Here is a 131,953-nt window from a genome sequence, read left to right on the forward strand (position 1 = left end):
ACAGGAACATCTGTGCCGAGTATAACCTGGAAGTCCCGAGGTCAAAATGGGAGATGCCCCCAAGGGTGGTGGAGAATGACCGAGCTAAGATCCTGTGGGACTTCCAGATACAGACGGACAAAATGGTGGTGGCTAACCAACCGGACATAGTGGTGGTAGACAAACAGAAGAAGACGGCCGTAGTGATCGATGTAGCGGTTCCGAATGACAGCAATATCAGGAAGAAGGAACACGAGAAGCTGGAGAAATACCAAGGGCTCAGAGAAGAGCTCGAGAGGATGTGGAGGGTGAAGGTAACGGTGGTCCCCGTGGTAATCGGAGCACTAGGTGCGGTGACTCCCAAGCTAGGCGAGTGGCTCCAGCAGATCCCGGGAATAACATCGGAGATCTCTGTCCAGAAGAGCGCAGTCCTGGGAACAGCTAAGATACTGCGCAGGACCCTCAAGCTCCCAGGCCTCTGGTAGAGGACCCGAGCTTGAAGGATAAACCGCCCGCAGGGGCGTGCTGGGTGTTTATTTTTAAAAAAAAACACCCAGCACGCCCCTGCGGGCGGTTTATCCTTCAAGCTCGGGAGTTTGTTGGAGTTTTCTCTGTATTATTGTAGGGTCTTTACCTTACAACATAAAGCACCTTGAGTTGATTGTTGTTGTACTTTGAGACTATATAAATAAAATAGAACTGAATTAAATTAAATTACTTTCTGTGTGCTGTGCAGGGTCCAAAAACTAACTTCAAAGAATCGGTGCAATGGTATTAAATAAGTAACTACAGTGATGTGACCGCTCTACATTAAGAGACTTTCGTACAGGCAAGTCTGTTTGAAATGCAGAAAATTCATTCACTTCACCAAGTGGAAGAACAGTGAAAAGCAGCTAAGCAGCAGATTCCAGTTAGTTTCTGTTTATTTCATAACTCTTCTGCATATATTATCAACAGTTTAACAAACAGGATTCTTTTATTTAAAAACACGATGTAACATTGATGGGTGGAGGTCTAACATGTGAAACACTTAAACCACTTCTACACACAGAAACTTTTGGCTTATTGAGACCAGTTTGGCAGCGCTGTATTTGGGAGAGGTGTCAGTAAAGGTTCTTGATGGAGGGCAGCAGCTTCACACTCACACAGACGGAAACTAATTCCACTACTGCCAGTACAACACAACATCCCCAGGTTTGTACGACTGCTGGGCTAATGCAGTCAAAGTCATGCACTAAGAAAACTTTGCAGGTTTCCAACACAAAGTCACTTTTTCAGACGTGTTGGAAAATGTCCAAAATGCTGCAAAATGTGCGAGCCACGAGCATCAGTTTGTGCCTCTGAGGGGTTTTATCACAAGTGCAGATAAAAAGATTGCCATTCAAATTTAAAAAAAAGATTCCTATAAATGTCTTTATGCTAACTCTAACTTAAACAAAAAGCAGATAAAACCATAAAGTTATTGTACAAAACATCACCCAAACGGAAAGCTTTATGTTGGAAAATCTTTAAATTTAGTTTAGTTTAAGATTGATTCATGATTTTACAGACACTGGCATTTTCAGGTTAATGGGAAGTGGTGTGAAATATGTTTCAGATGGCTTTGATTTGATTGTAATTTTTTAATCTCTACATGAAACACATTAAAAAAGATACTCAAAGAAAACAGCTAAGATAAGTTGTTTAACCAAATGTTGCGTTTTGCATATAAAACCGTGAATAAAAAGCATGATTATTTAATTTTCACAAAAATCGACAGTGGGCCTTATAATTCGGTGCGCCATATGTATGAATTCTGGTTGTGCTCACTGACCTTGAACTGATTTTATGTGGTGCGCGGCGCTCAAAAATTGGTCAAAAAAAATGTTTTACTACGACTTTGGTCAGCTACGAAGCCGCACCAGAGCATTATGGCTACTGTAGTCAGGAGCCTTGCAGAGTAATCTGGATCCAAAACTCCATCTGCTTCAGGTTCCAAAGTCAAACGAGCACTGCGGCATCACTGAGATTTAAAAAACTGTCTAAATTCTCTCATCTTTAATAAAATGATCAGCGTTGCTGCTTTACCAGGCGTAACAATTAAGGCATCCATGATGACTTTATTAAATTTAATGGAGTTACAAGTTAGCAGGAAGTTAGCTCGCTAGTTTCCATCTAAACATGATATAGCATGTTCTGACTGAGAGATTTCTGAAACAAATTAAAACATACAGCTCTGCTATCACTTCCAACATAAATGAAGACAGAAAAGTAAACAGCAGTGACTTTTCTAGGGTTACTGAAGGTGGGCTAGCTGATATATAATGATGTGCTACGTGATCGCTAGTGACACAGTTATGTTAGCATAACATAAAATCAGGCTGGAGGATGAACGCTAACTTTTTTCCACTCAATAAAAGTTAACGTAAGGGTTCCTGATGATTTTTGACAAATGCAATCGCATGGCAGGATGCTGTAAACGGACCAAACATTAGTCAGGAGAACAACTGAGATAATCCATCGACAATACGAGGTTAGTCATTAATATACTGAAACAACATGGGAATAGAGCAGCTGCAAAAGGATTCAGCATTAATGAATCAATGGTACGGAAGTTGAGGAAGCAAGAAGAATGAGTTGCATAAAGTTTGATTTATCTGACTGTTTTGTTTCGCTTAATGCGCCTTATAATCCAGTGCGCCTTATGGTCTGAAAAATACAGTAATAATTTTAGGAGCTAAAATAGTTTGAATTACTGAATAAAAGATTGATGCAGCTTCATCTCTGGAAATCAGATCTCCCGGAGAAAAATCTCTGTGGTCCTAATAAAACACCATTATCAGATCCTAAATGGAAATAATGATGATTACTGAAGGTAACAATTACTTATGATGTCAGCATAAAGCGAAATTTACAAAACTGGAGCAGGTATGTGCAAAAGTTACTGATAGGTGCCGATCAGTCCTCACGTGTACACCATCTGATTAAACCTATAGAGGACTGTCTGCACCACCTCTATTCGTCAACGCCCGTTTTGTGAATTAAAGCAGGAATATCACGTGACACAATAAGATTGTTTAGTTTGGCAGTCAGAGAATAACAATTCCTTGAGAGGCACAAACTGAATCAAACTGAATAAGATAAATTGCAACTGATTCTAATGATGAGCAGTGTGTGTTTGTGTGTGAAAGAGGTATATGGAGAGCTAATGCAGGATGCTTGTAGGACTTTAGGGTAAGGTTGGACATCTCCGACATCTCCGATCTACACAGTACAGAGTTAGCAGCTTCAAGGGCTGATGGAGCACAGTTCACAGCTACAGAGAGCAGGGCAGAGACAATAAAACAGGAAGTACTGTAAAATCTCAAACAGGCCTATTTTTCTCATGGTTTCTTCATCCTAGTTCACTCATGGTTATTGTTTATTTGTAAAAACTAAGGAATTCCTTTAGTGTTTCACAATAAAAGCAGACACATGTACCCAGATTTTGTGTCCTAGCTCATCTGAGTCAATAATTTCAAAAGTACCAAAATGTTAAAGCTGACTTTCACTTCCAGCCTTGGAGGCAACTTGTTTACCACAGAAAATCAAATTTACAGCTTCAACTCATCTTAATTTTCTAGCATTTGGACATAAAAATCAGAAAAGAAATAACAGTTTGGTCCAAATTAGTGTCCAAGTTACAGACAGGGCCACATTTAGCCCAGAGATCTGACTCCTCCAACTAAGAGATCCAAACCCACAACCTGGTGCCATAGCCTGGGCTGTACCACCAGCTATGATTCCCATCTTTTATATGCAATATGAAGATGTTTCTGAGTAATTTCAGGCTTTTATCTTCAATAGAAGATTAATAACCATCATCTTTCAAGAAATGATATTTTTATCCACTGGTGACAGGTTTCACTGGTACATGAAGTTATCTGCTGCATTGTCAGGCTGTAGTTTTCCTATATATTTTTACTTTTTTCCACTTTCCACTTCTAAACATATTTATTATTCCACATGGTCTTTCTTAAATATTTGAAAGTCTACATCTTATTTTACCTTTAATTGAACCTGCCTGAGTATAATGTTCAATCTCAAGACTGCTTTTTTCAAATGGAAATATTCTAGATTTCTACTGAAGTGTCAGTTTCAAATGTTTAGTTCTAATGGGTTCCCTGGATAACTTTACAGAGTGCAAAAACATCTGAAGAAGAGTGGTGTAAGTTTGGGACTTTTCATTGCACCAGTATGCAGCATGTTGCAAGTTGTCAAAAATGACTAATAATCATCATTACTGATCCTCCTCAGTGGTGCAGCCTTCTAAGTGACAAAGACATCACTCATGGCCCGCCACTGTAAGCCAAACTAAGGTGGTTAAACACAAGAACCTGCTGAAGAGTTTCTTTGATTCATCACAGCAGTATTTTTCTGTGACGACATTTTACCAGTTTTATGTGGAAACACAGAGACATATTCCTTCTATTAAACATCTGAGGCGGTTCCTCAGTTTTATAAATGGATGCTTTATTAATTGTGAATATTTTCAGTATGTATTTAAACTTCTTCACACTAAAATAAAGAAACCTTCTGGGTCTTACAAATGAAGACTGTGAGGAAGAACCTCAAACAAAGACGCCCTGTTGTACAGAAATCTGTTGAAACCAGCCCTTTAGCTCCTGTCACCTCTAGCCCGGTAAACATCTGCTCTCTGGTCAAGCATGAGCACGCTCAGCTGGAGGCTTCATATCAGGATTTCATATCTATCTTTTAGATGCAAACTATAAACCACTGTACAGCACATTTGTAAGGATTGATATACAACAAGCTAATATAATCTTAGAGTTTATAAACCATATATCACATCTCTGCAGTATCTTCTTTCCAAAAGTGCTGAGTGAAAATCTGTGCTCATATTTTGATTATTCTCTCAGTCGGCTGTGGTGGTTGGCCAAAGTTAAAGTGAGAAGAGGCACAAGTTCTTATTGTTATATGGGACAGAACACCTTTTAAATCCAGTAACTGGAGATGGTGTTATAGATTATGTTTAAAATTGGATTTATTAAAGCTTTCCCAGTTAAGTTTCAAGTTTTCTGGCTCGTAGTCTTTACAGACAGAGCTTATTTCCTGTAAAACATTTAGTTATCTTTGAATCTTAGCTTATATAGTAGCATGGCTGAGAACTAAGGGAGACATAACTTTTGCCACTGTGGCCCCCAGACTCTGGAACTCTCCACCTTTGACCTTGAGATCTGTGGACAATGTAGTCTCTGTAGTCTCTTTAAAAAAAAACAACTAAAAACTAATCTTTGTGTTTGGTTAACTTTTTTTTTTGTCTTTTTTGTTGTAAATGCTCTGGCATTTCTTTATGAAGCACTTTGTGATCTCTGTCTTGAAAGGTACTATATAAATAAAATTTTACTTACTTAATTTTGAGGTTTTGGTTTTCAAAGATGGCTTTAAATGGTTCGTCTCACAAAATATAAGTCTAACTTCAACAAAGTATCTTAAAAAGAAACTATTTATATAAGTTGAGTTGTTGTTATACTCAACAAGTCACCTCAGTTATCACTGTTATCAGACAGAAGTGATCTTCACTAACACATTGACTTGTGTCTGACTTCTTTCACAAAGTTTATCAGCCTCTTCCAGACAAAATAGATTTGGATGCTTCTCACCCGGCATTGACAGCTGAGGTAAACAGTGGACTGACAAAGATAGGGAAAGAAAAATCTAGGGCTGATCTGGTCTGGAGTGACTTTGCTTTCTGGGTACACTCACTACAGATGAACAGCAACTAAAGCTTTGAGGTGTCTCAGGGATAAAAACATAAAATATTTAAGTGAAACATTTATTTTTAATTTTTCTGATTTATTGCTAAGTGTTAATATTATTCAAACATGTTAAAAATAGTTTGGATATTATTTTATTATATAATATATTAGTTACAGTGTTTTAACTACAGCCATTATGTGATGTTTTAGATATCTCTTGACTGATTAAAATGTGTTTGTCCTACAGTGGCCACGGTCGCTAGGTATGTACTTGAATTGCAAGACGCAAAAAAACAGAACTCAGTTGACTACAGTCTGCAATCTGCTGACTTCTGGTGGTGATATTTTACACTCTGGAACTTTAATGTTACAGAAAGCCTTTTTTTTAATATAAAATTAAATAGGTCAGAAAATGAAGATTTGCTTGATAAAATATTGAACTGGATGTCAACTTGTGCTGCCCTGTCACAGCTCCTGGCGATGGTCATTTACACACAAAGTGTTGTTTTGGTGTGTGTGCTGTTATGTGAGGTATCTGACAAAATGACATTTTAGAATCCTTTAGGATGCCAGTTTAATACAACATCAACATTTCAGTCTCCAAAAAGCAGCAGGACCCTTGTTTTCCCGTTGTTCTGCAAATTCACTTGAAAACCCAAGATATTTCAGTTTTATCACATTTATAAAGCATCCAAAGGAGACGAACACACTTAACTGAGATGTTTAGGGTGTGGACAGTTTTATAGGAACTACCAGCTCCAATCCTTTGCTTAGTTGACTTGGCTGCCCTGTAGAGGTACTACTCATTTATATAATTTTAAAAATAAATATATAATAGTAAATAATAAATATATAATCGATAAGCTGTCATGTAACCCTTGAAATCTGTAATTGCTGGTAAAGTTATTTTATTTTTTTTCATTTTTTTATAAAGCTCATAGAAAAATTACAGTTTGAATGGGTGGTTTTGTTGAGTATGCTTCCAAATAAAGGGTTATTCTAGAAAAACCATTTGTATTTTAGACACTTAACTAATTGACTCCACATTTTTTAAACCACTAGATCCCTGTTTCATGGATTTGTTATCCAGCCATTATTCTGTGACATATTTGAAAGTTTACAGTACTTTATGTCCAATTTGTAAAGAAGACACTCATTCATGTCTCTCTCTACAGGCACACATAATCATGCCACTTAAAGTTGCTTGACTGATATGTAGGAGGAAGTACAAAATAACAGCAAGAAAAACAGGCCACACAAAGGTAGGGAGCACTAAATACTTCGGATTCAAGGCCCTGAAAAAAACAGGAAACAAACAGCTAAGATGAGCTGACACGTGAGAATGTGAGACCCTGAATGCATCTTGCTGTTAGGGACACCGGTCATTTGAAATGCTTCGTCCATTGTTATCTGAGATAGGCTATGGCTTTGGCCCTGGTCACAGCAGGAAGGGGAGGATTTAAGGAAAACTAAACACCCTTTTTACCAACAAGTGAAGGTTCCGTCTTTGTTAAAATTTGTTTTTTGTTTGTATCCCATCATCTCTCTTACACCGTTTTAGAAAAATAGAAATCAGGAAAAGATCATTAAAAAAATAAACCAAAAAGTTCATCCAAAGTCTACATCCACATAACAGCTTCACGTAAATATCAATGATATTGCACAGCAAGGGATTTCTTCCGATATGAAGTAAATCACTGACACAGTTGGTTGATTAAAAAAAGAACACGGTGGGATGTTAAAATGATTGAAACGTTGCATGTCGGGTTTTATTGTTTTTTTTCTTCAGAGAGACAGCAGCAGGATCCCGGGCCCTCCTTCATCAGGCAGATATGTCCTCTGAGTCCTGCTTGAAAAAAGAAAAAAAGTAAAAAAAAAAAAAAAAAGAAAGCTTCAGAAGTATCACTGGTGAGTTTTGGTTGAAGGCACAGAGTTCTAAAAAGGGTGGATGATGCTGATTTTCAAAGCACAGCAGCAGGTTTTTAGTTGTTGGCGTTTCCTGATGGAGGGGATTCATGTGGTCGGATCGACTCTCCTGATGGTTGGAGGGCAGGGCTTAAACTCTCTGTGGACACATAAACAAGAATATGGGATGTGTTAGTGTGGGGAGAATAGAAAAACTAGAAAATATCCACAAAGCATATTCCACTAAAGATCCACAACTTTGATGCCAAAATAAACACTCTGCAGACACATTCGGGCCTAATCCAGGCTGCTTATGGCACTATTGGCCAAGTTATAGCAAATGAGCCAGATGTGACACAACAAACATGATATCTGGCTGATATAAAGAGGTTGCGTGCCTGAGTTGATCCAGCTAAATCCACCAATCAATGAGGCCTAATGTTTTGCAAAATCAGCTGTTGATACCAGGCCACATCTGGGCCAAACAGGTGGTACTTACTTAGGATGCTGCTGTGGCAACTACAGAGAAAAAAAGCTAATCCTCCTGGATACATTCAGAGTTGAAGTGCTTGTTTCTATGGGTGTTTTGACACATACATTTTGGGCATCATGTGACCCAAAGAAACCTGCACATTTGGGCTAAACATTCAGTGCTAATCAGGACGATCAGAGAAAGGCAGCCGTCATTACTGGACCTGAAAAACTCCAATATAAACCAGATGATTGTACTTCTCATAGATCAAAAGAAAAGCGTTAGTTCTTCCAATGACCAGGAAATATGTAGGTTTAGGTGAGATTTTTGGGAGGGTGGGGTGGGGGTCTTTGTATAACTGCAAAAGTTATGAGCTGAGCTGAGCTGAGTCGACACAACTGTCAAATTTAAAGGATCAAATTTATCATTTTGCCACCACTGTCCCCTCACAGGAAGAAGGTTGCTGGTTCAAACCCCAGCTGGGTTCATTCTTTGACTTTTCTTGTTTTCCCTGTAGCTTAGTGGGTCATCTCCAGGTCCACAGTCCAAAGACCTGCATGTTGGGTTAATTGGGGATAATAAATTGGCTGCAGATGTGAATATGTTAATGCAGGATTTAGCGTTACAGTAACTGATCCTGCAGACCCAATGTGCTCCACAGCAGGCTATTCTCCAGATCAGAGACCAACAGGCAGGAAATCACTGACCAATCAGATTCCTGCACAATGAGGTCACCATCCCTGAAGATTCCTGAGAGCTCAGAATGCAGATAGTCAGAGGGTCTGAAGGTTTTTTTCTGGGGTTTAAAGACTTTGTCAGAACAGCTTCAGTTAGAAATTTAGATCCTGAGAGAAACTTTATTCTCGATGTTTCGTTTTGGCCACAAACAATATTTACTATTCTACAAGAATCAACATCTGATCCTAAATCACAGCATCTGCTTGTATTTGGACTTTATATCACATTTGCACACAGTCTGCTTGTCTTTATTTTTACTCTCAGACTGTGGTAACTGGCACCTTCCTTCTTGCTTCAAATAAACTTTATTAATACAGCAGCTCTTTCAGCTTCAGGGCTTTTACTGTTTTCACATTTTCACACACACACACACACACACACACACACACACACACACACACACACACACACACACACACACACACATAGATGAATACACACTGGTTAGTTTTATCACATTGATAACCCCCTGCATGTGATTTCAGATTAGCAGTTAGTTTAAGTGAATCCAGATAAGGAAAATAGATCCTGGGTATTTTGAACCTGCTTCATGGTCAGTGTTGGGGAGTTACGGAATACATGTACCAGTGTTATATATTTAAAATTCAAAATATGAGTATTCCGTTACAGTTACCGCCTAAATGCGCATGATTATTTGCAGGTAGCAGGTACTTAATGCTATCCATCAAGTCTAACAGTCTGTAATCTATAAACTAACTTCAGCTAATGCCAGCTAACAATGTTAGCTTGGTGGCGAGCTAGTTTCCTCTTTGTGTTGTATCTTCTGTGTGTCCTTGATTGTGCATGAATGTTTAAACCGGGAGGGAGAAATGGAACTTTGTCACATTTTTTACTCCACAGATTATAAACCAGTGTGTGAGGGTTTGTGTGGATAGGAAAGAAGCTGAGAGTAAGAGGGCTTCTGCATGGTGGTCGACAGCTCAGGGTCTGCATGTGCCTCCACCCCCACCTTACACCATCTTCCTCGAAGTTAATCCACCAGCAGTGGCAGCAGATGGTGCTGCGAGCGTCCACGGCTGTGCCCTCAGCAGCTCCTGTAGTTATGATTGCACGTCTGAGGCATTAAGTTGGATCAGTGTAATCCACTGCAGCATATGCAGCAGCCAAATCCAGCAGGCAGGAAAACCTTCCTCCTACACTTTCCCTCAACAAATGCTCTCCAAGAGGGTCACGAGGTGTTACCACGACTGACAACACCCCCCACCCCCACCCAGCTGCCAAATAAACACATCAGTCCTGAACTCGAAGCGTGTGAAGTCTTCACTACGAATACACTCTGAAAGGAAACTGCAGGTTTAAATAAAAGGCTAAACTGAGATTTGAAAGGAGAGTTTAATCTCATCCCACTAACCTCACACTCACAGAGCTGAGACGGCACAGCACAGTGTGAATCCCACCAAAGCAGATGGCCTTTCAATCACATAGGCTCTGAGACCACTGTCCTTTGCAGACATGTGTTACGTAACAATAACAACATTCTGCCATTCAGAGTGAACGCTTCTTATAGCTTCATCCTCAGTTTCTTTAAAATACCAGTAATCCTCAGGATCTCAGCTCTGAATATGCAGGAAGAGGATTCAGTGAAAAGTTAGTGGGTCGAGACAAAGTTTACTGTGGTCTAAGGAGCTTGGAAAGAAAAGCATCTGGACTTCTTTAAGTTGCTTGAAGACGTTTCGCCTCTCATCCGAGAAGCTTCTTCAGTTCTAGGGTCAAATGGTGGAGAGTCCCAGATTAAAGCTCTGTGGGAGTAACCCACCAAGAGGCACAATGGACCCCCTAACGATCCTCTACCTAATCACACGAGCCAAGGTGGGAAGACGGCTGTAGGTCACAATCAACCAAGTTTTCGGGTGCGCTCATTGTGAAACCTATCCTTTTTTTTTTAAAATCACTTTATTTAAATATCAAAATTCACAATTACAAATACACATAATACAAGCACCATGCACAAATTATTCACATCTTATTTTACATTTTACAATAATAAAAGCTCCCACGGCAAGTCGTTTCCTAATTTCATATCTCTCATTTTTCTTCTTCTCAGCTCCGTTACAATGTTTTTACATACTGTGAAACTACTTATCATTTTTTGTTCTATAACACCTTTAGCCCTTGTTTTCCATATGTGTACATTTATAATGCACATCACCAGCCAAAACAATCTTCTTTTATTTTCACTCATCTTTTCTTTAAACAAACCATATCTTACTGGTTTTGTATTATTTTCAATATTAAAACCTAGTTTTTCCATCCTCCTTCTTATTTCAACCATCCTGTAACATGATATCAATAGATGATCAAGAGTTTCGTTTTCATCACAATTCTCCATAGGGCATTTCTTAGTAGTAACGAAGCAACTCCACAGAACTACAGCTCTTACTGGGAGACGTCCGACAGAGATAAGCCACACTGTATCTCTCATGTTCTCGGATATTACTTTATCATATATGTTTTTAACTATTTTCTGATTTTCTTCTTTTTCCACAGCCTTATATTGTATCATACCTTCATTTTTTTTTAGATTGATTTTATTATATATTTGTTTTGAGTTTAATTGTAAAAGATTTAAGGCATCCAATTTCCACTGATCCACAAGATCCCCAAACACAAGTTTAAAGTATGGCACTCCCATTCGGGCTCTCCCTTTCATTTTTTTCCACAAAGATTTCTTCCCTTGGATCCAGTGGGTGCTTCGCGCAAATGCGCTATATACATTTTTTAGAAAAGGAATCATCAAAATAATGCTAAGATCTGGCGCTCTTAATCCTCCATTTTCTTTTCCTTTATACATTAATTTCCTCTGCGTTACTTCGTGGTTTGTCCCCCAAATCAATTTGGTACACAATTTACTTAATTTAATAACAGTTTTCTGAGGAGGGGGAAAGACAGTAGCCAGAAACAACAACTTTGTGAAACCTATCCGCCCCCTATCATGTGATTTCCTGAGGTCAGATGGCCCAGGATGTGAGTGGGCATTAAGGCGTCTGGGAAGGGATCTCAAAACTGGATTATAGATGGCAGACAGTTGGTGTCGTAAACCACGGACTCTGTTCAAAGATGGTCGCATTTATGTCCACTATGAGTGACCATCTTTGATTCACAGTTTAAAATAATCCTTTATATGATTGCCAAAAAGTTGATTCTGTTCATTTGGATGTAGCATTTTCAGTGGGAGAAACTGACTGCAGGTTTCCCCAACCTTATAAACACCACATTTGCAAAATGACTGAAACTAGCACCACTGACTAACATTAGGCTGTGAGGTCAGTTTCATGATTATTAATATGCAAATTGTCATGACGATTGATTGACAACCACTGATCAAAGACCATCAAAGGCCACTTTAAGCAATGCAGAGCCCTTAGCATCCAACATGAGCATAAAGGAGAGGAAAGCACTCACACGGGTAGGTGCACAGTTTTGCTAAACCAGAAAGACTATCATGAGAAATACTTATGAGCCCCTGAAATGAGACCCAGGAAGTAGTTACAGGAAGAGAGTGGTTGTCTGAAGCAGTTAGAACAAGACAAAGCTATTGACTGGACCACATACCACAGGCTATATCCAGAGGAAGCTACACCAAGTCTGTATGGTTTACCAAAGATACATAATCAGGGTGTACCTTTACGACCAATTGTCTGTATGATCAACTCGGTCACCTATAACATCTCAAAGTTTCTGGCTTTGATCCTCAACTCATTGGTAGGCAGCTGTGAACACCAAGTCCAGAACACCTTGGACTTTGTTGACAAGGTAAGAGATGTCATTATGGAGGGAGATGAAACAATGGTCTTGTACAATGTTACATCTCTCTTCACTTGTGTTCCAGTCACTGTAGCAGTGTCAGTAGTCCGTAAGAGATTGCAGGATGATCCCAACCTAAGTAACAGGACCACCACTACTAAGTCATTGGTTCAGATATGCAGATGACATCTGGGTGAAAATCAAATCTCAGGTTGTACCACAATTTGTTGATGACATTAACTTGGTGGACCAACATATTGAATTCACCATGCAGGATATGAAAAGTAGCAGGTTAGCCTTCTTAGACTGTGAAATGTCAATCATTAATGGGGTAAAGTTAAAGGTTTATTTTTACCGTAAACCTACGCATACGGATCAGTATTTAAGGTTTGAGTCTCATTATCCACTGGGGTACAAACTGGGTGTCATCAGGATGCTACAACACAGGGCAAACACCATCCCCACAGACACAGCAGCCAGGGAATAAGAAAAACATCATATCAAGAAGGCTCTGAGTAAATGTGCTTACCCTAGCTGGACATTTGTCAAAGCTGGGAAGGCACCTAAAGAAAGCTCCAGGCATTATTAATATCTGCCCTTCATGACATCACAAAGTAGTCTGCAGCTGAGCGTTTGGCTCACATGAACGAGTGCTTTAAAACCTCTGACTGAAACTGTGCCAACAATTTAATCCTGTATTTAATAGTGACTAACGGAGCAATTTATGCACACACAAAGACAGGAGGCCGAGCTGAAGATGTTCAGAGTGAGAAGTGAGCAGGATGGACATTATAAATGAGTCCATCAGAGGGACAGCTTAAAGGTACAATTGTTGTCTTTAGATTTTGCCACAAACCATCTTGTTTGTAATAATCACATAAAAACTGTTCCAGAAAAGGGTTAAATGATTGATAAAAACCCAAACATTTCTGAATCAGCAGCTGTTTTATTCACAATGAAATAAACAATAATACAATAATTTTAAAATGTTGTGAAAAATTTGAAAACATGGTGAAAAGGCTTTTCATCTGGGCTTTGTTGGTGCTCTGGTCGATCTCACTATTCTCCACTAGGAGGAGCTGGAGGATTTGCTTCTCTCCTGTTAGGAGGAGTGTGGGTTGTGTTTTTCTTTGGTTGGTTTTTGGTGTCAGGGCACCCAGCCTGTCCTGTTTTGTTTATGCTTTGCTTTGAAATTCAGTGAAATGATCATGGATTGGTTCGAGTTGGTTAAGGCTCTGCTGTTTCTGAGGATTTATGTCTGGAAAGGTTTAAAATGAAATGAAGGAAATGATTTGATGCCACTTCCCTCCCCATCTCACACAGGCTCAACTCTACATGTGAAATTTTACATTAAGATGAGAACAATGACATTTGGGCGCTCGCTCTTAACGCTCCAGCAGCTTCATTGCCCTCTGGACTATTTAAAGCTGAGATGTGTTGTTTCATTTGTGTGTGTGTGTGTGTGTGTGTGTGTGTGTGTATTTGTGTATTCATGAGTCCTGTATGTCTGGTGTTACTCAGTAGGAGTAATGCATAGAGAGAAGAGGCTGGAGTTGTGATACATCCTGCTAACCTGGAGGGCTTCTTCATCCACCACTAATTTGAAGTTATCCATGGTTGCCATAGTTACCGCAGCTCACAGTGAAAAACCTGAGCTAAGAGACTAAAAACGCCTGAAAAAATATCTGACAGGCCCATGTACGGAGGCCCAGGAATGACAAATTTCTCTGTAGGTTATTAAACATAAAAATACCTATTTAATTAGTAGATGTACAAAGTATGGATTTTATATTAGCAGGACTGTAAAATCTATTTTATATGAATATATTTGAATGAAAGTACAGTGAAGTCAAACAGCTGAAGCTAGCAATATGTTGCTTCTGTTTTTGTTTTTCCCATATTACCTTATCACATAACCCTTTTATTTTATTTTATTATATTTTTTTTCTTAGAGTTGTTTGTTGTGGTCAATTTATGTATTTATTTGGTCCTTTATTTATATTAGAGATGGACCAATCTGATATTACGTATTCGTATCGGTCCGATACTGACCTAAATTACTGTACCGGATATTGGAGAGAAATAAAAAATGTAATCTGATCCATTAAATATCACAAAAGCACCTCACAAAACTTGCGACATGGCGTAACTCAGCTCATAACCATAGCACGTCCGAGCAGTATGCGTCATGTGATAGAGCGGCTGTGGCGTGCAAGACCTGTCGGCGGTCTGGTTGAGCATTTGGAGCCACGTTACCAAACCGGCATTTCATCTCCAAGAAAGTTACTGTATCCCAGAGAGAAGTAAAGCAAGTGTGTAAGTTCATCTCTCAATGTTTGTAAAGGATTCCCACATTAAGCTTAACAACCAATATATGGAGCTACTGCCTCTTCTCTCTCCCTCCCTCTCCTGTTGCTTCAATCAAATGTGCTTCAATCATGAAACTGATCAATGATCAGCTGATCGGCTTTTCTGTCCCAACTCCCATCTCTCTTGTTTGTTTTGGCCCACTTTGCACCAGAAAGAGGAAACCAGCGGCTGAACATCATCAGCACGTTTAAGCTTGATAAGCTGTTGTTAGAATTGATTTAATATTACTTTCTACAGCAGGATCTTTTTCTACGTAGCTGACGGCTGGTAACTGTGCAGGGGCGGATCTAGCAAAGTTTAGCCAGGGGGGCCGATAGGGCATTAACAGGGAAAAGGGGGGTACAAAGAAATACTTTTCTTTCTTATTCTCATTTAAATTGTCTAGCTTTTAATAAATAATTATCTGAATCTTACACCCAAAGTTTTAATCCGATGTAAAATGTATAGAAGTCCATTACTGTATATAGTAACTATTAAGTCTAATATACCCTAGTAAGCTATAGTACTTTTTCCTTTGGGAAGGTACCATCTGTGCAGTCTGTAATTCTGTTGAAAAAAGATATTGAATCTATTCAAATATTGTAGAAAAATAATTGATTTCTGTGCATTTTTTTTACACGCGCATTAAATTAAAGTTAATTACGTCATCACAAGGTGGAGGGTGGGGGGTGGTTCCCTGTTTTTTTTGCTGGGAGTTGGCAACCCTATTACTTAGGTTGTTTAGTATTTACTCCTTAAAATACCAGAATAGGGAGGATGGAGTAGGTTTAAGTAAATTAGATTGATCAGTATTGCTGAACTATGAAATATTTTGGGTGCAGTGTATTTTTTGCCTACAGGTATAACAGAATAGCTTCAGTGTTTTGTTTTGTTTTTTTAAACTTGATTATGAAGTTATACAAAATGCAGCAAGATATTAAAAAACAGTTTCATTGATTAAAAAATACACTGTATCGGATTCGGCAGATATCCAAATTTATGATATCGGTATCGGACATAAAAAAGTGGCATCGTGCCATCTCTAATTTATGTTATGACAAAACATTATTTAGTTGTTATATGTATATTTGTTTACTATTACTTTTATAAAACAATTCTTTTAAATTTAATTGATTCACAAATTTTAATTTCTACTTTCAATTGCAACATTTTTTTATTCCTGATTAGTAAACATTTAACTCAAGTCATATGTGATCATATATAACCTTTTTACTTTATCTTAACTCTTTTTTTCTTTTTTGGGAGATTATTTAGTAGCCATTTATTTCATTATTAAAATCATTTAATGTTGTTTTTATGTGTTCGAACTTACAACAAAAAAAATTATATGCCCTTCATTGAAAAATAAACAGCAAGAAAAAACAAAGAAGTGAATACTTTTATTTCTTAACATTTTTTATTCATTTTAATATATTATTTTATTTCAAAACGTGAAATTTTTATAATTTTGTAATTTTATTTAAGGGTCAAATATCGTTGTTGTTTCTGTGACTTCATACATGCTGCCCTTTAATTATGGTATAACTATTTTGGATTTTATTTGGATTTCAACATCAAACACTTTGTTTTTCAATAATAAAAAAACATTCAAAAATATATTTTCAAATTTTTTTTTAGAACTTTTAAGCTTTTATTGGAGAACTTAACTGGAAGCATTTTATAATTATTTCATGATTATTTATTAAAATTCAACAGTAAGCAAATAAATTATAAGTAAGTGAATAATCGGATTCGCTAAACATTGTATTATAATGAGATGAATTATCTGTAATTCTTCCACTGCTATAACAAAATAAATTCAAACAAATTTGTCTAAAGATTCATCTATCTTTCGATCAATCTATCGTTATCTATGTTGTTCTATGTAAGTTATATTCAATATAAAGATAAATCTATGGTCTTCAAATTAAGCTCACATTTAGAGTTAAAAAACAGGAAAAGCAGTAAAGCTAAAACTAATAACTATATTTATTAAAAACATTAAAGAATCATTTAAAAAACATACTCGAAGACCTTAGTTCAGGAAGTGTTTCTGCAACCAAAAAGGATCTGCACAGCCTCAGTACAGAGAGAGAGAAATCACACACACACACACACACACACACACACACACACACACACACACACCTCACAGCTCAATGCATAAATTGACTGTATCCAAATGTGTTTTCACACCCAGAGATGGTCTGGCCGCTTGTTGCTTTGGAATCATGGGAAATCTGATGGTGACGGGCAGTCGAGAAGAGGACTGCAGCTGTCACAGTATCCTTACAAAATTTTATCAGCATTGCTTTCAAAGATAAAAACAGGAATCAGGAAAGCAGATAAAGTAGTTTCAACCCAATTGGCTTCAAATCAGTGATAAGCAGCTCCTGATCAAAATATATCCACCTCTGCATTACTTTAATGATCATGCATGACTATGCGTGATCTGATATCTGTATATTTATGGAGATTTCTAGCTGACTGGACCAGGAGTTATCCCCCCTGAGAAGGATTTTTGACTCCGATTTCACAGGGAGATGATTTTAATCCCATCCGAATGCAATGATAGATGTATTTCTGATGGAGCTCCATCTCTGGGAAAAAAAATCAGGGTAAACTGTTAATCCTATCTTCTTAATATCTCTCGGTTGTTTTAGCCCTCAGTCTCCCTCAGATAGTGGGTCAAACTGCAAAGCACCAGAAGACTTCCCTGCAGTCATAGAGATGCTTTCATGGGGTTTATCTCTCATGCTTGTGTATGAACGTGAGTAGAGTCGCTTAGAGCCCCGTCAACAAGTTCAAAAAGTGTACACTACTACTAGCAAGCTAAAGAGCACCACTGCAAAACCTATTCATGGATTCAGTCACAAAAACAAATCAAAATTACTCCATCACTTCAAACATGCTTAGCCGCACATATAGCTACAGAACTCTGTTTATAGTAACCATTGTCCATATGTAAATATGTAAGAAAATTGTGTATGTTTCTGTTCTGCGTCCTGTGTACTGTTTGTTTGTATATGTGTCTTTCTGGCTACTGTTACAACCAAATTTCCCCTTGTGGGACAATTAAAGGATTATTCTATTCTATTCTAAACACAAGATTAAGATTTGAACTCTTGTTTTAGGTAATGCCCTAATGATAGCGTGCTAACATAATTATAATGACAATAGTCAAAATGAACCGTTTATACATAAACAGGGTGTCTGCAGGTATAAGAGACCTTTTAAATGCTACTTTAAAAAATATTTATAACCAACTTGCAGCTGAGATAGTTACCCATGAAAAGTAAATAAATACTGTGAATCATAATTTTCAAGCCATTTGTGATTAACCTTCTTATTATGTTAAGGGTCAATTTGACCCATTCCAGTTTTTGTGTTGACCAAAGTACTGGTCATCCTTTCTTTTTCTTCATGAAAGCTTATGACTTTTCCTTATCTGGGGTCATGAACTGGTGTGTAAAATATGGACACTTTGATGTGTCCTGGAATGTCTCTGCAGTGTTTGTATACAAAGATGATGTTGCGGGTCATTTTGACCCGCACACTTTTATGTAAGTAAAAAGTTGTTCAGATCCAAAATAAACATTTCTCTTTGATGTACTTTGTTTTGACTGCTTCTGAATATACATTCAGACCCAGGTGTGCATGCAAGAAACTTTCTCTCCCCTATTCTTGTCACTGTTCTCATGTCATTTCAACACACCAAAAATGAGCTCCAGAAGGTTGACGACTGAAGAAGCTTTATCACTGCTTTTCAACTGGGATAGTGATGAAGAAGAAGATGTTTCAGAGACTGAGGATCTTTCAGAGGCCGAGGACAATGTTATTGATGATCCAGACTGCCAATTTTCAGACGAGGAGGAGGATTCTGAGGGAGAGTGTGCCGCCATCTCTACATCAAATGAAAACCAAGGAATGCAGCAATCATCATCCACAGAGGAGACATGGACATCTAAAGATGGTAATATAAAATGGTCATTATCACCACACCGAAGTCAAGGCAGGCTGTCATCTTCTAATATCATCAAAATGACTCCTGGTCCTACAAGATTTGCCATCACACGAGTTGATGATATTCAATCAGCATTTCAACTCTTCATATCCCCTCCAATAGAGAGGATTATACTGGACATGACTAACCTGGAAGGGAGGCGTGTATTTCAAGAGAAATGGAAGCCACTGGATCAGACTGACTTGCATGCTTATATTGGAATTCTGATATTAGCTGGAGTATACAGGTCCAAGGGAGAAGCAACTGCAAGTCTATGGAATGAAGAGAATGGAAGGCCAATCTTTCGAGCAACAATGTCTTTGGAGACATTTCTCAAGATATCTCGTGTGATCAGATTTGACAACCGTGAAACCAGAGCTGGTCGACGTGAAAGAGACAAACTTGCTGCAATCAGAGATGTATGGGATAAATGGGTGGAAATTCTACCTTTGTTGTACAACCCTGGTCCCCACGTTACTGTTGATGAGCGCCTTGTCCCATTCAGGGGTCGCTGTCCTTTCCGACAGTATATGCCCAACAAGCCGGCCAAGTATGGCATCAAAATATGGGCAGCCTGTGATGCAAAATCTAGCTATGCATGGAATATGCAAGTGTACACTGGAAAGCTACCTGGAGGAGCATCTGAGAAGAATCAGGGGATGCGTGTGGTGCTGCAGATGAGTGAAGGGCTGCAAGGGCATAACATCACCTGTGACAATTTCTTTACATCCTACTGGCTTGGAGAGGAACTTCAGAAGAGAAAGCTGACTATGTTGGGAACAATCAGAAGAAATAAGCCAGAACTTCCCAGTGAAATTTTGAAGATGCAGGGAAGATCTCTGCATTCCTCAATATTTGTTTTCACTGAGAAAGCAACAGTTGTTTCATATTGCCCAAAGAAAAACAAGAATGTTCTTGTCATGAGCACAATGCACACAGATGCATCTCTGAGCACAAGAGAAGACAAAAAACCACAAATGATCCTAGACTACAACTCCACCAAAGGAGGAGTAGACAATCTTGACAAAGTCACAGCGACATACAGCTGCCAGCGCAAGACAGCTCGTTGGCCCTTGGTAATTTTCTACAACATTTTGGATGTGTCTGCTTACAATGCCTATGTCCTGTGGACTGAAATCAACCAACATTGGAATGCGGGTAAATTGTACCGACGTCGCCTTTTCCTGGAAGAACTGGGAAAAAGTCTTGTCACTCCCAAGATCCAGATGCGAGTCAGACCAGCTCGATCCCCAGCAGCAGCAGCTGTCATTGAAAAGGTCAAGTGTGCACCATCCAACCAATCTGCAGTGGATCCAGTGGATACAGGTGTAAAGAAACGGAAAAGATGCCAGGTCTGTCCCTCACGAGAAGACATTAAAACAAGCACTGTTTGTGAGAAATGCAAAAAGTACATCTGCAGAAAGCACACAGTCACATTCTGTCCATCATGTGGACAAAATTGAAAATGTTGAACACTGAAAAACTGGGAAAATCGGGCAAGTTCAAAAGAAATGTGTTTGTAAAGAAGGAAAAACTTTTACTAAATTGTTCTTAAAAAGAGTTATGGTAATTCAAACTGTGTTGTATGTCTGTGTTCTAAATGTTTTTCTAATGGAAAATAAAGTTGCTATTGTTTTATTGCAGTTTTTTGACAATTCTGAGTGGATTTACACAGTACGGGTCAAAATGACCCGCAACATAATCAATGTGATTTTTTTTTCAACATAATACAAGGGTTAAATTTCCATCTTCCAATTTCAGCATACACAAATGAGTACACCTGCTAGCAAGACCTTCTCCCACTAAACTGAAGCCTAAACACTGGAGCCTTCTCAAGTGACAACCTTCATGACTGAGATGTGAAGCCAACACCGCAGCTCCAACACCTGCAGTTCCTCTAATGTCCAGCAGAGACAGCAGTGAGTCAGTCCCCATAGACTCCCATGTAAAAAATCCAAATATCCAACAAGATGGGGGCCAAAATTTTTTTCACAGATATTGTCCAAGAAATCTGTGATATAATAAAAGGAGTGCTTTCAAAACCACAGATGTAAAGCTCATGAACAAAGGTGAATGGATCCATACGAGTTATCTTCTGGACACAATGAAGATTCATGGAAAACCATCCAACAGGTCCTAAGAAATTCTAGTCTAACCCAACCAACTAAATCAGTGCTGCGCAAACATTGAAAAAAAAAAAGGTTTTATTTTTTCGTTTGTATTTTTTTTTCAAGAAACTGTCTGAACTGAAATCCCATCAGTGTCATTGATATCAGTACTTTACTGTCTGTCAGAAACATGGGGCTATAATACACGGTGGCATTTCTAATGTCCTATTGAGTCAGCTGCTAAAGCTCAAACTGTTCATGTAAAAAGTACAGTTACAGGTGAACATGATCTCTCATTTGGTTTGTAAAATGTTCCTGTTCAGTGAGCAGAAGTGTATTTCTTTCTGCTCCAGTTCATTCTCTGGTTATTCAGCGGCCTAAGATGAATGAAGGAACATTCGGCGATGCTCAGCGTCGACACGGCCCACGACTTCACACCCTCGTCCTCTGTGAGAGAGAAGAGCGATGAAGATGAGCTGCAGTGAGACTGACTGCAGACGTGTTCAACAGAGTCATGAACTGATTTAATCCAACATGCTGCTGAACTCCTTTACATGAACGCTCAGATTCTGCAAGGGCCTGGACAGATCCAAAGGGACCAGATCGGTCCTGATTTTTCATTTTTATTCAACATATCACTTAACAAGAACAAAAGGGAGTAAGTGATCAGCAGGAGATATTTAACTGGAACTTGAACTTAGTGAACAGAACTTCTTTGGCAATATTGTAGATAACGTTAAACTTAATCATCATATCGGGCTCCTCTGATGACCTGTTTGCTGCTGCCTGCCACTGAAAGGCTGTGAGGAGAGGGGACACTTGGGTAGTGCATTTATCGTGGCATATAATGATCAGGAAAATGTCTAATTTTGTTGGGGATACCTACTTTGGCACAACATCTGCACTTTCAAATGTACACACATGTAGGTCTACAGGAATATCTGGACCAATCAAAGAGGTCCTGCCCTTGACTATCTCTGATTGGTTTAGACCACAATATGGGCATAATGTGTGTCTGTTGTTCACCACATGGAGACTTTCAGAGTTGCGGAGACTTTTTTCTTTTTTTTTACTCGAACAGCTGGTCACACTGGTGTGACCTAGGATTTTGTTTTTAGTCGCATCATTGAGAACTTCCATGTGCAGGCAAATTGTTCGCATTCTAGAGCCCTGTTTTTATGTGGAAACTCGATCCGCACGTAAAAGTGAAAGTACAAACGAGTGAAAAGGAAAGAACAAACTGCCTTGGCTTAATACAGTTGTACATTAGGGATCTGCATACAGTAAAGTGAAGCAGTTTTACATAATTTAAGACAAATTTATGCATTTTCTGTCATAAACGGGCTGTGTTCAGGCAGGTGAGGACCCAAACGCAAAACTCAAAGAAACAGAACTCAACTCAAGATCACTGCGTTATTGCAGGCTTAACACTGATACAGAACTATACTGGGAATGATAAACTGATGACTGAGGAACCACAGGGAAAATCACACAGCTTCAGGGATGAGACATTGACGGCATGACACAGAACTGAGGGAGACGTGGACATACATACACAGAGGATTAACGAGGGAAGTGGAAGCACACGGGGAACACAGGTGACGCTGATAATCATAACAAGACACGGCAGGAGCAAACACAACACTGACGCACACTGATGGGAGACTATCAAAGTAAAACAGGAAGTACACAGAGATGCAGATCGGAGGGCGAGAGCGAACACAGACATAGCGGGCTGGGGAAAACATGAAATAAAACACGAGGAGAAACGAGGACTCACAGATACACAGAGAGGGCACACAGGGGGTAAAGCCACGAGGGGAAATCTAATAAGCAACATCTTAACAGAAAAACCTAGGAACCATGGAATAAATAAAGAACAAAATACAAAAACACAAGAAAACTAAGAACGCTGGGTCAAAATGACCCAGTACCATGACATTTTCCAGTTATTTCTGCCCAAACAAAAATATATATTGTGCTTCAATACATGCAACCTTAATCAATAAAAACAGCCTAAGCGCTGACTAAAATCAGAAACAAATCATGATGGTAAAGACTGTAAAATAAGGAGGGGATGTTTTTCTCATTATCATTCATTATTTTAATATGGCATTATTAGTTCATTAGAAGTATATAACCAGCTTTGCATTAAACATAAATTGAAGTTTTTGACCTTACATTATCCTTTGCATTACAGTGATTGTTATAACTTTAGTTTGATCTTTTCTTACAGGTACCAGAATAATAACATGATTTTCCATTGCAGATGTAACCATGATCATTCCATACACATTGCAGTTTGTTGCTTATTTTAGAGTTGTGCTCAAGTTAATTAAAGGTTAAAAGCTACAGCCAGCGCGAGTCTGGCTGATCTATGGAGGGCAAAGGCTTTGAGCTTGGAAGGCCGCACGCGCTTACACAGCACTTATAAGATGTTATTCTTGGTGATTTTGTGCTTAGTCATGTTCTAATATGTTTTAAGTAGAAGTAGCTGATCCAGCAATATTCATTTAATATTATATACTTGATTTAGAGCAATACACACTGATGGTCTTAACAAATGAAAGAGTCCTTGTAGCTGCCATGTTGTGTCTTAGCAGGGTACAGACGGTTCCAGGAGACGGGGGCAGTCAGCGTCTGCCCTCGGGAAGGAGACAATGTTATTCTTTGTGTTAAATAAAATTGTCAACATTGATTGTATTGCACCTGTCACTACGCATGAAGGGGCGTTCTAATACCCTGATTTCATAAAACTATGGTGATGTGTTTTTTGAGACGAGATCTGAGACTGTCTGCATACAGTGTCCATCTCCCACGTGTGTGATCATTAAATCATCGTTTGACTCAACCCGACCGGACCAGTGTTGTTATTGTGGGTTTTTTCCTCTGGTGTCCATCCCCAATATTTTGAACTCGTAACAAGACCAAAGCAGAATGAATATTATATTAAAATCTGTTCATATTTCACATTTTTAGCTCGTCATGAATTTCTTCTGCCCATCAAACCACAAAATGCACCTTTAATGAAAGCCAGCATGCTGCCACGAGGCCCAACCCCCAAATATTCCACAGGAAACTAAAAATATAATAAGGTAATAATAAGCTTGGATAAGGGCACTTCTGGAAGAAGCAAGTCTGATTTGGCTTTTTGTAGTGATTGTGGAATCTCACACTGCACAGTGTCCTCCTATCAGCAGATTTATCCATCTGCTCACAGTAACGTCATGTGATGTCAGCACCTCTGAACAGAAACAGCTGTGAACTTGAATTATCTTCACATTCTCCTGGTAATCAAACGATAAAGCAGAAACTGGCCAAGACCAGCAGCGAACATGCGAGCAGCAGCCGTCATTAATGAAGAGTAAACAAAATCAAATGAAAGTATTCAGCGGTAGTCTTCCGTGAAGTCCTCCTCGTTAGTGTCAGAGGAAGGATGTTTACAGAGAGAGCTCAGAGGAGGTAAAAATCAAAAACGGAAGATGAGCCTGAGTCTTCGTCAGCTGCTGGAGGGATTAGAGAAGGAGGTGGAGGCTCCCGCCTCGTCAACCTCCATCAGTGCTGACACACATCTTTGACAGCGTCCTCAGCGGGTCGCCTCGAGGTTAATTGGAAGCCGCATCGTTAAAGATGGCTGGCCTATGAAACTCAATCAAGCGAGACCCATTGTGACTGGCTGCTGAGAGACCCAGCCTCCTGCGCCTGCCATTGGTGAGCCGTGACACTAACAGCAGCTCAACCCCAGATACTACAAACACACACACACACACTCTCTCTGTGTCTATTTATATCCGGGGTTAGACATGGTGAATATTATTACTGAGTAATTAAATCTGTGTGTTCATGCACGACTGATGCGGCACATGGAGTCAAACGTGCTGCTGTGGACTGTCAGCTGAAAAAACAGAAAAAATAAAAACACAGTGGCGTGACGCAGTTGTGCCACCTCGTCTGTGGATAATGAAACAGGATTTTCCCTCTTTGAGCCCCTAAAAATAGCTGCTTCATCCAGGAAGGGGGTCCAGCTCTGCCCAGAGCCACTGAACCAGGTCTTTATGCCATCACATTTTATTACTACAGCACTAGATTATGTTGCTCCACACTGATATCTTTGGTATAATCAGCAGAAGCCTGAAGTGCTGTTTTGAGTTAATATCATCCATTGGTTAGATTTTGCACATAAATATGACGCTGTGTTATAGTCACAGGGAGAAATAACTATTCTGTCTTGTTAGAGGAAAACATGTTAATTCAGCAGATGTCCCACAGAAAAGGAAAGTGAGGCCCTTCGTATGTGACCTCGGATGTTTGATGGTGATCTGGACAGACTGTGGCTGGAAAAGATCCGCCTCACTTTGACAACTGTACATCCAGTCCTCAGTAAACTGCTGATCCGGGTGGACGGCGGAGCCTCCACGGGCCTCCTTCACTGAGATGGAAAAGGCCTCAGGGCCTTCCTTGTGTCTGTGACAAACATCCTTGTCTCCATTCTCTGAGGCTGAAGGTGACGCACCGAAAACTGTGGCGAAGGCGTCAGCTTATTGAAAGCTTTATTTATAACAGTGGGCTCCTGATTTTGTGTCTGTAGTATATATTTGCTGTTACTCTAGAGATGAAATATCACAGCATGCATGCATCAGAATTTATTGACCACATGTGTATAGACACGCTTGGTTGGTAGGTGAGTTTAGGTTAACTCGTGGATTAAAGTCTTCCTTCTATCAACAAAATCCAAATCAGCAACTTGTTTGTCTTTCTTTTAATACTTCCTTACTTTGTGTCTACGAGTTAGTGCCAAGACCACCCCTTCCTGTTGCAGACACACATCTTTGATCAGATCAGCTGCTCCGGCTTCTTCCCACAGTCCAAAGCCAGGTTTTAAATTGGTCTCAGGTCTGAACGTGAATTACTGACTTTGTCCACGTGAGCAGACTAGCAACCAAGACACCTCTTCACCCACAACATGGATACACAGTGAAGTAAGTAGAGAGGAATGAGGCTCAGAAATGTCCTCACACAGCTGGGCACTGTGATGACCTTTATCTTGGAACTATTTTCAGCAGCGGATTAACCCAAATTCAGTGCTGTAGTGAAAGATTTTGGAAAAACACAATAATGCTTTAAATCCTGTAAACAAAACTATGAAATGTTAATAACGCTTCAGCACTAGTGAAGAAAACAAACAAAGTGCTGCTGCTGAACGTAAAGGAGAAGACGTGGGCTTCATTACACTTCCTACAAACACGCTCACTCATGAAAACCATGAAATATTGTAAGGTGACGGGTCACTCCCAAACTCTTTTGTGCTGAATAAAATAAGTTAGAGTGTGAACAGAGCAGAGAGGAAATAACAGCTTATCACCGAAACCGGAGCCAAAATTAGAGTCCTAATAAACATGCAGAGATGTCATTTGATTGCCAGGATATTTTGTTAGAGTTGTAGCCTGTTTTTCATGTGCCTCTGACAACAACAACAACTGTCTACAGAGACACCAAACAAGAGAGGTGGGCGGACTGACCCAAATATCAATAGTATCGATATCAACACTAGCATTGGTATTGAATTTATACTAGTGTGATAGGACCAACACTTTGATCCTCTGTGCAGCTTACTATTTTATTTATAGCCTGTAACACATTTAATGGTGGGAACTACTGCGTTAGCGCAGTTAGCTCGTTAACGTGTTGACGCCGTCCAGCCCCATGCACAGGGCGATCCGCGGTAGCTCGTTAACGGAGATTTGCCGTGTTGTGGCGTTAACGTCATTTCAGATTAACGCTGACAGCACTAGTGGAAACACAACGAATATGACTGCACATTTACGCTAACATCATCCTAGTGCAAAGACAAGTGGAAGCAGACAAAAACAACAAGCAGGCATGCTACAAACTTTACCTGAGTCATTTAGACAGCCGTTAGCACATGATTCTCCTTATGGGGACCTGATATGTTTAATATGCTGCTGAGAATATAGCCCAGAAGAAGCGTTTAGTATAGCTTTCATTTTGGAAAGAGCCATTTCTCTGTAATAAACTCTCTTTTCCAAAGGTGAGTGATTTCTCAATCAGATAGATTTATTATTTTATCCCTTTGTTGTTTCAGCAACAACAACAAATTTAAAAACTGTACGTTTGAGTTAAAATATATTTATAATTTTAATAAATGAACCCTGACACCAAAGTATCGAACCGAACCGTGAATTTTGTGTATCGTTGCACCCCTAATATACACACACACACACATATATATATATATATATATATATATATATATATATATAGATAGATAGATAGATAGATAGATAGATAGATAGATAGATATGGTTGATCTATATATAGATCAGAAAAGGGAACCTAAGCAACTATTAAAAGGCACAAAACAGTTGTCACAAAGAGATAAAGACTGACCACATCAATTCACAAACATGAGGCACAAAGTTCACAAAGCAGCATATAAATGAAGTGCCAAAGGGTTACAAAGGCACGACAAAATACCACAAGTAGAAATTTTCCAAATTGTAATTTCTTGGTCTACAGAGAAAAACGTAACAGTGTTATATGATAAAACCCAAAATAGCTCCAGTATTTCAACCCTCGCTAAATGAAATAAGAGAAAAACAGCCGAGGGTTAAAAGTTAAGCAGCTCGAAACAGCATCATGAAGGCATCTGACATTTTGTAAATGTAGGTGTTGTGCGCTTATGTAACTGCATTAGACACATCACTAGCCTCTGCTTCCAAAGACAGCATTGCCACTGGGAAAATAAGGTAGGCCTTTATGAAACCGTGGCTTCTGTAGGTTGGATATCTGATTGGCTGTGAGCACCATCCTCATCATCACTTTGAGCAGCAGTGTAGGTGCCACAGAGCCCTGTGGCAGACAGTTATGGCGCTGCACTCAGAGCAGATGATGCAGAAGTGATGGCAGAAGCCGCTCATCTGGAAACGTTGCATTAAGTCAGTCTGGTTAGATAACGCTGGACTGATGCCTCTTTGTTTGCTTGTTTTCTGCATATTTGATCTTTCTCTCCCAGCTTGCAGAGGAACAACTGTCAAACTGCTGAAACGAATCACAAACCAAAAATAATCTGCAGTTAAAAGGTTTGGATGGATTTTTTTACACCTGTCACTTTGACCCTCTGTGATATTTGATGGCTCGTTTTATCACCGATGGTGTCCACATTTGTTGCACCTGAGCATTTAGACTATTAGGTTTTATATTTACATTTTCACCTTTGTCCATTTTATTTATAAAGCTATGTTTTAAAATTGCTTAATTGCCTTCAAATATAAACTAATGCTGTATGACTACATTATATAAAATCTGCCAAATGTCAAAAGGATGGCAGGTGCATCGAGACAGGATACGTTTATGTTCTGGAAGCAAAGCCAATATAAGACATACAAACAGAATGAGCCCAAAATCTAAACTTTTGCTTTAAGAATCAACTTCATAAATGTGCTGAAACATGAAGTAAGAATAACTGCACAGCTGAAACATAGTTTCATGCTGCAGAAGCCTTAAAACAAATTATTCTATTTGCAGAAAACGACTGAAAATCATAACTAATGACATCATAACATTTGAGAATATCTGCCATCAATAAAGGAAACAGTAGAGGAATAAAAAACACAAAGAGAAAGATTATAAAAAGTTTTCATACTGTGCTCAAACAGTTTGGTTAATGGAAAGTTAATTAAGACCAAAAATAAGTTTGGTATATGCACCATTACAGATCTGAGTCAGATGTGAACTTCATGCTTTCTCTCACCGGAAAGGTTTTTGGCTTCAAAGGTTTCCTACTTATTATTTTTACAGCTCGATAAAGACAATCCTGGTTTCTCTTCTCTGCTCTAACCTGTTCTGAGCAGACACCTATCCCACCTGCTGCGATGAGCCTGAAAGTTTACCCAGAATGCACTTTGGTTTCTGCTCCTCTATGACAGTTTATTCAGATTCTGATCGATCCATCGCACTGATGTTCACTGTCGCTCAGAGAACTAAAACCAGATTTTTTTCTTTGGTCTGTGATGCCTGCAGTGGGTGTAAAACTGATCCTGTTGCAGTTTATATCAGAGCTTAAACCAATTTGTCAGCCCTGAAAGTTTCATATGGAGCTCTGCTCTGCTGCACTTATGAAGTAATGAGAGATCGAAAGACTGGAAAACAGCGTGCTGTTTGTGGGCCTTCACGGCCTCATTAAATATACTGAAAATATGCATGAGCTGATGTGAGTAGGCCAGAGGAGAACTTCTCTTTGATACTCTATTAGGTTCTCATGCAGTTGTTATAAATAAAAGACATAAATGGCATCTTTGTCCTCCTGTCCCATCAACAGGTTACAGCAGGAACCTTTAAGTGCAGCCGGCCTCACAGAGACTGACTCTGTTCAACAGATCAAACTTCCCCTCCGAAAGTTCTGCTTCCACGTCCCTCTGAGCACCACTGGAAACCTGTATATTTGCATTTCATATGTTAATTACTCTCAGAGACTGTTTGTCAGGGAGGTGACGCTATCGTGAAGTGAAATTACGAGGCAACCTCCCCCCCCCGGCTTGTCTGATGATCAGAGTTTATCCAGGAAGGTGCTGGCACGCAAGGCGGAGACACCGAGAGGGATTAATTAGCATTCTCAGCAGAGTTTACATATATTTGATTAATTTGAGCCCTCACAATGCTTTCCATTTTAAAGTTAACTGCTCTTCTCCAGGGCTAAACAATTAGGTTGCATAAGCTCATCTGAGTCTTACATTTCCATGTCACAGACCTCGAGCCAGCTGAGCAGCTCAGCTGAAAACCTTTAATTATCACACGCCAATGAGGCAATCATTTTCTATTTACTCATGAACTCTCTGCTACGCTCACGGCTCCAGTTAATGACCCGGTACAGCCCAGGTTTAAAATAACCTGTGTCAACTCCACGCCGGCATCCGATCCATCTTTTTTACGTAATTGCAGGTGTGCATCCACTCTGCAGCAGTGCGGTGCTCTCAGACAATATGCTACTGGTTTAGTAATGCAAAGCCTATTAGGATCCAAGTGGAGACACACAAAGCAGGAGGCAGACATGATGAACAAAAGGTGAGCTTTACTTCTGAGGTGCGAAGACGCCAACACAAACTCAAGAAACGACCAAAGACGGCAAATGCAAAACCGCAAGCAGGCCGACAACCAACAAAGACCCAGGTAAATGCAATGAGGGAGGGGTGTCCAATCACAGATCTGGGCAGTCCTCATCGAGGCCTTCCCCAAACCGCAGCTCATTTCTTGATTAAGCCATTCGCCTTTATCTACTAAAAATGCTACCAAACCTAAAATGAGGATGTGGGCCCAGCTATTGAATAGCATATGAATGCCAACCTTTTTTCAGTGTGCAGCATAATCATAAAGACTTCAGTCCCTCACAGCAGTGACTGCTGCAGGACTTGTCAGTGATCACTGAGGGAGTCCACAATAAACCAAACACGTCATCATCTCTGAAACATTTGTTTCCTAAACTGAACTGAACTGTGAGCCGGAGACTCTCGTGCATGAGCGTAGCTCCAGAAGTGACATCTGGGTCCAGATTATTTGGATTAGTTCTTATCTTGAGATCATCCTGATGATTGCTTCACACTCAGCAATGATGCTCAAGAGGCAGTGAGTCAGGAGAGTGAGAATAAACACGTCTACAAATGTAATCAATGAGGGAGCAGTGCCACCGCTGACGACTGTTTCAAACTTCACGGCTCACCTGTGCACTGACACTCCACGGCTGCTCCTCAAGCACTTTGAATGATTTAATGTCTTCAGCTTCAAAAAATGTTACTGCTTTAATAAAATTACTTTAGTAGTTCACATTAAAGTGACACTACAGCGTCTTTAAGTGCGTCAACTTCTATATTTTGTCATATCCACTCAACTTTAACAGCTTTCAGTTTCATTTGAAGCTGACAGGATTCACCTTCAGCTATCACTCCAGCTCTGACTGACAGCTCAGCCTCAGCTGGCATGTTGATGATGTTCAGTGTGTTAACTCATTTCAAAGCTTCATCTTTAGCTTGTCTTAAACGTCTGTGAGGACTTCAAATATACCACAGCTCACTGTTCAGCTCTAACACAAAGCATTAACCTCAGCTGCAGCAACTGTTTATCATCGAACTGGGCTCCTGGTCATACCTGAGATGCTGCAGAGCTTTTGTTCTTGTTTAACGTTTACATAACATTAAGATAACTTTCAGCCAGAAGCACGCATATTTGCTCATCAATCTGAGTCACAGGTGACTGAGTAGCTTCATTGGCAGGTGAATTTAAAGTCTGCCCGTGGACACCTGTGCTCCTCTGCCTACGACTGCTCTTCCATACAGGAGCTTGGTTCTTATGCAACGAGAGGCTTAATAAATCCTCCACACAGCACAGAGATTACTGTCAGCAGAAGAAGTAATGGACAAAGCAGCTGAAATGTGAGGAAGAGAGCAGATTTCTGCACTCAGCTGAACTGTATTAAAAAAAAACACATTTCTGCCCCTCAAAGATGGATTCATCAGTGATGCAGTTTTTTAATCACACCACGAGTCCGTCCAATCAGGAATCATACAGCACGACATGATTCAGACTAAAGTAAACAGTACGTAATCGTGGTGCAACGTGGAAGTATTTCATGATATGTGGTGACCAGTTTGTGTCCCCATCACATGTTCAGACTGTGCTGGGGTCACAAATGTGAACAGGTGGACAACAACTCATCTACCCTGGGAAGTTGACGGGGAAAAGTGGATTCTCGTGATTCTTATCAATGCAGGAAACATTTTTTTTCACTCTCTGACTAATCAGTCACACTAATCTTTAGAAATGGCACTCACTTAAATTCAAACAGACTCCCTCAGAGTCAGTCAGAAGCCATGCAGTTTCCCCCTCCTATTGATGTTTTCAGTCACACAGCCTCCAGGTGTTGGTTCTGTTTAATATTTTTCCTTCATAACTTACATACAGCCAATATCCAAATAAAAGTTTCAGGGCTGAAAAGCACATTTAAGCTCTGTTAAAAACTGAAACTCAATTAGTTTGACTCCCACTGCAAGCTGTGACGGATTTGTCTGAATGACTACAGATCTCCTCTCTCATTTTCTGTGCATTTTAGAGAGCGTTGAGCGGTCACTGGCAAATTGTAAACTACAGAGTGAACAAAGTGTTACAGTGAGTGAAGTAGTTTGTTTTCTCAGTCTGTTCTGCAAGGTCTTCGCCTATAGCTCTTACAGGTGTTCTGATTTAAAGGAAGCTTCCTGTCCCCACACAGAGGTTAAAGGTCAAACCTGAATGAAGATCCAAAGGCTCTGAAAACACAGAGGCCATAGAAATGACTCTTTTCCTCCAGAGTCATCGCCTTCACTCGAAGGATGAGCTCAACCCCATCTTTGCTCTCTCACTGCTCTCACACTTTTTTCAGGCAGTGGCCGAGGTTGCAGCTGAGCACTGAGTGTGTGTGTGTGTGTGTGTGTGTGTGTGTGTGAAATATATTTATATGAGTGTACATGTTATGTAACTTCCTCATTGCATTGTCTCTCCTGCTCCCAGCGTTTTCCTGGCCTGTGCACAGCAGAGCAGAGGGGATCAGAGTCCTGTTGGGGGGCTGCAGAGCTCATCTAATCACCTCAGCCGATTCAGAGCAGGCTCCGCAGCCTTCCTGCCTTTTGCTGTTAGTTTTAGTGCCAAAAGCTTCAGTAATGTGTCCACAGCTGAGCCTCATGGTCACATATTTGCTTCTGATGGTCGTGTTGTAATTGTGCTAATCACAGAGCGCTGTAATTAGATGTGCTGCTACAGCCCCACTAATACTTCCTGTGTTGCTTTTCTGTCATGCAAAGTCTTAGACGCCCGCGGATTTCGTACATTTATTAAAAATAGAAACAGGATAATGTAAATACTGCACACAGTATGTGTGTTATCTGAATTTGTGGGACAGTGGCTCAGATTAGTCAGGGGTGTCTTTTTAGCATCTCTCGGCTCTCAGTGAAATGAGATGTCAGTCAATCTGACAGCTGCGGATGGGTATTTTTGCCGGCATGCAAAGTTTTTTTAATCTCCTCCAAGTTTTTGAGGGCACAGCTTAAACTTCAGGCTCAAATACTGGGAAAATGTTCAAGGTCAGACAAAAGATGGAAGAAAAAAGAGTGCAGTGACGGCTGCTTCCTCACATCCAGACATCTGAATCCACGTGTCTAATTTTCTGTGCCAACAAAATCCTTCAAGAAGAATATCTGTTCATAGTAAATAAGGCTGCAGTACATGTGTTATATAAGACACTTTCCATCCGATTTTCAATTGTCCACCCAATATGATCACATAAAAATATAAATAAAAAGTCACGATGGACAAACACAGATACCGCGCTCCATGCTTTTATTCCTGGACATTATTACAGCAGCTTTGCATATTCAGTGTTCATAAAAATCCTTCTCTCACACTGTCCGAAACAAGCTGCTATAGCTCCTCTTCCTTGACTTTCTTCTTATTGGCTGCACTTGTAAACAGGTTTGGACTGCAGGTGGGTGGGGCTTCTGTGCCTGAGATGATCATGATATGGATAACCTGTCTCTGTGACATAATTCAGAGCAAAGAGTAGAAAAAGCTGTGCGAAACTGAGTATTCAGAGCGCTCTGCAGCATGAACTTTTGTTCACAGGTTTTACTATCTCTGCACTGAGCTCATTATTGGAGGCTGAATATATGACAGGAAGTAAGGAGAAGCAGGATAGGTCCCACATAATCTCAGGAGAGAGCTCACCTGACCTCTGAGCTCAGTGAGCTCTGTCCTGGTGATGATGGTCAGGTCACAAAGGAGCAGGACGCAGAAAAGATTTACCATAAGGTTCCCGTATGGTTTCTTTCACAATTAAAGCATTAAAGCATAATTTCAAAATAAAATCAACAGGACAAGCTCGAAATGACTGTAGGAAAACATCCATAAAATAAACAAATGTGAAAATGGGAATGCTCATTATGGTTAATTATGGTGATTCACTACAGTATCTACTGTTCTCATGACTAGAAAAGCATTTTTTATCTGCTAGATTTGCCCAGAATAAATCTGTTAATGCGTTTCTCACTTATAGTAATGGATTTGGTTCAGTAATGCCTAACATCGAGGACTTCACAGCAAAAAGCACAGATTACTTTTCATTGAAACTATCCAGCAGGAAACTGAAGCCCGTATCAGATTTTCAGGGATGTTTTCATGGATCTGTGGATGACACTAAGCCCCCTCCTCGACACTGTTTATTCAGCTGCCAGCAGCAGACGGCTTCCCCTAATTGGGAGATCGGCCGCCAGTTCACCAGATTACAGGACGACGGCGGTGCTGCCAGAGTTTATGACGCTTGGACGGTGTCCCGGTGCTACGGTTATATCTGGCTAATTGATGCATCCAGCAGAGCAGTTTAGCCCAATAACAGCAAACAGCACAGGAAAGATGGGAATGTAGATCAGAAGTTTGTGACCACCTGAGAATCAGTAGATTGAGATTTTGTCCATTTTAACTGTGTTTTACTTCCTTTAAATATATTAAATATATTTTTATGTCTGTCAAGTCTGGTCCCTTTAAATAGTGTCAATTTTGTCTTTCTCTATGAAAAACAATTTAATATTGTTTATTCACACCTTTATTTAAATATCAGTGGATGTAGAAGTATTAGGCTGACCTTTGTTGAAATCATTGATGAATTGATGATGGATATTGATATTGATATTAAAGTGGAGTTTGGCATCTATTTCTCTTTTATTCCATTTTCATAAAAGGTTTTTCTGTGACATATAAACTGAGTTTCAATAACAGCTTTAAGGTCATCAGGCCCACCCCAACTCAGAACAATCAGATAAACCAGAACTGGATCTCACCTGGGCCAGCGTTCATAACTCAGGTCCAGATCTGGCCCACAAGTTGGGGAGCGATACTACAGGGAGTGCAGAATTATTAGGCAAATGAGTATTTTGTCCACATCATCCTCTTCATGCATGTTGTCTTACTCCAACCTGTATAGGCTCGAAAGCCTACTACCAATTAAGCATATTAGGTGATGTGCATCTCTGTAATGAGAAGGGGTGTGGTCTAATGACATCAACACCCTATATCAGGTGTGCATAATTATTAGGCAACATCCTTTCCTTTGGCAAAATGGGTCAAAAGAAGGACTTGACAGGCTCAGAAAAGTCAAAAATAGTGAGATATCTTGCAGAGGGATGCAGCAGTCTCAAAATTGCAAAGCTTCTGAAGCGTGATCATCGAACAATCAAGCGTTTCATTCAAAATAGTCAACAGGGTCGCACGAAGCGTGTGGAAAAACCAAGGCGCAAAATAACTGCCCATGAACTGAGAAAAGTCAAGCGTGCAGCTGCCAAGATGCCACTTGCCACCAGTTTGGCCATATTTCAGAGCTGCAACTTCACTGGAGTGCCCAAAAGCACAAGGTGTGCAATACTCAGAGACATGGCCAAGGTAAGAAAGGCTGAAAGACGACCACCACTGAACAAGACACACAAGCTGAAACGTCAAGACTAGGCCAAGAAATATCTCAAGACTGGTTTTTCTAAGGTTTTATGGACTGATGAAATGAGAGTGAGTCTTGATGGGCCAGATGGATGGGACCGTGGCAGGATTGGTAAAGGGCAGAGAGCTCCAGTCCGACTCAGACGCCAGCAAGGTGGAGGTGGAGTACTGGTCTGGGCTGGTATCATCAAAGATGAGCTTGTGGGGCCTTTTCGGGTTGAGGATGGAGTCAAGCTCAACTCCCAGTCCTACTGCCAGTTTCTGGAAGACACCTTCTTCAAGCAGTGGTACAGGAAGAAGTCTGCATCCTTCAAGAAAAACATGATTTTCATGCAGGACAATGCTCCATCACACGCGTCCAAGTACTCCACAGCGTGGCTGGCAAGAAAGGGTATAAAAGAAGAAAAACTAATGACATGGCCTCCTTGTTCACCTGATCTGAACCCCATTGAGAACCTGTGGTCCATCATCAAATGTGAGATTTACAAGGAGGGAAAACAGTACACCTCTCTGAACAGTGTCTGGGAGGCTGTGGTTGCTGCTGCACGCAATGTTGATGGTGAACAGATCAAAACACTGACAGAATCCATGGATGGCAGGCTTTTGAGTGTCCTTGCAAAGAAAGGTGGCTATATTGGTCGCTGATTTGTTTTTGTTTTGTTTTTGAATGTCAGAAATGTATATTTGTGAATGTGGAGATGTTATATTGGTTTCACTGGTAAAACTAAATAATTGAAATGGGTATATATTTGTTTTTTGTTAAGTTACCTAATAATTATGCACAGTAATAGTCACCTGCACACACAGATATCCCCCTAAAATAGCTAAAACTAAAAACTACTTCCAAAAACATTCAGGTTTGATATTAATGAGTTTTTTGGGTTCATTGAGAACATGGTTGTTGTTCAATATTAAAATTACTCCTCAAAAATACAACTTGCCTAATAATTCTGCACTCCCTGTACTTGGGCTGCCTCTGAATAAAATGTATTCATGTAAACCAACTGAAAAAACAGAAGTGGCCCTAATCCTAATTTACTAGGAGCCTGTGCCAATTCGCACATCTATCTCCCTCACACACTGTTAAAACTGATGACACTTGTTGGTTCACCCCTGTTTGCAGTGAAGGATGTCATCAGTGCCACATCAGTGTGAGAAGCTGACCCACGTCTGCATGAGGTCTCAGCCTTTAAAGCAGAGACAGAGAGAGATTTTCAGTGTTCAGGCAAATATGTATATTTCATGCTGGCTGATGAAAGTTACATCATACCACTGAAAGCTTAAGAACAGGTACTAAAAACATTATCTGAAGAGCTTTGAGTACTTTCTACTTTTCTACTATTTACAGTCAAATTAGTGTCTCAAAGCATATTACACCAATCTGACAAATCCTGTTATTCTGTCTTTGAACAAAGTGAGACATAAAGATATGTTAGTTTCAGAAAATACCGTCCAACTTCTATAAAAGCATGAAACGTTCAATATCCAGCAGCTCTAAAGCAGTATAGTATTGAAGGTGTTTATTAGCCTAGAGCCAAATTATTAAAAGACGTCTGATCTACAGTGCTGTCAGGCTTTGGAGAAAGAGAGAGGGCCCAGATGGAGGAAAACTAGACCAGTAAAGCTCATTATGAGTAAAATGTTAACAATCTGTGCTGCACAAAACCTTCATCACCATCACCAACGATTACCAAAACCCCCAAAATATGAAGACTACTGTGACAGCTCCAGGACACGTTTGCCTCAGCTTCGCACGTCTTAATGTTAGCACAAAATTCAAACATTAAGACTTTAAACGGTGGAGTCCAGAAAATAGTGGGCAACAGCAAGGTGGTTACAGCCATCTTTTATATACAGTCTGTGATTTCATGCCATATTTTGTTGATGGACATCTGGCTTGGCTGACATTTATATTTCCTTGAGCTACAGAAATGTTCATGTCTATTATTGATTATAAACAGACTTTAAAACGATCAAATAAACAAACAATTAACCTCTAGAAGAAGTGTTCAAAGATATTTAGCCATCATTCAGAGCCTTTCTTTAACAAGCAGCCAGGAGTGCACAGAGGAGATGGTGATGAAGGCTGTAATTACCCAGTGAAATCAGATGAAAGTAATAAAGGATGCAGGCTAGCATGTGCATTGGCTTCTGGTCGACTGCGTCCAGATGCTGCACTGTTGGCGGCGTGTCGGTGTAGGTGAGGCCATGTGGATCTGCAGGACAGATTTTTGTCCTGCAGCTTTCTGGTTGGTGAAAGGTTCGCACAGCAGAAATTATGCTAAACGACCGTTTTCTCCATGAAAAAGGCAACTATCATCATGGCTACAGAGGCCTCAAACGATGGCGAGTGGAGATAAAAATGGATAAACAGAAAAGTTACATAATCTAACTAGATTCAGGCAGCGAGGGGACCTGGATCGTTCACAAAGGTCAGCAGAAGAGCCCCTGAAATGATTAAAGGCAGGAGGGGGCAGCTGATGGATGATGAGGTTTGGAAAGTTGAGCCAAGATGATTAGGTAGAAAAAAATGTCTGCATATCAGTGACTCAGGGAACATCTCCTTGATTCTTTTATCCTCTGGATAAATATTCTTTATCCTGTTATTGAATCAGAGCCTGAAAAAGAAGGTCACTGAGTCACAGCATCCATTTACGCTATGAAAACAAGTTGACTGTATAATCAATCAATCAATCAATTAATCAATCAATCAATCAATTCAACATCTAAGGCCGACATTTTCTGCTTCTCTTTATTTCCTGTATCTCCTGCAGTAAGCAGGAAAGCACAGGAGCCCCACCAACCTGCTTTTCTGTTTACTGTCACCATCATCTGTACCATAACACACACTGAGCATGTGTGAAAAGGGCTTCCTGCTCCTACCCTTCACAATAAAAGCCCTCAGTATGTATACAACATGTAGGTTTGCAGAAGTGAAGAAGGTTTTTGCTGATAAGCAGATGAGTAAAATGAGTTACAGAAGGATGGTGAAACAGTTTACTGCAGAGCCAAGTTTAACTTTAGTTTTACCAGCTATGAAATACAGGATTCAATATTTTCTTATAGGAATTGTATTTTCCAGATAAAATCATATTTTTTTAAGTTCTTGGAAGCTAATTTCTATTAGCCCAAAAATGATCAAAGAACTTCAGTATCAGATATTGATATTAATTATTCAAAGCTGCTGTGGAGTCAAAAACACACAGCTGGAAATAATCAGAATAATTCAGCTTTACATTCAGTGTAAAATAAGTAAGTAGGTAAAGTTTATTTATTAAGCGCTTTTCATAGACAGGTAGTCACAAAGCGCTGCACACAAAGATTAAAATAAACAGTACGATAAATAGCAAGATGCACAATATACACAATATAAGAGGTTAAATGTAAATTAAAAATGTAAAAAGCGTTGGTCAACCGAAGGCTTGTTTAAACAGTAAAGTTTTTAACTACTTTTTAAAGGATTCCACAGAGTCAAACAAACGCAGTTGTAGAGGTAGACTGTTCCACAGCCTTGGTGCCACAGACTGAAAGGCTCTGTCCCCTTTCATCTTCAGTTGTGTTTGGCGAGCAACCAACAAACTCTTAGTCTGTGAGCGGAGACAACGAGCAGCAGTGTATTTTGTGAGAAGTTTGGATAAATAATCTGGGGCTTGGCCATGTACTGCTCTGTACGTTAAAACAATAATTTTAAAACAAATTCTAAAATCTATTGGGAGCCAATGTAAAGAACATAAAATAGGAGTAATGTGAGCACGCTTGCGAGTTAGTAGTCTGGCTGCTGCGTTTTGTGTAGCTTGGAGGCGGGAAAGCGATGATTTATCCAAGCTGGTAAACAGGGAATTACAATAATCTAAACGCGATGACACAAATGCATGGAGACAGAGATTTTACGTGTGAGTCAAGGCCCAGAGAAGAGTCAAATATTACTCCAAGATTTCGAATATTTGGCTTAGCAGAAGGACAGAAAGGGGCAAGAACCTGACTGATTTTAGAATATAGATCAGAAGGAGCTATGATCATGGTCTCTGTCTTGTTCATGTTTAAAACAAGGTAATTGTTAGAAAGCCAGTCAGAAACCTGAGTTAAGCACTGGACTAGGGTGGACAGCCTATCCAGCTGATGAGGCTTAAAGGACATATATACAGCTGAATGTCATCAGCATAGAAAGGATAAGACAGATCATTAAAAGACTGAATAATGCCAGCTAAAGGAAACATATAAAAAGAAAATAATAATGGACCCAAAACTGAACCCTGTGGAACCCCGCAGGTTAGGGCAGCAATGTTAGAGGAGAACCTGTCAGTCCTAACAGAAAAGGTCCTACCTGATAAATAGGAAGAAAACCAGTCTAAGGCGGTGCCAGATATACCAGCCAGAACTTTCAGCCTGTTAAGTAGGAAAGGTCACTTTATTCACTCGCACTGTTGACAAGAAGAACATTGAAACACTAAATTTAAAGGCTAATTTTATCCAAAGCAAACAGACTTTCACAGTCCTTCATTCCCGCAGAAGGATGATCTCGGACAGCTCTAAGATCACAGTAACACCCCACATACCCCAGCTCCACAGTTTGATTTTGTCTAATTCCTGTGTCTACATGACGACTATCGAGTACAAAGCCGGCTCTGAAGAAATGGTTCCTATGTTTGCTGTGGATGACCCTCACTGCAAATCCATGACTGTGAGTCAAATGTTCTCATCCAACATCAGCAGCCAACATTAGGTATAAACGGTGACAGCGTTGTTTTAAGCAGTAAGTAAAGAAGGGTTTCTCCTCCAGCTGCTTTTCAGGCTGTCTCTCACAGGCAGACAGTTGTTATGATGTGCCAGTGATCATAAGGCCTCATAAATTGGAAGTTATTACAAAGGAAATGGAGAAAGTGATAATGCAGCCATTAATACTCATTTAGATGCTCATTGTGCAATGGTGGAGCTTGAATCTTAAAAAATGTACCTTTTTATTCTGATGCCAGAAGCAGAAAGTTCACTTCTGGATTCTCTCTATAAAATTGCCTCCTGAAAAGCTCGGGCAACTGATTGGTTAGCTGAACTGTCAGAACTGAAGTTTACCTTATATGGTCTCATATTGAATTCATAATATGTGGGGCTTAATATGCTTAAAATGAAATGCTATTTTCACATGTACAGCAACCAACCTGCAGTTCCTGAGTTCCTCAGTCCCCAATCCCATGTTAAAGCTTCACAGCCGAAATAAACATTATTACAGCCTGACACACAAATGGTTTTCTCTCTGTGGATAATTTCTCCTTTCATAACAACAGTTTTAAGATAAAATTGTATTAAAGCTTAAAGTTTGGGTTATTAGGGGCTTGGCCTCTTTGACTGACAGTTAGATGGTGATGCCGGTGGCATGAACTGCTAGCTGTCTTTAACTGGACCTCTGGACCGTGTTTGTGCTTGTTGGAGCCTTTTGGAGCATTTTTAATGACATCATGTGACCAATAACATGGCTGCTGTGAGGTTTCTGTAAGTTCCAGTTTTGGTTCACATTGAAGTTCTACCTTAAAGTCGTGAACTCTGGGTAGTGACTGATAGAATGAAACCAACCTGGGTTACGTCAGATTCACATGTACTTGTCTGTAAGAAAGACTTTACTAAACACGTAGGAGCTTCTTCTTTCTGGAACTCTGCTTCTTCAGCATGTGGATCAAATAAGCAGACAACACGCTTTCACTCCCAAAGCGTAACATTTTATGCTAGGTGACAAATTGTCTGTATATTACACTTTCAGCCACCCAACAGGTCCCTATATTACGAGTTCAGAAAAATGAGGAAACATGAGAACCGTTTGGAATGAATCTACACATGTACTTTTATTTTACTTAAATCACTTTGGAAAACACTATCTAACATGATTAAGGTGGTGGTTAACAGTTATGGTTAAGGTTAGCGATAATGTTAGGGTGAGGGCTGGAATACAGGGCTGGAACATGTGTTATCGCAGGAGCATCATTCTGTTTGCACAATCCAGCACGCAGCATAAGAACACAAACCATCACCTTTCGCGTTCCCATGGAACGCCTCGGGGCGTGACAAATCATCAGTATATTCCGCGTTGGGAGTGAGAATGGGCTGGAGCAGACTGTGAAATTGAACTCGAATGTTCAGTGGTCAGCTACAGAAATGAGGAGCTTTGGATTTAAACTGCTCTCGATATTTGAGGTAACAGACGCAACTACTAATAGAAGGCAAGATATTGCTGACTAAACTAAAGGCTGTGTGGGAAATGTAATAGAGTATTATGTAAGCATCCATCAGCCACAAACTGATGCATGAACAGCCAGTAGTTCTTTCAGTTGAATGTGCTTTAGGACATCCACACGGATCTCGTAGTGTTGCTTCTTTGTGATGGAAGCAGCTGAGGTGGTTCAGACGTTATGAAGAGCCTTTCTGTGCTCTCCCAGCTGGGAGGAGACCCCGGGGTAGACCCAAAACTCTCAGGAGAGATTATATTTAACTCCTCTGGTCTGAGAACACCTCGGGATCCCAAAGGAGAAACTGGAAGGTGTTGCTGGGGAATGCGACATCTGAAATATCCTGTTTAGCCTGCTGCTGCTACCCGACTTCAGACAAGCTGAATATAACTGACCGATTCAGACAATATTCTCCTTCAAACTAAACGATGTGGTGGTTTCCTTGTGTGCTGTTTTTGTTTGCTGGACAGGATCAGGCCAAAGGAGGAAGCTGCTTTATAATTAGGGATGCAGATTTTGTGATGTGCAGTCTCTCCTAATTTTGATAAAAACCTCTATAAATATCTAAAGTGAACTTGTTTGGTGCATTAAGATGCCCCCATCGAACCTCCAGCGCTCCCCGGTTTCCCAGGAAAAATGTGCAGGAAGCTCCCAGCTGCTTCAGAGATAATACCCAAAGTGACAGCTGATGGCTTCTCGCCTGCAGACTCCATCTGTGCACTGCCACTTTTACCCAAACTAAAAATAAAAGATAACAAATCCCCACCTTCCACTGAGGGAGGTGGGAGCTTGAGTCCAACTGAACGACAGGAAGGCAGAGCATGAATGAAACAAGTGAAAGTGCTTTCCGTTTAATGTTTGCCTTCATCTTTAAATATTCAATATTAATATTCATCTTTAAATACCGGTCTTAGTACATGAAGACAGTGATGTGTCTTTTCATCATTTGGAAGCTGTAAGTCTGACAAACTGTTGGAGTCATTTTAATTTTAAATCTACCTGGACACTGGCTCAACAGTTAAGTTGTCCAAAAAAGTCATGATTTTAGTTACCGTGTTCAGTCTGCCCCATATCTTCACAAAGACATCCCTCCTCTGCGGTAACTCTCACACTAATCTGCTCTGAAACAGCTCCAACTTGTCCTTCCAGCAGGTCAAAGGCAGCGTTTTGTTTTCCCAGCATAAGTCTTCTGTTTTTAACACATCAGAGGTTACATATCACAGGCTTTGTACTCCATAGCCTGAGACCTAACGAAGCCTGCGAGGTGAGGATTAGCGACTTCAGTCACCAGTGGGTTAGTTAGAGTTCGCAGCCCTCCAGGAGATATTGTGAAAGTGATTCATCAAACAGATGTCCAGACTTTAAGGTTAATTAGAAGATGTGTGATTGTTAAAGACGCTGCCACTTTAAAGCTTGCTGGATTTAGAAATACTGGAGAAAAGCCACCAGTTTACGATCACAGTGCTTAAAATACTCGAGTCATACAAGCATACATGGTGAAAGGTTTCAGCTTCGACGTTATGGATGGTCGTCACGTCACTTCTCCTCCATATTTGCAGCTTAGTTTGTAATGCTGTGATAACAGTATGGGTACAGAGACGGCTCTGATACTGAGCTAAGCTCTGAAGGCACCAAGCCACATGTAACCTGTGTGAAAGCTGCAATCATTTTAGTAATGTTTCCAGACTCTTAGCTTTAGCATGATGATGAAGACTTCCATGTTCACTGCAGAATATTATTAGCTGTATTTTTAGCTGAGTATGTTGGGGAAAAAACATGCTGGGATTCAAAAAATATTTAGAGTAATGATGTAATTATCATGTTTGCCTGAATAATCAATCATTTTCTTAGGACACTTGAAATAATTTAGCTGTGTTATGAAACATGATCCTAAACTCGGACTCATTCTTGGACAGATGTTAAATAAAGACACTCCTGTAGGAACAGGTCAGAAGGGGGATTCCTCCCAAAAAGTATGAAATGAAATGAAATAAAATCCACAGCGAGTATCCTGGTGTGTGGTTAGTATGCTGATTGGTTGAAACGTGCGCATGGATAAGAGAGGACTTGAAATGAAAATTCACCACAAATACGAAAAATAATGAAAGATCCAAAAAAAAGCTCAGACAGGCTGATTAATTTCTTTTCACGCCATCATAAAGAAATTCTTTCTCTACTTTCACTTCTGTTTTCTCTGTGGGTGGAGCTAAACAACATAACCAACAACAAACTACTGCCCCCTGTTGACAGTACAGCACAACAACATGTACACATTGGTCTGCAGAGCTCTTTATAGGATCAGCAGGGCCACACTTGCCCTGTCTCAAAAGTATTTGTGTAATTTCTCTTGCTGCCTGAAGGTGGCAACAAAAAGCTCTAATCCTGTTTCTGACACATATCTCTTCCTGTTAAAAGGGAGATTTCCCCCCCACTGTTGTCAAGTGCAGTATAGTATATAATCTAAAGTGTCACTCAGGTGACTATGACTTTGTTGACTATATTAAAGACTATATTCATATTGCATCCGAGCATAAGTCGGATGCAATATGAATATAACCAAAATTCGTGTATATTTAAATAATATAGAGTAGAAGTTTGTATGCTTTGTTTTTAATAGACAAAAATAAAATTTAATTTAAATTTAAGATATAATTGAATTTTTGTAACTTGAAATTTGGCATCAATCGGACTCCATACCGAGGAGCGTGGTGCTGAAAGGACAGCTCCCGGCGACATGACTGTGCCTCACGTGCACACTACTGAGCATGTCATTACATAAAAACTCTTAAAATGTGCTCACATGTTCTCACCTGGTATCGCTGATGCTCGATCTCTCCAGACGGTTTCTGCTCTGTCCTCTTTTCTTGGCTGTTGTTCCCTCAGTTTAAAAAAAAATCCCAAATGTTCTTTATTTAAAAGTTCAAGGCTGAGGTCCCCCCCAAACCCTCTCTGATTTAAACAGAACCTGAGTGAAGGAAAACAGGTGTCTGCATCTCAAAAATATACTTTTGTTTTTCTACAATAAGAGCAGCCTGTGGGGAATATTTACACGTCTGCTGCCAGTATAAACATCACAGTTGGGAAATTATTATTATTATTATTATTATTATTATTATTATTATTATTATTTGTTGTTGTTGTTGTTGCACTACTGAATGTGGTCTGCGTCCTGCATTATATACACAGTCTGGTTGGTCCCGGTAATCCTCTCACTGTGTCAAGTAATTATTCCGAGTCGTGCTTGTCCCTGATTATCTGCAGCATCTGATGTCCCACTTCCCTCTAATTCATCCATGAGTTAGATTTGATGCTCTGCAGGTGTCCCTGCTTTATTAAAGGGCCTCTGTGTTGCATCACATGCGCTGCAGCTCGTTCATAACTCCGCACTTTTAACTGTCGTGCTTACCAGATGATGGGGATTAAAGTGTGCTTTTTATAAACCAACCCTCTTAAAACTTTTCAGGATTGCAATGTGTTGATCCTCCAACTGCAATGTGCAAAGACTTAAGAGCCCATTAATGGGGTTTATTCTACACGACTGTATCTGCTTTAAGCCCAGGTGTGCTCGTGCACGGCTACAGGTCCGTCTCCCGCGTGTCCAGACAGAACGCGTAAAGGGATCTCTTGAAGTCCACGCTGCTGTTTGCTTTGATGTTCGTTTTCTCCACCGAAGCGCCCGCCTCGTTGTTCTCCACATCCTGAGACTTCACGGACGCTTTGCTGCCTTTGCGCTTAAGCTCGGGGCTCTCTCTGCCGCTGTTGGGCTCGTCCTTCAGGGAGGACTGATCCTGGTCCGTCTCCCGGTGGTAGAAGTAGTTGAAGTTGGACACGATGACGGGCACCGGCAGCGCGATGGTCAGCACTCCGGCGATGGCGCACAGAGAGCCCACGATCTTCCCCCCGACTGTCACCGGCCTCATGTCACCATAACCCACAGTTGTCATGGTGACTACCGCCCACCAGAAGGCGTCGGGGATGCTGGAGAAGTGGGACTCCGGCTCGTCAGCTTCGGCGAAGAACACAGCGCTGGAGAAGAGGATGACCCCGATGAAGAGGAAGAAGATGAGCAGGCCAAGCTCGCGCATGCTGGCCTTCAGAGTCTGGCCCAGGATCTGCAGCCCTTTGGAGTGTCGGGACAGCTTGAAGATGCGGAAGACCCGGACCAAGCGGATGACCCTCAGGATGGCTAGAGACATGGCCTGCTGACCGTTCTGGTGCTCCTGGCCCTGCTGCTCCGCCAGCTCAGTGCCCACGGTGATGAAGTAAGGCATGATGGACATGATGTCGATGATGTTCATGATGGTCTTGGAGAACTCGGACTTGCTGGGGCACGCAAAAAAGCGCACGATGAGCTCGAAGGTGAACCAGATGACGCACGTGGTCTCGATGATGAAGAAGGGGTCGGTGAAGGTGAGCGACGGCCGGGGCGCCGTGCTGTTGTCCAGACGGCTGGTGACCGCCAGCTCCCTCTCATCCCTGAATTCCGGCAGCGTTTCCAAGCAGAAGGTGATGATGGATATGGTGATGACGATCACGGACACGATGGCGATGCCACGGGCCGGGCTGGAACTCTCCGGGTACTCGAAGATGAGCCAGACCTGCTTCTGGAACTCGTTCTGCGGCAGCGGCTTCTCCTCCTCTTTAATGAAGCCCTCATCCTCGCGGAACCGGTCCATGGCCTCCTCCCCCAGCTGGTAGAACCGGATCTCGTCCGCAAACACGTCTATGGACACGTTGACGGGTCTCCGGATCTTTCCTCCGGACTGATAAAAATACAGTATCCCGTCGAAGCTCGGCCGGTTCCGGTCGAAGAAGTACTCGTTCCGGAGCGGGTCGAAGTACTTGATCCTCTTAGCGGGGTCTCCCAATAAAGTGTCAGGGAACTGGTTGAGGGTACCCAGCTGGGTCTCGTACCTCAGACCCGCGATGTTGATGAGCACCCTCTCGTTGCTCTCCGTATCCATGTCCATGTCCAGCATGTCCTCGTCGAACAGGTGGGGACTGTGGTCCGCGCGTAAAAGCGCATCCATGGCGTTCTCGCTGCAGCTCAGAGTGTTGTTCATGTCATTGATCTTCCAGGGGCTGTGCGGCGGCTGCGGGCCGCCCCGGGTGTTCAGCTCCTTGCTGTAGTCCTCTCCCCGCCCGCCTTGAACGAAGCCCGGCTGAGGGACATCCAGCGCGTTCCGGCAGCTCTCCTCGGCAATGTTGCCTCCACCTCCTCCTCCTCCACCGCTCCCTTTTGCGCCGCCGTTCTCAAAGCTCACCAAGGCTATCTCCATCCCGCAGCCATCCACAGTTACAGCGCGCAGAGCAGGAGAGACTTGTTGATCCTGAGCGCGAACATCCTCCAGGAAACTCACAGAGAGGAGCAGCGGGGGAGACGCAGCTCCTGCAGCTCCTACTCAAGGGACCGCATCTGTGGAGGGTCTTCTGTTCTTCAGGCTCCGAGCCGCCGCACGTCTGCGCCAAACGGACGGGAAAAGCGCACAAAAGGAGAAGAAGACCCGGATGATACACAGAGAGAGAGAGAGAGAGAGAGAGAGAGAGAGAGAGAGAGAGAGAGAGGCAGCAGTGATCACTCCTGACGTCAAAAGTGTTGCTCGACCTGCTGCGCTCTCCTCTCTCTCTCTCTCTCTCTCTCTCTCTCTCTCTCTCTGGGGACAAAGCGCGCACACTGACCATCTCATTTTTTAATATTCACTTTCATTTATTTGGATTTCTGCGCAGGGGACAGTCCGCGCGCACGTGCAAACAGCGACGGTTTAAAAATGTCACTGAAAACCTCAAAGATCAAAGTCTGATCCAACACAACATGACGGTTTGTGGCAAAAAGCCCACATGTCTCACCTGCGCGCTCCCACCCGGTACACACCTGTGAGCTTGTCAGGCAGTGTGAATGAAGAGGTCAAAGGTTGCGAGCGCCACAGCTGCCCAAGGACAGAACAGAGTCAGTATTTCAGTGTTGGAGAAGAAGATACATGAAAACTTTTTATTTCCATGAAGTTTGTTTTGTCTTGATTTATAAACCTTTGCTCCTGTTTCCTGTCACTCTGACCTCTCCCTGTCAGCCATCTGTGATCCCCTTGCATTGGTTCCTAATACAGAGACAGCCCAACTTGCTTGCACACTCAGCCTGAAGCCGCACCTGTTTGCGGAGGACAGCGACCATGAAATTCCATCTGAAACCACACGCTGCTGTTCCTCTGCCGGCCACCAGGGGCACCAGTTGTGAGCCAGTCCTCACAAAGTCCTGTTAACATAAACATACTGACAGGCTCATGCAGAAGCTGTTTTGGTGTCTGTATATAACCCTTAACAAGAGTGAGGATTGGCATTGACTAACACTACCTCAGATGACCTCGCTGGTTTTTGTGGACACAAATCCATGCTTCAGTTTATTCTGAAAAACAGAATAAACTGAGATGCTGTGAGGTCATGTGGTGATTTCTTTCTGTCATTTTGTTTTTATTTTCACTCCTTACACAACATCAGACCTTCCTTTGTGTGTTTTGCTGCCACAGCAGCACACGTGTGCAAGCTTTCAGGTCTCCTTATTGCGCACACATCCATCTCCTTACAGTGTGAGCATAAAGGCTTGCTTTCCACATGGTGGCATCCATGGACTCGCGGCTTTCATGCGTGCCTCTTTGTTTCCTTTATGCTCGTGTCCTCTGCTGCTCTGCTGCTGCTGGCTCGGCCCTGGGGCCACACTCTGCCTCATCCTGCTGGCTCTGAAGGAGATGGATACATCTTTTCTTTAAAACACAAACTCGTGTTTGTCTGCACATATAGAAACATCCCCATCAGTCCACCACTGCTGGTCAGCTGTTACTTTATGGTTGAAGTGAGTTCTTGTACTATCATGTTTGGATCTCATGCAGCCATGTGAGTCTTTATGTCAACATTGTAATTATTAACCAGCAACAAGCTGGAGCATCATTTTCTGTTTTTGCTGTAATCATGAAAGATCCTTGTTTCTGTGTTCTGTGGAGTTTATTCTGCGTTTAATCATCTTTTTAATCATTATTTTTGTTGGTTTTATGAGAAATTCATGATAAGTTTGAATGTTTTTTTTTCTTGTGCTTTTCAGTATCTTGCTGTTGATGTCTAGAGAACTTCAGTCACTGCTCAGCAATATCCAAATAAAATACAAAACTGCCCCTCAAACTTCATGGATGGTATTCTGGTCTTCTGAATAGAAGAGAAGATGTTAACTTAACCTTACCGGTTAGGTTTCATTCTCTCAGTCACTACCCAGTGTTCATGACTTTAGGTTCACTCAGCAAAACCAGAGCTCAGATTTCCTAGATGTTGTGTTAGTACAAAAACCTGAAGGCAGCCATATTATTGGTCAGATTATTCATTACAAACACCCCAAAAGGAAACTCAGCTTCATGTTTCAGACACAGGTGTTGATTTCTGGCTCTTATAGTATAAAAAAGCTACACGCAGCACAACATTTAAGCAGTATTTCCAATCAAGGCAGCAAATTCAATTTTATTTATACAGCGCCAAATCAAAACAGTCGCCTCCAGGTGCTTTATATTGTAAGGTACACCATACAATAATACACACAGAAAAAACCCAGCAATCATATGACCCCCTGTGAGCAAGCATTTTGGTGACAGTGGGAAGGAAAAAAATTCTCTTTTAACAAGAAGAAACCTCCAGCAGAGCCAGGCCAGTTATTGTGCAGGGTCGCTTAAGCCAACCAAAAAAACAGAAAACTGTGTCTGACATTATCCTACTGCTTTTGTTTGAATATAATTGGCATGTCTCTTTTTATGAGCGACAGTATGCAGACGTGATTAGACTGAGGATTCTTGATTGTACTGTCAGGGTGCGATCAAGGTTCCGGTGCTATTTATGGTTGAATGGTTGAAAAACAAAACAGTGCAAATGTTTCATAAGAAATAAGATCTCTGGTTCTATGTTAGGTGAACATTTTAGACATAAAGGAAAAGCAAACGTAACAGAGCTTCATATTCAGGCAGTAACTCAGATTCGGGGAACAATCTGATCTGGTAATATTTTGGCAGCATTTGCAGTGCCTCTGTCAGTGCGATCCAGGGTGGCTGTGGCTACAATGTAGCTTGGCATCACCAGTGTGTGAATGTGTGTGTGAATGGGTGGATGACTGAATGTGTAAAGCACTTTGGGGTCCTTAGGGACTAGTAAAGCGCTATACAAATATAGGCCATTTACCATTTTACCATTAATAACAAAAAAAAAGAAATAAGAAGAATACAAACTGCAGTCACCTAAGTTAAATTCCTGGTTTTAAGAAGCATCGCCACTGAGACCCCTCCTGCTACCTCACCTCTAATGTAAGATCTTTAACCGAGTACTGTTCAGAGTGCACCGACTGAACATCCAAAATCCTACAAAGGACACGTAGATGCACGCCGGTGGACACAGAGAGCCGGAGCGCTTGTTTCTAAAAGCAGAGGAGGGCGACCTATTTAAAAGGTTAGTTTCTCAGCCCTGTGGGTGGATTAGCAAAACAAAGCATGAGCACTATATTTATCCGTTTCCTTATCTAATGCCGCAGCCTCATCATGATAAGAACTTTGTGCATCTCCCCGCCCCTGGATTAATGCACTGTTCTCAGATTCCTGCAGCCATGAATAATATCCCACCATCACCCATCCCACTGTGTGACTGGCCACTGGCAACACAGCGATTTCACGCACTGGATACAGCCATTAGGAGGTTTTTACAATAAACTTTATCATGTTTGTCATGCGGGCGCTCCAAAAACATGAAATTGTAGCTGGATGCTGTGAGGTATAAAATCGGGGGGGGGGGGGGGGGGGGGGGCAGAAACAAACAGGGACATGAGAAAAGAGCAAATGATTAGCACAGAGATGAGAGATTATTTTGCTGCATCCTAATGTGATGTTCACATGTGTCTGATCTGCAGGTTTCAGAGGCCCAGAGGGAAGGAGGGCTTTAACTGTGTTCTATTATTATGAGAAATCTTCTCCTAAGACCTGTGGTCATGGCAGCAGGTGCAGTCACAAGTGCTACATAAAGAATATACAAACACTGGAGTGGTTGTGTTTAAATCTGAAAGCTCTTGGTCCAACCTTATATCCTGACACCATGAACATAACAAATTCTGCACCTGTCCTCATCGAACAGGTGGGGACTGTGGTCCGCCCATAAAGGCGCATCCATGGCGTTCTCGCTGCAGCTCCAAGTGTTGTTCATGTCATTGATCTTCCAGGGGCTGTGCGGTGGCTTCTGGTTTTAATGTTATGCCTCCACATGCTGACCTTTAAGCATAATTATATATACATGTGAAAATGTTAAGGCCAGGCTGCAGGTGTGTAACAACACATCAAAAGAAAAAACACGTATAAATAACTACATCACGTAAACAACTCAGTTTGTTCTGCTGCCCTACCCTGAGCCCGAGGTCACTAAAATAAATATAAAAAATCCAGCCAGTTTTCCGTCTTGTGTTTTACTCAGGTGTGTATGAGCCAATATGAATGTCTCTGTGAAAAACCAAGTTGGCACAGGCTGGACTTACCTGGGTCCGCTCACTTTGGCAAAACACTCGCAAAACACAAAGATGTTCTGAAGGAAGTGTGCAGGAATCATCCTGTGAGGGACATGAAGGCACAAACCTTTCTGGCATCAGCTGCTGACAGATTTCAGGTGCTGAATAAAAACCCCCATCACACAAACAGCTCCTGCATGTGAGTGTGGTCAGTGACTGCTCCTTCGGGGCAAAGGAAGGAGAGCAGATTCATGTAGTTATATAAACTTTTAATTTTGTAGTATTAGCTTAAATAAAAAACAAAAACAAAAAAACAACTGAACTGATTATGTATTTTACAGCAGATTTTTTTCATCCTCAGCTCCAGTTCATGTGTAAAAAACAAAATGGCTGCTTTTAAGGCCTGAGGTGTGCAAACTCTGAACTCCGAGATGGAAGCATCCTGCTGTGTTACTGACGGAGGTTCAGTCACAGAATGTCCCAAACCTCAGCCATCCTGATGAACATGTGTAGGAGTTGGAGCTGAGTCCCACTCTGCGGTACTCCAGGTCCTGTTACTAGCTACACAGGGAAACGGTAACCATAACAACAGGTAACCACTAACAACCAGCAACCATAACGACGGCAGCTCACAAATTAGCTCTCTAATTACAGAGACACAGTTCAGAGCTTCTGCAGCTGATAACAACAACATAGCTTCTTAAAAAAACTGCAGACACGCATCAGGTCTGCAGGTCAGCCACACAACAAAGAAGTTCTCATTTAAACACAGCAGAGGCACAGAGACAAGCAAATCTACTTTTAAATACCAGAGAAGCACCGGTTTTTCATCTGTTTAAAGATCAGTAAGTGTTACAAGGATCCAGAGGCTGTGAGCAACTTGTTGTGTGTATACTTTGGTTCCATCTTCTTTTGGACACTTCCTCTGCTCCAGTCATTGGAGAAGAAGGGGCAGACACCTCCAATGGCTCCTCTGGGGGACACTGAGGCCTTCCTCAGACCTAAAGGACTGGTTGTTATTTAGTACTCCTTTTCTGCTCTGCTTCAGCAGCCAGAGTGGTTTCTATCTTACATTCACCCCAATGAACCCATCAGGAACAATTTGGGGTTCTATGTCCAGCCCAGTGGATCGAACAGCCTGCTCTAGCTCCTATCCCAGATCAAATCACCATGTCCTGTGTCTGCTCCAGCGTCTCCTCCCAGTGCCTGAAACACCTCACCTAGGACTTTGGTTTCTCTCTGTTTCAAGTTCCTGCCTCCTCCCATCAGCACACAGTATTCTTATTCTGGCATCTGTGGTTAGGTCCACACCTGGAAGACTGACCAGCCTTAGCTAAAATAATGCTACAGCAGAGAGACAACAAAAAACCCAACAAACTTGCAAACAATTAAATTTTGTCCAGTTATTTAATAAGAGGACTGAGAGATAACAAACCCATCACAATAAAGGAGATAACAACAGTGCTGAAGAAATGAGAAAAGCTCAGTGGTGGGCAGGTGACCATAAGCCACATGATTGGAGTGTGGCAGCTGGAGTTTGAGTCTGACCAGCACTCACTTTCCTGCCTGTCTTCACTGTTCTGTTATCAAATAAAGGCAACAAAAGAAACAATCAACTCGAGCATTATGAAACAAAAAGGACACAAAGGATGAAAACACCCCAAATAAATGCCAGAGCACAGCTGGATGATTCACCCTCCAGCCTATGAACAGCAGATAACACCTGCTTATATCTACAGCTGCAGCTCTCTGATGCTGACTCTGTTATCACGTTATCATGTGTTCATATGATTATTGTTCTTTGGTTTGTTGCAGGTCAGGGTAGATCGGCCGTCTGATTGGTGCCAGTCATCAAAGTACTTTCTGTCCCCCTGACAAAGAAATGAAGGTCACAGAGAGGACACAAAAGCATGCAGAGCATCAACAAAACAAACCAGAGAACAACATTAAATGGAGGAACACCTGAGGACGATGAAGAGCACAAACAGAGAAAATGATGAAGGAAAAACACAAAACTACTCCCCTTCTTATTTCTCAGATTGTGCATGTTCAGTTCCTCTCCTCGACTCCTCCATTGGGCTGAAGGAAGAATGAGAAAGATGTGGGAACAATCAGCGAATCAGAGGCAACAGGCAAGAAAGACAGGAAGTGGAAACCAGGAGACAGACAACACGAGAAACAGCTCAAAGTTCTGCGTTCTTCCAGAAACATTTATCTGCGTGGGTTCTTCCAGACACAGAACCGTGTGTGTGTGTGTGTGTGTGTGTGTGTGTGTGTGTGTGTGTGTGTGTGTGTGTATCGGTACAGTAGCAGAGAAATGTCAGATTCAGTACCCATGTGGAGACGAGCAGCACACTGCTGGGATGACAGTAGGCCTGAGTCAGACTCTGCAACACCTGAGGGAGCGTCACCAACCTCACATCACCACATCTGTGTGTGTGTGTGTGTGTGTGCACGTGTGTGTAGGTTTCACACGGAGTGCTTGCATGTGTGTGTGTTAAATATATGTGTGTGTGTTTATAGGCTCAGGGCTGCATGCAGAGAGTGGCGTGGAGGGGGGAGCACTGTGATGAGTTTAAGAAGTCTTGACAGCAGATGCCTGCATAATAACGCAGAGAGAGGACATGTGCAAGCAGGAAAATCAAGGACACCACGTCATGCGTGCCACTCATTTAAAGTAACAGTTTCTGTGGCGGCTTAGAGCGTGCACGCAGATTATGTGCAGAAAAGGCTGCAGATGCTGCTAAATGGATTTGGAAATCAGTGCTGAGAAATATAGCCGAGCAGGGATTTAAAGAGCTGTGTGTGTGTGTGTGTGTGTGTGTGTGTGTGTGTGTGTGTGTGTGTGTGTGTGTGTGTGTGTGTGCTTGGTGGAGGTCGAGGCAGCGTTTGTTAGTATGATTGGTTTGGTGAGATTTGTCAGCAAGCCTGTGAGCAGATGCTGATGTGTAGGAGGAGGCCAAGTTCAGCTTCAGCCCAAACAGGCAGAGCGTTTCAGGCTGACGATGTAGCTCATTAAAACAGAGCTGGAATCCTGGAATCTGGAGTCCAGGTCCTTCAGGATGCTCTGCACTGTGGTCTGAAATTCAGTCTGAGATCATTCTTGCAGAAAAACTGACCATCAGCGTCAACATGGCAGCAATTTAAAATGGATTCCTATCTATCTGCCTCCTCCTCCTGTGTGTGTCTGTGTGTGTGTGCACGCTTGTACTTCTGTCTCTGTGAGGACCAGTTTGCGTGCTAAGGCATGAGAGTGCACATCACAGCGCTGAGCTGGAGTGGACAGAGGATGCTGCAGCAGAGCGAGGAGGAGCGTGTTGTTTTGCATTTGTGATGCAAGCTGATGCTGAGGCGTGATGTGATGTTCTCTCAGCACACCGGCTTGCACAGAAAGGGCTGCTGGATATTTACCTGGCGAGGCTGCAGGCGCACTGATGATGATGATGATGATGATGATGATGATGATGATGATGATGATGATGATGATGATGATGATGATGATGATGATGAAGATGAAGTTGAAGATCAGCCCTTACCTCTGCTTCACTTCTTTTCTCCATTTGAGCAGAAATGTCTTGCTGGGCTGAAAAACTTTGTTTGATCTGCTGGTTCGCTTTCAGAAAACTCAAAGCTTTAAAATCCACAATCAGCTAAGCTTAAAACAAATATTAGCTTCATAAACATAATTAGAGGACACTTTCATGCTCAATGCTTTAAAACCAAGAGCTCCTGTAATACTAATTTTTAACATTTAAAAGCTAATGAGCGTTCCCGCTGCTCACAGGTCAGTGGTTCACATCAGGGTTTCATTTCTTCTTTTGCACCTGGTTCTGGATTCATACCTGGAACCCGGAGGAATCGTTTTTTCCTGCAGGAATCATTCCACTCAAAGCTCATAAAGTGCTAAAACTTTAATCATGGAGAAGTAAATAATGTTGGAGCTAAAGTACTGAACATTTGTCTAGGAATTCAGCACAGTTTAGGAAAAATCATCAAAACCAAGACAGAAATAATCAGTGATAGTTTAAGATTAATTACAGAAAATATAGTGCTGTCAGCACTAATGACTTTTGTCAGCACTAATATATATCTATATATCTATATCTATATCTATATATAGATATAGATATATATAGATATAGATATATAGAAAAAGGTGACTGCGACTGGAGGAGCTGTGGGCCAATCATCAGTCTCCACTGGTCACGTATTGCACCTCCAGCTTTAACGTGCACCCTGGGTAAACCCCATCATACACACACAAACACACACACACACAGGGTGAGGGCCTCCCCTCCTCCATCCCACCCACCTCAATGTGTCTGCATGTGTTCAAAAACCCTCGGGGATGCAGATCACAAAAAAAAAAAAATCTGTGCTTGTTCACAGCAGCCTACACAGGATATTAACCACACACACACACACACACACACACACACACACACACACACACACACACACACACACACACAGTCAAATCTACAATAATTCAACAGAGGCTGCAGGGGGAAGAGAGGGGATTACAGCCTCAGAGAAATAATAACAACAACCTCTGCTGCTCTCCACAGACATCAGAGTCATAAAGGAAGTGCAGGGAGGAGAGAAGAGAGGAGGGAGGAGAAGAGGGAGGAGGGATAAGGGAGGAGAGGAGGGAGAAGAAGGGTAGGACGCCACCTGAGATGGATCGGTGTGATGGAAGGGACAGAAAACTGATTGTGTCGAGGGTTTTTTAATTGACAGCTGTCCATAAGCCCCCCCACCCCCATTACCACCACCCCTCCTGTTCTGAGTGAATATCACTCATCTTCTCTCTCAAGCAAGGGTATTAAGAGTGAAAAGCATTTTAAAAAAAGGATTTAAGTGTTCTGCTCTGTCTCTCTCTCTCTCTCTCTCTCTCTCTCTCTCTCATTCTCACACACACGCACGCATTCGCACACACACACACAAGCAAACACACACACACAGACATACACCAACGTGGAGGGGCTATTGGATGTAAAGTCCTGAGGAGGAGGCAGAAGCTCGTTAAATAACAGCTGATTATCATTCTGTTGGTTTGTCCTTTGTGTCATGATGCTGTTGAGCTCTGATGAGATTTGACCCTGTGCGACTTGTGCCAGCAACAGCAGGCCTGCAGGAACCTGCTTACACTGTGGTTAGAGCCACGAAAGCTGAGCTAGCATCACCTCACAGGCTGTATTTCAAAGATGAACACCGCCCCTCTCTGTGCTTTAAAACCAGCCACAGTGTGTGGGCATGCTCACAGGACTGCAGCTTGTGATATGGCATTTAAACCTTTATCAGACCAACCAGAACAAATCCGGGGTACCCACACATATTTGTGCTCCTCTACGTCACAGACATCAGATAGCTGCAGTTTGTAAAATTTATGATAGATTCAACGTACTGACACTCAAAGTTGGTAAAAAAAAACCCAAAAAGAACCGTTCTGAACAAAATGTACATTTAGTCTTCAGTTTGGGATTCTTGGTGCTTAAATGTGTTCTCCTGGACTGATGAAGGTATGAAGCATCAAAAATGCTACAAAAAAAAGAAACAAATTTGAACCGTTGGACTTTAAAGAAGAGGTGAAGCTGTCAGTTAAAATAGGCCACGACCTTAAAAATGCAAACTTTAAATGCTATACAGAGACCAAACAGTTTGTGTATCAGGCTGTAAACATGTTCATTTCTGCTGTAAAGGTTTCTGCTGTAGACGGGAGTCTAAGGGGACTGACTCACTGCTGCCTCTCCTGGACATCAGCAGGACTGCAAGTTTTGAATAATAACTTTCAAATAGAGTTTCTCTGTTACCTTGATTTGCAAATTACCATATTTCTAGATTACCATTTTTGTTAGCAGCCATGGTCAGTGGTATTAACATGCCCTAACACTTAAAAATGAAAAAGAGCTAACGGAGGCTTCAAAGAGCTGCACAACTGGTGGTATTTTTGCTGTAAGCTTCTTCTCTGCTAAATATTTTACTGGCCAGCCGGAGTGGGCACGCTCCATTTTGTGTAACTATTTTTTAAGCCTGGTAGAACTGCAACCACATAAGCTAGCGCAATAAAAAAAAAAAATGCATATAAAACCAGAGGAATTGTACTTACATCTTATGCCATCAGCTTGTCATAGGTCATGGTTTCCTTCCACATATGGCTTTGCAAAAATTGCATAAAAAGCATTTGCAGCAACAAAAACATAATATTCGAGAAACATGCCTTGCCGATCCGATCAGCTGTTCATAACACTTCCTACGTTGGAATAGACATCAGCGCGATCTATCTGACGTTCGCCATTACCTCCCCAAAACCGGAAGTGACTTCATTTTCACAGAAAATTTAGTTTTTTTCCTATAAGGCATTTACAAATATATTCTGGCGTTTTTAAAGTTCATGTTTGAGTTTATGGCTTTCTGTATAGTTTCTGGGATGTTTAGAACTCAAATTACACTGTTAGAAATAGCTTGTGTTGATGCAAATGCTTTTTTCCCCCAAATTTGCATCTTAATATTTGTTTTCGTTTTTCCTACAGTGTATAGAAATTGGTGTATCATTACACATCCAGTCATCCACACATTCACACACTGGTGATGGCAAGCTACATTGTAGCCACAGCCACCCTGGGGCGCACTGACAGAGGCGAGGCTGCCGGACACTGGCGCAACCGGGCCCTCTGACCACCACCAGTAGGCAACGGGTGAAGTGTCTTGCCCAAGGACACAACGACCGAGACTGTCCAAGCTGGGGCTCGAACCGGCAACCTTCCGATTACAAGGCAAACTCCCAACTCTTGAGCCACGATCGCCCCGATATAAAACTATGAAGACACTCAAAATAAATTTCCCGTGGTTGGAAACTATTTTGGGTAACTTTTTTGCATTTACCGTTTTGAGGGATATACTGCTGAAATTTCTCTAACTTGAAAAACAAAAAACATTTAAAAAAATTTCTAGTTTATTGCATTTTTTGCAATTTATGTAGTTACTATGGAATTAATGCATACATTTTATTAAAATTTGGGATATAACGGCTGCAATGTATAGCAACTTGAAATACTCCCTAAAATGGTACCACAGCTTTTAAAAATAGAAAGATAAGCTCTGGCAGACTTGGTTCTATGGTAGGTCTTAAAGGGTTAAATCAAGTGGAACAGAAAGCCGTTGTTAGAGGAGTTTTACATTCATACCTGTACCTGACACGCTGAACATGAATATCTGCAACTACAAGAAACGCACAACAAAAATTAAAGCTTTGAACATTACACTGCAGCGTCTGTTTAAACTGAACCAGATGACTTCAAACCCCGCAGAGAGCTGTAGCACACACACACACACCCCTGGAGAGGAACGAGGAAAGGAAGGACAAATTTTTTCAGCATGAGGGAACATCGTCCGGCACATTGAATTCCCAACAAGAGCACACACAGCCATGTTTCCAGCCCTTCAGAGGACATTATGTTAATACATGCAGAAATGCAGCTACAGCAAGCGCTTATCTCAACCTAACAGTTTTAATAACTTTATTCATGAGGCAATTAAGGGAACAGCAAAGGCTAAAAACCAAAAATCACTCTGCTCATATACTACTCAAAAAATTAAAGGAACATTTAACCAGAGTGTTCCATCGAGTCAGTGAAACGTCTAGGATGTTGATCTGGTCAGTTAAGTAGCAGAGGGGTTTAAATCAGTTTCAGGTGCTTTGGTCATAATGAAATTAACAACAGGTGCACAAGAGGGGCAACAATGAGACAACCCCAAAAACAGGGATGGTTTTACAGGCGGAGCACCCTGACAGTTTTCTCTCCTCGTCTTTTCTCACTAGTTTTGTATTTGACTAGGGTCAGGTCACTGCTGGTGGCATGAAGGTTGCCATTGTCAGAAGGTTTGCTTTGTCTCCCAGCAGAGTTTCAAGACAATGGAGGACATTCCAGGAGACAGGCATTTACTCTAGGAGAGCTGGACAGATCATAGAAGGCCTTAACCCATCAGCAAAATCAGTATGTTCTCCTTTATGGAAGGAGCAATGGGATAAGTGCTGCCAGAGCTACAAACTGGCCTCCAGCAGCTCACTGGCATGCATGTCTCTAAGGCTTCGTTCACACTGCAGGTCTTAATGCTCAATTCCGATTTTTTGATCAAATCCGATTTTTTTTGTCTGCTTGTTCACACTACAAATAAAATGTGACAGCAAACGCGCTCTAGTGTGAACGCTCAAAGCGGCCCACATGCGCAAAAGAAGACGTCACACACAACGCGCGCTGTTTAGACCCAGACCAAACAGTATCGTTTGACTGATGGCCGTTAATATAAAGACTTGTTTCGGACTTTACGTTTCCCAATTTTGCTTTAACTTTTTGTTATTTACATATGGCCTAATAATTATCATTACTGCTGTTTTAGAGGAGCAGTGCTTCAAAGGATAGTTGCAGATTTCTGTCAGAATCTGCGGATTATACAGTACAAATAAAATGTTCACGTTTCTCTAACGCTGCCTTCCCAACAGTTTCACTAACATCTACACTGGATGGCCAGGAAGCGTTCGCAATGTCTTTGCTTGATGCATAAAGTTAAAAGATTAAAACTAATAAAACAAGTTTTAAAAAGGGACTTTTCCATTTGATTACATTTTGTATGATGGATTATGCAGAAAAAGTAGAATTGGGCTGAAAGAGCTATCGCTTTATCACCTATTCAGGTTGTAAATCGTGTTTTTAAAAAGTAACTAAGTAACTAAGTAATTAATTACTTTTAAAAATAAGTAATCAGTAAAGTAACGGGATTACTTTTTTGGGGAAGTAATCAGTAATTAGTTACTGATTACTTTTTTCAAGTAACTTGACCAACACTGCTTCTCACAGATGAGAGTAGGTTCACCCTGAGCACATGTGACAGATGTGAATGGTTCTGGAGAAGCCGTGGAGGATGTCTGCCTTTTACGTAGTTCAGCATGACCCATTTGGTGGCGGGTAAGTGTCTAGGGAGGTAAATCCTAAATAGTTAACTGAACACGTATCTGTGGAGGGACCTCAGAACTCTACATGCTAGGCAACGTCCCCCTGATTGCCATCAGCCATCTGGATTCTTGGAGTCACTGTCAGACACTATGCTGGTGCAGGGGGTCCTGGGTTCCTCTTGGTGCACAACAATGCCTGACCTCATGTGGAGAGTATGCACACACTTCCTTCAGGATGAAGGAACTGACACCATTGACTGGTTCGCTTTACCTAAATCTAATGGATTACATTACATGCCATCAAGTTTGGCAAAGGTCTGGTAACAAGCCATCCATTTGATTTGGGTGTGTCAGAACAAAGATGCATCTAAAATCTCCAGGACAGTAGCTCTTGAGAACTGGAGTTGGACACCCCTGTCCTAAAACATCTCCAGTGGGGAAGCATCTCTGCTATGAAGTCAATGTTTCCCACTTAGTCAGCAATGTTCTGCTGGGCACTTGAGGCACAGTCATATTTCTAACAGGTGAACATGATGATTGAGCTGAACGAGTCTCTGATGACTCAGATCACATAAAATGATGCATGAAGAGAAGAATCGGACTGATTTCTTTCTTTTATTTACATTTACATTTCTTTCTTTTACATTACCCAAGGTGCTTTGCAACATATTCACCTTAACTTATATTAATAAACACAGAACATAAACCTCGCCTCTGTCAGTGTGCCCCAGGGCAGCTGTGGCTACAATGTAGCTTGCCATCACCAGTGTATGAATGGGTGAATGACTGAATGTAGTGTAAAGCGCTTTGGGGTCCTTAGGGACTAAGTAAAGTGCTATACAAATACAGGCCATTTACCATAAAGCCAACATGAACAAACAGCACAACTCAAATGAAAAGCAAAGCTGAATATGTGCAGGAAGTTACAGCCATGAAGCCGAGAGGAGATAAATAGTTGTTTACAAATGAGACCAGCTTTTATTTTGTGACATTCTTGGCTGGTAAAAGCTGCTCTTCTATTGTTAAAAGTCACAGATGAACCCAGAAAGGCACCAGTTTAAATGTAATGCTTGTCTTTGCGACACCATGGTTATAAAAGTGTGTTAAATGATTCCATATTTGTAATGAAAGTGTGCGCTCTGAGGGCAGACTGCCCGTCACCCTGGACAGCAGAGCCCCTCGTTTTCATCCATGTGTTTGTGCTCGTTGTGGGAGGGGACTGAATTTGTCTGAGAAGTGCCCAGCAGGAAGAGGCTGTCCTATTTTATCGCTCATTAAACAGGTCACACATCAGGGACTTGACTCAGAGGAAAAATAATAAAAAAGACGATGACAGAAATAAAAACTGAGATTTACTGTACAAACACTGAATGTGTCCCGGAGGCGTTCCCGGCCTGCTTCTCTCATTTGATTTTTTTGATCGTCAGTTTGTGAACTCATCCCGAGGGGGGATTCTCTCTGACATGTTGTCATAATCACTGTTTTTTTATGTAGCATCTCCTCTGCCTTCATTTTCCACCCTCAGTTTTTGACATCTCCTTCTCTCTTCCCTCTCACCAGTTCACAGGTTACCATAGCGACACACAGTAGTATTTGCCTGTTGCCAAGGCTCGTCTCCACGCCAGCACAGCATCCCTCCCACAGCGGTGTGATGGATCGTGTATCAGATATGGGGATGTGTATTCCATAATGCTGCTTTTATTAGATGAGAGAAAAAACAGTAACCTGCAGTGCTGCAGTTCAGCCACAAGGTGATGCTGGAAGACTTTTGGAGGACATCAGGGCTGTGGCAGAAAGGAAGAAGATCAGGGTGACCAGAGTCAGCAGCGAGGAGAGGAAGATTAGTTTTAACGGGCTGGTTCACTCTGGCAGAAAGTCACAGTGGAGTTTATGTGAATATTTAACCTTTCAAATGTGCCAAATGTGGCTTTATTCAAAATCATATCTCTCCTGTTTTTATTAAACATCGTCAACAGTAATGCTTAAAGGTACAGTCAGTTGTGTTTTGAGGTTATTTAATTAGAAAAAAAGAATATTGTACTCACAAATACGCACTCATTAGTGAGTAATTATGTTTTTATGTATTAAAAATATATAGAATGAGACAGCATGACTGCCTTACAGCACTAAGAGAAAGGTTCATGCTTTGAAGCACAGGTGTCGGACTCCAGGCCTCGAGGGCCGGTGTCCTGCAGGTTTTAGATGTGTCCTTGTCCCAGCTGATTTAAATGGCTAAACTATCTCCTCAACATGTCTTGGGGTTCTCCAGAAGCCTGTTAATGAACTAATCATTTGATTCAGGTGTGTTGACCCAGGGTGAGATCTAAAACCTGCAGGACATCAGCCCTCGAGGCCTGGAGTTCGACACCCTTGCTGAAGGAACAGAGGATGCGGAACAGGATGACATCTTGATGCCTGGAATTTTAAAAAAGAAAAGTTTGTCTTTTTTTTTTTTTTTTTTACATGTTTTCATGATGTCAAATAAAAATAAAAACAATAATGTTTTGATCTTCGGCACAGGTTTCTCAAGTTCATGAGGGGTAACCAATCTGGAGAAAGGCGGCTTAAAAAGATTCATGGTGGTCTTAAAGAGGAAACAGCTAAAACACCCTTGTGGTGCTCCCATATAGTCTATGGATGCAGCTCATAACCTTGCAAGGAAGCATTAGCTGATAACTTAGAGTTCTTATCCAAATATGGTCACTCCTGTCTCCAAAAAAAAAAAAAAAAAAAAAAAAAAATATATATATATATATATATATATATATATATATATATATATATATATATATATATATATATACATATATAAACTGTGGTTTAGGAAAATGTTATTTTCCTATGTTAGCGTGCTTAGATGAGTTCTAAGGGCGGCTGGGGCAGATGGGATTAAATGTTTTGCAGGTATTTTGTCATAAAATGAGTTAAAACATTTTCACTGACTTTTCACTGGGGTTCATTCCACTGCAGATCATGAATGTCTGAACCAAAATTCAACATTGTGTGTGCAGGGTTACTGGTCCATCCCTGTTATCTGTTTGGCTCAGATCCAAGTTTTCATCTGAACATGATGACCTTCCTCAGCCAAAGACTCTCCGTCCACTCTCAATCTCAGTGACTGCCATTAAACTGACACCAGTCCACTCAGCTCTTCTGTCCTCTGAAGATGAGTCTTTAAATTGTCCTTTTGTCCTGAAGATTATTGTTTTGACGTTATTATTCACAGCTCCTATTTTTAGAGTTCTGTCTCTAGCCTTAAAAGGCAGTCGAATCCTTACAGTATGTGCACTTACACAAGCAGAAAGCCAGTATCCGCTGTCAGTGTGCATTAAAGACACGGTGTCCCGTCCTGTGGAAGGCCTCGCTGCGGGGCAGTGAGCCTGCGCGTGACGAAGGCAACGACAACACGGCACAGACACAAGAAGGGAAAAAACAAAGGGTAAGGGGCAGGGTTATGTAAATGATGCAAAGGCCGGCTGCCCAGAGGAAGAGGTGCACACTCATGCATCTGAGCACACTTTAAATGTAAGTTTTCATAATGTGGTCTTTACAAGCGAGCCCCAGCTTCAGGCGTCAACAGCAGCAGAAGCAGAGCACTCCACACTTTCTCTCACAGCGACATCGCCTTTCATTTGTGCCAGTTTTCACTAGAATAACTTTTATGAACTGTATGCTGTGGTGTAACAGCATGGGAAGCATATTGCTGTGGATGAATATTAAAAGTCCCACCAAACCTGTAACTCAAGCACTGCACAAGAAAATGTGTGCAGTGTGTGAGTGTTCAGGTTGTCACAAGGTAAAAGTTGAGAAAAAACAACAACCTGACCCTATTCAGTTTTGGCAGATCTTTCTTTGTGCATCTCTGAACAGTTTCCAGTGCTGCTGCTATTGTTACGTCACTCCCTGGAAGTCACGCTCTGATTCTCATTTTACCACGCTGTGATAAAAAAAAAGAAAAAATCTGATAAACATGTTTCTATAGATGACTTCTCCCTTCAAAACAACTGTTTCTATAACTCACTTGTTTATTAAGACTTGTGCGTGGCCTCTTTGGCTGTAGCGGTTAGCTGTCTTCTAGCTTCACCTGAACTGGATCTCTGCACTGCGTTTATGCGTTGGAACCTTTTGGAGCATTTTTAATGACATCATGTGACGAATACGGCTGCTGTAAAGTTACTGTGCTAACAGATCATATAAGAAGTCCAAAAATGGTTGCAGCTGGCTAACCAGGATAGCATTAGCAAATAACAGAGCAACTTCACCCTGGTGTCTGTTCATCTTTACGGAGCATTTTTCAAGGGAGAACAGAAAATTAGTCAGTCAGCTGTTCAGTCACCTGAACAGGTACAACGTCTTTCGTTTCAGGAAAAGCAAGCATTTCAAAATATACATTTCTGTAAAATTTCTCCTTTTTTGACATGAGCAAGGAGATCAGAGCTGGAAACGAGGCCGCACATCACAAGGAACCAACCTCAAAGGGGATCCCGCCAAACCAAGACAATGGCTGGTTTTCCTTGTTATAGAAAGATTGCAGGAACTTTTTATTCACACCTCACCCATTTGGTTTTTGCAAACTGATCTGTGTTCTCACTCTCCTGATGACCTAGCATTAGCTGTTAGTGCTTCTCTCCATTATAGAGCAGGCCCGAGCCTGATGTCTCACACAGGCAGTGGGAGCTTCTAGTTTTCCCACTGGGGCTATTTGGGAGACACGTTGAGCCCTTTATTCACACTAAGTCTGCATTTCTGCAAGACCTGGTGGGGTGAATTACCCACAGCCCTCAGCAGATGCCTGAAAGCAAGAAGTATTGATCGATTATGTGACAGTTAGCTCTTATCCACACTGTAAAGCAGAGGCAGCTGGTCCCTTATGTACTGGTCTGCGTCAACATGAATGCACTGATATCTTTTCAGTGAACATCCTGAAGAAGCTGTAACACTGAGGAACATTATTGTTACAGGGACGTTACCTGATAAGGTCAAATGACCTCAACAAGCTGGAAATGAAGCTGGAAAGCCACATAAGTGTGTTTCCATGCTGCTTTCTAATGATGTGCTGAGCCCAGGTCAGTCTGCTGGAAATCAGTGACCTTGGAGAGCTGCTGTGTGCTGTGGGAGCACCACTGACACAGGCTGCAAACACCCACTCACATCCACCCACACACATCTCTCCTCTTTCTCTCACATGCAGACACACAGACACGGCTCGACTAATAGCCCGGCCGTCTCCTCGAGTTTCATTTTCCACTGCGGCGTTCCAGCATTTACCTGAGCTGCCATCAGCGCATTCAGGCAGAGAGGAGCGGAGCCAACCGCCTTTGCTCAACACAAAGCACCAGACAGACTGATGCAGCACACAACAAACAGCTAGCTGATTGGGTTTCATCTCTTCCTGAGTGTGCTGAGAAAGAGCTTTGAGCGCCAGCACTGGGCTCCCGGCATGGAGTCCAACAAAAGACCAGAACCAGTCTGAATCCTGCTGTCTGAGAGGACGAATGATCAGATCAGAGGCAGTGAAGAACACCTGAAACAATGAGTAACTGATGATCACCTCTGTGTGAGAGCCATGCCTCATAGTAGCGTTATTAAACAGTAAATCAGCACAGCAAAAGGACCAATCAGATTCTCTTTTTTTTTTTTTTTTGCCTGTCCCGTTTGGCTCTTTTGCCATCAGAATTGTTGTCTAAAGGCAAAGAAAGATGCCCAACGGATTTACTTTACCAAATTGACCATGCCAGCCTTGCCATAATGGTCCATTTGATTCACCTTTTATTGTTTATTTTATTTTCACTTGCTGAATACGGGACAGACTTGGCTGGAGGAAAGAAGGGGAGAAAGAAAGAGGGAAAGAGAAACAGCTGAGAAGAGGGACGGGGGAGAAGGGCAAAAGACAAAAACCAACAGAATGAGCAGAAAAAAAAAAGAAATAAAAAATGCATATATCAATCACCTGGATCACCTGCTGAGAAAGAAAAAAGAAAACAAGCAGAAGAGAACAAGAGTAATAGAATAAACAGCATCACAATGATATATGGGAATATGACAGTAAATACTAAATATTAAACATTATTGTGCAGCACATAAGATCAACAGAACACAGTGTGCTTTGAGGTAGGAGCCAAAAAGGGTGTAGTTTGTGGGTGTGATCACCCGTGTGTACACCTGTGAGCATGGACGCGCTTGTTTTTTTTTAAAAGGTTCCTTCATGTAATGATCTGCTAGAGGGTGTGGGGGGGCCACAGCCCCGTCCTCCAGGGCATGAAGCAGGTGTGGAGGAGATCAAAACTCCAGACATCCAGAGGCCCCCAGAACACAAGAGACCAAGGAAGACCAACAGAGGGGCAGCTGCGCCACTGTCCCGGAAAGAGCTGAGGAGAGTCCCAGATGAGGGCTCACTCAGCAGCCGCGGAGCAGAAGCCAGGGGGGGGGGTTGCAGTGACGCGCCCGTGAGCTCCGCCGGCAGCCAGCTGTGCCTGAGTGACCGAGTCCCAGGCCGAGAGGCCGGGGGCACCCCACCTCCGAAGTGGCCCGAGCGAGCCCCAGGCTCCAGGCCCCGATAAGCGGCCGCCAAGGAGTGAGCCGGTGTGTACCTGGATGCCCATCCCCAGACACAAAGAACCACCAACGCACCGATGTCTGAGGGAGTCCGCCACTGGCAGGGGAAGTGGTGGTAGGGGGAGATAGGCCTCCAAACCTTGGAGGGCCTGAGATGTCCCCATGACCAATCAGATTCTCAGCATTAACCATAAGTTCTTCTGTTAATCTTTAATAAATGTTTCTGGTTGCTGAGCCTTGTGGATGCTGACTGACTTCTGTATGCAAGATATAAGCTGTAAGTGTGAGTGTTTATATGTGCTGCTGATTGCTTTTAGTCTTCAAACCGTCTGCAGTGTTTCCCACGCACAGACCTAACTTGGGTGGGTTATTACAGCACAGTAAAGAGCACATAAGTCCATAAGTCCTTCTTCTTCTCTATCTGTTACTCTGCGTTCATGCATGAGATCAGATGCTTGTGGCTTCATCAGTATTAAAATCCTTGATGCTCTTCTACACTTTCAGAGTCTTGTAGTGATGGACAGATGTGTCCTTCACCGTGTCGGTTAGATACAGTTTTTGTTTTTTAAATTTAGACTGTATCAGACTTTGTAAGATGATGAAATCCTCTGAGATGTTGACCTCTGCTCGGCGAACAGCAGTGAAAGGAGTCTGGTGTCACGTTACTGTCGTGGATCATATCAGGTTATAAAATATTCACATCTGTCCTTTCTTGAGCGCTGCCTCTGCTGTGCTGTAAGAGGAGCCGAGGGTGGAGAGTCAAAACACCAATCACTGACCAATCTCTTCCCGTGGAGCTGGTGGAGATCAAAGCAGAACATAAAGTGAAGTGAACATTGGACTTCATTCATCAGGTGAACCCAGGTGACTCTGTGGCTGCTGGTTGCTCACACTCACAGAGCAGTGAATGTTTGACTCAAAAGGAGCCACATCTGCAGTTTTCTATGAGTTAAAGTCTGATTAGACCCAAACATGTCTGCTTCATGGTTGAGGTGATGTAGCTTTAGTATCACAAAGATTTACACTCACATTAAGTGGGTTCAGTTTCTACATCATGTTTTTCTGACTGTTTCAACCCACAGTGTGGACAAAAAATGCACATCCAATCAGAAAACACAAGAAAGAGGCAGAAAACATCTCCATGCAAACACCAAATGACTATGAAAAGATGTAAAACAACCAGAGGAAGAATTAAACTGACCACAAACGGTGATCAGTGGATATTTTCTCACAAGAAAAGAAGTGGAATTAACCCTACAAGTGAAAACTTTAAAAAAACAAATAAGTTCTACCAATCTCATTCCACTGTGTCCAATACACTAAGGTACCAAATGTGAATCAATCCACCTCAGAAACTAATCCCAAACAGATGAACAATGAACACATATTTCAGGTGTAATAATGTCAATATAAAGTGAGAGGTTTTTATTGCAGTATCTGTCCACTGGAACTTTCATGAAGGAAATTTAAACCTCCCGTCAGTCGTTAGCAGAACAGCAGCAGCAGCTTAGCATCACCTGTTGTAGCATGTGAGCTTCACGTCTGCGTCACTTTTTCCACCAGCCACATCTTTACAAGCCTTCCATTGCATGCACCTGTTCTCTCCCAGCCATGTGAGGAGGCCCGAGGAGTCTCCTCCTCTTTGTCCTCTCTAAGGTCGAGCAACCTCAACATCTCACTCATGTGAACAACAGCAACTGTTCATGTTTCTTTATTTGCACATAAAAAGGAATTAAGAAGCTATTAAAGAAACTCTGGAGGCTTGTAAAAAGAAATTACCTTATCTAAACTGTGAGAACCAGCAATGCTGAACATGTGGAGGTGCAACTGGCTGGTATTTCTCATGTTATAGCTGTGAATGTGCAACATTTGTTTCTTCACGTAATCCCACACTGATTCATGAAGTATCTGCTGGTCTCATACTAATGAGGAGCGAGCTCTTTTTGTCTCGTTTCATTGTGACGCTGTAGAATCATTTACTCGATGTTTCATATGAGGATCAGGGCAGCATGTGGTCATTCAGAAGACATATAAGATCATAGCATGATCTGGAATAAAGAGCCGAAGGTACTTCATATCTTCATATCCCATCTAGGTCACCAGTTTGTCTGAAGCCTGCTCCGACCTCCTCTCTGCAGGTTACAAAAGCAGTCACCTCAGCCGCTGGTCTTCGAGTTAACAGCCTCCCCCTCCCTCTTCTCACATTAGATTAGTGCAGCTGAGAGGGGATTTGGGATGCAACATTTCGCTAAGGCGACCCACTGACAGCCCATCACACTTATCACCAGCGGTAATGTAAAAATGTGTCATCTGCATTGCTATTTTAAGGCCACACCAGACAAATATTTATCCAGAAGCGAAAGAGGAACATAAGTGCGTAGCATGAAATTGGAGCAGCGCTGCTTGAATTTGTAAAAAGCAACATCAAATCTCAAGAGGGGAGCATAAAAGTCGCTGTTACAGCAAACAGACAGGAAGAGCTGACACACCGTCACAATAAACAGCTCGAGTGTGATAAAGGAAGACAAATATTCACCTAGGATGGAATGAAATAAGGCATAGCCCGGTTAGCACACAGAAACAGACGCAGCATGTTAATGGAGTCATTTAAAGGACTATCAAATCAGGGAATTAATGCTTGTACAACATCACAAAGACATTAAAAGCAATGAGTTATCCTGACATCATGACTCAGTCCACAGGCTGCACTCATGTGTGTCCTCCCAGTGCTGAGAGGGAAACTGAAGCCAGAGTCACTTTTCAGCTCTTCACTTCCTCTGAAGCTTAGCTAAAGCCTAATTTTGATGATCCCCACACCTGTATGGCACACAGACACCCGTTAATCAGAGCTCAGTAGCATCCTACAGTCTGTTAGTACAGTGACCTCACAGCAGCCATATTATTGGCCACATGGTGGCATTAAAAATGCTCCCAAAGGCTCCAACAGCACGGTCCAGATATCCAGTTCAGGTGAAGCTAGCAGCTACAGCCACATGGGTCACCATCCATCTGTCAGTCCATCTGCCCCTAATAATGCAAACTGTAAGCCTTAACTCTTTCCCAATAAAGACACATTTGTCGACCTCCCCTGCACCCTTAATCTTGACACCTCAGTTTAAAGTCTAAACAGGTGAGCTATTAAAGCTGCTACGAAATTATCTACAGAGACCAAAACAGTTTTTGTAGCGGGGGGAAGAAGCTCGCCTGACCTGATGGGAAACAGCTCAAAAGGTGGTTGTGAACAGCAGGGCTACAGTCTTGTGAGACTTCAAGTTCCAGACAGACAAGCAGCTGCTGCCCAACCAAGCAGACATGGCTGCGGCTGACGAGGAGCAGAAGACCACAGCTATGATAGATGTGGAAATCCCAGCAGACAGCAACATGAGAAAGAAGGAGCATGAGAAAGCAGACAAGTGCCAACGGCTGAAGGAACAGCTGGAGCAGATGTGGAAGGTAAAGTTGAAGGTAGTGGCAGCAGTAAGAGTAGCTTTAGGCCTGGAGTCCAGCATCAACATCAGAGGTCTCCAGAAGAGTGAAGTCCGAGGAATAGCTATGAGAGCTGAGCCTGAGGAAGGCCCACACCACCCCCCTGTGAGCAACACAGACTCCATCACTGTAACTCGTGAGCTGGAGGAAATCTGTTTGTTTACATTCAGTCAGCAGATGATTTCTCTGAAGCTGGCACTTAAAAGCTGCTCTCAGAGGTCTGTTAAATGCAGTCCGGCAGAGATCTGCTCTCTGTCAGGTGAGCTTCCTCCGCTGGCATGCGGACAACACACCTGAATGATTGATATCAAACAAAGCTCTCTAAAGGGGGCTTTTAAATGATGGATGATACAGAGAGAAGCAGACGCTCCATCTCTGAAGTTACAAGGTGCAAAGTGCAAAACCCAACAGCTGATTCAGTCACCTGAGACTGTGTCTTCATGTTACATCTTTAAGGTTTGGATTAGATACTAAGTATCAGTGTTTAAGGTTAGAATATCCAGGAAGCTAATATGTGAATGTTCTCTGAAATTAGGGATGCACAGCTGCATGTGTGTGTGTGTGTGTGTGTGTGTGTGTGTGTGTGTGTGTGTGTGTGTGTGTGTGTGTGTGTGTGTGTGTGTGTGTGCGAGCCCACAGTTAAAGCGAACAGTGAAACAAGCCCCAGAGCCGTGTTAGGTAAAGGCTGGGCTGTGGTTAGCATCGGCCTCCACACTCAGTGTTTTGTTCCTTGAGGAAATGTGCAGGCTTGTTTGTAGAGAAGCACAGTAATAAGAGCCAGGCTCACTGTACAGGAGTCCTGAAACAGATCACATGAGTAAATCATCAAAGAACACCTGTATACTGAAAGCTGCTGCATTATTAACTTGTTTCCACTGTGAGAACTTAACAAAATAAATCTTCTACCAACTGCTGTTGGCTCAGCCTCTTCCTCTCCTCTCTGTCCAGCTTGTGGACGAGAACCAGGAACTAAATTTGGACTCTTTGTTCTTTGTGAGTTGCTGACTGTCTTTGAGAGAGTTACTGGCAAGCACCAACAAACCAATCACAAAGCTGCATAAATGCTCTCTGCCTCTTCCTAAGGGAACGTCCATAAGAGAAGAGTCACAGAGTCGCCTTTCTACCATGCAATAACACCCAAAAATCATTTTTATTTCCAGATTTTAATTTAGCTGTGAATAAACACCACGAGGTATTTCATTATCAGCAAGGTCACAAAATGAAACACCCCCTTAAATTTATCCAGCGAAAGTTATTATGCAACCAACCCAAACCCATAAAACTCATTAAACACTCAGTAAAATATATTTATGCTTCCGAGGGTCTCATTCTATTGGAAAGATGCTCATTGTCACTGAGACGTCACCTGTCGGGTTTGGACCTATTATACTGTGTCATCAAAATGAGTTTATTGCCGTTTGAGTCTGACGTCATGAGCCCTTTCCGGTCAAAGACTTTTCTGTTATTATCTAAAATCCACCAAACTCTCAGCTAAAAACTGTTGAAAATCTTTCAGCTCCAGTAAAATGATCTGTGTGGCTGTTCTCTCATCTGTTACCATAAGATGTTAACATCCAGCATCCATAAAAAGAAGATTTATAAAGTACAGCCTCCAGTGTAGCCTGCTCATGTGGCTGATGCTGCTGCTGGCCGACATGTAACTTCATTTCTACATTTCAGGTTGTGGCATAAAGGGTGTCTGGTTACAGTTTACCTATGGCATGGATTTAAAACAGAAGTATAAATCTTGTATTATATGTTAGCTGACAGAGGTACCGTACAGCTATGCTATAACCTTGGACATAAACCCTAATGATGTCTGAAGAGCTGCTAAAGTCGGAGAGTGTATCAAAAAGAATCATTTGATTTCAAAGAGCTTTAATTCTGCAGCTGTTCACTGGTAATGATGGAAACCCGTCCTGTTACAAAGGGCGGATTTTTGAATTTCACAAGGTTTACGGCAGCCAGCATAACAACAGTAGTGACTTCACACATGCTCACAGATGTGCTGTGTGTCCAGGCAGGGAAACATTGAGCACTTGTGATATTTTGTATGTACGTAAAACTGTATATTCAGTGATTGATGTCAAATCTTAGTGCAAGCTTCTATGTGCATCACTTTACAAATAAATCGTGAAATCATGATGATTCCTTTTGATGCACCCTGCATAATGATGTGCTATCTGGTGGCTAGCTACAATGTCTGAGATGATCAACCCACAGCAGGAGGTTGGTCATCATTCTGCTGCTGTGCTGTTTGCAGGGCATTAATAACCACACTGACATGTCGGTTGGGCTGAGAGCAAGTTTGTTTTTAAAGAATTTAAAAGCTATGAGCCTATGGGCTGTCGTTTTTAAAAACCAAGCTGCAGAGACAAACTTGGACATGTCTTCGTGGGAGTCTGTGGAGACTGACTCACTGCTGGAGTCTCTAGTGGACGTTAGAGAAACTGCAGGCCTGGGGCCTTTATTTTTCAGCCCCAGAGGCTAATGTTTGGATGTATCCAAGGATCCGTAACAGTTCAGGATGTCCTTCATCATTAGAGAACATTATCCAGGGTCACCAGAATGTTTTTTATGGCCAAGAACCTCAATCAAACATAAACAATAAGAAAAAGCAGCAGCAGATAGATTATTCCAGGACTCTAACAGAGCTTCATGTGCGATGTAACTAAATCTATCGCTCTCAAACTTTTCTTTTTTCCATTGCTGCATCTCAATTTCTCCTCTTTCCACAAATAGCAGACCTCTCAGTGTTTGGTTGTCTACCTCCTCCTCCTCTGCCCTGCTTCCTTCTCTTTCTCTTTGTTTCTGTAGTGTTTTTTCTCCTCTGGATCTCCCTCTGCATCCACCCACACTAACCTAACATGCACTCTGCCCCAGGCTGCCTCTCTGTCTCCATATATACAGAAATGGCTCTTCTCATTTTCAGCACACACACTAACATTTACTGTATGCCACAGTGGTCTCCAGCATCGGTATGATTCATGCAAACACAAAAAACTCTTATAAAAATGGTGGAGGAATTAGTGTCAGGAAAATCCTCATTATTTACATCCAGTGGAGACATGGAGCAGATGAGTAACTGAGAGATGCTCCACACTGTGTAACAGAATCAGTCCAACATTTATGGGAATATTTGTTTTCCTGATTACAAATCTGGAAAACAACAAACAAAAAAAGAAACCCTACTTCCCCAAATCCAGTCAGCTGTAGGTCAGGTAACTCTCTGACTGAAGAACAGAAAAGAAGGTAAAATAAGAAAAGAAAGAAATGACATGAAAGGCAATGGAAGTGGAAAGGAAGTAAAGGGGAAAGGAAAGAAAAACAAAATTTGAAAGGAAATGGGAAGAAAAAGGAAAGAAAAGGAAAAGACGGGAAGCAAAATGAAAAGACGTGAAAGGCAAACAAGGAACTCAGTGGAAAATGGGGAAGGAAAGGAAGCAATAGAAAACAAAAACAATGGAAAGTAAAAAAAAAAAAAAAAAAGGCCAAGAAGAAAAAAGAGGCACGACAAACAGGAAGAGTATTTGAGCTTAAGGACATGCGTGAGTCACACTGTGAGTCCTGCTGCAGTGCCGGTGACCTTAAAGCTAGAGTCCGTAGCGTTTTACCGTACAGACTCCATACTGTCCTCATGAGAAGTTGCTCTGTGGGCTGCACTAACAATCTGAGTCACAGAGGAGCTATTCTTACCGAGCTAAGAATACAACTCGCAGCAGCATCTCAAACAGCTCCACACAAACAAATCCTGCACAGCAAACAGCACAGACACCGGCCCTCCACCAGGCCGGCAGCACTCCACACAGGAAAACACTGCATTACTGTCATCTTCATATCTCCAGCGTGTAAAATAAATCCCCTCATGTTTGTCACTTTCCTATCCTTTCTTTTCCTTTCCTGCTCTATTTTCCTTAACATACATTTTCCCTTCTTTCTTATTTCATTTTTCCTATTTAACAGTTTTCTGTTATTCTGTTTTCTGTTTGCTTTCCTATCATGTTGTTTTCTCGCTTAACTTTGATATTTTTTCTTTACTCCCTCTCCTATGCGTTCTCCTTTCCCCGGTTTATTTTCCTTTTAGTTTCCTCCCTTAACTTCCACCACTTTTCCTTCCATGTGAATTTTGTCTTCTACCTTCAACACTCCTTGTCTTGTGTTGTTTTTTTCCTATTTCCTTTCACCGTTCCTGACATTTCTTCATCTTATGTCTTTCTTTTCTTTTGTCAAAGATTGTTTCTTTTATCAGTCTTTGTTCATTGAAAGTTGGTTTTATTTGTTTATACCTTTCGTTTACTTCGACTTATTTTAATTTATTTGACTTTCCACCTACCTTTATTCACTTCCATTATCATTTTTCCTTTTATTAATCTTAATTGGCACAGACAGTACTGAATAAAACAGGTTTTGTAGACTCTAACGAACAAGCTGTCATTAGAGTCTATAAAGCGTTCCGTAGCATGTTTTTGGATAAATGTTTGGGACTTTTTGGTTCACATTTCTATGCTCGTTTTCATCACAGTGGTCTGAGTGTTGATGTGGAGCAGGATCTCTTTTGGACTCTATGAGCTGCTTCATATGTCAAGCTATTTTAGAGCGGTCACATCTACACGTGCTGCTGCTCTTCTGCAACATTTGTTCCTGGAGTTTGACTTTGCTCGTGTTGATCCTGTGCTCAAGTATAATTGACTCCCAGGCATGAAAAAATGTGCAGAGATATTATATTACACTATTCAAAGTGCTGACACTGAGCTTTCCAAACAGCTTCAAATGAGCCTGTGCTTCTAACATAAGATATGATGAACTTATAAAACACAGCAAATTTGAACATTGTAATTTTCAAGTTTGTAAATTAGTTCAGACTAACTCTACCAACGACAGCAGCAAATGAATTATTACATTTAAAATTGTAAAAAGCTGGTGTATATCACCTGCAATCTGCTATTTTAGAAAGCTCCTTAAAAACAGTACAAGCTGATAAAACATAATCCATCCATCCATTTTCTCATGCCAATGCAGGTCTAGTTCCTGTTGGAGGCAGTCAAAACAGAGACAGACAGATCTCACAGCCACCTCCAGCTCTTCTGGAGGAACATCAATGCATTCCCAAACCAATCCAGAAATAAAGTCCCACCACTGTTCTGCATCTACCCTGCGATCTATTCTCAGTTGGAAATGCTTGTATCACATCACCAGGTGATGTGATGGTCAGATGACAAAACACCTCAACTGGCTCCTCTTGACGTGAAGGAGTAGCAGCTATACTCCGAGTCTCATCCTAATCACCAAGCTCCTCACCATATCTCTGAGACTAGAGACCAGATACCCTTTGAAGGAAGCTCATTACCACCACGTATATCATGTGAAATTAGCAGTAGAGAAATCAGTAGAGCTGTTGCTCTGTAAGACATTTTGCTTCTACTCGACCACCATCATAGTTTTCATGAGAAATGTAGATAAATGTGTTTATTCAAGTGTCTTTAGGTCATTAACTGTGGCTTTGTGGCATTTACATGAGAAGCTATTAAACTGATTGTAAAAATACATAAACAGGTTGGTCGTCTGCAAAGAAAATTTCACCTTACAGACAAACAGTCCACATGGAGTGCTTTTAAATGAATCACAGGAACTGGTTCATCTTTGAAGATTTATTGAAACTGCTGTTATATGATGATAATCAGAATGGACATATGTCGTTGACTAACCTTGCATAGGTTACAGACTATGCCTCAACAACAAATGACAAACGCTGTGCTCTCCAGTAAGAGCCTTTAAGATTAAAAAAGCAATAAAAGCAGAGTAAAACAGACGTATTGCGATGTTGATGACTGCGGAGTTCAAGGAGGATCTCAGCACCCCAGCAAAGGGGAAACAAGTACGTTTATCATATTATTTTGTAAATGATGACTTTTGCTTGAGACTAAGAGGGAACAGACTTACTTAAGCTAAATGTTAAGCCGAACATAATTCGTCCCAAAGTAACCAGCTGGAAATCTTTTTATGAGTTTCTAAAAAGACAAACAATCATTAGAGTGTTTGTTTAAGCAAAAATATATCTCCACCAGCATAAATTTATGTTAATGTTAAGTTCATGCAGTTCAGTCTTCACTCATCCATGCACCTTCTCTTTACACTGCAGTGCTGACAAAAACCATCAGCACATAATCACATTTTTTCCAAAAATCCTTGAAACACATTTACATACTTTTTATAATTCTGCATCATAAGAATCATTTTCACTTGCGTCATGGCTTTTTAAATATCACAAAAACCTACGGAACATGACATAAGACAGAGTTTCTCAACCCAAAATCTGTTGGGTTAACTGTTGCAAATTGTGATGTACATTTTCTCTTCATTTTGAAGGCTTAACTCACTTTTATGGTCAGAATATAATTTAAAATCAGTTATATATTTGAATTTTCAACGCTGAAAAATGCAATGGTGAACTTTCACAAGGAAGTTTCAATTTATGCCCTCTTCCAGATGATTACAGGCATCAACCCTTCATCAGCTATATAAGGTCATTCACTAAAAGTCATTCAAAGGTCAAGATTAATTATTAATTTTAATGTTGCAAAATTAAAACATAAACTATATTTATTTTTTTCATAACTGCTTCACCTATAATTTTCATTATGTTCTCCTTGAAGTTTCAATTTTAAAGAAAATTCCTTCTTCCATCTTAATTCAGTGGCAATAAAAAGCGTAAATATTGCTGAAAAATTCTCCAGAGATATTCAATTCAGAAAGAATCTTCACCACAAACCCCACAGATGTTGATATTTATCAATAATTAGTAAAGACTCTTAATGTCTGATTTTAATGGAATGGAAACAATCACAGTTGGTAATGTTCCAACAACTGATTTCTTGCTTCCTGCACTCTGTGTTTGCACAACACTTTCTGTAATAACTCAGTCTTAAATACACAGATACGGATATACGATCTCCTCAAGGTGGAGAAACTCTGCAGTGATGGCTTGAGTCAGCAGTCCGAATAATATTTGTAAAAAATCAAACATCCTGTAATGAAAACGCAGATAGAATAAAAATGATTGCGCTGCAGTTCATTTAATGTTGTCATCTGCAAATTAATTAATTGATCAGTTTGCGCATGGCAGCTGGAAGCTTCTTAAATAAATTATGTTTACAGTAGTTATAAAAACTGGACTTTAATTTGAAAGGAAACTTGTTTCTCTTCCTCGCTACTGCATAACCAAATGATAAAGGTTCTAAAAATAACTACACACTATAAAATCTCTCCAAACACATGAGCTTTAATCTAGAAAATGTTTGTGTACCATCCGTGTGTTTAGCTGCTCTGATGATGATTTGGTCCATTCGGGTGCAGATATGTCTCTAACTCTGGCCTGCGGTAAACAAGTATGAACAAACAGAATTTCAAACCACAAGAAGACGACCGATCACCCTGATGTTGGATGTCATCACAAATTTAAACAGCTGTTAAGAAAAAATATAGACATTTTGAATGTGATCCTTCCTTTAAAAACATGTGGAATTTGTAATTTTGCTCCCTAGAACATACTGCATGTTTAAAACGTAGCACCTTCGTTGCATGCATTAATTTTTCCATCAGACTGAAATGTTAATTAAAGGGATTTTTTTTCTTCGGCAGTTTATAAGACAAGCCTTAAAGGTAAAAGGATGATGACACACAGCCGAGACGCACAATAAACCTTCCTCCTGATGTTCCATCACTCACAGCAGCAATAAATTTAAAGCTTCAGGAAGCACAAGAGTCCCAAATGAAGCTGTGCTCTGTGCCAGAAGTTAATCTTAAAATAAGAATTTTGGAAATCAGTAACTGTGACACAAAATACAAACATTTATGCATCAAGAAAACATATTTTTCTTATCAGTATCGTGTAGCAATAAGACAACTTCTCGACAAAAAGAGATCAAATAATAATTTGAATCTAATTCTAATCATAGGCAGGGCTGAAAATAGATGTTTTTTTTGTTTGTTGAGTGCAAAAGAGAGACTCCAGTTTGCTTGTGATAAAAATGCTGGAGCACGCAAGAAGGCTCTTTTATCACCATGATGTCAAATCAGATCATTAACACGTTTTCTTGTCAGCAACATCTCAGAGTTGCAGGGAGACACTTCTGTAAACGCTTCTTGTAATGTATAATTCTGCACACAACAAGACTTCTCTCAGTTTATCCATAAACAATTATTGTGCTTGTATACATCGTGCTAAGCTGAAACTGTTCATGTGCATGAATAAATTAGAATAATTCTCTCTCACACACAAACACACTTTGTGCACGGATTATTAGTGTCTAATAGCGATTCATTTTTAAATTCATCTTTCAGGTGTAAACTTTTATCTTCATATCATCCCCAGCCTGGAATTTGTCCAAACTGTTTTGGTATGAACGATATTATTGCATGCAAAATTAGACTCATTTTAATTTCTGCATCTTATGGAAAAAGTTACCTGAAAATACCACCATGCATGTTTCAGATTATGTAGTCTTTTTCACATTAATAATAGTTTGTGTTTTCAAGGTTAATAGCCAAGAAAGCATAAATATAATCTTGTGTGTTGCGTTTAACTTCATTTTGTGACTAAGTGCAGACTGATGAGTAAAATATGGCACCACATATACATTTTCCTACAATAATAATTAAAACATGGTGGTTACATAAATAAATAATTAATTGATTAACTTGAACTCTCTGTTTAGTGTTTTTAGTGATTAATGTTGTCGGTCCCAGGTCCAGTCTGCACATGCCCACACAGACTTGAGTGAAAACAGCTGTGTGGGTGGCTGCAGAGGACTCCTCGGGTCACTGCTGCTCTGACTCTGAGGTTCAGCTTCAAATGTAACAGCAGCCTGAAAGTCTGCAGGTGTTTTTATCTGAAGTGAGGTTCAGGATCAAAATCCAGTATTTTTATCCTTGATATTTTCCCACCAGAGAAACCTGATAACATTCATGTTCGTATTTCTGTGAAATAGACATGAGTCAGAATCTCGTTATAGTGACCACAGCAGAGCGGGCCAGCCTTACAAACTGAATAAAAAACACCGGCACAGTACTGGAAAAGTTGTGGCAGTACCTTCTAAAAGTTAAGGAAAGTTCAGGGGCGAGGCTTCCCACGCCAAGAACCTGTGATTGGACAGTTATTAATGACATTTTAAGCCTTGTCTCAAATCACTTCGAGTGAGTTATAAACGCTCCCAGCTGACCAAAAATGAAGCCTGTGTTTCCTCTGATGTCCACATGGTACAGTTGATATTTTATAAGTGTGTGTGTGTGTGTCTGTGTCCTGATCCTTTCCCTCTAGTGTGCCCTCACAGTCATGTTGTTGACTGGATGGATTTTTGGACACTTGGATGCAGTCTAAAACATTTTGTAACACTAAAAGTGATGATTAATCACTTACACCTGTTAATGTCACTAAAAATTTACCATGTGGAATTAAAGTCAATGTTTTAACAGAAAAAAATATCACAGCAGTCTTCCCTGACACAGGCAGGTTCTCCCCTGTACGAACAGCAGTGCCATTTTGCTGGCGTGCTAAGTGACTAACGCCCATGGTAATGTTCAGACGCTCTGCAGAGGAAACACTGAGGTCAGATCCACCATCATCCACACACAGGCAGAGGCTTTTTTCCTTTCACTCAGGACAAGTAAAAGGCATCACAAACACAGCAGTGACTAGAGGCAGGTGAAGGTGTTACAGATCGATGACAGAAGTATCGTTCTCTGCAATTTTTACTCTTTCCAAGGACTCTGGTCAAATCTCCAGCAGTTTTTGGTCCCCGGCATCAGAAGGTGGCAGTGTTCTGCTGTTCTGTTCAGTTCATAGGCTCCCTAACTTCATCGAGGACGCCCACGCCATGTTTGTATTCACAGATTGCCAATAATTGTTAGATTTTTAAGAAATTTCTCTGAAAGTGAGGTACTTTTTTTGGTGAAACCACAAAATCTGCATTTTGCGCTAAAACCCAGGTACACTTGTAAAATCTAAAAAATGTGACATAATTGAGAAAGAGCTTTGTAATAAATAGAAATCATCACCTGTTTTACATGGCAGTTTTTGTAAAGGCAGGAAATGTATGACTTTAGATTTCAAAGGTGTACCTAACAAAGTGGTCTTTGAGCTGTCACTTTTTTGACTTTTCTTCCAAATTAATTTTAGTTCTTTAAAAAAAGTGAGAATAATGAGCCATAATTAGCACCAGTTATTGATCACATGCTATTTTAAATGTATTTTTCTGTGTCGTTTCTGTGGCTATTTAAAAATGTTTGTTACCTTAATCAGTGTATACAGTTCTGTGCATTTAGCTGGTATAAATAAGAAACTAATTTCATTAGTTTCATGTGTCTGAATAGGTATTTTGCTCCCTTAGCAGCTCATTGAAGTGCCTTCTTTTAGCATTCATGTGAAGAATTAAAGGAAGAACTGATGTTAAGTCATTTAAAGGTTAAGGCAGCAGGAAGAACTTTAGTGGTGCTCGGCTTTTATTCTCGAACGCTCGGAGCTCGAGTGGAGGGTTAAACACCACCTCAGTGTTTGGATGATGGTGGATGAGGGTGCTGTTATAATCCCTCTTTGCTGTGCACAGAGGAGGGTACCTACATCCAACCAAAGCCTATCCAGACTTCAGCAGCAGAGTCCAGACTACTAATTTAAACCTGAAGCTTATGTGCTCTGACATGGGCACAGATCAGATCACAGTCTGTAGGAACCTTCAGACAACATGCGAACTACGACACTATGACAGAGGAACCCTCACCGCAGGGTTTAGCTCTTCGCTGCTCTTTCTCTGCTCATCACACCTCATCACCCGATCACCGATTGCCTCTTTCCTCATATCTATTGTAAGTCACTCTGTCAATCACTCTATAATATCCCTCTTCATACACCTATGCACAGATGTACTGCACCAGCATGAGGGTCACCATCCTCAAACTGTCGGCCTTGGTTTGTGACCGTTTCCTTCATGACTTTCTATTAAATCGAGCTGTTTGACCTTTCTGTCCTGTTCTAATTGAACCAGCTGAGCAGCTCCTGTCCTTCAACAGTCACTCCATCTGAACATCCAACACATCACCTCCATGTTACTTTTCTAATGGGTAATATCTGGAAGGTCTGAGTATCCGTGTGGTATACATACCACCAAACTCCAAATGTACCAAAAATAAGGAAATCTTAAATGATCCATATTTGAACTTTCCTGCACGAATGCTGTGTGTCATCATCCCAGAAAGCTTTTCTTTGTGTGTTTTAGGCCCAGGAATCAGGACTAAATTCTGAACATGTGGGTTCATCTGTGTTTAGTTCCATATGTGCAGGGAGCAGTGCATCTTTATGGCAGGAGAAGCTGCACACAGTAAGCTCTTTGATTTTCTCTTGGAACGGGAGGCACTTCAGTCAATTTTAGAACGAGAAGGGCTTCAAGGCACTAAGACGCTAATTATAGATATATCTACGAAATTTGCTAAATATTACTGCTTTCCTTCTTGGGGTCATAAATCACATGAAATGATCCCATGCACTCCAAGATCAAAGCTTTAAACAAATGAAAACGGAGGATGGAATTTATGAGATCTTTTTTTTTAGAGATCATCAGCTATATCTCATTTTTTTTCTTAATTTGTTTTTCTTTTCTTCTTTTTTAGGAGATTTGTTCCCTCCGACAGTTTAGCTCCATCATGCACCAAATTCTGTCTTTAGCGCGACAATAATGAGAACACACATCATCATCATCGTCATCCTCCACCTCCCCAGGTCCCTCCCAACTGCAAGCAATTTAATACTGACGTCATGCATTGAATATACGTAGCTATACCATAGCTAATTAGGCCATAATGCTTTAGTATTTTGACATGCCATAATCTTCAAAAGAAGAAGAGTTCCTGTTCCCTTAAACATTCAACACTTAAATGCTCTGAAACAACTGAAATGATAAGAATAAGCAGCCAGTGCACTTTTGGTGAAAACAAATGAGAGAAAAAATCCAGGAGCGGGAGATGGAGCTCGACGCACAGAAGAATGTAGAAATAAAATGAGGTAACGTCTTGTGCATGCCGATATAAGAGAGAAGAGAGTCTCCACATGCTTCTATATAAAGGAGTGTTGCATGGCATCATACAGGGAACCTCCAGCCGACCCATAGCAGCAGCAGCGATGCACGTAATCCTTCACAAGGCTCGGCACGCTTCCTGTTTATCTCTGATAAGGTGCCTGAAAAGCCGGGGTCTACATCCGGCGTCGCATTTTCCAAACTTTCCCTGGATGTGCCGCAGAAAGACACACCTGAAATAATCCACGCAGAAAGCGTTTCTTCAGGGAGGAAATCGTTCTTCGAATCTCAGTTGGGCTTTAATTATTTTTTTCTGTTCCTTTTTTTTCCTGAAAGTTCGGTCTGTTGCACAAAACTTGGCAGGTGTCGGGAAGACATTTGATTCATTATTGTACAATTAGTCATTTCTACTATTAAATTCACAATATATGCCTTGCATATGTCATTGTCTTAGCTTGCTTTTGATAGTTTCTGAATCTTTTCTGTTACTTTTAAACCTACATTTGATCCATTTTTTTCTGTGGCGTAATATCTCTTTGTCAAACAGTGCAGCACAGATAAAAGTTGTATTGCTTTGCTCTAAAGTTTTTCTTTTAATTCATCCTAAATTAAATCGTAATTATGAAAGGATTCTAAGAAGATATTACCGTAATAACTCTGATAAAGGTGCACTCCATCAGGTGAGTGTTTCCCTTCCAAAAGGATGCGTTTTCTTTTTACACTGAGTTGGAAGAATGGTTAAAAGTGATATAAAACAGGAAGAAGAAATACTCTTACTTTTCCATCTCTAGTTTGGGACAAAACACTGCATTTCCCAGGATGCAATGTGGGTATCTGTTTTACAGCCTTTTCATATCTTTAAAATTCACAGGTCCAGTTTTTACCACAAAATTTAGTGTAGATAAACTGACAAGTTGAGACATTTAAACTAACTTCTGAGACTGTATGTAAAAGATGGATGTAGCCAGTGTGACGATGGCACGCTTTGTTTTGTGAAGCCTCGTTTGAAGCCAGTTTGGAATCTGAACATGAAGCATGAGATCTGGGATGAATGAGGAACCGAGGGACATGCTCAGACAGTCACGAGGAAGCTCTGTTCTAGCTCCGCCCCTCTTTTATCGTCCCATATGACTCGAACAGGACCGTAATTTCCAAAGTGTTTTAATCAGTAAGACGTGAAACTAGCAACTGAGAGCATAAACTCATCAGGAAAATATTGCTGAACTGAGAAGTCAGGTAAGCAGTAGGCTCATTTTCTCATAGACTTCTCAAAGAGTGGTCATCCGCTGCAGAAGAAGGAATGTAGGTTTAAGCCACCTCAGCACTAGCTTCACTCTTTATACCTTTCATCCATATTTTTATATACAGTCTATGGAAATCCTTGACCAAAAGTAAAATTAGCAAAGCTTCCATTTAATGTTTAGACCATTAGAAAATCGAAGGGTGCAAGTTACTAAACTTTGTCAATAATTTCTCAAATGTTTCCCCGAACCTGCAGATTTTTGTACTATTGCCAAACAAATGTTTTTCTCTTTTTTTTTTCTTTTTTTTTAATAATTTGACCACATGTGCATTAAAGTCTCCACAAATGTCTGAATGAATCAATGCAAAGATGAGAATAAAATGCACCAATGGATATAAAGCATCCAGATATTTCTACAATATTTACAGCGGTGGTCGCATGCCGCCTCACACGTCAGTGAGCAGCTTGCCCTTGTTAACACAGTTCTGGCTGGGAGCTGTGCAGTTGGCAGTCCTAAGGTTAGCTTCCCTGAAGTTGTCAATGCTGTTGTTTAAGTCCTCGTCTATCTCCATGTACTCCGACTTGCTGACCACTGAGGAGCTGCGGCGACTCGAGTTGGTGTCTGACGCCAAGTTCTGGTTGCTGACGTTGAGCAGCTGGGCCTGCTCCTCACCCTCCGTCTCCCGGTGGTAAAAGTAGTTGAAGTTGGACACGATGACTGGCACCGGCAGCGCGATGGTTAACACTCCGGCTATGGCGCAAAGCGAGCCGACAATCTTCCCTCCGATGGTCACAGGGTACATGTCCCCATAGCCGACTGTTGTCATCGACACCACAGCCCACCAAAAAGCATCTGGGATGCTGGAGAAGAACGAGTCCTTCTCCTCAGCCTCCGCAAAGTAGACAGCGCTGGAAAACAAAATCACGCCAATGAAAAGGAAGAAAATGAGCAAGCCCAGCTCCCGCATGCTGGCCTTTAGAGTTTGCCCCAGAATTTGGAGTCCCTTGGAGTGTCGGGACAATTTAAAGATCCTGAACACCCTCACCAGACGGATTACCCTGAGAATGGCTAAAGATGTGGCCTGCTCCCCACCACCCTTACCCTCCCTGTTTTCTTGGTCGTCGGCCAGCTCTGTGCCAAGAGTGATGAAATACGGGATTATAGCCACAATATCGATAGAGTTCATCATGTTTTTGAAGAACGCTGCCTTGCTGGGGCAGGCAAAGAACCGAACTATCAACTCAAAGGAAAACCAGATAATGCAGAGCGTCTCCACCACAAAGAAAGGGTCTGTGAGGACGCTTGCTTTGTAGTACATGGTGGTGTTGCCGACCATGCGAATCCGGTCGTTGGGATCCTCCTTCAGCTCTGGTAATGTCTCCAAGCAAAAAATTACAATTGAAATAAGAATGACCATCACCGAGACAATGGCGATACCCCGAGCTGGCCCCGAGCTCTCTGGGTGCTCGAAGAGGAGCCAGATCTGCCGCTGGAACTCGTTCTCAGGCAAAGGTCGCTCTTCCTCCCGAATAAACCCCTCATCCTCCCGAAACTTCTCCATTGCCTCAGCACCGAGTTCATAAAACTTTATCTCCTCTGAGAACATATCCAGCGGCACGTTGACCGGCCTCCTCAGCCGTCCTCCTGACTGGTAATAGTACAAGATGGCGTCAAAACTCGGGCGATTCCGGTCAAAGAAGTACTCGTTTCGAAGGGGGTCAAAGTAGCGCATCCTCTTCTTAGGGTTCCCCAGTAGGGTTTCCGGGAACTGGGCGAGGGTTTTCAGCTGGGTCTCGAAGCGCAGCCCTGAGATGTTGATAACCACCCGCTCACAGCAGTCATGGTTGTCGTGGTCATCATCAGGCGGGTAGGGGTCCTGCGGGTGACCCGGCAGGGTGGAAGTCTCGTCCATGTTTTCTGTGGACACCACAGTCATCCTTCCTGGCGGGTGGAGGAGAGAAAGAGGAAGTTTAGGTGTAGAGGAGAGAAGGAGGCGGTAGGCTGGAGTGGAGAAGCTCCTACTGCGGCCAGGAGCTGTGGAGAACCTCCCTCTCCATCATCATCATCATCCTCAGCACTATCGCCATCACATCTCTTTTTTCTCACCTGAAAGATAGAAAAAATGACATGCCGTCACTCAAACATGGTTTTATTTCACCACAGACATGTTTCATTGGCTGGAGAGCTTCCTGTTGTTGAGAGGGAAGAAAAAAAAATCCTGCAGCACCTCCAGAAGCCGCGCTGCATCTGCTGTAATTTTACCGCATACATCAGTACTCGAGTTTGCAGCCCCACTGCGCACATCACTCAACCTTCAGCCACGAAAAGCTTTTCACCTTCACACCAGCACACAGTTTCAACCCGAATCCAAGTGATGAAGATGACACATAAAACCCACCTGAGCAGAGCTGGAGAGCAGCAGATGGAGATCCTGTGCACCTTCCCCAGCCACCCGCCACAACCTGGGGTTTAATATCGCTTTACAGTAGCTCTGAAATATTAATAGACTATGTTGTCTTGGTCAACATCCGTATCCTCTTGGTGTAGGTTTTCAGCGTCGATTGGAGAAGCCCGCAGAGAGAGGAGGAGGAGGAGAAAGAAGAGAAGGAGTAGGCTTCAGACAGCAAAAATCCTGACTGACAATTTCTTAAAATCATGCTGGAAAAAAGATAGAACTCCCAAGAAGAGCTGGCTCTCAGTCTGAAGGGGAGGACTGGGAGGACTTGGCACTGCAGCAGCATCCGCACTCAGAGACTCGTGATTTTCTCTGCGGTAAAAACGGTTAAAAAAAAAATCCGAGGCTTTGAAGGAAAACCGGCTCAGGAGAGAGTCCGCGTCCGGGAATTTGGAAGCATATTGCAGGATTTCATGAGGAGAAAGACAGAGAGAGGGAGAGGGAGAAAATAAGTGAGCGACAGAGGGAGGGAGGGGAGTGAGGAAGAGGAGGAGGGGGGGTTCGACGCAGTGCAGACAGACTGTAAAAGCCAGCAGGTGCTCCGGTACTGAATGTGCGCACAAACGGAGAGTCGTGCAGCAGGTCGAGCTGAGCTGCTCGGCCCCTGTCCGTCAAGTTCCGCTAAAATCCACATGAAGGATCCGCGGACACGCGCCCCACAACGGCAGGAACGAGAGCGAAAGAAGCGCACTGCATCATGGGTTATGTAACCAGTTCGACGTGTTTGTGCTGCAGGTGTCTCACAGCGAGCAGGTCTCAGGTTTGACTGCAGGAATCTGCAGAGGATCAAACTGGCCTCTGTAATTGGCTGCTGAGCAGTTTGCGACAGTCAGACCTGCATGCTGGTGTAAATACCTCCGTGTTGCTATGGAGACAGAGAAAAATCAGCAGACTTCATCTGCTCTGACTGTGTAACAGAGAAAAATCAAGAATAAAAAAAACAACTTTATTTAAACACGCAGAGAGCCTCATACATGAGAAGAAATATAATTATCACCATCAGGTATGGAAGCTCATTAATGCCAAGAAAAGAAACTCACCAACAAAGTGGAATGAATTACAAAAACAAAATCCAGGGGGGAAAAAAGTAAAAGCATCCTGAATTTTATTTCAAAGATCGAAAATACAAAAGAATTTATTCATCATATATTTACAGTCAACATCTAAATTACTTGAAACAAACTGTTCTGGCAGCTAAAATGACAGAGACCCTCAAAAATATTTAGCTTACAGAAAACAATGGAAAACTTGCCAATGATCAACTTAAAGGCTATTGTGTTAAAAACTAAGAGTCAGATTAATAAAATAATTTGACTATTAAAATATGTTAACCCTCTGGGGTCGCTGGGTCGCCGTCAAAATCACATGACCAATTTAAGACGACACAGCTACAAGATGCAGTAAGTCAGAGTCTCCATTTCAACTTGGGTCGAAAGTGCAGACTTCAAACTACATACCAGTTTTTGAATTGTGTCGATGGGCCACGTAAAACCAGAGTTGTGATAAAAAAATACACACGATGTGTAAACAGTGGCGTTTACAGCGGGAAGGACTGTAAAAACGGCGTTTTCTACAGACAGCGCTAGCAAACACTCTCCGCTTGCGAGTGAAAAGAAAAAAGAAAAAACACCCCTTCCCTGTTGGTGTTAGATTTTACCATGTCAGTCAATCAAAAAAATGATATGGCAAACATGTGACATTTGGTTGTTTAGGGAGAAGGGGAAGTTTTTAGGAGTGACACCCGCGACAGAAAGCAGGCGAGCGAAAGACAGAGAGAGCTAGTATTCATATGTGAGACATTAGTGACGTTTAGCATGTTTGGAGGCTGTAGTTAGTTTGTTGTGTAGTTATTGTTTTGTATTGTGTGTCAGTTAGACTGCTGAATTTCATATTTGCTCTAAAAAAGCCGTGAAAAGGCAGATTCCAGTGTAAACGCTGTTCCCACATGGAAAACTGGACTGATGCACCTCCTGCTGTCAGACCTGCAGGGTTTAGGCCTGTGGTGTTCTCCTCTGTCTTATACTGAACACAAACTACATTTTTTGGACTGGCACAAATAATTTGTGTGCCATCTTATTTGATGCAGCACACCTGATTGTTCTGTAAATAGATTTAAATGGTTATATAAAAAATGCCTGAGGCCTTGGCTGCATTTTTAGGTAAATAGTACCATATAACTTTGTTGTTTGCAAAACTTGTGCATAATTTTTAGAAATGTACAATTTCTATTTGCATTTCAAGTTATGAAAATGATTCGTTAAACATATTTGTAGATTTTACAGTAAAAAATGTAACTGTTTTCTACTCAGATTTTGAATTTTTTGTCTGAATTTAGATCAACTGTGCTAATATAGTATGCCAAAATGAAAAAATAACTAAAATTTCAGATATTTGAGGTTGTGCTGAAAATAATGATACCAAACAAGGCAAGAAAAACATATTTTAAAGGTGAAATATGGAGGTAAAATAGTCAAAAACGGCCAATTATACCCTGAGACCCCAGAGGGTTAATGACTCATACAAATATATGAGTAATTGTTTTTTTAAAGTAAACTTTAAACTACATATGCTGTTTCGAGGATTTCATTTTAGTGCAATTTTGCATGTTTTTGTTGTTTTTGTTTTTTGTTTTTTACAGCGCATTGTGTTCTGCAACCTGATTGGCTGTAGACCATTGTCAATCAATCTCATACCGTGTCTCCTGTACAGTACAGAATGTGTTCAGCTTGTCAAATTTACATAAATCTTAAATCACTAGCAGTATGACTCTAAAGTACTGTACTGTATGTTTGTAAGTTTTCTCCCCAACAAACACAACAATGTCAACGGAACGTTTTGCACCGTTAAAGGCGCCAGTGGGTGACTTTGGTTTCAATCTATAATACTGGACTTATTTTTCTACAAAGATTTGAACTTTGAGAGTGTGTAAACAAGAGAGAAAAGTGTGAAAATGTTCATACCTGTCTGAGAAAAGTGTATAAAATGTGTAGTGAGGGGTTTTACAGCCTTAAAACATCTATAATGACTACTTCGCAGATTTCACCTATCGCGGGTTATATTTGGAACGTAACTCTCGTGATAACTGAGGGACCACTGTAATTGAAAAAAAAAAAAAAGTTTTTAAATATTTGAATTTGAATATTTGTTGTTGTTTTAGTTAAAAAAGTTTATTGATAAACATCAGAATGTCCACCAAATCTTTACTCTTCTGCGTCTTCACAGATATTAATCTTCTTTTTAATAATTAAATTTCATCATTTTTATAAAAAATACTGCTCCTGCTATAAGGACTGATCTGTGTGACGAATGCAATGAGGTGATAGTGAGATAAAGGATTTAGAAAAAAGCCCCCAACCTGCAGCCTGAATCGCTCTGAGGTTTAATTTGACTTTATTGAGTTCTTAGCCTCGGTACTGAGTCTGAGTAATCACACCTGGATCATCGGAGAGGTCAGCTCAGTGGGCTGAGTCTAAGTCAGCTGGTGTGACTTTAAAATTAGAGTCTAAAAAAGATAAAATAGGAAATCTTCTGCGTGCTGTGGATTAACAAGCTGCCTCTAATTTAGATCAATGAGAAGCTTTAAATGGGATGTATGAATCAGAGGAAATCTGCAGGTGTAAATATGTCTATAAATAAATCCTGTTAGTTCATCTCCAAACCTTCTGACTTTGCTCTAAATTGATATTTTTAACTCATAAATATATAGTGCCAGCTTTAGACACACTGATTCTTTCAATAATTTGTTAACATTTTCAACCCACAGTTTCTGCTTTGCAACTTGACTCGGCTCCAGCTCCACCTTTTTAGGCATTTTCATAAAAGATAAAAGGACAACCTCACTAATTGCTTTGAAATGTGAAACTAACGCTGAAGTACTTTAACCTGCATTCTTTTTGATGTGCACCAGGGGCGAAGGTAAAGAGAAGTCTAATTGTTTTATAGTTCATCAGAAAATGAGCTTTGTGCTTATGGCGTTATTTTTGTGCCACTATTCTGAGCGCACGTAAAAAAGATTTGCAGGTGCAAGTGTTGCATTTTGAGGAGAAATTTATTTTGAGCAAAGAAAAGCTGAATTTGAGTGAACAAAATTCATTGCTGCGTGCAAAAACTGTATTTCAGTGTTTGCTATTATCCACACCCCCCCCCCCCCCCCCCCACACACACACACACACAACAGCAGCCCCTCTCGCTCAGTTTTTGCATTTGCACTTGCTTGCAATGTGTTGCTTGCACTCTCAACATTTCTGCCCATGCGCGTTCAACTCTTTCTGTACACCGTTATATTTGTGCCACAAAACCAGCCAATCACAAACTTGGATGCAAAACACATCTGATTGGCTGTATTGGTCTCCAATCAGCTCGAAATGATGAAATGCAATATCCCAGAATCCATGAAAATATCTTAAAAGTTTATTTTGTGACCCAGAAAGTAATATTTCAAACTCCGCCACTCTGTGTTCCTCCACCACTGCCTCGTTTGAGTTTTGGACGAAATGGATTCTGGCATTCGAAATGCATTTCGTCATTTCGAGCTGATTGGACCAAAACAGCCAATCAGATTTGTTTTGCATCCAAGTCTGTGATCGGCTGGTTTTGTGGCACATATGTAACGGTGTACAGAAAGAGTTAAGCACGCACGGGCAGAAATGTTGAGAGCGCAAGCAACACATTGCGAGCAAGTGCAAATGCAAAAACTGAGCGAGAGGGGCTGCTGTTGTGTGTGTATATGAATAATAGCAAACACTGAAATACATTTTTTGCATGCAAAAATGAATTTTGTTCATTCAAATTCAGCTTTTCTTTGCTCAAAATAAATTTCTCCTCAAAATGCAACACTTGCACCTGCAAAAATTTTTTACGTGCGCTCAGAATAGTGGCACAAAAATAACGCCATATGTGCTCAGCTAATCAGTTTATGGTCTTATTGTGGAAATGATGGTCCTGTTACAGTCAAAAGAGACCAGGAAAGAGAGGATTTAAGGCAGGGATAGTCACGTTGCTGTGTGAGTCTGCAATGTGGTTTGGTTTCTGCACCTCATTCCTTATGTCCGCATTTCAGAGACTAAGATGAAAGTGAAAGTGATGATCTTGAGGCTTCAAATGCTCACTAATATCATAGAGAAAAAGAAAAATGCTCACAATATTTAATTTAATGCTCGTCTGTTTTCAGATTCTAATGTCAACATGTTTTCCCTCTTAGATTTCATGTCCCTGAACACAATTTCTCATGTCTGATGATTCGTGTCCACGAACATAAAGATTTTTCAGCTGCTGGGACCAGACTGTGTAATTCAGGCAGGCAGTGTGTATGACAAGTGTTTCCAAAATCCCAGGAGACAGAATTCAGCACCACGGACAGCTCCACCTCTCCAAATATCCTCAAACTATTTTCCTCTTTTTTTGTATTCAGTCCCTTAAAAAAATATATGTTGTGTAGTTTCAGCAGCAGTCTCAGTCCTGATGGAGGCAGCAGGAGTGAAAGCCCAGCAGACGGAGGCAGCAGTGGGCAGGAAGAAGTGGGATCAGCTGGCCGGAGAGCTGGAATCAGTCCCAGTTAGACTGAGAGGACAAAAAAATCACTTCAGAGACAACAAGGAGAACACAGAGAATGATCAGACACATAATGAATCTAGAAACATTGTTTCAAATGAAGATATTTTTCTTAGCAGCGGCATTAACTGACAGTAAAACATAAACAGAACCTCATTTGTTTGTTTTTGACATTTAAAGGTTCGTTTGCTGCAAAGCAGCAACTAGAAAGTGTAGTTCCCTCAATGTCCACTTGAGGCTGCTCTGGGAGGTGTGAGCTCTTTGAGTTACAGGTGGATGCGGACACAGACGACTGGTGGAGACCAAAACATAAATGTTGACAAATACTCAGAAACAGTGGGTGATGTTGCAGTGGAAATGTCCATCTTTTGTATACAGTCTGTGGTTTGAGCGAGCAGATATCTATAAGGCTACCTGTCCCGTCCACCAGTGACTGCTCACTAAAGCTTCTTCTTCAGTCTGATTTAAGCTTTACTGTGAGTATGAAAGCTGCAGCGTGCTTCAACGTGAAAGATCAAAAATGAAAAGCTGAACAGTGTGAATCAGGCAGAGAGGGAGCGAGCATGGAAGAAATGTACAGCATGTCCTCTACTGTGGATGAAGGTTATTCTGTGTGAGCGACTGAACTATATTTGTGGTTTGTCACTGTAACTGTCTGACAGCTGGCTGAGGTTCTGCTGCACGGTGGCTCCAAACAAATTCCTGAAAACTAAATTTAAGAAGCTGGGAGCAGCAGGAGCACTAGTGTGGATGATTAACGCTCAGAAATGTCATTATTTCTGGAACACACGGTCAGGATGTAAGTTGGCACATGTCCACCATACAGGGAACTGAATGTGTGCTCGGTCATGCACAGCAGCCAATCTGCACATATGGCAGACGCTTGGATCCATATGTTACGCTCACCTTTGACCTCTAACGGCCAGATTATAACCTGGCTGTCCTTCACTGAGGCTCACGTCTTTGTAATAACAATCAGTTTTAAAAGAGAAATTCTACCAGTTTTACACACAAACAGGAAAACATGCTGCTTAGAGCTTAGATGCATTGTGGGAAATGTAGGCCTGGGTTTTAAAGATTTGAGCCAGTCTCCAGAAAGAAACTGACTCCAACACATCTGCACATATCTGGAACTCAAATATAATATAACACTGAGCGGAAGAGTCACAACATCAGACCTGAAGAAGTTCTAAATCACAGGACTGTTTTCCACTGATTGATCCATTTTCTGAGATCATCTTCTCTTCTTCATTTTATTCTGTGGTGTGTTTGGTTTTGTGTCTCTCTGTTTTTGTCACATCACTGCACATATTTGTTTGCTGTTGCTCTGCTGTGGCTTCATTTTCTCATTGTTTTCTGTTGGTTTGCATCTCCTTGCAGATAGAGTGAACCTGTGTCTCCTATGGTTTTGGGGTCTGTCTCCTCCTGGCTGTCTGTGGTAGTTTTAACCTTTATTCCTACCCGCTGCTTTTGGTTTGCAGATTTCAGGTAAACTGTCCTGTAAAGTCTATTTTGGTGGTAAACACCGGTAACCCAATGAGAAGATTTCCTAGCATGACTTCATGCTCCACAAGATTAATGCAGCTGGACAGCACATGCTCACAAGGTTTGTTGTGAATGAAAGCATGAACCATGTGAAAACTTGATGGGGAGAACAAGCGAGGCGCCGAGCCTGTAAAAGATGACATAGTGCTGAATGCACATATTCACACATTGACGCGGATGCACAGGTGCACCCCGGATGACTTCATTGACATGCTTCTTTATCTGCCGTCAGATGATCTGTGCACGTTGCTGCTGCACAAAGACAGCCTGCTGCCCCTTCTATAAGTGGCGGCGTGTCGGATTACAGCTGCAGCTGAAACCGAAGACGCATGCCGCACCTAAAATCCCATCTCAGAGTGAGTGGAAACTTTAATGTGCGCTTTAAGTTTTGAAAGCGCTCTTCTTCGGCTCCTCCATCTGCTGCTCAGCCAATCAGCAGTGGCGTTTGCCGTCACTAAGCCCCTGCGGGGCCCGGTGTTGCCTGCTGGGAGGCAGTGATTGTAAGGATGGGCAAGGATTAGCTTTTTAATTTGCACAGGAGAATTATTTGAACACAACCTCATCAGTCAAACAGTGACAGCACAAAGACTGCCGCACTTCATTAAACAGCACACAAGACAGAGTGAAATACTTCTAGTCTAATGATGGAAGCACTGTGAGTAACTTTAGGCAAAGTAAGAATTTTAACAAAAAAAAAAAAAAAGAGTATTCTCAAGATGATTTAACATTATTTCAATAGCTGGGCCCATGTCCTCATTTTAGGTTTGACAGCGTTTTAGTAGGTAAAAGTGAATGCTTGGACATGAATTGAGCTGCGGTTTGGGGAAGGCCTCAAAGGGGACTGGCGACGGCTCCCGGGCCTGGCAGATCCCCATGCACTAAATAGAAATGAAGAAGTTAAAGAACTGAGAATAAGGAGGGAGGGCGAGTGGGGCACGTAAACGAGAATGAACAGCTTGCAGAACTGGGGGAACCTATATAGATGACAACCAGAAGGAGCATGTTTGGAGACGTGGTCCCACTCCTGAAATTCCGATGCATAATCTTCAAAAGACGGGAGATTAGGGTTCCTATAATGCAAAGTTTAAACACCCTCCTCCCAAAGGAAAGCTGTAGCTCAGACTGCATGCACTCTTAGTACATTAGTGAGCACAATTTAACTACTGTGTGATGATAAATAACAGAATAAATGTGAGCTGTCCCTCCACTAAGGACTGAGAACTCCATAGTTCTTGTTTTAGGATTTTTAAAGTAATCTGTCTCCCAGAATTTATGGATTTGAACATATTAAAGCACTTTGTCTGTGTAATTGTGCCCTTTTATAACAGCTGTTCCTAATTCACACCAAAGGGTTTAAAACTTGCACGAAGTAGCCTACATGTGAAGTTTTCTTTTAATTGTATAATATTAGATGAAGGCATGTTTAAAACACCTGGACACTGAAAGTTTAGCTAGTCGTAGTTTGCTTCACATGGGAGAGTGATCTGTTTTACCACTTCACTATCACTTAGACTCTTTGTGTACTACACTCTTTGTGTACACTCTCGATGTGTACTAATTCAATTCTCAATACTTTCTGTTCACTTGTGTTGTGGAGCTGAATCATATTTGGGAACTACTGGCTTATCTAAGTCAGTCTGACATTGCCTGTTATAAATCTTTGCTTCTTTCTTTTTTAAATAACAGTATTTAAAATAAAAAACAGATTTAGTCAGATTCCTTTGTTTTAGAATCGCACCAATATGAAAAAAATATTTACAATATAACTTTTCTAATGTCTTCTTCTGCTGTGCTTTGCTGTTAGAAACCAGTGAACCAATGTTTCTAGCAGTGGTGTGCAATGACGTTTACAGAAAAGATGATTTTTTTTTTCATTGTCAAACTCCATGTTCTTTAAATCAAGCGTTAGCAAGTTAGTTAGTTAGTTAGTTAGCAAGATCAAATTCACCTGTTAAGATGCTAAATCTCTGGAGCTCGTTTACTTCGCTAATGCTAGATGGGTTTCCACGCAAAGTGCTGATAGTAACTGACCTTGGAGCAGTGAAAGCTGAGTCATCAATTTATGTGTAAGATGAGAGGTTTAGCCAAAATGTGCAAAGCACCAGGAAAAAAAAACTGCTGACCTCTCAGTTTAACCAGCTTGTTAATGGGAGACACACACACATGTAAACGAGAGAAAAGTACAGTTTCCTATGAGTAAGAAACAAGTTAAGCATTCAGTGACACAAGTGGCCACAAGATGGCAGTAATGTAAAGGATGGTTGCAAACAGGCGAGGAACTGTATAACAGTGCTGTCCAGGGGCAATTTTAGCCCATTCTTGGGGGTGCTGAAGCACCCCCAAAATGAATCAAAGCACCCCCAAAGATTTCTTACCTTTCTTTCTTTTACAATATTTGCTGTTTGTGTGACACACTACTAAAAATATAAAAAGCATACAGTACTGTACTTGTTTGAGACGGAATATTTTAACAACAAAAGTATGTGAGTGAAGTTGGCCCGCCCACCTGGATTTGAAGAAGGTGGGGGGGCCAACTTCACTGACATCTCTAGCGCTCTTGCTGCCAGAGCGATGGTGGCTGAGACGCAGCGGAGCAGAGGTGTAAGTGCCTGCCTTAAAACAGGACATGTTAGCTGCATTTAACCTTCAGTTACTCTTTATATAGTTAGGTAGGAGTCAGAACATGTTTCTTTTTAGCTGAAAAACATTACACCAGGTAACCTGCTGGGTTGAAAACGTGTTTTCCGACAATGTTTGCTACCCTACAATCCGTCCTGCTCTGTAGTAAAATCAGTGATATTTGACCGTCCTGTTGCTCCCATTGAAATGTATACAGCCTATTTAAAATCTAAAACTTAAAATTGTCCACAGCCTACTGTTGTTACCACTGTCCTGTTTGAAATGGATACTAACTAGCTAACTAGCTAACTGACTAGATGCCCATTAACCTTATAACTCCTGCTGTGTGTGTGTGTGTGTGTGTGTGTGTGTGTGTGTGTGTGTGTGTGTACAGAGAGACAGCCAGGTTCATAATGGATGTAAGGAAGTTTTTTCCAAAAAAAAGGAGCCACATTCAGGTAAAATGATGATCAAATGATCTAGCAATCAAGAATAATGTTGGATCAGTGTTTCAATGTTTATATCTTTTATTAGATGTTCATGTGGTTTGGTTATTTGCCTTTTGGTTGAAAGTAAACTGAGAGAGAGGACTTTTTGTTAGTGATCTTAATAGAATTATTTTCATATTAATGTAATTTTTCATCTAACTGAATACAATCTATTTGTGTATGATTGTCAGTCCAAAGAGGGAGAGAGGAAAGAGGAGAACACGAGGAGAAAGTACAAGGTCAGGAAAAACCAGGTAAGAAAACAGACAGGGAACAGTGACAGGCACAACAGAAACTGTTAAACTGACAAAGAGAAAAAAAACCTGATTTTACTCACACAATCAGGAAGTTGTGTTCTCCCTATATTAAAGCTGTTATACAGAATCTGCAAAACAAACTGGGTTGAAACATTTTTGACCCTCTTTAACAACATTCCAACATAACAATATAATTGATTGGGGAGATTAAAATTAATGATATATTTTTATGTGGTTCAGCCACAACTCTACTAAAACCTCAGCCAGTAATAGGTAGGCCAACATTTGGACCGTCCAGTTGTCTGTATGACTGGCGCATTGCACCACATTTGCACACTATCAGAAAGTGCCAAACAGCCCTGGTGGAGTGAGGAGCTGTAAAGAGAAGCAGAGTGCTCTGTTTATATTCTAAAAATGTTTTAAGCTTGTTTCAAAGATTCTGTACAGCAGCTTTAAATGTTTTCCAAAAGCACACATACACTTACCAGTGTTTCTCAAACTTTTTACAGTGTGTACCACCTGATAAAAATGTCAAGCTCTCCTAAGGACCACTATGAAAGCATGAAACTCATAAATCTTACAGCACAAAATTATTATTATTACATTAGTAAAATTAGTATCTGCAGTAAAGATTTTTTCATACATTGTATACATTCTACCACAGGCAAAGTTGCCTCCATTTTTATATATATATTTTTTAATATTTTGTAATAATTTATTCTGTTTTGGAAGTGTTTTTTTTATGTATCTGTATTATATTATACATATATATTAAAAGTGAATCTCTGTCCAAAAAATGCACTCAGTTTACTTTTTACTCACTATGAGCATCATTCATTATTCTCCCCCAGTAATTAAGGTTAGGATATGTATTTTCTTTTTTTATTCCAATCCATTCTTCTTTTGCAGCATTAAAATAACCTTGATCAGATTTGATGGTTTTGTTACAGACTTTTCAAAAAAGTTTTTTGCTTTTCTTTCACAAATGTGGGGATTAAATTGTGTTAAAATGCACAAAACAGTGATGTCATGTTTTGTGACGAGGACCCAGGCACAGAGAGACTTGATGAATTTAAGAATCGTATGATTTAATAAAGAAATTTGCAGACCTGCACAGAGATGGTAAAATTATGATGACTGATAACGGAGATGAATACAACAGACGATGAGGACAAGGAGGAACAGGGGTTTAAATGCACCAAAGTGACAGTCAGAAAGAACTCGCGACAACATTTAAGGATGCAGGGACTGACAGAGACAGGTTTATCTTGCCTGGCTGGGCAGCTCTCTGGGTGCTCAGCGCCCCCAAAGTTCTGATCCTAGAATTGCCCCTGGTGCTGTCCAATACAAAAGGAGCAAGATCGTTTTACTTTGGTACATTTTGATTTATGGATATTTTTATATTTGACAGGGCAAGCACTGCTGGCCTTGCTTGCCCTAACAGAACATCATTGGTTTCCAGTTGAAAAATTGGGGGAAAAAAATCATAAACCCTACATTCAGGAGAACAGAAATTAAAGTTACAGCCTGTAAAATGAAGTGAACTCTATTCTCTGGGTTTTTCTGAAACATTTAAATGCTTACATTCTCAAAATCTAAACTCACAGTGGCACACAGTGTAACTCACAAAGCAAATTCTAACTCCATTAAAGTCAAACACGTCAAGAAAGCAGAAATAGAAAGTTTCTTGTATTTCACTTTTCTTACATATAAATCATCTAAAGCTAAAGCACATTTCCATCACAATGTGAGGCCTACATTAACACCATAGTGCAGTAATGCTGTGTGGAAGTGGCTGAGCGGCACTCTTGTGCACCCTGGTCTTCCTGCAATGAGCAGCAGAGAAGAGGTGGAGGAGGGGGTGGGGGGCAGCCTCTGCTTTGTGCAGGCCGGCGCTGCATCCCCCGTGGCAACGCACAGCCCTGTCATCTCCTGCCTCGCACTCGTGCCCGAGTCAGGGGCAACATACTCATTAAGCCTTCCTCTTTTCCACAGAGCTCTTCATCGCTCTCTCCATCCTCCCCCTCTCCTCTACACTCTGCAGCCATCACTTCATCCTACATCCCACTTATCTCTTCACTCTCAGCTCACTTTACCATCAGGGAAACCTCAGGAGACAGTGAGAGGTGAAGATGGTAGAAAAATCCAATGTAATCATACGAAAATATAACACACTGGTTAGTAACAATGAGCTGAAGCTCAGGGGAAAAGATGGAGAATGATGGATGAAAATCTGAGTGATAGTAGAATAAATGAGGAAACCCTGGAGCTCAATTTTACTTCTTTCGCTTCCACACTTCCAAATTTAAGTGGGTATGTGTGTTCAACAGCTGAAAAACCAAAAGCAGTTCCTCTAATGTCCAGCAGGGGCTCCAGCACAGTCCCACAGACACCATGTTAAAACTTTACAGCAGATATAAACATGTTTAATGTCATGATCCTGGATCATTTTGTGTTTATTCTGATTTTGTATTAGATTAGGGTTGAACCTGGAGTTTAGTGTTTTATCAGCCCTACCTGTGTCTGTCCTCGGTGCTCTGTTCGTGCCCCCGTGTTTGTGTTGTAAAACAGTCTGTGTGTTTCCTGTTTTACTTTGAAGGTTTGTGTCTCGTCTGGTGAATTAGGTTCAGCTGTGCTCCCTTCCTGTGTAGGGATGGGTACCGGTATCGGTTCTGACATAAACGGTAGTAACCAGACCGAAAAGCAGCGCACATTTCGGTGCTTGTTTTTGGTGCTTTTTTTTCCTGAGATGTCATACACTTTGGATACTAGCCAATCATTTTACCTTTGCAAGCGTAGTAGGCGGGCCCAGGTACGTACGTTCTTTTAGAGCAGAGCTACAGATTAAAAATGCCCAAGGCAAAGCAGTCAAAGTCTGGCTGTACTTCACAGCAAAAGATGCAAACTCAGCAACCTGCAACAAGTGCTTTAAGCTGATACTGTGATACTGTCAAAGGAGGTAACACCTCGAATCTGATGAAACACCTGGCGACGTATAGCATTTTGTTAAAAGCCGAGAAATGCGCCGTATTTGATAGCTTGCTGTGAGACCTCACACCGGGCACATCTACTGCGGGTGGGTTGCCTGTTATCGGACCCGGAGTTAGCAATATCCCTCAAAAACCCGAAGAGGAGAGTCCTGGCTCCTAGCCCTGCGAGTGTAGCAGAAATGATGATGGATGATGATGGCAGCAGCAGCCGTTCTTCTCTGAGTGAGTGGCTTAATGTTGTCCGTGTGTAATTTACGTTGAGTAGGCTAACCACGTTATTACATTAATTCATGTAAGGTGAACTAGCAAACACCGTCGTAGTTACATGCGGCTGTCTTCTTGTTTGATGGCAGATACTGCCTTCACCCTGGCCAAAAAAGCTAAAATGACCAAAGAAAAAGTGGAAAATGCTAAACATGAGAGGTTTTTGGACAAAGTTGGTGTTTTTTTCCATTGTTTAAGCACTGCTTCCAGCCAAGAGGGATGCCATAAATCCCCTATAGCTGCAGAAAAGGCTAACATTGTTATCTTTTTACAAAAAAACAGCTGAACATGAGAGGTTTTTGGACCAATTTTGTGTTCTCCATTCTTTAAGCACCGGTTCGAGCACCGTTTAAGCACCGGCACCGTTTCAAAAGAACCAGTTTGGTACTGGTATCGGATAAAACCTAAACGATACCCATCCCTACTCCTGTGCGCCATTCCCTCATTACCTTCTGTGTATTTATAGCGTGTGTCTGCCTGTGTCCCTCGTTGTGTCGTCTGTGTTTCTTGGTAATCTCAGTGTCTCTCTGTCCTTTGTTCCTGCTCTCCTTTCTCGGCTCGTCATCCCGGTGTAACTTCCTTATGTTTTTCCGTGAGTTATGGTTACGGGTTTGGTTTGTTATTAGTTTCCCCAGTCTAGGTTTATGTTTAGTTCTGTCCTGGCTTGGGTTATTTTCCACTGTAAATAAATCCTCATTCGCATCTCCACCGCCATCTGCATCTTGGGTCCTCATTCATTCCACTACACGACTGTTGCCTCAGCCGTGACATTTAAAGCCTGATTCTCAAAATCCCATGCATGAAGTACATTTGAAACCCTAACCTTAACAAAACTACATGGCCTGAAGGTAAAACCAGCCTCAGGAGAGGCAAAGGCATCAGCTGTGGACAGTGTTGGGTAAGTTTCACTTTAAATTAGTAACTATAAGTTACTCATTGCTTTCAAAGTAACTAGTTACTAGGGAAAGTAACTTTGGTTTTACTCAGAATTCTCTTGTTAATGTGTTGCTTCCGTAACTGGATACCCAGCAAGTTTGCCAGTCTTCTAGCTTGCTTACTTGCCACAAGTGCACTGTGCCACCTACCTAATAGAAAGGAAAAAATAATGTGCATATTTCCACGAGAGAAATCCCACGCCTGGACTGTCATTGACCACCACCATGATTCTAGCCTACGTCACAGAGTCATGTGTGCTTTTTAAATCCAACACGAAAACTGCAGTCGTGGTGCTTTTGATTGTACTCAGAACTCAGAAATTCTGCCTGTTGTGACAGTGATGTTCACTGTTCTGATGGTATATATGCATCAATCTATCAATCGTTTGTTGTAAGATTCAGATAATTATTTTTTAAAAGCGAGACATTTTAAATGAGAATAAGAAAGAAAAGTACTTCTTTGTGCCCCCCTCTCCCTGTTAATGCCCTACCTGGCGCCCCTGGCAAAACTTTGCTAGACCCGCCCCTGCACAGTTACCAGTTGTCAGCTACATAAAAAAAGGATCCTGGTGTTATTTGTCTCTCAGAAACAGTTCATAACTTCCCTTCAACTCATTCATGTCACCTAAAAGGTAAACCTGTTTCTCCATCACAGCTCTGATGATTCAGTAAGGACATCTCCTGGTTTCATCTTCATGTTTCCCTCTCACCACATATCCAAACCGACATCATGACCAGCAGCTTTTACAGCTGTGGCTCCAGCAAACATCAGCTGATACTAGAAAGTAATATTAAATAAATTCTAACAACAGCTGATCAAGCTTAAACGTGCTGCTGTTGTTTAACGCGACCTCCGCTGGTTTCCTCTTTCTGGCGCAAAGTGGGCGATAAACAAACGAGAGAAAAGCCGATCAGCTGATCATTGATCAGTTTCATGATTGAAGTAGAAACAGGAGAGGGAGGGGAGAGAATGAGAGAAGAAGAGGCAGCTGTGCAGCAAAGACACAGAATAACTCCAGCTGTGTGTCTTTTTCATTGTAGCTGAATTACGGGACAAACTGTTTCTTTTCACCTCAATACGAAACGTGTAATATTAACTCTAAATACGAGACGATTCCATTTTTTAGGGGACAGTTGGCAAATCTAATAACTGACCTTATGAACAAAATTAAGTTCAACATCAGTAACATCATAGCACCCATCCAGCTGTATAGAAACTCCATCATGCTAGCTAGTACCAGTATGAAAAAGTCAGCACAACGAAAATAAACTCCACCCAAACTTGGTTTATATCTGACCCAGAGAGACTGCAGCTCATAACTTCTTACCTGAAGTTCAGTTCACCTGACACTCAGACCGGCAGCTGCCTCGGGTCTCTGCTCCTCCCGCCTCCCCTTTCCCTCATCCACCTGCTGGCCTCCACCACTTGCTAATGTTACTGAATCTGTGGAAGCTCCGCGATAGCCACCACACGAAGTAACGAATAATAACCCTATCTAAATCCCAGTAACGATAAACGTGTTCCTGATTTTGGCATAATAACTAGTTACCGTGCTCGTTACCAAACTAAAAACGTAGTTACTGTAACACGTTACTTAATGACGCGTTAGTCCCTACACTGGCTGTGGATGGAGCTAAAAGAAGATATAGACACATATGATGGATGTTTTGAGGAGGCTGAGCTGAAGATGTTCAGATGTTCATTGAGAGTGGGTAGCATGTACAGGAGTCCATCAGAGGGACAGCTCAGAGTCAGAGAGACTGAGATGGTTTGCATGTTGTCAGAGGAGGGAGAGATGATGATGAAGATGGGGCTGTCATGCAGGAAGAAAAGAGGAAAGCCTCAGAGGAGGTTCATGGATGTAGAGAAGGACATGCAGAGGGCTGGTGTGACAGAGGAGGATGCTGGAATAGGAGGCAGATGATCTACTTTGGTGCCCAATAAAGAAAGAAAAAGGGGGAGGAGGTGGACATTAACATCAATAATTTCATGTCCTCTTTACTTTCTGTTTTTGTTTTGAGCTCATCCTTGTGTTTCTCATGTCCCTGTCTGTAGTCTGATGGTTTCTACATCCTGCCCTGTATCTTCTTCTTTAATCACCTCCTGGTTTTGGTCTTCTTCTCTCTTCCTCAAGCTCCTGTGTCTGACTCTTCCTCCGCCTGCACATTACAAAGACTTTTTCTTTAAAAATTATTACATTTGGATGGAAACCCAGATATCTGAACGATGTGTGTGCTGGACCTGTGCCTGTGTGTGGTTTATATATTCTGAATTAAACAGGATGTCCAAACTGGATTCCTTGTGACCTTTTCAGGCAACATGTTAAAGTCACGGCCACTTCTGTGTCAGGATCAGGCACACTGTAGGTTAAAGGAGGTGCCTGCATCTCAAAAAACTGAATATTTTTATAGTAGTATATCCAGTAACCGTGCAGAATTTGTTCACACAGGGATGAGAGAGTGGTGAGTGTGTGAAACAGCAGCAGCTGCAGCATTACTTATCAATGCCCCCTCCCCATTCATAAACATGCAAGATGCTTATATAACGCCAATGCAGAGCCTCTTCTTTCCCAGTGCTATTTATAAGGCCCACAGCTCGCATGGAGAAGAGCGCAGCCAATTCATGCTGAGCCCTTCAAGACCAACAAGCCCCCCCCCCCCCCCCGCCCCCCCAGAGGGGGGGCTGCCGGGCCCGACTTCAGGGAGCTATTATTAGAATCACGTCATGGGAGAGCCTGCGAGGATAGGGGGAGGCGAACTGACAGATGGGGGGAGGGGGAGATAACGGCGGGGCTGCTGCTGATGGAGCGAATGTAAAGGCTGGGAAAACCCTGAAGTCCATGTTTAGCCACACGACAACATTAAACAGATCTGTCAGAGCGCCAACAGATACATATAAAAATACATCTGACCTCTGATATTTACATACATTTAGAAAGTATTTAGCAGCTATTAAAGATGGATTCATTTCAGCCTGCAGTGCTGAGATAAAAATGAAATCAGCATATGGAATATGAATGCTCTTTCTCTATGCTTTTGTATAGTTATGGTTACAGACTCATCTTAATTTGTTAGAGATAATCAGCCTCATCACTTCTATCTTTTTTCTATTTTCTATGTCACAGTATTATTAGAAAATACAGTTTTTGACTATAAGAACTGGGCACAGTTATTACGTTCGTTAACGTTTCTGTGGCTCACATGGTCAGCTTTCTTTCATGGAAAAATAGGAAATAGTCACAAAAAATATATATATGCTAAAATACAAAGACATGGTCTGTCATTTTAAGCACGTCTTTGAAACTGATCTATTTCAGTAGGAATGTTTCATGTATCTATATTTTTTCAGAGTATTTTTTTGTATTGCCTTCAGTACATAAACATTAATTATTAAAAAAAAAAGTGAAAATCTGAAAATTAAGCAGTTAAAAGTTATGACTGTATCCTAGGCTGCACTGAGACTATTAAAGTTCTGAAGATGGTACATCCCATGCAGAGACTTGGACTTCCATGATAGCTCCTCTTCCTCATCACCATCTGTCTTCAGCTGTTGAGATACTCTCAGAGCAGCTCATTAGACAATTTCAGGAAATTAAGCTTTGTTCATGCTGGTGTCTTATTTCTTACTTTAAACTCGAGGCGAAAGTATCTCACTGTGGTAACAAGCATGAATTCAATTCAGATTTATTTATATAGCACCAAATCACAACAGTTGCCTCAAAGTGCTTTATATTGTAAGGTACAAACCCTGCAATAACAAAGAGAAAACAGAAAAAGCTCCAACAATTATATGACCACCTGTGCAAGTGCTCTGGTGACAGTGGAAAAGAAAAACTCCCTTTTAACAGGAAGAAACCTTCTGCAGAACCAGGCTCGGGCAGGGGCGGCCATCTGTCGCAACTGGTTGGGGTGAAGGGAGGAAGTCAGGAAAAAAGAGATGCTGGAGATGAATAATAACTAATGATTAAATGTAGAGAAGTGTATAGACACATAGTGAGTGAAGAAGAAACACCCAGTGCATCATGGGAATCCCCCAGCAGCCTAGACGTATTGCAGCATAGCTAAGGGAGGATGTAGGATCACCTGATCCAGCCTTAACTATATGCTTTATCAAAATGGTTACATTTTAAGCCTAATCTTAAAAGTAGAGGTAGTGTCCATCATCTTAATCCAAACTGGAAGTTGGCTCCACAGAAGAGTAGGGATGGGTACTGGTGTCCGGTGCCATGATGGCACCGGTTCTGACATAAACGGTAGTAACCAGACCGAAAAGCAGAGCACATTTCGGTGCTTTATTTCGGTGCTTTTTTTTCCTGAGCTGTGATACACTTCTAGCCAATCATTTTACGTTTCCGAGGATAGTAGGCGGGGCCAGGTACGTACGTTCTTTTAGAGCAGAGCTTTCCCTGGCGGGTCGCGGAGTATGGGAGTGCCTACTGGGGTCAGCGGGGGAGCTGGCCCCAGGGAGGGCAAGGCAAGGCAAGGCAAGTTTATTTGTATAGCACAATTCAACAACAAGGTGATTCAAAGTGATTCAAAGGGAGGGGTCACCTGCCCCTCCCTTCCTTCCCTCCCCATCTCCAGCTGCCTCCCTCCTCCCGCTCCACCACAACCACCCACACATGCAGGGCCTTGGAGTAGGGGTATGTCACCAGGGTGCAGAGGAGGCTACCCCCCCCCCCCCGTCCCCTTCTGGCTGCCTCTGCCTCAATTTTATCCCACAACTTAGACATTTACATTACTCACACTCTCATTACACATACATATAGGATCTTGGGGGTGGGCACGATACACGGAGTCCAAATTACCATCAGGGTGTACACCCCACCCCTGGCGTCGTTGCCCACCTCTCAATTTTGAATACACGTAGACATTGAGGGCCAGCAGGAGGGGCCATGCGCTTACCTGCTGCTCCTTGGCAGGTAGCTCCATGCCCTCCTGGGTTTTAAATGCACCTTAGAACACACATGCATCAACACTACAATGAGCGGGTGGATGGAGGTTTGGAGTCTTCTCTCACCCCCGTTCTCTGCGGCCTGCTGGAGCGGGGGGCCTTGGAGGAGTTGGCCGTCCGACTGCGGTCTGGAATGTGGGGCCTCCCTGCTGCTGCGGAGTCGGGGCGGTCTGCCTCTCCCCACCGCAGGGAAAAGGGTAACACCACCTGGGTCTGGGTGCGATTCCCCCCTCCAGGGGCAAGGGTACCTAGACCCGGTTCGTAGAGTACGCTTGGGGAGTGTGATCGTGTGTACAACGTCTCTTTATGTCTGTCTCCACGTTGGTTGAGTGTGGAGTAAGTGCATATGAGAGCATGAGGGTGGGAATGGATGTTTGTGTCTGTGTGTGCCTGTATGTCTGTGTCTATATTTCAGGTTGGGTATCAGACGCCACCTCTCTGGGGACATCTCAGGCCCTCCATGTTTGGAGGCCTATCTCCACCCACCACCACTTCCCCTGCCAGTGGCGGACTCCCTCAGGTGTCGGTGCGTTGGTGGTTCTTTGTGTCTGGGGGTGGGGGTGGGCGTCCGGGTACACACCGGCTCACTCCTTGGCGGCCGCTTGTCAGGGCCTGGAGCCTGGGGCTCGCTTGGGCCACTTCGGAGGTGGGGTGCCCCTGGCCTCTCGGCCTGGGGCTCGGTCACTCAGGCACAGCTGGCTGCCGGTGGAGCTCACGGGCGCGTCACTGCAACTCCCCCTGGCTTCTGCTCCGCGGCTGCTGAGTGAGCCCTCATCTGGGACTCTCTTCAGCTCTTACTGAGACAGTAGCGCGGCTGCCCCTCTGGTCTTCCTTGGTCTCTTGTGTTCTGGGGGCCTCTGGATGTCTGGAGTTTTGATCTCCTCCATACCTGCTTCATACCCTGGAGGACAGGGCTGTGGCTCCCCACACTCCCTAGCAGATCGTTACATGGAGAAACCTTTGGAATACAAGCATGCTGATCCACACAGGTATGCACACAGGTGTACACACGGGTATTCACAGACGCGGACTACAGCTTTCTTGGCTGCTGCCTCAAAGCACATTGTGCGCTGTCTATCTTGCGTGCTGCACAATATCGTTTATTACTTAGTATCTACTGATATTTACTGCTAGCTAGTTTATTGTGATGGTGCCGTTTTATTTTTTATTATGTTGCTCTTTGTTGTTTGCTTTCTCTTCTGTTTTTTTTCTCCATACAGGTGACCCAGGTGTTTTTTTTGTTTTTTTTTTTGTTTGTTTTTGTTTGTTTTTGTTTTTTCTTTCTTCCCCCCCCCCCCCCTTCTCACCGTCTCTTCTCCCCTTTGGTTTTCTTTCTCTCCCTCTCTTTCTTTCATTCTTTCTCCCTGTCCTATCCCCCAGTCATGTCTGTCCCGTTTGTAGCAACTGAAAATAAAATAAATTCATAATTATAATAAAGGTCAATCAAATGGACCAATATGGCAAGGCCATGATGATCCACTTGGTAAAATAAATCCGCTTGGCATCTTTCTTGGCCTTAAGACAACAATTCTGATGGCTAAAGATCCAAACGGGACACAAAAAAAAAAAAAAAAAAAAAAAAAAAGGAAATTCAGCCATTTGATTCATGTTACAGCTGCTCATGAGTGAATGAACATGGTGCAATGAAAGTATTTTTAGAAGTATATGTTTCCAAAAAAAAAAAAAAAAAAAAAAAGAGCAGAGCTACAGATTAAAAATGTCCAAGGCGAAGCGGTCAAAAGTCTGGCTGTGCTTCACAGCAAAATATGCAAACTCAGCAGCCTGCAACAAGTGCTTTAAGCTGATACTGTGATACTGTCAAAGGAGGTAACACCTTGAATCCGATGAAACACCTGGTGACGTATAGCGTTTTTTTTTAAAAGCCCAGAAATGCGCCGTATTTGATAGCTTGCTGTGAGACCTCACACCGAGCACATCTACTGCGGGTGGGTTACCTGTTATGAGACCCGGAGTTAGCAACATCCCCCAAAAACCCGAAGAGGAGAGTCCTGGCCCCTAGCCCTGCCAGTGTAGCAGAAATGATGACGGATGATGATGGCAGCAGCAGCCGTTCTTCTCTGCGTGAGTAGCTTAATGTTGTTTGTGTGTAATTTACGTTGAGTAGGCTAACCACGTTATTACATTAATGCATGTAAGGTGAACTAGCAAACATCATCATAGCTACATGCGGCTGTCCTCTTGTTTGATGGCAGATACTCCCTTCACCCTGGCCAAAAAGGCTAAAATGACCAAAGAAAAACTGGAAAACAGTTAAACATGAGAGGTTTAGGACAAAGTTTGTGTTTTTTCCATTGTCTAAGCACTGCTTCCAGCCAAGAGTGATACCATATATGCCCCATAGCTGCAGAAAAGGCTAACATTGTTATCTTTTTACAAAAAACAGCTGAACATGAGAGGTTTTTGGACCAATTTTGTGTTCTCCATTCTTTAAGCACCGGTTTGAGCACCGTTTGAGCACCGGCACCGTTTCAAAAGTACCGGTTTGGCACCGGTATCGGATAAAACCTAAACGATACCCATCCCTACAGAAGAGTGACCTGAAAAGTGAAGGCTCTGCCTCCCATTCTACTTTTAAATACTCTTGGATCCACAAGTACTTACAGCAGTTACATTTCAGTGGGTATAACAGCTAAATAACACACTGGGTAAGAATAATCTGTTCTGGTTTGTCCTCACTGAAACAGTTTTACATTTTATAAATGTGTTGTTATATTGCTATGGTCCCTGTTGATACTGCAGAGACGCTGCACACTCTGGATCAGGGCATGGATGTAAATATGAACCGTTATTTAACATCTCTGTGGCTCCAGGGAGCCGTGAGACGTGCTGTCAGTGTAATTATAGAAAACATCAGCTGACCACATCAGTGTCTAAACTGGGCTTTCATCACTGACATGAATAAGCATTATCAGTGAGCACAAGCACTCAAGATGTCAGCGAGACGAGTGACACGCTGATGTCTGAGGAGACTGAGAGGATGAAGGAGAGACGTCCTGCCAGGTCTGACAGCTGATTGGTGTCTTCAGATAACTGCAAACAACCCCACAGGAGGAAGGGTGGGAAAAGGCAGTTGCCATTGTATTCTCTGTGGTGGTGTCAAAAAAACCAAGAATTTGGATCCCCACAGCAAAAATCATTTTCCCCGTGGCATCAGCCTCATGCCAGTTATTGCTCCACCGCTTAGAGGTCCAAATTAACAAACTCTGGATCGGCGGATTAGAGACACCCACCCACATATGCAGCTTTTGATGGGCAACAGTTTAGCGTTGAATCACATCACTCTGGTTGGTTCGACACATTTTTCTGATGTCAGGTGTGCAGCGAGATTTGGCCAACACAACAATTTCCACTGATGGAGTCAAAGAGTCAAAAGTAGATATTAGCAGATATTGGACCTGAATGTGTCTGCTGACCTGGGAGAATAAGGGAATAAGTTTGGTTCCACGTTCTATGAGGCGTTACTGACTGAATTTAGAGATGCTTTTCAAGGTACAGCCTGCAGCTTAAGGAGAACATCATGAAAATATTCTCAATCTGTGCTTTGAAAATTACTGAGAGATTGAAAATATGTCAGCGTTTTGAATCATTTACAGCTGCAGACAGAAAACGTGCTGGATTTTTAGGAGCATCACTCGTGATGCTGCAGCAGAAAAACCCAGATGTTGATCCACATGTAGTGACACAGGAGGAGCGTGGCAGGACATCAGCAACAAACAGACTCCGCTCTGCTGCATGAATAAAAGATGTAGGAAACATGAAGTTGAGCACTGGAGGACAAACTGTCTTTCTTTTTAACATGGTCTGTATCGGCGTGGTCAGGTCAGCGTGTCGCTGCATGGATTAACAAAAGGAAGGTGTGAATTAAACAGAGGAACAACAGAGAAACACATAAAAACTAGTTTAATAAAAGCATTTCACAGAGCTACAGCTGACCAAATGTGCAGTTTACACAAATCAAAGGAATGCTTTCCTTCATGAACACATGATGCTAGCATGAGCACAGAACCTTACTATGTGTCATTGAAACATCAGGAGAGGAAGTACACGATGCATTCACTTACTCCGCCAGTGCTAGCACTTTCTGTTACATCTCAATAATACAGGGTCATAACATGGAAATAAGAAGGTAATATCACTTACTTACCAAAGTAATATCTTGTATCAGCAGTATTATATAGAAATGTATGTAACTGGATAACAAAGTGAAACTGATGGTAGCAATTGTCACGATCCTGGGTCTTATGACCCAGTGTTTTGAGTTTTAGTTCATTTTGATGTTTATAGTATGTTTAAGCTCATTAGGTCTCCTATGTTCATTTGCTTATTAGTTCCCCCTTGTGTTTCCAACATGGGTTGGAAACACAAGGGCTCTCCCCGGCTCTTCATGTGTTTCATGTCTGTGTCTTACGATGTCAAGTTCTGGTTGTCATGTCTGCGTCTCATTATGTCTCCTATTTTATTTGGAAGAGATCCTGTGCTTTTATATTATGGTTTATGTTTTGAGTCCTTTTGATGTACTGTTTCTTGTTTCCCTAGATGGTTATCTTAGTTTTAGCTCTTTGGCTTTGTTATATGGCTTCCCTGTGTTCCATGTTATGTCCACTGTGATGTTTTGTACCATGTTTCAGGTTCCTATGTTCTGTCTCCCCAGTTGCTGTTAAGTTTGCATGTTTTGGAATTCAGTCAGTGTGTTTCCTGTTTTACTTTGAAGGTCCATGCCTCATGTGAGTGTTTCTAGTTTTGTGTCCCTGTCTCGTCCAGCCTGATTACTCCCAGCTGTGCTCCCCTTCTGTGTCTCATTCCCTCGTTATCCCTCTGTGTATTTCAGCTCTGTGTTTCTCTTTGTCAGTGTTGTAGTCTCCCTCATGCTGTGTGTGATTCTCCCCGTGGTTCCTGGTATACTTTATGTTTAGCTTTCCCAGTTTAGTTTAGTACTGTTTTTGTGTTTCACTTTTGCCAGCATTAAAGCTGTGTTTTTGAGTTTACGTTTTGTCTCTGTGAGTTTGCGTTTGGGTCCTCTCCTGCCTGCCACACAGCCGAAACATGACAGCAATGTGGAAACACAACCTTGCTTCTGATCATTGTCCTGCAGCAAACCTTGAGTGCTCTTTAGCTTCTGGGCATGAACGAATGGCCGGATGTCCTCCTTCAGCATCTCCTGTCAGAGAGCAGAATTCAAGTCGTCCAGGTTGTTACACAGTGAAGCAGTCGCAGACCATTATACCACCATGTTTAATCTTCTTTTTAATCATCATTTAAAAACTGCATTTTGCATTTACTCAGGGTTTCTTTATCTAATGATAAAATGTATTTGATAATCTGAAACATTTAAATGTGACAAATATCAGGAAGGGTCACAGACAGACAGACATGTGAGTCTGTGAATGGTATATCATTCTTCTGGTGTGTTTGGGTTACACCATGATGGAAAAAGCAGACATCTTTGACTCCAGTGGTCTCTAGTCAGACTCCATCGGTTTCTGCAGCAGTTAATCGTGATGATTTCTTCTGGTTGAGTGAAGACTGACACTTTTGCTTTTGGTCTGGTCTGGTTAGAAAGGAAAGAACAAGTATCTGCTTTGCTTCCAATCTTTTTTCCAGGAAGTACAAGCTCACATTAATCCCCAACCCCTTGGAGGCTCTGGCCTCAGCTTTAGCATTTACTCCACTTCATTAGTTTGATTTTCGATCCACCTGGAGCCCACTGACAGTACAGTCTGGATGTTCCTCCACAGAAAATAGATCAGAAAACATCACATCATCAGTTAGGGATTTTAAAGAGCTGACCTTTTCCATTTAACTATTTCGTGCATTGTGTTTGAGTGCAGCGAGGCGAGTGCGCAGCAGTGTTTAATGGGTCCCTGGCAGTGTTCCTCCTGAAAAGGCAGCTGCCCAGCTCACATCTCTTTGGAAAATGGCACATCAGCCCCCCACACAGTTGGACAACACACAGCAATCACAACATTGCTGGGTCCCGCAGGAGCCACTGTCCACGTTAACGAGTCAGCAGTTATATCCACACGAGCTGTATGCATGTCAGCATGTCAGCAAGTCAGTAGGGAGATCCTGCTGTTATCTGTCAGACATTTCAGATGGCTTCATGTGGTCAGTGAAAGGACTGGGACATTAGCTGTAGCTTCAAGGCTGGAAGCATAGTGAGGCTTCACCCAGTCAGACAGAGGCTGTCTCACAGGGCTCGGGTTGTACACAATATCTAACAGCAGTTCTCTCATGAAGAAAGCTGAGCTTAAATCCCGCAGCATCTGTCCATGCACCCTTCAGTCTACACCCATAAAGATCAAGTCAAAACATGTTGTTAGAAATCTAGGCAAAAACCAACTGACTTTCTTTGATTACACTGTGGTCCGGCACGTCCTGTTTGATGTTTTTATTTAGTGAGCCAACCTGAGTGAACTGATTGGACATGAATTCCTCCTCCCTCACTACGGCTGTCAGCCTTCAGGCAGAAGACAAAAGGTCAGAGAAATTCTTTAGACACCTGCAGCTACTGCACTACCAAACAAAGCTCACATAAGAGATTGCACTTCACTCATGCAGGCCACTTTAAGCTGTGAGTGAATGTGTGTTTGTGTGCGCGCGTGTGTGTGCGTGCGTGCGTGTGTGTGTAAGCACTCTGTCATGACTCTGATGCTATTTTTGAGGCTTTGATGATACTTGTTTTAATGTCTTTGTTTTGAACCTGCATCGCTGTCCTGTCTTGTTTTTAGCTCTGGATTGCTGAATCTTTTTTTCTGCACAATAAATTTAGCTTCGGGTAAGAAGCCTGTAAGAACAAAAACATGAGGCTGAGGAGGTTTCGATAGGTTTAGATCAGACAGAAGTTTAAAACTATCCCTAAAGCTTCGAGTGTCTCCAGGAGTACACACACATACATACGTGTCATATACACACACACACATACGTGTATACACACACACACACATACGTGTATACACACACACACACATACATACGTACATATATGTGTATGTATACACACATACATACGTACATATATGTGTATGTATACACACATACATACGTACATATATGTGTATGTATACACACATACATATACACACATACGTATACACACATACATATACACACACACATATACACACATACATATACACACACACATATACACACATACATATACACACACACATATACATACATATATATACACACACACATATATATACATATATATACACACACACATATATATACATATATATACACATACACATATATATACATATATATACACATACACATATATATACATATATATACACATACACATATATACATATATATACACATACACATATATATACATATATATACATATATATACACATATACATATATATACATATATATACATATATATACACATATACACATATACACATATATATACATATACATATACATATACACATATACACATATATATACATATACATACATATATACATATATACATATACACATATATACATATATATACATATACATATACACATATATACATATATATACATATACATATACACATATATACATATATATACATATACACATACACATATATACATATATATACATATACACATACACATATATACATATATATACATATACACATACACATATATACATATATATACATATACACATACACATATATACATATATATACATATACACATACACATATATACATATATATACATATACACATACACATATATACATATATATACATATACACATATATACATATATACATATACACATACACATATATACATATATACATATACACATATACACATATATATACATATACATATACACATATACACATATATATACATATACATATACACATATACACATATATACATATACATATACACATATACACATATATATATATATATATGTGTATATATACACATACATACATACATACATACATACATACATACATATATATCTAAATAAATAAATAAATAATCATAATCAAGGTCTAATGAGGTGGATGAGGATGGCTCAGATTTTTTTATGACCTGAAGCAAACAGTGAAGAAAAGCGCTGGAGAGGCTTTGGGTGTCTGATGAGCTCCAAGGATTTAAAGCCTACAGACCATTTCATTTTTAGAGGGTCCTGAATGGACAGAGAGACTTGATGAATTTAAGAATTTTATGATTTAATAAAGAAATTTGCAGACCTGCACAGAGATGGTAAAATTATGATGACTGATAATAGAGATGAAGACAACAGACGATGAGGACAAGGAGGAACAGGGGTTTAAATGCACCAAGGAGACAGTCAGAGGGAACTCGGGACAATTGGAGACATTTAACTCATTCACTGCCAGGGTTTTTGAGCATTTTTACTCATTTTTGAAGAGCCACAGAAAACTGTGTGTTATGATCATATAAACGCTGAACCTACCAAAATGAAGAACAGACTCTCTTCTTCCATCCAAAAAAAAAAAAAGCTTGTTTCTACCATTTTCCATTCTTTAGTAATCAGCTGTAGAAGAGAGGTGGGTTCCACCAAAAATGCCTGTTTTGACCACAAAAAGGGAGAAAACGAGCTTTTTGTGAAAAATACATTTCAAGCAGTCTGATGTTCACTGACAAGCTGCCCGAGGTTGTATTCTAGCCCCTCCCATTGAAAAACGTAATTGACGTCTATAGACGTCAATGGCAGTCAACGTAAGTTTTTCAATTGACGTCTATAGACGTCAATGGCAGTGAATGAGTTAAGGATGCAGGGACTGACAGAAACGGGGAAGCAGTCTCATCGTGACGAGTAAAGTTTACCTTGCCTGGATGGGCAGCTCTCTGGGTGCTCAGCACCCCCAAAGCTCTGATCCTAGAATCGCCCCTGTAGCACACTGATGCTTACAATCAGAAGAATTCTTCTAACAAGTACAAAAATACAGATCTGAAGTGTTGTCATTGTCAAGTAAAGACCCCTCAAATATTACAGCAATAAACCACAACAATCGGACGATCTTCTAAAAACATCCCTGTGGCTTATTGAGACTAAATTGATGCGGAAAAAATAGATTTAAAATGTGTAAATGTGTTCCAACATTTTCTGAGGTGACGGTACATTATGATAATATATGCTGTCTGTTAGAGATATATGACATGGATACACTGCAAAGAAGGACTTCATAAAGGAAGTGTTCCCATAATAAAGATGTTATTGTGAATATTAGCTCATTAGAACACAGACTTCTTGATCTTTTATTGTCGTTTGTTTGTTTTACCAACCAGTAAAGACGTGAATGTTCAGCCACCTTCAGGAAATCCCTGCTGTGACCACAACATTTCTGTGGGTGTGCACTCTATTTTTAGAAAGCTCATCTTTCTTTGAGGGGATTCTGGAGTCTATTTTTTGCTGAGGGTCCTGATGGTCTGCACCATTTAACATCAGGAGGGGGGTCAGTGGTGCAGACTGAATGAGAAATTGCAGCGGTTTGGCTGTCAGCACACAACAGCTTAAGCAATTAAGCAGTGTGGGATTTTAGCAAGTACTGCAGTCAGTGTGTGGACTCAAACCACGGTGACAGGTGCTGTGCTGCATTTTGTTGCATATCCTCCTCCTCTGGCTCTGTTCACTGATGGTTTAAGCCAAAATATTATAAAAATAAAACAAAAGAAAGAACCTTTGAACTCAAACCTGCAGAAAAAGAGCAAAAGAGCTGCTGTAATACACAGCTCATTATTTTGCCCATAGTTGTTGCTATAAAGCAATTTTTACAAGTTGTAGTTTCATAACAAAAAGCATCTATTTAATTATACATTCGAAAAAAGTAATAGCCCTGCGCAGTGTTTTCTTTTCATGTTCGGGGGGGGGGGCTCTTGTGTATATGCAGGTTTGGAAAGTCATCATCACCTGTTCTGGTGCCACCCTGCACCCCCCTTCCCTCCTCGCCAGCACAAAGGCAGACTCAGGACAATGAAATGTAATTTTGGGTTTCTGTGAATTTCTTATCCTTTCTATGACATCACTCCTCATTAGTGCTTTCTGACAGCACTATCATTGGATCAGCGGCTGTCTGTGCGACTGAAAGGACGGCTGAGAGGTGAAACTCTCAGCCTTTGCGTTAGTGAAACTCAACGCTGCTCTTTGATAAATAATTGATGGATCCTCAGGTGGAGGCAGTAACACAGCAGGTATAGGAAGTGAATCTGTGCTGAGGGCAGCTCAGTGAACTCTGCTTTATAAAGCTGCACTGAGCCTCAGTTGTTATAGCAAGGTGGAAGGCTCCTGTGATATTATACACCGATGATGTGATGATATTTCAGGTACACTGTGGACACATATGCTAACCACTGAACTCTCCCAAAGCTTGCTGTGATTTTATAAATAAAATCTTTTATGTAAAATGTTATTATGAGGATACGTCAGCCCTTTATAACAGTAACATCTCCCATATGCTGTCTGATGCAGCAGATTTCTTACTGTTTTATAGAGTGAGTTAATTTTTCCTACATCCTCCAGAATGCGGCTGGGTAGTGTATTAACTCAGGTCATGAAAATTAAGTCCACATAAAAAGTGTTTAAAACTATTTTGTAGATGATGGTTGTGTTGGTACTGATGTTAAAAACATCACCCAACAAACTTTCTAATGGCTAAAGCTAACATTAACTTCTCTAATAAGGCTGGATCACAGGCTCAAGTCATGAGACTTGTCATTAGAATTGCTAGTAAAACAAAAAAAAAATTGTGATAAAAATTGTTTGAAATCATCTTTTCATTGATGCGAAAAAAAGAAAAGATCTTGAAGTTCCTGATTGAATGACAAGTACGAACATCAAGAATGGGATGAGCAATTTTCTTCCTACCGAGACAACTGGCTGCAAGCTGAGCTGTCACAGGTTTATAATACTGACGTCAGGAGCAGAGAGGCTATATGTTCACAACTATGTACATGCAGATTTTCTTTTCTTTTTTAAGCAATGCTCTGACTATTCTACGTGAAACATCATCATCCGTCTGTCTGCCCTGCAGTGTTTACGTGGTGATAACATCACTGTTTCAACCATATTTGCTGAGTTAGTTATTGGTCAGTGTTATGCAGAGGTGGGTCGAGTATGCAAAAATTTTACTCAAGTAAGAGTAGCATTACTTTAAAATATTATTACTCAAGTAAAAGTGAAAAGTAGTCGTCAAAAAAGTTACTCAAGTAAGAGTAAAAAGTACTTGGTGAAAAGACTACTCAAGTAGCGAGTAACTGTTTGAAATGTCTGATTTATTTTTTAAATAAATGCTATCAGACAAAAATAAATATACAGATTTTAGTATTTTCAACAGGAATATATGTACAAAGATCAACAAAATAAGGCACAACAATAGACTACTTGCACTAGGGCATGTGACGTATTTCCGTTTCCAAATAGTACCGCTTGTGCGTTTCCGGTACGTTTGCTTATCTATCGGTAGCTATGCTAATGTCGCTTCAGAATGAGTATAAAAAGGAAAGTATTTAAAACAGAACATTTTCAAAAACAGGAGAAGAAATACTCCGAGCATTGCTGTGTCCCACTTTGTTCAGCTTCAGCCAAATTTAATGGCATACTAAGTTTTCATGCCTTTCCGACCCATTCCGACTTGAGAAGACAATGGCCGGTAAACATACGCCGGGATCATTTCACGATCACCTCTCACACCAGGGTCTGCTGCAGACACTTTGCCAGTGATCAACTCATAGAGCCAACAACCCTCGATGGTCGAAGGAGGCTTATTAAAGGTGCTGTACCAACACTTTTTGAGTGGAATGGCTATAAAGTTGAACCACCGCGGCGTAGTGTTTGGGAGAGAACGGAGCGACGCCCTGAACTAGTTCCTCCTGACGCTCAAGAAGAGCAAAGTCTTACAAGAGATCATGACTACTGCTCAGTCCCTGAGCCGTCTGCATTGGACATATCTGCATCAGCTGCAGAAGACCTGTCCAAAGACGTGGAGACTCTGAGGAAGGAAATACAGGAGTTACGTGTCCAGCGAGAATTTGGGTTACAGCGTTTTGCTGGCTCCGACACTGACATCCGATTCTATACCAGGTACACCTAAGTTCTATTCAAGCTAACTGTTTAAAATATACCAAGGTCACCATCAGTTAAATTTAGAAAGTTTTTCCAGTCTTAATGAAAACAAAATAGATATTTACTTTTCATCTCTAATCTGTATGCTGGTTCGGTTAGTGACAAGGAACTATTCAAACAATCAGGCATTGCTGAGAAGTTGACTGAAGACATGGCAGTGATGGTAGATAAGGGCTTCCTAATCACTGATTGTTGTAAATGCAAAGTGTACTGCCCACCTTTTCTATCTAAGCAGAAGCAGATGCCAGCATACCAGGTTAAGGAGACGCAGGCCATAGCCAGACTCAGGGTACATGTGGAGCGAGTCATTAGGAGGATCAAACAGAACAAACTTTTTGATAGCATCATTACCATGTCACATGTTTATAATATCAACCAACTGTTTGCAGTGGCATGTATGCTGTCAAATTACCAGAACACAGCATTAGTTAAAAAATGGGTTAAGTGAGACAAGATGGATTTTTCCCAAGACACCAGTGCCAGTAACTTATGGAAAATGACCTGCAGCTGAGGCCACTACAGTTGCATTTCTTCCTTCTCAGCTGACAATACTTGATTACAGAACTGGTACTTGAGTGCTGATAGTTGAGTTTCAGTTATTGATAATTCAAATTCATTGCAAATGTTTAATGTTAATAATACTGTTTAATTATATTACTATATTACTATTCAGATTCAACAAAACTGTTTATCAAAATTATAAAGTAAATCACTAAATCGTTTTAAAATCATAAGTGACATTGAGCTTTTGGAACATCAAAAATACCATTTGTCATTTTCTACAGTTCAGTTGTGTTATTGTCTAAATGTATATCAGTATGCTAGGCATGGAGTTTTAAATACTTACCATGTAAATAAGTTCTGCACAAATTCAACGTTTTAATGTGTGTTTTTAAAAATTAAATTGATGCCATTGCTTAAATAACAGTTTATTGATGTCACATAAAGGTAACATGTAACAACAAAAGAATTCATGAAATATATTGAAAATAAAACATCAGTTATTTTGTTCCAGCCAGCCTGAAGGATCTGTTTTTCTTTTTGCTGTTTTCACTGTTCATTTTTTCAAACACGGGTATCTTGGCATATATATGTAAAAAAAGAAATAGTCTGCCTTTTCTCTGATTGCATTGTGCACATCTGTATCCATGTATATTCTTTGCACTAGGTAGTCCTCTTGTGCCCACACAACAAAGTCACACCACTGCATCCCACTGATGAGCAGTTGTCCTTGCACTTGCCAGTAATATGCGTGGCTCTTTTTTAGTTTAGGGGTACCACATTCCATCTGCACATATTTGCAGTCAATAAAGTTTTGTACATTTGGACATTTGAATTTGACGAAGCCAAACTGGGGGTATTCATTGGGGTCAAAAACAACACCATCAGGAGATGCAGCAAGCAATGGGGTGAATGACCAGACCACAGGGTGAGTAGTTAACATTCATTAGCCTACTATACTCTGCTGCTATTGCAGGCTCCATCTCAGTTCCTCTCCTCATGTCTGCTGTCTGCCTTGTTCCCTTGAATATACGCTCTGCTAGTGACTCGGCCGAGCTCTGGCCTCTGACGTGACACACCTCCCGAAACCTAGAGGCAGTCACTCTGGGCCTGCGGAGCTGATGCCACTCAGACGAAGAGCTTTGCTCACGTGTAGCTTCCTCTATTTTGTGAGCCATTTCCAGAGTTACAGACAAGCTTTTCAGATGCAGAAGCTCTTCTTCTGAGCACACAAACACACAATCTGATGGCAAGATGTCATACCCCTCCAGAGGCAAGTGCGGTGTTGGTGGTGCATCGCGGTGTAGTGTGATGTACCGGGTTGTCAAAACCGGCTGCTGATATGACAGAACACTGCCCTCCTGCACCAGCCCAAAGGCACTTTCCACAAGGGGCTTGTCAGGTCTCATGTTCATTGTGGTCACAAGTGGCCTGTCCTCAATATTAAATTTTGCATATGCCTCCGTTATTCTGAACAAGCAGGGATCTGGTAACGGACCCACCATGCCTCTGTAGAAGCCACTCCTAAAGAAAACATCAATGACAATAATGTAAGGGAGAAGGTTATTATACTGAACAACAACTAAACTAAAAACTAAAAGGTGTAAAACAGTGGTGCATAAGTTAGAGACTGGGATGTATATGTACATGACTGAGTTAGCCGTCTTCAGAAAGTGTAATGTTATATGTAAATTAATACCTATTCTGACACATGTATGTATGAAAAAAATAGCAACATACATTTGTAACACGTGAAACCAAATTTTACAAATCTAATTACCGTACTCCAGTCTGGGCCATTCTATTTGGTACCGGCTTAGTGAAGATCATGGAGTTGATGGGTCCTGGCTTCACACCCTAACAGAAGACACATTTACTATGGATGGTGTTGCTGTTCATATGTAAACATGGACTAATTCAAAAACTTTAACCTCATTTAAATTACCACTGTCCGTGGCTTGTGCCATTGCTGTTCAGATTCCGTGCAGCTATGCACAGGGGGGACAACCGGCACTCTGAGTTGTGAGTAGTGTGCTGTTTGGAAGAGCAGTGCCACTGTGTGATTGCACATAACAGCGCCTGCCACACAGGAGCACTGGCTATGTGTCAGTATCACCGGCGATGAATCCAGAAGCTTAATCTAAGAAGAAAGAACGAAAATTAAAAATGTAACATCTTCATGGAAGAGCCGAACAGGAACATAGTTCAGTGTTATGGTTACGCACCCTCCTGAATGCTTAGTGTTTCCTTCTCTCCCTATTAAAACAACTTAACCATGCTTGATAACTGTAATAACTTAGATTGTGTATATTTGCAGTATTAACTTGTTGTCAAATGTTTCTGATCACCCAAACACACGTTGATTTAACTATCTGACTAGTCAAATTAGGAGTGATAAAGCAGGGAGACAAGGAAAACATTCAAGTTGATGGGCCTTTAGGAATGAACTTAACTAATGCTTAAATGAACTGAACCCCACTGAACGGGGATTAACAACTTTACACAGCTTCCTGCCTACACTTAGTCTGTGTGGTGCCTCACTCTTCCTCATCGACCTGTAGCACAGGGCTCTCACACCGACCTCCCCTGACAACCTGTCTTTATTGGACACTGAATAAAGATACAAGTACCATTAGCATTATTTCTGTATTACTCATTTCAGCATGTCTTAAACATATATATTTTACACTTAGCAAGAGTAGCATTAGGTAGTTAACTACCTCCATAGTTAGCCAACTACCTAACGCCATTATAACAGTGTCTAACTACAAAAGTGACATTAGTTAAGAAAACCTCAACTATAGTTTAGGACGACATAAAACACCGTTTAAGAAAACATGTAATGTAGAGAACTGACATCAAATGAAGGACATAGCGGAGTAACGTAGTGTTTGCATTTGACGTTAGCTAGCGTTTCTTTGTCGGTTAATTTACGTTTTCTTACCTTCATAGTTGTGTATATATGATGCAGCATATAACTTAAATCCTTTATCTAATTTGCTGGCGGGGGTAGTCGTCACTCTGCAAATCCGATGAACATCGGTGATGTTCAATTTTGGGAGCTCTTGTAGGCAGCGAGTGTAGAACGTCGCCATGGTTTAACCGCACCGGAAGCACTGGGGCAGGACTACATAGAACGCGGAAGTGTTAGTGCAAGTAGTCCATTCTAATTTCCAGATTTCAGTTTTTCACAACATAAAGCTTTTTTCACCAATGCCTACAGTAAATAATATAAATATATAAACAGTGCAAACAATTTCCAGTGACAAGATATGCTGTCAACTTGTAAAAATTCATTTTTGCTCCAAATGGCACAGCAGCCGCAGAGAAAACATTAGAACGAGGCATCTTCAACATATGTACATACAAGGGAGCTCAGTTTACCATAAATTGTATGGGTGTGCATCTATTTCTGCATATTTAGCAAAAATGTGCCATTTCTTCACTCAGTGAAGTGATGGTTAAGCTTCAGCAGCAGTTTGCTCTCAACGTTCTTTCTGTGAAGCTGTAACTGTTCAGCAGTGAACAGGAGTCCTGCATGACTGAGAAGTCCTTCACAAGCTCCAGATGCAGGAAGAGCTGTACTGATTTTGATCGACAGCTTCTTGATGTGAGGAACGCCATGTAATAGATCCACACCTCCAGTGAATGGACATGAAAGGTACCTCTCCAGCTCCATTGCTTCTGGCTTTCCTGACCCCATGGATCCATCATCTTAGTCGGTTAGGCCACTGTTTGTGCTCGCCTCATTCAGCTGGCCTCTGAGTCTAGGTGATGTCTGATGAAGTTGAGACCTGTGGAAGATGTATGGTTTTCAAAAGAATTAGGTCTGGTCATTATAGTGCTGTATACACTGCCAAGCTGCAGATGTTTGGCAAGAAGATTTGATCACACTGGAGATGTTTTTACTAACTCTTGTAGAAAAACAAAATCTTGTCATTCATGTCCCGCACAAACAGTTTGCAATGAATTCCAGATTAAGTTTAAAATAAGAATGCGTGCAAGGCTAAGCAGTGCTAGCCAATGTTTGGCTGTTACTCTGGGGGAAAGACGAGAAAGACAGTGTTGAAAGCCGTGACTGGAGCCAGTGTTGCCAACTCCTCAGTAAGGAAAATCGCTATTGGCTGTCCTAAAAGTCGCTAGAAGTCGCTAAATGATGTCATCGCCTAATTTGCATAATTGGTCATGCTAATCTAATTGTAACCTATGTTGTTGGAGAGAGAAATAACATCGTGGAAGAGACATAAAGTGAGTAAAAAACGTCCTAAATGCATTTAGAGTTTATTTAGAACTACAAATTAAATTTCTTTTAGCAATTATTGGTTTTTTTTTTTATGTCACAATTCCAACCCTGCTCCTTTACCCGGGCTTGGACCGGCAAAAGTGACCCGAAATAGGCACTCTGGTGGAGTTACTTTGTGTGTGTGTTTTTTAGTACCAGTTTTAAACCTTGTGATCCACAAAACAGCATAAGAGTAAAAGAAGAACTGACTGCGTTACAGCACCCGCTGCTTGTTGAGAGTAAAAGCGATACGCGCTTTCACGTCTGAAGGGGTCTGAAGGGGTCTGAAAACTCGCTAAATATAGCGACAAAGTCGCTAAGTTGGCAACACTGACCGGAGCTGCAATGTAGCCTCTAATCTCAATTGTACGTTTGTACAATATAATTATCACGTTCGTACAATACAATATTTGTAGTATGTATATTGTAATAACATGATATTATATAGTTCAAAGGTGAGAGGTATATTGTACCTACATGATAGTATACTGTACAAACATTAAAAGTATATTGTTAGAACAATATACTTTTCACGTTATAACGTGATATATAGCTCTATTTTTCTTTTGCCTGGGTGGCAGCTCTACGCTTACGTATCCGAGACTTTTCAGTGTGGCCTCACAAAATTATCACGACTACAACAACCATGAAAAGAGCTGGATGGACATTGCTGCTCAATCACAGCTGTGTTTTTCATTAGTAATTTAGCAAAGTTGATCGTGTGTGTGTGTGTGTGTGTGTGTGTGTGTGTGTGTGAGTGTGAGTGTGAGTGTGTGTGTGTGTGTGTGTGTGTGTGTGTGTGTGTGTGAGTGAAAGACAGAGAGAGGGAGAGCGAGGGACAGATTTTGTATGATAAGCTTCATGTTATGAACGCACAGTTTGAGCATTCAGGTCGCATCAGAGCATCAGGCCGTATAGTCTGAGACCCTGCATCGTGACCTATGAACTTCTAACCCCTGAGATTCAATTGTACAGTCTGAGCAGGAGCTGAATAACACGACTGAAAAAAAAAATCTCAGTGTTTGCCCAGCTTAATGCAGACTGTTTAAACGAAACAAGCTGCAGTTTGACATAATAAACCCTGTCACCTGTCAGTATAGACCCTGTGCACGAGAAAATGCTAACTTCCTGGTTTGAGACCGGATGTGGGGTTGTACATTTCCGGTAGCTTTACTTTGCGGTCAATCGCGAAGATATACTCCAAAATCATGTCCAAAACTCGAGAAACAGAAAGATCGCGTTAAGTTACAAAGAGCAGAAGGTGGGAACACTCACCACTGTTGTATCATAAAAAAATCTAATGATAAATTTTGACGTTTAAAGATCGATCAGTTGTTTACATCACTCAACACAAGCAGAACTGCATTAGAAAATTAGAAGACACATCATCCACATTCAGAAGCACATCTCTGTATAGTGACTGGTCTTATGATTTAAACGGGCAAATGTTCAGCATTCAAACTACAGGTGAAGAATAGTCAAACCAGATGTTTCCCCCATTATGTCGAGATCAGCTAGTCAAGTACACACCTACACAGCATGTTAACAAACCGTGAAAAGAAGCCACACAAAAAATGAACGATTGCTGGTAGGGTTTCTATACTTTAGTATTTACGAAGGGTATGTTGTGACTTACCTTCAAAATTACAGTGGTCCCTCGCTATAACGTGGTTCACCTTTCACCTCGCTGTTTCGCTTGATTTTTAAGTGCAAGTTTGCATGCTTATTTTTTTTTTTTTACATCGCATTGTGTCTTGCATAGTGATTGCTGCAGACGATCTCCTCCGTGACGTCTCTCCTGTACAGTACAGAATCACTGCATCGATCGCTAGCAGTGTGACTCTGAAGTGCAGTACTGTATGTCCATGATGTCCACGAAACGTTTTGCACCGTCAAAAAATAAAATTGGCTACTTGATTTCACCTATCGCTGGTTATTTTTAGAACATGACACCCGCGATAAACGAGTGACCGCTGTTTACAGATAGTGAAAAGTATAACATTTGAATTCTTTTTCTCTTTTGCTCTGAGGCGCGGGAGAAAAAAATATATAGACAAGTCGATGAACATCATTTACAGATATATTGGGTAAATGCCCAAGACATCTATAGAAATGTAAATCGCCGCTTGATTCATTCATTTGCTTAACTTGTTTTGGACCGGAAACAAAGCTCCCCACAGTAGTGATGGTAAATTTGATTCTTTTTACTGAGTCGAGTTTTAATGAGTCACTCACCAAAGTGAATCGGGGGTTTTTGAGTCATTTGATTCACTGAGTCAGTCGACCAGAGAGTGCAAAAAATATACATTTTCACTCAAACTTAATTTGTTTCTCTTTTCATGTAAATCCTACTGCTAAGATGAATGATTCTAAAAGAAAACAACTATTTTATAGATAAAAAAAAAGCAAAAACATTTCTAAAATTAAGCAATTTCCTATCAAAATTGCTTAATAAACATTTATTTATTTTATTTTAATATATTTTTATTTTATTAGTATTTTCCTTAAATGTGTTAAATATATATTTTCTCATCTAAATGTCCACCGAGCTGTGAGCCAGGGGGCGGTAATGCGCCTTAACATTGGTTGCCAACCAAGAAGAAGAAGAAGCTGCGAGCCAGGAGGGAGGGGGTGAGTGAGTGAGTGATTCGTTCACTCTATGATTCAGCACAGGAGGTAGGGGGTGAGCGAGTCCTGAGTGATTCGCTTACGCTTACGATTCAGCACAGGAAGGAGGGGGTTAGTGAGTGAGTGAGTGAGTGAGTGATTCGTTCGCTCTATGATTCAGCACAGGAGGAAGGGGTGAGTAGCTCAAATGTGCTGTTAGCATGTTAGCAGAGCGATGATACTGTGAACCAAGGAGCTATTTTCTTGATGTGAGCTTCTACTCAGGGTTTTTTCTTCCAGTTCAGAGCAGAAATTTTTTTGTTACGATACTGGATCTTGTGTTTTTCTCCAGTTTTAATTTTAAGCTAGATACATTGCTGCTAACAGCAACAGGGATGAGTCAGTTGGGCTTGTGAATCATGATTCATGAGTCAGTAAAGTGATTCTCGAGTATTGAACGATTCGTTCATGATTCGCGCATCACTACCCCACAGGAGTTTCCGCACCGGAAGTAGCATATGCTAACGTGCACATAGTCTATTGCCTTCTGTTTTAACAGTTAAAGCAGTAGAGACGAGCTGTTTGCATGTGCGTTGAACTGTAGCTTGTTTAACCAGGCTAGCTGTTAGCTTATAGCTCACCCTAGCTAACTGTTAGCTTATAGCTCAAACTAGCTAACCAGCGAGCAGTTAAAAGGACAGCCAAAGCTGCACAAAACACCCACAAACGTATCTCACTACTAGCGCCGAAAATATGACTCGCAGCTCAAACTCGACACAGCTGATGTAACATAAGACTGACATCCACCTAACCACAGCTAAAAAGAGATTTAGAGAAAACTTACCGTTTCCTCAGATTACACAAGTTGAGCTTTTTCACGCTAAAAAGTTGGTTTGTTTTGGCTCTCACTGAAGACACCGACACTGAAGACATACCCAGATAGCAAGGAAACATTGAAACAATGTTGAGTCAATATCAGGCGATGTTGAATCAACGTTGAAGTGTGACGTTGACCTAACGTCACTCTTGCACCCTTTAACGTTGAAACAACATCAGGTTTTGATGTTGAATCAATGTTGAAACCTGACATTGATTCAACGTTATATTTTCTAATACTGTTGACGGCGAAAACTGAGTTTTCGAAAATATCCACCCTGGCAGGCGTCTTTAAAAATCTCAGTTTTCAGTTAACGAAAACGCAGTTTACGTGTGGACAAAAGGTGCAAACGCAAGGTAGGTGAGCGTGCAACGTAAAGTTAGGTGAGCGTGCAACGTAAAGTTTGAATTGAGTGTGAATTGAAGCGGGTGCTCTCCAATCATTAAAAGTAACAAAGTCATTGAACACATTTATACAGTTACCTTTACGTTTATCAATCATATATCACAGATTTACTATTTTTTGTAGTACTACGCTAAAAAGCAACTACAGAGCGAAAGTCTGGGTCAAGCGCTGAGGCAACGGCAAGAACAAAGGAACCCTCGAAGCGTTAAAGCTAGCTTTGTAAGGGAATATAACAGAAAAGTATGAAACGAAAATGTTTTCTTTGTTGATAGACTTTGTTCGCAGTGCAATTTATTTGTTGCCGGATTGTAAGATGAAAGTAGACACAATTTCGGGCTCCCACATTTTATCCGAAACTTTACATTAACAAGTTTGTTTGTTTTTTTACTGTTATTCAAATGCAACCGCGGAAATAACGAGTAGAACAAAAGTCATTCATTCTTACCTTATACTAATCGTGGTGCAGGCCAGTGCAGTGCATGAACTGACGCCTTCTCCGGTCAATTCCGCTGAGAGTAAATCTAATGTCCCGCTCTACTGTACAAGACAATAGTTACCTGGAGGGATGTACCAATGTGATAGGGGTGCTGCGGAATAGTCCAAGTGGTAGCAGCTTTAATTTCCCACTCAACCATAAATCGATGGTTTTTCAACATGATTGTTGTCACCTTGTCAACTATAAATAGATCAACAATCAAAGATGACAGAACAACAGTGAAGCAATGTTATTTCAATGTCAGTGTCAGGTTTCAGCAGTATTTCAATGTTGTTTCAACATTGGTTTTGTGTTGACATTTCAATCCTGACGATTCTGATGGTTCAGATGGAAAATCAACATCTGTTCAATGTCTCCTTGCTATCTGGGTAGCTGTTCTTTTGTACTGCTTTTAAGCGAAACATTCTTTGTATATGAGGTCAAGGCTGTTCATCCTCTTCAGCTCTAGCGTAGACAACTGGCTCTGCCATGTTTTCGTGTGTTTCTTTGAAACGCTTGGGCCGCTCTGCCTGCCACAGTTTAAAACTGGTCATGTGACTGCATGGCCACATCTGATTGGTTAAAAAAAGTCACCGGAAACTCCACTGGCAGCATGTTATCTAATGTGTTAAACTAATTATTGTTTTAAAAGTAACGAGTCTAATTTTGCAAATGTAGCGGAGCAAAAGTACAGTTTCTTCTTCAAAAATATACTCAAGTAAAAATAAAAAGTATCGTGCAAAAAAGGTACTTTAAAAGTATATTTTTTTCAAAAACTTACTCAAGTAAATGTAACGGAGTAAATGTAATGAAGTAAATGTAACTCGTTACAACCCACCTCTGGTGGCATGGCTGTGCTGTGTGGCAAGCAGGCAGGAAAAAGGACCCAAAGTGCAACAACAACAACAAACTTTATTTATATAGCACAGGGGTGTCAAACATACGACCCGTACCGGGATAAATTTGCATTATTAAAAAAAAAGAATAAACTTCATTTTCTTTCAAATCTGCAGTTCCTATGTTGTTCGCTAGGGGCATTGTGTTTTAGTCAGTTCAATCGCTTTACCCGCTTTTTCTCTTGGAATGGGCACCCTCATCAGCGAAATGTCTTTGTCAAAAAAGAGAAAAGTGGACACAGAGTGTTGGATTTTTCAAGAAAAATGGACTTCTTCCTATATGTTCACAGAGGTGAATGGGAAACCCGTGTGCCTAGTGTGCATGCGGCAAGTTTCGGTGCTTAAGGAGTACAATATTCGGCGCCACTATGAAACTCAACATGGTGAAAAATACAACAGCTTGCACGGAGAACTGAGAAAACAGAAGGTAAATGAAATGTTGGTTGGTCTGAGGAAACAGCAATCTGTTTTCACCCGGAGCCGAGAGGTCAGTGATGCTGCGGTGAAAGCCAGCTACGTAATTGCTAGCCAAGTAGCATTAGCATCAAAGCCGTACTCTGAGGGAGAGTTCGTCAAAAACTGCATGCTGCCACAGTTTTTGACGAACTTGACGAAGTTTACGTGAGGTAGCTTGGCGCCATATTGTTAATAATTCGGAAGGTAAGCAGCAGGATTTTGAATTGAATGCGGTACTTAACGGGAAGCCAAATCAGATCAGCAAGGACAGGGGTAATAGAGACACGCTGCCCACTAACAGTAAGGAGACGAGCAGCTGCATTCTGAACAATTTGGAGTCTATGGAGGAGAGTAGAGTTAAGACCGAAGTAAAGTGAGTTGCAATAATCCAACCTAGATGTCACAAAGGCGTGGATAAGCTTACAAAGGTCCCTATGTGGAACATAATGTCTGCCCTTGCTAATAAGACACAATTGATGATTTAACAACAGAAGACACTTGTTTATCAAACTTAAAAGAGCTATCCAAAAATGCACCCAGGTCACTAACAGTTAGTGACGGGATTTCCGGCTCTTTTTAGAGATCTGGCTCTTTTGGTATGGCTCACTAAAAAGAGCCGGCTCTTTCGGCTCCGAACCGGCTCTTCAGGTTGTTTTGTTGCTTTAAATAATTTATCATTAACAATAATATAAAATTATGCACAAAAGGAATTACTAATGTAAAAAAAGTGGTTTTATTTATATAAAAACACCCAGCACGCCCCTGCGGGCGGTTTATCCTTCAAGCTCGGGTCCTCTACCAGAGGCCTGGGAGCTTGAGGGTCCTGCGCAGTATCTTAGCTGTTCCCAGGACTGCGCTCTTCTGGACAGAGATCTCCGATGTTATTCCCGGGATCTGCTGGAGCCACTCGCCTAGCTTGGGAGTCACCGCACCTAGTGCTCCGATTACCACGGGGACCACCGTTACCTTCACCCTCCACATCCTCTCGAGCTCTTCTCTGAGCCCTTGGTATTTCTCCAGCTTCTCGTGTTCCTTCTTCCTGATATTGCTGTCATTCGGAACCGCTACATCGATCACTACAGCCGTCTTCTTCTGTTTGTCTACCACCACTATGTCCGGTTGGTTAGCCACCACCATTTTGTCCGTCTGTATCTGGAAGTCCCACAGGATCTTAGCTCGGTCATTCTCCACCACCCTTGGGGGCATCTCCCATTTTGACCTCGGGACTTCCAGGTTATACTCGGCACAGATGTTCCTGTACACTATGCCGGCCACTTGGTTATGGCGTTCCATGTATGCCTTGCCTGCTAGCATCTTGCACCCTGCTGTTATGTGCTGGATTGTCTCTGGGGCATCTTTACACAGCCTGCACCTGGGGTCTTGCCTGGTGTGATAGACCCCAGCCTCTATGGATCTTGTGCTCAGAGCTTGTTCTTGTGCTGCCATGATTAGTGCCTCTGTGCTGTCTTTCAGTCCAGCTTTGTCCAGCCACTGGTAGGATTTCTGGATATCAGCCACCTCCTCTATCTGCCGGTGGTACATACCGTGCAGGGGCCTGTCCTTCCATGATGGTTCCTCGTCTCCCTCCTCTTTCTTGGGTTTCTGCTGCCTGAGGTATTCACTGAGCACTCGGTCAGTTGGGGCCATCTTCCCAATGTATTCTTAGATGTTCGTTGTCTCATCCTGGACTGTGGTGCTGACACTCACCAGTCCCCGGCCCCCTTCCTTCCGCTTAGCGTACAGCCTCAGGGTGCTGGACTTGGGGTGAAACCCTCCATGCATGGTAAGGAGCTTTCTTGTCTTTATGTCAGTGGCTTCTATCTCCTCCTTTGGCCAGCCTATTACCCCAGCAGGGTACCTGATCACGGGTAGGGCGTACGTGTTGATGGCCCGGATCTTGTTCTTACCATTCAGCTGACTCCTCAGGACTTGCCTGACCCTCTGCAGGTACTTGGTGGTTGCAGCTTTTCTAGCGGCCTCTTCATGGTTCCCATTCGCCTGCGGGATCCCCATGTACTTGTAACTGTCCTCTATGTCTGCAATGTTGCCTTCTGGTAGTTCAATCCCCTCAGTTCTGACTACCTTCCCTCTCTTTGTTACCATCCGGCTACACTTCTCCAGTCCGAACGACATTCCAATGTCATTGCTGTATAGCCTGGTAGTGTGGATCAGTGAATCGATGTCTCGTTCACTCTTGGCATACAGCTTGATGTCATCCATGTACAGGAGGTGGCTGACAACTGCTCCGTTCCGTAGTCGGTATCCGTAGCCAGTCTTGTTAATGATCTCACTGAGGGGGTTCAGGCCTATGCAGAACAGCAGTGGGGACAGAGCATCTCCTTGGTAGATCCCGCACTTGATGGTGACTTGTGCTATGGGCTTGGAGTTGGCCTCTAGTGTTGTACGCCACATCCCCATTGAGTTCCTGATGAAGGCTCTTAGGGTCCCATTGATCTTGTACAATTCTAGGCATTCCAGTATCCAGCTGTGGGGCATTGAGTCATAGGCCTTCTTGTAATCAATCCAGGCAGTGCACAGGTTGGTCAGTCTGGTCTTGCAGTCTCGGCTGACTGTTCTGTCTACCAGTAGCTGGTGTTTTGCGCCTCTGGTATTCTTGCCAATTCCTTTCTGTGTCCCGCTCATGTATTGACCCATGTGCCTGTTCATCTTAGCCGATATGATGCCTGACAGGAGCTTCCATGTAGTACTGAGGCAGGTTATTGGTCGGTAGTTGGAGGGGACCGGTCCCTTCTTGGGGTCCTTGGGGATCAGGACCGTCCGACCTTCGGTTAGCCATTCCGGGTGTCTCTCGTTAACTAGCAGCTGGTTCATTTGTGCTGCCAGACGCTCGTGGAGTGCAGTCAGCTTCTTCAGCCAGTAGGCGTGAACCATGTCGGGCCCTGGTGCTGTCCAACTCTTCATACTGGAGACCCTTTCTTGGATATCTGCCACTGTGATGGTTACTGGACCCTGTTCAGGGAGGTCGCTGTGGTCTGCCCTCAGATCCTCTAGCCACTGAGCATTGCCGTTATGGGTTGCATCCTTCTCCCATATGCTCTTCCAGTATTGCTCCGTCTCCAGCCTTGGTGGTGCTGTTCTCTTATTGTTCCCTTGCCACTGAGAGTACACCTTTGCTGGTTCTGTGGAGAACAGCTGGTTTATTCTCCTGCCTTCTATCTCTCTGGTGTACCTCCTCAAGCGGCTGGCCAAGGCTGTGAGTCTTTGCTTGGCAGTTTCCAAAACAAAAAGAAGATGCACATTCTCTGTCATATGGGCCTGCATGATTTCTGAATCTACTATACCTTTCTAATGTGACGTTGTTGTCCTGCGCTCTTTTTCTCTCTGGCTCTGTTCCTGTGCTACTGCGAGTGTAACTAACGTCCCTCCCCCCTCTGCCCAGCGCAAAGTACAGGCCGCGCATGCGGAGTTTAGCGGGAAAAAAGGCGAGAGAGAGAGTGTGAGAGAAAGAAAAAAAAAAAAAAACCTCACGGCTCCCAATAACGAGCTGGCTCGTGTCGTTCACTTCAAAGAGTCGGCTCAAAGAGCCATTTCGTTCGCGAACGACCCATCACTACTAACAGTGTCGGTGAGGAAACTGTTTAAGGAACCGAGGGTGTCACGGAGTTGGCTAC

The 131,953-nt window shown here is 41.6% G+C and overlaps 3 protein-coding genes across 4 annotated transcripts; all 3 read right to left on the bottom strand.

The window, feature by feature from the left end:
* Window positions 1-884: 884 nt before the first annotated feature.
* On the bottom strand, window positions 885-47,268 carry LOC146555324 (potassium voltage-gated channel subfamily A member 5). 2 transcript variants are annotated; one of them, XM_085251897.1, is made up of 2 exons: window positions 44,603-47,268; window positions 885-7,782 (listed from the first exon to the last, which is right to left on the bottom strand). In XM_085251897.1, exon 1 carries the CDS (start codon window positions 47,069-47,071, stop codon window positions 45,368-45,370), a length of 1,704 nt encoding a protein of 567 aa, XP_085108023.1. In that variant the 5' UTR covers window positions 47,072-47,268; the 3' UTR covers window positions 885-7,782; window positions 44,603-45,367. The 2 variants fall into 2 exon arrangements, with proteins under 2 accessions (XP_085108023.1, XP_085108024.1); XM_085251898.1 differs by lacking the exon at window positions 885-7,782 and adding an exon at window positions 36,347-36,764.
* Window positions 47,269-75,927: 28,659 nt separating this feature from the next.
* kcna1b (potassium voltage-gated channel, shaker-related subfamily, member 1b) lies at window positions 75,928-87,130 on the bottom strand. Its single transcript, XM_085251899.1, has 2 exons — window positions 85,999-87,130; window positions 75,928-85,706 (listed from the first exon to the last, which is right to left on the bottom strand). The coding sequence occupies exon 2, from the start codon at window positions 85,534-85,536 to the stop codon at window positions 84,046-84,048; it is 1,491 nt and encodes a 496-aa protein (XP_085108025.1). The 5' UTR covers window positions 85,537-85,706; window positions 85,999-87,130; the 3' UTR covers window positions 75,928-84,045.
* A 29,941-nt stretch (window positions 87,131-117,071) lies between these two features.
* LOC146555326 (uncharacterized) lies at window positions 117,072-121,524 on the bottom strand. Its single transcript, XM_085251910.1, has 5 exons — window positions 121,268-121,524; window positions 120,842-120,933; window positions 120,269-120,463; window positions 120,104-120,180; window positions 117,072-119,847 (listed from the first exon to the last, which is right to left on the bottom strand). Exons 1-5 carry the CDS (start codon window positions 121,416-121,418, stop codon window positions 119,208-119,210), a joined length of 1,155 nt encoding a protein of 384 aa, XP_085108036.1. The 5' UTR covers window positions 121,419-121,524; the 3' UTR covers window positions 117,072-119,207.
* Between the last annotated feature and the right edge of the window lie 10,429 nt (window positions 121,525-131,953).

The sequence above is a fragment of the Mchenga conophoros genome, linkage group LG17 (genome assembly GCF_057382185.1).
Source record: "Mchenga conophoros isolate Kocher_MC1m ecotype Shallow Benthic linkage group LG17, M_conophoros_male_GT1.1, whole genome shotgun sequence".
Taxonomy (NCBI): domain Eukaryota; kingdom Metazoa; phylum Chordata; class Actinopteri; order Cichliformes; family Cichlidae; genus Mchenga; species Mchenga conophoros.

Excerpts from the sequence above, each read along its gene's own strand:
- LOC146555326 (XM_085251910.1), bottom strand. The coding sequence starts at position 121,418 with ATGGCGACGTTCTACACTCGCTGCCTACAAGAGCTCCCAAAATTGAAC. Across the intron at positions 120,934-121,267 it reads ATATATACACAACTATGAAG|TGTCCAATAAAGACAGGTTG; the intron begins GTAAGAAAACGT and ends ATCTTTATTCAG. Across the intron at positions 119,848-120,103 it reads ATGGCCCAGACTGGAGTACG|GAGTGGCTTCTACAGAGGCA; the intron begins GTAATTAGATTT and ends TGTTTTCTTTAG.
- LOC146555324 (XM_085251897.1), bottom strand. The coding sequence starts at position 47,071 with ATGGAGATAGCCTTGGTGAGCTTTGAGAACGGCGGCGCAAAAGGGAGC.
- kcna1b (XM_085251899.1), bottom strand. The coding sequence starts at position 85,536 with ATGACTGTGGTGTCCACAGAAAACATGGACGAGACTTCCACCCTGCCG.